The sequence below is a fragment of the Miscanthus floridulus genome, chromosome 2 (assembly GCF_019320115.1).
Source record: "Miscanthus floridulus cultivar M001 chromosome 2, ASM1932011v1, whole genome shotgun sequence".
NCBI lineage: Eukaryota > Viridiplantae > Streptophyta > Magnoliopsida > Poales > Poaceae > Miscanthus > Miscanthus floridulus.
In genome coordinates this window covers 78,041,366-78,185,544 of record NC_089581.1, presented here as the reverse complement: position 1 = coordinate 78,185,544, position 144,179 = coordinate 78,041,366, and the positions used below count along the sequence as shown (strand labels likewise).

At 44.6% G+C, this 144,179-nt stretch overlaps 4 protein-coding genes and 1 non-coding gene across 14 annotated transcripts; 1 reads left to right on the top strand and 4 right to left on the bottom strand.

Annotated features, from left to right (window-relative positions):
• The first annotated feature begins 29,105 nt into the window (after window positions 1-29,105).
• On the top strand, window positions 29,106-32,012 carry LOC136539161 (uncharacterized). The gene is made up of 2 exons (XM_066531103.1): window positions 29,106-30,607; window positions 31,469-32,012. The coding sequence occupies exon 1, from the start codon at window positions 29,217-29,219 to the stop codon at window positions 30,597-30,599; it is 1,383 nt and encodes a 460-aa protein (XP_066387200.1). The 5' UTR covers window positions 29,106-29,216; the 3' UTR covers window positions 30,600-30,607; window positions 31,469-32,012.
• Window positions 32,013-70,887: 38,875 nt separating this feature from the next.
• Window positions 70,888-118,903, bottom strand: LOC136526335 (protein BREAST CANCER SUSCEPTIBILITY 2 homolog A-like). 10 transcript variants are annotated; one of them, XM_066519035.1, is made up of 27 exons: window positions 118,753-118,903; window positions 118,510-118,644; window positions 118,295-118,421; window positions 118,084-118,209; window positions 117,799-117,936; window positions 117,569-117,700; window positions 112,533-112,643; window positions 104,520-105,396; window positions 104,397-104,437; window positions 104,193-104,320; window positions 103,966-104,108; window positions 103,455-103,577; window positions 103,133-103,369; window positions 102,967-103,048; window positions 102,825-102,875; window positions 102,664-102,739; window positions 102,373-102,484; window positions 101,832-101,903; window positions 93,364-93,564; window positions 73,292-73,475; window positions 73,038-73,220; window positions 72,760-72,902; window positions 72,629-72,691; window positions 72,336-72,546; window positions 71,979-72,146; window positions 71,360-71,871; window positions 70,888-71,206 (listed from the first exon to the last, which is right to left on the bottom strand). In XM_066519035.1, the coding sequence occupies exons 2-26, from the start codon at window positions 118,528-118,530 to the stop codon at window positions 71,815-71,817; spliced, it is 3,807 nt and encodes a 1,268-aa protein (XP_066375132.1). In that variant the 5' UTR covers window positions 118,531-118,644; window positions 118,753-118,903; the 3' UTR covers window positions 70,888-71,206; window positions 71,360-71,814. The 10 variants fall into 10 exon arrangements, with proteins under 10 accessions (XP_066375132.1, XP_066375135.1, XP_066375149.1 ...); XM_066519038.1 differs by having other exon boundaries at window positions 71,360-71,707; XM_066519052.1 differs by having other exon boundaries at window positions 104,193-104,308.
• Window positions 108,856-110,701, bottom strand: LOC136526396 (uncharacterized). The gene has a single exon (XM_066519074.1). The coding sequence runs from the start codon at window positions 110,698-110,700 to the stop codon at window positions 108,859-108,861; it is 1,842 nt and encodes a 613-aa protein (XP_066375171.1). The 5' UTR covers window position 110,701; the 3' UTR covers window positions 108,856-108,858.
• Window positions 118,904-118,943: 40 nt separating the features above from the next.
• Window positions 118,944-120,448, bottom strand: LOC136536742 (protein BREAST CANCER SUSCEPTIBILITY 2 homolog A-like). The gene is made up of 6 exons (XM_066528932.1): window positions 120,175-120,448; window positions 120,015-120,080; window positions 119,663-119,845; window positions 119,468-119,533; window positions 119,228-119,332; window positions 118,944-119,095 (listed from the first exon to the last, which is right to left on the bottom strand). The coding sequence occupies exons 1-6, from the start codon at window positions 120,446-120,448 to the stop codon at window positions 118,959-118,961; spliced, it is 831 nt and encodes a 276-aa protein (XP_066385029.1). The 3' UTR covers window positions 118,944-118,958.
• A 14,380-nt stretch (window positions 120,449-134,828) lies between these two features.
• Window positions 134,829-134,938, bottom strand: LOC136540969 (small nucleolar RNA R71). Its single transcript, XR_010780086.1, has one exon. It is a non-coding gene; the product is annotated as a small nucleolar RNA R71 (small nucleolar RNA).
• Window positions 134,939-144,179: the final 9,241 nt, after the last annotated feature.

Sequence of the window (144,179 nt, the reverse complement as noted above, 5' to 3'; positions counted from 1 at the left end):
AAGGAAGTGGGCGATGATCAGGGCACTCTGGAAGCTCTTCTGGGTTCTGCTCCTCGCCTTCAGAAGCAGCGGCTTGAGGAATCTTCTGCTGGTCCCCTTCCTCTCCTTTGTCGAACTCCAGCAACGTTATCTCTTCTGCCGATCCTAGATGCATAAGTGTGACATGATATAAAGCGAATGCATTCATGTTGGCAAGTATAGTATGATGATACATGATGAATGGATTCTTGCAAGCATTCTTAACAACATGGTGTTAAAGAAATAACAAGTGCATCACATTTACTGAGTATGTGCATATCTCTTCTTGCTTATTTAACCAACTATTTCAACAATGCATTTACTATATCACAACACAGCCGCTACTTTTTTTTACTTATAACTGAAGTTCTACTTATCCAAATGCTGTGATCTTAGACTTTTTGGAAAGCTTATAAAATTGTCTACGTCGCTTATTTGATCACCAAAAGCTAATTCACAATTTATCTTAACCAAAACAGACAATCAATCCAGTGCTGTCCAGAAATTCTAAAGAGCAAGCATTTCGGGATACTAACTTTAAACAGCTATAACTCCTAAACCCTTTGTCCTATTGCTCTGAAATTTTAACACAAGATAAATGAAGAAGTTATCTACAACGTTGTTATTAACAATTTTTACAGCAAACATCATTTTTACTATGCAACATACCAAATCACAGAATCTGTCCAAAAACCCTTTTCACCCGAATTATAAAGCAACAATATTGCTACTACATGTAAGCATTCCAATTTTGACAACACCAAGTTTACCAACAGTTCAAGAATACCAAATATACTCAAGAAAACTTAATGGTAAAGCCCAAACTATTTATTTAAATGCCTTTATTATTTTATTTAGATACTTAGGTTAAATAATAAACATATACTAAATGTACATCATAAATTCTCAGAAATTTACAGTGGCTTACTAGTGCTACCAATAGACTACTGTAAAAGTTTCATTCCATTTTAGCAAGCAAAACACCCTACACAAAAATGACAAGGCATAAAGGCTTAAACTAGCATAAATAGAAAACCCTAATGAAAAGTGTCAAGCAACAGATTTTATATTTTTCTTAGCATCCATATGGTACTAGGACAACCTCCAACAAATTTCATAAATATTGGATTCATAAATAATTTATAAAAATTCATACAAGGATCACCTAATTATAAAAAGGAAAATCTATAACTATAAATCCATACTTGCACTGACCCTCAAATTTTTATCAGAGCTCACCACATAAATTTCATAATTTTTGGAGCAATGGAACTCTAGATATAAAATAAACAAGTTTACATATATTTAAAAACACATTTCAAGTTTCATTTTAAATCTTCCATAAATTCTACTACAAATGCTAATATCACATTTTTCATAAATACTACACTTCCTAAGGAACACTACAAAATTTGGTTCACAAATTTTGGATCTCTATAGCTCAACTTATCAATTTCCAAAGTTACACACAAAAACAGGAATAAATGGACTAGCTTTCTGAACCGAGTCACCGACAGACGGGGTCCATCGGTCAGATGAACCCACGTGTCAGCGACCAAAAACAGGGGAGGCAGCGCTATTCGACACGGGTCGGCCGATGTTCGTCGACGGCGACCTCCCCGACGATGGAACCTCGACTACTATGAACCCCTCGACCTGGCGCACACGCTAGGATAGCTAGGTGGACTGATCTGCGACACAAAGGACGACGGCGGCGGCCATGGTGGCTCGGCGGTGTGGGTCGACGGCGCTACACCGGCGGTGACCATGGTGACTCAAGACAAAGCTCGGATGAGCGTCTACTAACCCTGGCTAACCTAACGCGCAAGCTAGCACCAGAAATGGTGGACAGAGGTGCCCTAGCTATGGTGATGGTGCTTAGTGGCGGAGCACCGGTGAGGTGGTGCACGGTACGGTGGCTTACCGGGCGCGGTCAGTGAGCACGGGCAGGCACGGCGAGTCTCTGGGGTGACGGTGGAGTGGTTGCGATGGTGGAGAAGTGAGGCGGGGCAAGCTGGTGGCTGGCAAGCGACGGCGGTGAGCTTGGCGCTGCTGCGGCTACGGCAGACGGTGAAGGAGGATGCCAGAAAGTTGAAATGTGAGCGCGGGCATAACGGGCGGGCGATGGGGCTGATAAGGGTGTGCTTTGGCCCAATGTGGCCATGCTGTGCTGGGCGCCGATGATGCATGGCTTCGCTAGTGGCTCGATGCGGTTGCCTAAGCCTGATGCTGGTCGGCCACTGAATGTTGATTCAATTCGGATGTCAGCTACCGAAACAAAGCTTGACAGCGATAATTCATGAAGCTTGATCTTTGAAACCGTGAAGAATTAGCACCTACGATCTAAACCAAAGTGGTAGATCTACATACCACCTACAAATCTTCTTAAACGATCAAGACCCAGTTCTCAAAGGTCGAAGAGAAAAATCAGCTCAAAGGTGAGCGTGTCAGAACTGTCAGCGCAAACACTTGTAAAAAAATTCTAAGTGCTTAAAAACAGTGAATTGATGATTTTTGTGAGTCCAATTCAAGCATGTTAGGAGCTAAACCAGTCTATGACCCAAAAATAAAAGTTGTTCCTCTTGCCAAATACTACAACTTTGTTGTAGTGACCACCTCCATGCAAGGTCTCTAGCACATAGTTCAAACTTGGTCAAACATGCTACATTCAAATGATGGTATACACTCAAACTATGGCTTAGTGACCAAATTACCCCTAACCATGAATACCAAAGTTGTTCATCATGATCTTCTAAACATGTTTAAGCTATTTGTAAGGTCACACACTCATTTCATGCATTGGTCACACATAGGGCTATCCAGGTCAACACATAACATCACTTAAGTACTTGATCATGAAAGGTGACCTTCATGAACAATGTTCCATTTGTTAACCTAAGTGTAGCTAATATGTTTTAGTGACTCACACGAACCATTTACATGTATTCAATCATGATCATATGCATATATACAAAGAAACATAAAATAACAAGCAATGTTGCATATGTTTCAATCAAATGTTTCACTTGTAAAAGCCTAAATATGAATGCTCGATGCTCATGCTCATGCAATGCAAGTCAATTTATACAAGGCTAACACCTAGGGTGTTATAGCCCCTCCCCCTTATAAAAATCTCATCCCAAGATTTGCAAGACCTACCATTCTTGGAAAAAGGCGGGATAAACCTCTCGTAAATAATCCTCTCGTTCCCACGTAGCATCTTGTTCACTGTAATTGTTCCACACCACCTTATAGAACTTAATGATCTTACTCTAGGTTACTCTATCCATCTCTTCTAACACTCGGACTGGCTTTTCTTTATAAGTCAAATCCAATTGAAGTTTTATGTTGGCGGGTGCAATAGCTTCTTCTAGTACACGAAGATATTTCTTCAACTGAGAAACATGGAAGACATCAAATATTACACTCATCTCTGGTGGAAGTTGTAACTTATAAGCAACATTTCCTTTCCGTTCCGTAATCTTGTATGGTCCTACATATCTAGGCGCAAGCTTCTTTTTCATTCCAAACCTCTTCACCCCCTTCGTGGGTGATACTTTCAAGTATACATAGTCACCCACTTCAAAAGTCAGTGGTCTTCTTCTTTTATCAGCATAACTCTTTTGTCTCGATTGAGCTGCCTTTATATGCTATTGGATAATACGCACTTGCTCTTCAGCTTCATTGACAAAGTCAATACCAAAGTATCTCCTTTCACCGGGCTCAATCCAATTCAATGGAGTTCTACATTTTCTGCCGTACAAGGCTTCAAACGGAGCCATCTTGGTGCTTGCTTGATAACTGTTGTTGTAGGAGAACTCAGCTAAAGGTAACCATTTCTCCCATGAACCTTTGGAAGATATGACACGCTCTCAGCAAATCTTCTAAGATTTGGTTCACTCACTCTGTCTGTCCTAAAGTTTGCGGATGGTACGCTGAACTTCTGATTAGCTTAGTTCCCAAAGCCTGGTGCAAGTGTTCCTAGAAACAAGCTACAAACTTTGGTCCTTGGTCTGAGATTATGGTCCTGGGTACTCCATGTAGTCTCATAATCTAGGAAACATACAGCTTCGCATATTTCCCCATGTGATACCTTACGTTCACAGGTATAAAATGTGCTGACTTGGTGAGATGATCTACAATGACCCATATTGAATCATGACCTTGTTGTGTCATTGGAAGGCCTATGATAAAGTCCATACTAATTTCTTCCCATTTCCATCCTGGAATAGGCAATGGTTGAAGTAATCCGGCATATTTCAAATGAACAGCTTTTACTCTACTGCAGTTGTCGCACCTAGCGACGTAGGCTGCGATCTCTTTCTTCATCTTAGTCCACCAAAAATGGGTTTTCAAATCTTGATACATCTTACTACTACCCGGATGGATAGACAATTTGGACAAATAAGCTTCATCCAAAATTTGATTTCTAAGCTCACGGTCTTTTGGTACAACAAGTCGAGCCTCAAACCATAGTACACCCTTCTCATCTAATCTGAAATGTTTGGTTTCTTGCTCTTGCATTTTTTTCTTGATGTGACTCATACCCACATCTATCTGCTGTAGCTCTATGATTCTACTCTCAAGTGAACAACTGATAGTGATATTGTGCAGTATAACCGGATGTAACAAATTGAAGCCATCTTCCAACAATGCTTCCATAGTGTTACAATGAGATTTTCGACTGAGTGCATTAGCTACAACATTGGCTTTCCCCAGATGGTAATGCACCTCCAAATTGTAGTCCTTAATCAATTCTAACCATCTTCGTTGTCTCATGTTCAGCTCTGGTTGGGTAAAGATATACTTGAGACTTTTGTGGTCAGTATATATATGACATACATTGCCCAACAAATAATGTATCCATATCTTTAATGCATGTACTACTACTACAAGTTCTAAATCATGTGTAGGGTAGTTGACTTTATGTTTTCTTAACTGCCGGGAAGCATATGCAATAACTCTCCCCTCTTGCATAAGCACACACCCCAAACCTATACCTGATGCATCACAAAATACATCGAAAGGCTTCTCAACGTCGGGTTGTGCTAAGACAGGAGCTATAGTTAACAGAGTCTCGAGGGTGTGAAAAGCTGCTTCACACTCTGGTGTCTAATTGAACTTTTCATCTTTCTAAAGTAGCCTAGTCATGGGCTTAGCTATTTTGGAGAAATCCAGAATAAAACGATGATAATATCCTGCTAACCCTAGAAAACTCCGAACTTCATGAACCAAAGTTGGGGCCTTCTAATCCATGACCTCTTGTACTTTTGATGGGTCCATAGAAATTCCATCTCTTGATAAGATATGACCTAGGAAAGGTACTTTGCTCAACCAAAATTCACACTTGCTAAATTTTGCATATAGCTTATGCTCCCTCAATCTGGATAGAACAATCCTCAGATGCTCTTCATGATCTGCCTCGTTTTCTAAATAAATCAATATATCATCGATAAACATGACCACAAACTTGTCAAGCTTGGGCATGAATACCAAATTCATCAGGTACATGAAGTAGGCAGGAGCATTCGTTAGTCCGAAAGACATAACCAAATACTCATATAAGCCGTACCTAGTAGAGAAAGCAGTCTTAGGTATATCCTCTGGCCTGATCTTTATCTGATGATAGTCTGATCTCAAGTCAATCTTGGAGAATACCTTTGCCTTCGCCAACTAATCGAACAAGATGTCGATGCGAGGCAATGGGTACTTGTTCTTGATGGTCATAGCATTGAGTGGTCTGTAATCTACACACATTCTCAAGGATTTGTCTTTCTTTTTCACAAATAATGCTGGACATCCCCACGAAGATGAACTAGGTTGAATAAGACCCTTGTCCAACAGATCCTGTAACTAAATCTTAAGTTCTGCTAACTCATTTGGTGGCATTCTGTACCTAGCACTAACTCAATCTTAAATTCCACATCTCTATCAGGTGGTAAACCTGGTAACTCCTCTGGAAATACATCCGGAAACTCACAAACCACAGGGATATCACAAAGGGTAGTGGTTTGGATAGCACAAGCTAAGTGTTGGAGTTCAAAATTTTGGGAGAGTGGTACTAGAAAAGCATTCCCTCCCTTGGGTTCTCTCAACATAATAGTATGAGTGCTAGTGTCAATGAGCACATCATGATCGCTCATCCATTTCATGCCTAAGATTACACTTATGGATAACCCAGGTAATACTATCAAATCCATGGTATTCTCCCTCTCTTGGATAGAGATGAGCACATTTCTGACTATCTTATTTGTAGAAATAGTAGCCCCTATGGAACTTATATTATAACCAACCTTGCTTACTTCAAATATTTTATGATCATGTCTAGATGCAAATGCTTGACACATAAAGGAATGAGAAGCTCCCGAATCAAATAAAACAACAGCGGGATGCTTGTTGACAAGAAACATACCAGCCATGACAACTTCTCCTGTGGGCACTTCCTCAATAGCTATATAATGCACGTATCCAGGACGTGCCCTTGAGTTCGCCTGCCTCTGATTGTTCTGATTCTGGTTGCCATTCTTCTTTGGGTGGGGGCATTCCTTGTCCCAATGCCCCACTTGATTTCAGTTAAAATAGGGTTGATTACTCCTAGGTCCTGTGGAGCTTCCCTGACCGCCATTTCCTTTAGGTAAGGCAATAGTGAATGCCTTACGAAATGCTTTCTGAGGTCTGCCGTTCTGAGCTTTTGGTGGTGGAGGCCTAAACTTGGGTGCAGGTGGACAGAACTGTGGCCTAGCTATGATAGGAGCCCTAGACTATGAAGATCTAGAGGCACCTACCTCGAAGGCCCTCTTGCGACCCTTAGCTGCCGCATGCATGTTGTTATGATTTTCCTAGGTCAGAGCATCACAAATAAACTCGTTATAGGTGGTGCACTTGGAATTGGCCTTGGTCTTCATTAGTTTTGTGCTAAGACCCCGCTTGAAGCTCTCTATCTTCTTCTCCTCGGTATCCACAAAATCTGGAGCACACCTAGATAGGTTATTGAATGCATGCATATATTTTGTGAGGGTCTTTGTCCCTTGGGTGAGCCTCATAAATTCAGCCGCTTTCATGCACATTAGGCCTAGAGGAATGTGATGCCCCCAAAAAGCCAACTTGAACTACTCCCATGTTACTCATGCATTAGCAGGTAGAGAGGACAAGAAATGTGTCCACCAGATCCCTGCTGGTCCCTGCAACTGGTGGGACACATACTGGGCCTTCAGGTGCTCGGTGACTCTTAGTAGATGAAACTTCTGCTCAATGGTGTTGAGCCACTCATCCGCCTATAGCGGTTCCTCTGCCACCTTGAAGATAGGAGGCTTTGTATCCAGAAATTCCTTGAAGGTACTGTGCTGATTTGGCTTGGCCCTTGTTGCTGTGGGTGGCCACGAGCGGTGCTCTGCGCGATGAGGCGTAGAGCTTCCTCCATTGTCCTTTGGCTTCCCAAGATTTGGGCAAAGAACTCCTAAGCAGACAGTGGTGGCGGTGGTGGTAAGTCATCATCATTGCCATCATGGCTGCTACTAGCTCCTGCACGGGTGTGAGTCATCTGCAAAGTTGCAATAATAAGCGATTATTGGTTGATGTCAAAAGATTGCAGATGAATTTAAATCATGCCAAACTGAAATTACTGGAGATAATCTCAACTTCATACAATAAAAATAGAGGCATAATAATTCATTCTCGCAACATGACACCACCAATTTAATCACTTATCGGACTCATAGTATGTTAATATTCAAATAATGATCACTGATAAATCAACTAGAATTTGCATTAGCGTTTAACCAAACATGCGATAGTCATGCAAATAACAATATTACATGATAGTCCAATCACCAACACTAAATTTAAACTATAGGTCCATTACATAACCCATGATGATACATTAAGCACTTCTACTAAGTACTAAGCAATCTAATCCTCATCATGATCACTACCGAGGTCAGAGATAGGATCATCTCCTTCCTCAGGCTCCACTTTTTCCTCTTCCTCTTCCTTGTCCTCATCCTCCTCCATATTTGGACCATCTTCTTCCCCATCAAGGATTGGGTTCAGCTGGTTGTTCAAATAGTGCACTTCATGCTGAAGGTTCATCACTTGAAGTTGAGCCTGTGCAAGCTGCTGACGTAAGCCCCTTTCGGCATGGTCTTGCACGTTACTCATGTCGCAGTGCCAATCTCTTTCTATCCTTACTACAGCGACATGGTTTTCTGCTGCATCTCACTAGCGTCTAGCTGTGGACACCTCAGCACGGGCGGCCTCCAACTGCTCCTGTAGTCCTACAAGCAATGCTTGATCATTAGTTCTTGCTTCTTGGGCTGCTGCTCTCTATTGATCCACTTGCTCCATTTGGGCATGGAGAGTGCCCAAAGCTGCATAAGCTTGGTCAGATTCCCATTGGGCTTTACTTGAGGCTTTCTTTTGCTTGCGCACACACTTCTTGAGCTTGCGTTGTGCGGCTTCAACTCTCATGAGCTTGTCCATGCAAGTGGTGTATGATTCCTGTCAGAAATCCCTAGTGTCCTGGCGTGCACAAAACATCTTCATCACCGCAAACATGGCACTCATAGCGGGACTAGAGTTGTTTACCCACTCATCCTGATCTCGTATCAATGTATTTTGGTTGCGTTGTTCCCATATTGTTGTGGACGTGTCCACCCAAGGAAACATACTCGCTGCACTGCCGGTAAGTGCATCCCCATGCTGGTGGCAGATTTGACTAAAACCTCAAAGGCCACTACTTGGCTAGCCTCCTAAGGAGTTTTCCCTTCTGATTCTGCCTTCCACTCCTGCTAGAAGGGTGCTTGGGTGCGGGCTGGTATAGTTAGCCGCACCTCGTACCATGGCTGTCCCTCCAAGTACTCTTCATTCCAATGATAAAGGGGCAGCTCATGGTACCCCACAAAGTGCAAAACTCTCCATAGTAGGGTAGGCGTTCCGAAAACCATTAGGAAATTCTCACATCCAGCTGATGCTGCCATCTGTACCATCAACATGTACAACTTTATGTGAGATAAGGCCACAATGGATAAGAGTTACATAACCGAGTAAGAAATTTATAAGGGGAGGAACAATGTAATTATTTGAATGATAATTATCATGATGCATGCTTGTTCCGTATGTCCTCACAAACTTAGGGGAAAAATTATTTCTAATGACATATACGTTGGCATACATACGTTCTCTCATATATAGCGTAACTAGTCGAGCTACATGTTTCGTTGTTAGTGTACCTGCATAAAAGTTTCATTTCAGCCCAAACCCATAATGAAATATGCAGAATGTAAATCTAAATACTTCCATAGATGTATACCCATACATATACTTCTATATCAAAGCTACCCGATAACAGTTTATACCCACAATTAAATACGCACCACATACACATGCAAGCATGCATACATGCCACTCATCAACTTACCTTGGCGTAGAGGCATTTGATCCATACATTACTATTCAAGTGAATGGCATCCATACAATAGCACACCGTACGGACGACGAAATTGAAAACCCCCATGTTAGTACTTAAATAGCCACCTAATAGTCCTTAATTTTGGCATAAGGAAAGTGATCACTGGCACACTTTAGATTTCAAATACCTATTTATATAGCTATTAGTTGCTAGAGAAGGGTTTTGGAAAACAAAAACTTTTGTTTTAAATACACATGTGACAATTAACGTTGAACCTTGCCCTGATGCCAGCTATCGTAGAACTGACCAATTTATAAGAGTACAAGTACAATGGTAGCCCACAAGCAGTCGCACTGTCATACTTGAACCCATATAAACCTGGTAGTCCATCGAGTACCACAACGGGTCTCAATAAATGATTTACAACAACCAAGATCATACAGGATTCAACATACATGTCACATATTACATAAAGTTCATAGATACATTTCCATCATCAGAGTATGAAACAAAGTTATTACAAACCAAGTTTGATAAACAAAAGCGGAAGCAAATTAAGTTTGAAAGTAGCATTTGCCAACATAGTTTGATATAGTGCCAACATACGATCGCAGTCCACAAAAGCATGTAGAGGGATTAATAAAGAAGCCTGCCCAAGGCTTACTCCTCATCCACAGCGGGATAGAAGCAACTCTTGCAATAACTATGATACACAGTGCCATCTACAACAATGGGAAATAAACCCTGAGTACGAGAAGGTACTCAACTAGACTTACCCATCATAAACCAGAAATAAAATGACTCCAAGGATCATGCAAGGCTGTATAAGTGGATATAGCTTGGCAACATTTTGCATAAAAAACAATTAACTCAATTATACAATTAGAATTCTATTATCAAGTTAATTATGACAATCCATCTCTAAATTAGCAACTATCCTGTGCCAAACATGTGGTGTATCATTTTAAGAGCATACACTAGTAACCATAGCCAGTATTGTAAATCCATGTTCATGCGAACCATCATGTTCCATAATACAGTTAATACAATATTGGGGCTAGCTAAGTTTCTCACTATTCGGGAGAGACGGCGATTCAAATCGATTTCAACCAGCTGAGAATTTATTCCTAACACAAACCCAGGCAGACCAGATCAACGGTCACCTTAGGTCACCTTTGGTACAACTCAAGTACACATTTCGTAGGTTCGCCCAGCGCCGCACAATCAGGGATAACCAAATGCCAGGACGTTTAGGCCCAGCCTACCCTTGGGATCAGTCTAGCTCCCCGCACATCCTTACTACCATCCAGAGTGCACACTTTTATAGAGTGGGGCCCGGCCTAAGTTGAGATACTCGGCTTTGTAGTCGAAACAAGTTATCCCGCCAGCTAAGTGATAGGCATGTGTTCAATCTTGTCAGAAGTGCCAACAACGGTACTGTCCTTAATCGGCACAGACGGAATCACATGAATCAACCCACCATAGACTCCGCCTGGCCTTGATTTTCTTTTACCCCATGGTTCTTTTCCACAATAGCAAATATAGCCAACCGTGCTACAGTATCCACCTATATCTCGTAGGTGACAGGAAATCACCCGACTTCTACCGGTCTAAGCATGGCTAAGCATATATTCGATCCTAGACCTACACTAGGTTAAAGGTGTATATATCTAGACAAGGAATTTATATGCATCAAGTGGTTCCAATCAGCTCTTATAACCTAATGCATCAATCATAAGGACATGAGTAATAATTTGTAAAATACTAGGAGACTTAGAATGCTCCGGGGCTTGCCTTTCAGAAAGGAAGTGGGGCGATGATCAGGGCACTCCGGAAGCTCTTTTAGGTTCTGCTCCTCACCTTTAGGAGTTAAGGCTTACTAGAGTATGTGGCTAGTACTACAAAGTCTCACCTCATGCAATTCAACAACGGACGGTTCTTAATCGACACAGGTGGAAAGAACCCGCTCACAAGACATCCATGTCCTGTGGCTCTCATACACCGAGTCCGCCCGGTCTAGATTTATTACTCCACATGCTCATATCTCATGATAACATAAATAACTAGTCATATCCAAGAAACCATTTATATCTCGCAGGTGATCGGTAATCACCCGACTTTTATCGTTCTAAGTATGGCTAAGCATAATTAAGCATTCTCGGATTAAAACGGGTAACAAGGTTGATATGGAAAAACAAGGTTGGTAATGCACCAATTAGGTTTCCACTCAACTCCTAATCACTTAATGCAGTATTGAAAAGCAAAAATGATAAAAATTTATAAAACATAAGGTAGGTTTAAATGCATCCGGGGCTTGCCTTAGTTGTTGGAAAAGTCAGGTTCTGGGGACGTTCCACAGATATCAAACCTGACCTCAACAGGTGGATTAGCTTCCTCAACAACTTGATTGACTACCATGTTCTCGCTTTCGTTCACTACACATAGTAACAATGCCATGTTTAATATGATGCGCGATATAAAACATGATGCTTGACAATGGATGCAAAAGTTAATAACTGGAATACAACTTTCCTTTACGGTATAGTTGCAAACCAACAACTAACTAAACACTTTCATAAACTCAAACACATTCTATAAGTACCAAGAATTATTTTTATACTAATGACCCAAGGTCATCACTCAATCCAAAAATCAAACAAAACCTAAGTCATTAAGGTTTACTATTTGCTTTTATGAATTAATTATTTAATTCAAAATTATGAAATAAATTAACTTTCTCCAAATGAGCTCAAAATTTTTGTGAAGACTCATCACATGATAACTAAGTGGCAAAACAATTTTCATAATTTTTGGATAATTATTTAAGCCTAGAAAAATCATGGAAACCCATTTATTAATTAATTTGAGCAATTTTTATCACATTCAAAATGTACTTAACAATAACATTTAATATTTTTTCTAAATAGTTTACATCTCAGAGAGGTCACACAAAAAATTTCATAATTTTTGGAGCTCTAATTAATTCTATACAAAAATAACAAATCATAGAACTATTCATTTAATTCTGCAAAATAGAAAAACATTCATTTTCAAACCCACGGCCATTGACATCGGGTCCCACATGTCAGCACAGTGTTCCCGCATTGACTACGGTGGCGAGGCTTGCTGACCAGCTATTTCTCGCTGATGGCGAGGTCTCCGGCGACGGCCAAGGTACTACCATGTTCCCCACATCACAGCGCATTGATTGGTGGCACAAGCTAGACCAATTATGGCCTGGACCAAGCACGATGCCGGCCATGGCGGCCACGATGGCGCGGCTGCGCTATGCCAGCGAAAGGAAGCTGGTAGAAGTTAAACCAAAGGCTCGGGAAGACACAGTAGCTCACCACAAACTTGCTTGAGCTGATGGCTGAACCGGAGGAGCAACGGAGAAGCGGGTCATTGCTCATAGCAAACACGGTGGCGTAGGCTGTCGTCGATGGCGGTGTTCCGGTGGCTGCGATGGACAAAAGGATCAATCATCAAGGCACAAAGCATCATGGCAACATGGCGAAGCTAGAACTGCACTGAGCAAGAGCAAAGACGCACCGTAGAGTGCTAGCCACGGTGACGCGCACTCGACGGCGATGCTGCCGGCTGCAAGGAAGAAAGGCAACGCGCGGTGTTCCCCGGTGGAATCAGGCGCCTAGGACTGGTCGGCTAGGTGTGCAAGGAGTAGGCAGAGCTAGGACAAGCTTTGCTACGACTGGAAAGGCACTACGGCGATGGCACGAGCTCGTTGGAGCTAGCGGTGGCGACGGGAAAAGTAGAGGAGAAGAAAGGACAACGGGAGAGCACTCCCAGTCTTATCGGCGAGTGAAGAGCAGCGGTGAAGGTGCGCTTGACATGCCACGACGACGCAGACACGTCAAAGCTAGAGGTGGCGCCTACGGGCGCACGTAGAAGCCAGTGGAGGCTCACCGACGGCGAGACTGTGCCTGCTTCCACTATTCCAAGTATTTACCGAATTGCCACTCATTCAATTTCTCAAATTACTCTAAAATTTGTATGGAAACTCAAAAATCTCCAAAAATAAAAGTAGTTCCAAATTCAAAGTTCTACAACTTTGCTTTAATAACCATACCCAAATTCTATCTAGATTTGAAAATGCAAGTTTGAATTCAAAAGGGGACACTTTAAAAACTTATCGCCTTTTCAAATTACTTCAAAATTTATATAACAACTTTGAAAACTCCAAAAACCAACTTTGTACACATTGACAAGCTCTACACTTTTCCTTTTAGGCTCAACCCCAAAATGTGCTTAGATTTTGAATTAGGTTTTCTAGGGTAATATTAAATGTTGGAAATTAGGGTTTTTCAGAAATTCCAATTCAATGCTAAAGTTTTGAACTTGATTCATCCATACAAGTCAACACATATAATCATAAAAATAAACTTGTTTTAGTGAATGCATATCAAAGTTTTCACTAACTCGAAATGAGGTGCAATGCATATGATGACATTGCATCTTTTAGGGTTTAAAACACCAGAGGTGTTACAAATCTCCTGTTGGTCCCCTTCCTCTCCTTCGTCGAACTCCAGCAACGTTATCTCTTCCGTTGATCCTAGATGCATGAGTGTGACATGAGATAATGCGAATGCATTCATGTTGGCAAGTGTAGTATGATGATACATGATGAATGGATTCTTGCAAGCATTCTTAACAACATGGTGTTAAAGAAATAACAAGTGCATCACATGTACTGAGTATGTGCATATCTCTTCTTGCTTATTTAACCAACTATTTCAACAATGCATTTACTATATCACAACACAGTAGCTAGTTGTTTTACTCATAACTGAAGTTCTACTTATCCCAATGTTGTGATCTTGGACTTTCTGGAAAGCTTATAAAATTATCTACGTCTCTTATTTAATCACCAAAAACTAATTCACAATTTATCTTAACCAAAACAGACAATCAAACCAGTGCTGTCTAGAAATTCCAGAGAGCAAGCATTTCGGGATACTAACTTTAAACAGCTATAACTCCTAAACCGTTTGGCCTATTGCTCTGAAATTTTAACACAAGATAAATGAAGAAGTTATCTACAACTTTGTTATTAACCATTTTTACAGCAAACATCATTTTTACTTAAATAGCCACCTAATAGTCCTTAATTTGGTCATAAGGAAAGTGATCACTGGCACACTTTAGATTTCAAATACCTATTTATATAGCTATTAGTTGCTAGAGAAGGGTTTTGGAAAACAAAAACTTTTGTTTTAAATACACATGTGACAATTAACGTTGAACCTTGCTCTAATGCCAGCTGTCGCAGAACCGACCAATTTATAAGAGTACAAGTACAATGGCAGCCCGCAAGCGGTCGCACTGTCATACTTGAACCCATATAAACCCGGTAGTCCGTCGAGTACCACGACGGGTCTCGATAAATGATTTACAACAACCAAGATCGTATAGGATTCAACATACATGTCACATATTACATAAAGTTCGCAGATACATTTCCATCATCAGAGTATGAAACAAAGTTATTACAAACCAAGTTTGATAAACAAAAGCGAAAGCAAATTAAGTTTGAAAGTAGCATTTGCCAACATAGTTTGATACAGTGCCAACATACGATCACAGTCCACAAAAGCATGTAGAGGGATTAATAAAGAAGCCTGCCCAAGGCTTACTCCTCATCCATAGCGGGATAGAAGCAACTCTTGCAATAACCATGATACAGTGCCATCTGCAACAATGGGAAATAAGCGCTGAGTACGAGAAGGTACTCAGCTAGACTTACCCGTCATAAACCAGAAATAAAATGACTCCAAGGATCATGCAAGGCTATATAAGTGGATATAGCTTGGCAATATTTTGCATAAAAAGCAATTAACTCAATTATACAATTAGAATTATGTTATCAAGTTAATTATGACTATCCATATCTAAATTAGCAACTATCCTGTGCCAAACATGTGGTGTATCATTTTAAGAGCATACACTAGTAACCATAGCTGGTATTGTAAATCCATGTTCATGCGAACCATCATGTTCCATAATACAGTTACTACGATGTTGGGGCTAGCCAAGTTTCTCACTATCCGGGAGAGACGGCGATTCGAATCGATTTTAACTAGCTGGGAATTTATTCCTAACACAAACCCAGGCAGACCAGATCAACGGTCACCTTAGGTCACCTTTGGTACACTCAAGTACACATTTCAAGGGTTCGCTCAGCGTCGCACAATCTGGGACAACCAAATGCCAGGACGTTCAGGCCCAGCCTGCCCTTAGGCTCAGTCTGGCTCCCCACACATCCTTACTACCATCCAGAGTGCGCACTTTTATAGAGCAGGGCCCAGCCTGAGTTGAGCTACTCGGCTTCGTGGTCGGAATGAGTTATCCGGCCAGCTAAGTGATAGGCATGCGTTCAATCTTGTCAGAAGTGCCAACAACGGTGCGGTCCTTAATCGACACAGTCGAAATCACATGAATCAACCCACCACAGACTCTGCCTAGCCTTGATTTTCTTTTACCCCATGATTCTTTTCCACGATAGCAAATATAGCCAACCGTGCTGCTGTATCCACCTATATCTCGCAGGTGACAGGAAATCACCTGACTTCTACCGATCTAAGCATGGCTAAGCATATATTCGATCCTGGACCTACACAGGGTTAAAGGTGTATATATCTGGACAAGGAATTTATATGCATCAAGTGGTTACAATCAACTCTTATAACCTAATGCATCAATCATAAGGACATGAGTAATAATTTGTAAAATACTGGGAGACTTAGAATGCTCTGGGACTTGCCTTTCAGAAAGGAAGTGGGGCAATGATTAGGGCACTTCAAAAGCTCTTCTGGATTCTGCTCCTCACCTTCGGGAGCTATGGCTTGAGGAATCTCCTGCTGGTCCCCTTCCTCTCCTTCGTTGAACTCTAGCAACGTTATCTCTTCCGTCGATCCTAGATGCATGAGTGTGACATGAGATAATGCGAATGCATTCAGGTTGGCAAGTGTAGTATGATGATACATGATGAATGGATTCTTGCAAGCATTCTTAACAACATGGTGTTAAAGAAATAACAAGTGCATCACATTTCTGAGTATGTGCATATCTCTTCTTGCTTATTTAACCTACTATTTCAACAATGCATTTACTATATCACAACACAGCAGCTACTTGTTTTACTCATAACTGAAGTTCTACTTATCCAAATACTATGATCTTGGACTTTCTGGAAAGCTTATAAAATTGTCTACGTCTCGTATTTAATCACCAAAAGCTAATTCACAATTTATCTTAACCAAAACTGACAATCAATCCAGTGCTGTCCAGAAATTCCAGAGAGCAAGCATTTCGGGATACTAACTTTAAACAGCTATAACTCCTAAACCCTTTGGCCTATTGCTCTGAAATTTTAACACAAGATAAATGATGAAGTTATCTACAACTTTGTTATTAACCATTTTTACAGCAAACATCATTTTTACTATGCAACATACCAAATCACAGAATCTTTCCAAAAACCCTTTTCACCCGAATTATAAAGCAACAATATTGCTACTACATGTAAGCATTCCAATTTTGACAACACCAAGTTTACCAACAGTTCAAGAATACCAAATATACTCAAGAAAACATAATGGTAAAGCTCAAACTATTTATTTAAATGCCTTTATTATTTTATTTAGATACTTAGGTTAAATAATAAACATATACTAAATGTACATCATAAATTGTCAGAAATTTACAGTGGCTTACTAGTGCTACCAATAGACTACTGTAAAAGTTTCATTCCATTTCAGCAAGTAAAACACCCTACACAAAAATGACAAGGCATAAAGGCTTAAAATAGCATAAATAGAAAACCCTAGTGAAAAGTGTCAAGCAACAGATTTTATATTTTTCTTAGCATCCATCTGGTACTAGGACAACTTCCAACAAATTTTATGAATATTGGATCCATAAATAATTTATAAAAATTCATACAAGGATCACCTAATTATAAAAGGAAAATCTATAACTACAAATCCATACATGCACTGACCCTCAAATTTTTACCAGAGCTTATACTTGTTAAGAAAAGCTCACCACATAAATTTCATAATTTTTGGAGTACAGGAACTCTAGATATAAAATAAACAAATTTACATACATTTAAAAACACATTTCAAGTTTCATTTTAAATCTTCCAGAAATTCTACTACAAATGCTAATATCATATTTTTCATAAATACTACACTTCCAAAGGAACACTACAAAATTTGGTTCACAAATTTTGGAGCTCTATAGCTCAACTTATCAATTTCCAAATTTACACACAAAAACAGGAATAAATGGACTAGCTTTCTAAACTGAGTCACTAACAGACGGGGTCCACCGGTCAAACAAACCCACGTGTCAGCGACCAAAAACAGGGGAGGCGGCGCTGTTCGACGCGGGTCGGGCGATGTTCGCCAACGGCGACCTCTCCGGTGATGGAACCTCGACTACTATGAACCCCTCGACCTGGCGCACATGCTAGGATAGCTAGGTGGACTGATCTATGACGCAAAGGACGACGGCGACGGCCATGGCAGCTCGGTGGTGCGGGTCGATGGCACTATGCCAGCGGTGACCACGGTGACTCAATACAAAGCTCGGACGAGCGTCTACTAACCCTGGCAAACCTAGCGCGCAAGCTAGCACCGGGAATGGTGGACGGAGGCACCCTAGCCACGGTGACGGGGCTCGGCGGCAGAGCACCGGCGAGGTGGTGCACAGTATGGTGGCTTACCAGGCATGGTCAGTGAGCACGGGGGGGCGCGGCGAGTCTTGGGGTGACGGTGGAGTGGTTGCGGTGGTGGAGAAGCGAGGCGGGGCAAGCTAGTGGCCGGCAAGCGACGACGACGTGCTTGGCGCTGCTGCGGCTGCGACGGACGGCGAAGGAGGAAGCCAGAAAGTTGAAATGTGAGCGCGGGCATAACAGGCGGGCAATGGGGCTGATAAGGGTGTGCTTTGGCCTGACATGGCCGCGCTGTGCAGGGCGCCGGCGACGCGCGGCTTCGCCAGTGGCTCCACGCGGTGGCCTAAGCCTGATGCTAGTCGGCCACTGAATGTTGATTCAGTTCGGCCATTAGCACCCGAAACAAAGCCTAACAGCGATAATTCATGAAGCTTGATCTTCGAAACCGTGAAGAATTAGCACCTACGATCTAAACCAAAGTGGTAGACCTACATACCACCTACAAATCTTCTTAAACGATCAAGACCCAATTCTCAAAGGTCGAAGAGAAAAATCAGCTCAAAGGTGAGCGTGTCAGAACTGTTAGCGCAAACACTTGTAAAATTTTTCTAAGTGCTTAAAAACAGTGAATTGATGATTTTTGTAAGTCCAATTCAAGCATGTTAGGAGCTAAACCAGTCTATGACCCAAAAATAAAAGTTGTTCCTCTTGCCAAATACTACAACTTTTCTTTAGTGACCACCTCCATGCAAGGTCTTTAGCACATAGTTCAAACTTGGTCAAACATGCTACATTCAAATCATGGTATACACTCAAACTATGGCTTAGTGACCAAATTGCCCCTAACCATGAATACCAAAGTTGTTCATCATGATCTTCTAAACATGTTTAAGCTATTTGTAAGGTCACACACTCATTTCCTGCATTGGTCACACATAGGGCTATCCAGGTCAACACATAACATCACTTAAGTACTTTATTATGAAAGGTGACCTTCATGAACAATGTTCCATTTGTTAACCTAAGTGTAGCTAATATGTATTAGTGACTAACATGAACCATTTATATGTATTCACTCATGATCATTTGCATATATACAACCAAACATAAAATAACAAGCAATGTTGCATATGTTTCAATCAAATGTTTCACTTGTAAAAGCTTAAATATGAATGCTTGATGCTCATGCTCATGTAATGCAAGTCAATTTATGCAAGGCTATATTTGCTATCGTGGAAATGAACCATGCGGTATATAACCTACATAGGGTTAAAGGTATATTGCTAGACAAGGAAATTATATGCATCAAGTGGTTCCAATCAATTCTTATAACCTAATGCATCAAACATAAAGGACTCAAGTGATATTTGTAAAAATATAGGAGGCTTAGAATGCTCCAGGGCCTGCCTGGGATCCAACACTTGGTCAGTGTTTGTTAGATGACACTCGCTTGGTGAGCATCTCTTGTTCAGGCATGTACTCTAGGGGTCCTTCCATCTTTGGGATAGGTCCACCATACAACATCTTTGGGTTTGGCTCCAACATGGCAACCTTCATGTGGTTCATCTAGCGTACCAAGATGAGATTCAAGATGCAAGTGCATGAATATGAAGAATGGTAATATGATATGCATCACATAATAGCATTCAAGGCAACCTAAGATCATGCAAGACATAGGCACCTAGAGTTATTTAACTAAACATCACACAACCTATTATACAGGGATAGCAAGCATACTAGGCATGGCACACAAGTGAACTTAAGCTCAGATGTTGCCCACATGCATCGATCAGAATTAACCAACTTGTTTAGCCAAAACAAGAGCAAGCTAAAGCAATCTCCTAGCATATGTATAGAAATCTGGATAGCAGCACAACAGTTACTTGTTTTAACCATAACTGGAGATATAAGCATCCAACAAGGGTGACCCTATACTTTCTGTAAATCTAATGAAATTGTCTACAACATTGTTATTATTATCACCAGGTGATTCCACAATTAACAAGGTCAATCAAGCACAATTGAGCACCTCTGTCCAGACTTGGACAGATTCTGCCATGCAACTTCGCAAGCTTATAACTAGAGCTCTACAACACCAAAAGGGGTGATCTTTAACAATTTGGAAAGCTAATGAAAGGCACTACACTTCTTATATTAACTCCAAGACACGATTCAAAGCTTAGTTAGGTCAAACAACACAAGCATTCAGATCTGTACAGAGAGCATGCAAAACATGACAAGGAAATTATAAAATCTATAGCTCCTAAATTATCAGGCCTATGGTCATGCAATTTGAACACAAACAAGATTATGAAATCATATACAACTTTGGTATTCACTACAACCACAGCAAACATCATTTCCACCATGAAAATAATTGCACAAGAAAAACTACACATGCATCCCAAACAGCAGTGGTACAAAAAACTGATAGGAACTTCAGATAAGCATAACTGGAGTTCTAGACCTCCAACAAACATGAATCATAACTTTTGAAAATCTTATGAAGTTACCTACGACTTTATTATTCTCATCTTAAGATAATTGTATAGTTAACAAGGTCAATTAATCCAATAAATGCATCTCTGTCCAAAACATGGACAGAATCTGATATGCAAATTTAAACAACTATAACTAGAGTTTCACATGTCTAATAATTATGGTTCTAGACTTTTTATAAAGCTTAGAAAATTTTAAACAACTTTGTTATAAACACCTAGAGCTAATTCTACTATTAAAAGGGCCCCACAGTACCAACAAGGCAACCCTATCTGGGTTTGGGCAAAAACAGCCACAGAAATTTAAGCAACTATAACTAAAAATCTACTTAACCAAAAATTATGCTATTTAGATTTTTGAAAAGATTAATAAAAGTACTACAACTCATGTATTGTCATCAAGTCATGATTCATAACTTAACTAAGCCAATTAATTTAAACATGCAGGCCTATTCAGAATAGGAGCAAAGCAACACACGGCATTTGTTATTTTTTATAGCTCTTAAAATATCAAGCCTAAAATCCTAAAATTTTTACCAGACATCAGTCATCACCTGAGTAGCACACCATAGAATTTTCACATTTATTTGAAAACAATAACTGTAGTTATGAAAAAGAAAAGACACAACTAGTATTAAAAACCTAACTACATAAATTAATTTTTATAGCAAAAACTTTAACCTAAGGCATGCCATATTATAGATCTACTGCATATATAATTTCACAAGGATTCCAAAAAGTCCTCATTTACTATTTTACGATTTTTCTACTAATTACTATGAATTTGCAAAGTTGATCATCCAAATCTGCAAAAACCAAAGAAAATGGATGCAGATCTTGATCGGGGACCTACAGTTTCCACAAATTTAACTCGAACAAACAGATCCATTAAGGCACTATTCATCTGAGTCATGGATTCTTCACTTAACTCACTCCCTTCTTCGTTATTTGAGCGTGAGGCCCCTGCTCGCAAACTAGAGCAGAGGAGGCCGGAGCTTGGCCCAATTTCCAACGGTCCGGTGCCGGTGACAGCAAGGGGGGACTGCACAGTCACCCTAGGACCTATGTGCACCAACGGGTGGTCACGTGCTGACCCATGGTGGCCCAAGGGTAGCTGGCCCTGAGTGCCAGTGGTCAGACAGCCATGGAGCCTAGTGGCGACGAACTGTGTAGGTGAGGGCGAGCGTGCTGGGGCTTGGCTAGCTGGCTGCAAAGGAGGGTCATGGCCACGCCGGGGCATCGGCAAGCAGCGGTGCTCAGACCGATGTCCATGGAGAGGGAGCAGGGGAACGGGGTGGCCATGGTACTCAGCTCGGTGGCAAAGGCGGTGCTCGACGTTCGCACGCGGCACAGAGCGATAGGGCAAGGCGGGGAGCGGCAGAGCGAGTGAGGGAGAGAGGGAAACTCGACGTCCACTTCAGGAGGGCACTGGGATGCGATAGGTAGGCAGGCCACATGGTAGTGGTGTGCGGCAATGGTGGGAGCACGCTCTTGTTCATGGACGACGCGTCGGCCTTTCACCGAACACGTGGCGTGCAGCGAGGTGGGCAAGGTGGGAGCCGAATTGGGCCAGATCTGGGCCGAACCAGACATTGGGCCCGAACCAAAGTTTGATCTACACGGACTGCTCTACAATATTGATTTAGGGACCATGGTCATTAAGGTAGTAGATTAGCGGTTAATGACACTCCAAGACGGCATTGTCAATGCATTAACGGCGATTGACAAACTCCAAAATTGATGGTCAAAATGAAGTCAAGTGAGTGCCATCTTTATACATGCTCTTCTCCATAATGTATACTCCAACTTTTATTTTGGGACCCGATCATGTTGCTTAACAAAATCACGAGAACGCGAGATGCAAATGTCGATGACGATGAATTCCAGACTTGGAAAAATTTTAAGTACTGAAAACAGCTACATATTCAAAGTTTGAGCCTTGGTTTGACTTTCTTACAAGCTGATCGAGCTCTTGGTCTAAAAACAAAGTTTGTTCTCCTCCGCTCAAACTTCAACTTTTATTTAAGGTGCAAATCCATACAAGCACCGTAAGCGATTGGTCAACCCAGGTCAAAATAGCATCACTATAAAACTTAAATTAGAGCTTTAGACTGATTGAGGTATTTTCTTGACTTCTGCTCAACATGAACCCTTCATGACTTTTGTTGTAGAGTTCAATTAGAGTCATTTAGACAAGGTAGCAAGGTTTGGTTGATGACCTATAATTCCATTCACTTAATAGTGCAATTCAAGCAAGAATGTAACTCATCATTTCATGTGACTTCTTGATTTCAAACTTCATGAAACTTTTCCACTGGTCTAGATGGACGCATGTTGATGTAATGTACATGCAATGAGCATGTTTAACCTTACTCTTGCATAATCTTAACAAGGGTCCACATGTAATTAAGGGTGTGTTGTCCAAGTTTAAGTTGGAGCTCACTCTCATAGATTTGATCTTGACACCTTCATCACCACTTAACATGTCATGTTTGAGCTCACACCCATTGCTTAACTGGTGACAAACACCTGGAGTGTTACAATTATACTGGCTATGGTTACTACTATATGCTACTAAATAATATACCACATGTTTGGCACAGGTTAGTTGCTAATATAGAGATGAATAGCTATAATTAACCTGATGACCGAATTATAACTGTATACTTGAATTGGTAAGAATTTTATGCAAAATATTGTCAAGCTAACTCCACTTATAAAGCCTTGCATGATCTTTGGAGCCACTTTATTTTTGCTTTATGACAGTGCGACCGCTTGCGGGCTGCTATTGTACATGTGCTCTTATAAATTGGACGGTTCTGCTACAACGTGGACCAATAAAAATACGACACTTGGTCCAATGAAGAAGTGACATGTGACCCAACCACAACACGACACATGTGCCAATAGAAAACTAATATGTGGAATAACAGGGTCCCGACATGTGGTCCAGTAAGAACCTAAAATGTGCAAGAACCAGAGATGGCCACGTTGTGCAATAGGAAGGTGACACATACCCGAACCATCTTCAATGCAACTGGCTATAGCATGTACACATGGAAAGCATCTCCAATGGAAGCACTTGGCAGCGTGGCTGCCCCCTGCCACGCATGCCAAAGCAGTTCTATGACGATCAATTTTCGTCATAGATCTATCCAATTCTATGATGATTTTCTAGAATCATCATAGAATTGCAAGAATGACTCAACTTCTATGATGAACCATTTTTCATCATAAATTTGTCATAAAACAAAAATTATGACGAATTTGGCTCCTCTAGCGATGAAAGTTGATCATTATAGAAGTGGATATTTCTAGTAGTGATGGATCCATGGGTCCACATGAGAAGCAATCCGACGTGATAAGTGCAGAACATGCATCATACACACCTTATCACATGTGGGACATGCTTTAAGAAAAAGGAGGAGGGCCTACCTATCATTGAGAGGTTGGGTGACCTCACTAGGGAGCCAACCAACTTGAAATTGCACCCACCGCCTCTATGCATGACACCATACATCCTCCTTGATCTAAACCATTGATCAAAGGTTGGTTCGACCCAAGGGCAAGGAGGAGATGTCACCTGGATCGCTGACGTGGCACCACCCCTCACTCTAGCTATAAATACCCCCAAGGACTTCACTCTCATTCATGACACATTAGAGTAAACCACTCTCTAGTAGCTTTTAGCAAAGCTCTGCTGTAGTGCTATGAGATTAGGGAGAGAGTGAGGGGAGTGTGGAGAAGAGTCGAGCCTATCTAGTGTCTTCTCCAAGCTATACCTCGATGTATGTGATCTTCTTGTAAGTAATACATCCGAGTTCTTCATTGTATTTGATATTCTATCTCTGCAAGTAGTTATATAGCCTTCTTACCTGTACACCGTATTACTTTAGTAGAGTGCTCTAGACTTTCTAAGAGAACTTAGTGGCGCAAGGTTAGAGTAGTAAGTATAGTGTAGATGTGGTGTCTAGACTATATCTTGCTTGTGTAGACTGCTTGTCACATGGATTGTTTGTGATAGCTCTGTCTAGCCTTTGCAGTCCACCACATATTGTAGGCAAGTCCTTAAAAGGTAGGGCCCCAATAACAAGGTAGCCACTTCAAATAGGGTTTCATTCTGTATTGTCTCACCTATCGCCTCTTGTAAGCAGGTGGGTGACAAACCCTTCATAACTACTGTCTTTACCAGATATCATTGCTATATAGATCCTCTCTACCCAAGCTACATATGCTCTTTTGTATCATCATAGGATGGTTTTGATCCTTAGTTAGTTCACTTCGCGTTCTACGTGGAAATACAATACCTAGAATACTCCTAGTGAAGGCTACATTGATAACCATATGCTTGCAGTTTACCCGTTTGTCACTTTAGGTGTCAACAACAACCTTCTCTATCAGCTCAGATTGCAAGCCTGAGCAGGACTTGCATGCACCCAACAAGCCAGGCCTAGACTTCAACTCATCATTCTCATCAAGCAAAGCAACATACTTGGATTGCAAGTCAGTAAGGCTAGACATGTGAATAGCACACGCATCGCACTCAACCTCGTCAAATACAACCATGACACACTTCTTAGCAACATCAAGCTCCTTCAGCGCAATTTCTAGCTTGTCCTTAAATTCTTTCCTCTCACGGACAACACGCTTTAGCAGCTTATCTTGACTAAGCAAGGTGTCATTCATGGTTTCAAGCTCAACAACAAGATCATCGATGGAAGGGGTTACCTCATAAGTGTCATCATCGACGGGAACCTCATCCTTGCAGGCCTTCTCCTCGTCATTGACTGCCATGGTGTAGAATCCTCCGTGGGTGGAGTTGGCGATGAAGCAGAGCCCAGTCAGCTTGTCCTCGAACTTCCTCTCAGACTTATCGTCACTCAAAGGGGAAGAAGTGTGGTCATCATTGGAATTGTTATCGAGATCGCTAAGGGAGACGAGGAAGGTGTGCTCTTAGCCCTTGGCCTTCTTAAGTACATGTTCTTGAGCACCTCCTTGTCTAATTCTCCCTTAGACTTGTGCTTGCTGGAGGTGTACTCACACTTGTCCTTCCTCATGTTGGTGTCGTGCTTGCTGGAGGAGTGCTTGTTTTTCTTAGGGTAGTGGGCGATGAAGTTGTCGGAGTCTCCATAGCCATCGCAACCATCCTTCAGACCACCACCGTGCCGATGGTTCATGCGGTTGTTGTGAAACCATGAGAACCGGTTGATGACCAATGCCAACTCATCGTCCCCAAGTGCCTCCATCTGCTCCTCTATAACATACACCAAACAAGACAAGGCAAAGGAAAACTGTGAAGGGTTAGCTAAAGAACTTGAACCATTACCTGAGACCGAATCCATGGTCGGTGTAGATGGGTTCTTGATTTTGGCTTGGGTCTGGTAATCGATCTCGATGGACTTGAGCTTGTTGAAAAGCTCATCCAAAGTGAGGGTGTCATAGTTAGTGGACTCAATGATTGCAGACACCTTCACATCCCAAACCCTCTGATCTAGGGCATATAGAAACTTGAGAGCCCTCTCATTACTTGAAAAGAGAACACTATGAGCCTTGCTATTAGCATTGTGCTAGTCAATCTACTCCTGAGAGATACGAGCACCACGCATAATGTAATTAGCTTTCTCACAAATCTCCTAGACCCGCCAATCTATGCCTTGAAGATGCATAGACATGCGGATCTTCTAGTTGGGGTAGTTTGTTCCATCGAAGAATGATGGCATGCCAAAACCGTGCTCCATGTCGCCTTCGTGAATCATAGACCGATTAAGGTGGAATGATTCTTAACCAGCTCTGATACCAATTGAAGGACCAAAAACGAAGAGCAGAGGGTGGTAAATGGGAGCCTCAAATTTCTTTCCAAATATTTAGCTGCTATCCTAAAATCATTGCCAAACACCCAAATGAGTGGGTGGATGGTCCCTAGGAACACAACGGGACACCACACATGGCAAGAAACACTTCCCGAACCAAATGACGGAAAATGGGATACCCAACTCCTATAGAGAAGTGAGTTCCTGAATCTAAAATACCCAAGCCAACTGATGACGAGAGTACCTAGATAGGTTCCTTGGCTCGATGGAAAACCAACGCAAAAAGTGGATCGCAAAGCAGAGCTCAAACACACAAACCGCGGAAGAACCAGCACGTCAGCAACTCACACCGGACCTATCCACGAAATGCACCGAACATGTCCAATAAACATGACCTGAGAAAAGTTGCTAAATTGAGCACAGTCAGCACATACCAGACATGTCCGCTAAACTAAGCGCAGTCAGCACATACCAGACACGTCCGATATGAATACCGAAAACGTCTAGTATGCTGAACAGCACAGAGCAACTTTGGGAGAATAATCAAATGGTGTCAAAAATTATGAAATTTTAACCAGAGCTTCTAGACACCTCAGGGAAGATCTCCACCAAATTTCACCTCTAAACTCAAAAGTTTGACCTACCAGACACGTCCAGTATTCACCCCAGATATGTGTGGTATGTACAAGCAGATTTTGGGAAAAATTGATTTCAAGTCCAAAACTCGACCAAATAAACTCGGATCGACTTGAAATTTGTAAAGATGTTCCTAGGAGTGTTGAGAAGATATCTTCAAGACATCAACACCCAAACCCTAAAAAATCTCAAATAATCACAAAATCCATCAAGAAGAATGGGATTTCCTCAACTTTCCTCAAAAGAGTGGATTTTCGTACTCGAGTCGATTATGCCCAAACTAGTTGGTGGGAAAGATTCTTAGATGTCCTTGCACGTTTTGATCCAACCCAAAACACCCCAAAAGCTCGGATTCAAGGAAATCACCAAACAAGAAAAGGGGATACCGGGAGAGGAAGAGCATCAAAACCAAAATCACAAGAACATGAACTCGATTCTTGAAGCCCAGAGGACACCAAGAGGTTAAGGCCTCTCTTCCCACTTAGAAAGATTCAATTACACAAACGGTGGAGTCAATTCATCTGTGGACCTAAAGAGCAAACCCTAGAGGGGGGAAACTAGAGAGTGGAAATGAAAATGCTCAAGAGGTGAGATTGAGCGGAGGCAGGCCCATCTTATTTATAGGCCTATTACATAATTCCACTAGTGCCCCTAGATATTTTAGGGCGAACCACCTAGCCTAAGGGCATTATGGTCCAACCCGATTTCTGTCGATCGAACGGCCATGCTTCCTGCACAGATTTGCTTTGTCTCGATGCAACCTTTGTGATTTCGCCACGTGCTGCCCCGTTCCTCCTCGAAACCTTCGCACGGGTTTTGAGGCCCAAACCCAAAACTCGTCCGGCCGCTGATTTTGAGGCCCAAACCACCAAACTGTCCTCGAGTAGCGTACTCCATACGCCTCCCCCGCAACTCGACGCGTGTCACTTAATCCTTGACTACCTGAACACCAAGTCTTCCAGAGCCTCCGCTCGACTTGAATGTCCACCGTCTTGACTTGATCAACACGGTCGCTCCTCCATGCACACTTGCGTTTGTCGATGTCCCCATATGTCAGCCACCATGGATGCCCGGTCTCCTGGTCCCTCGGTCCAAGCCTCATGTCCACCCTTCACCACTCCCAGTTAATCGGCGCAGCACGTCCCTACTTGACCTTCACCTCTCCATCGACCATCGCCTCCGAGCTTCATACATGTGCACCTCAAGCCAAGAGACATGTTGTACAACTCAACTCACGCCATGGTTAGTTCACAAAATCAATCTAAGACGCGAATCACATTGACAATCACTCATCACAAATCCGAACCACAGGGGCACATATCAACCTCGCACCGATGATCACCTTAGTCTTGCAAAGACAAAATCTGTGATTTTAAAAGTAGTGACAACCGAAAGAAGCATAGGACAAACCTGGTAACTTGCAGTAATGTGGTGTATTATAAAGATTTTACATATAATTTATCATAGAGATTTATCACCTGACGTCGATGAATAGAGACTTGCCTTTAGGTACTTTATTAAGGATCTTTGGCATAATTCTTGCTCATAAGTCACTATTGAGTAGAATTGGAGATTTCAAACTTAGAAGGGAATCAAATTACCAAAATAAGCGGTCATAAGGTCACCAAACACTCCGCTTTAGACTACTACCACCAAAGAAATAATGCTTGGAGTTGCCTTTTTTGTTTTTTACAAAATAATAAAACCTTGGTCCTAACTGCACCTCTCCTCAAATATTTTAGAAATGAAATTGACAAATTTGTTACTGCTTGGACACACATATGGTCAAATCTTATATATAACCTTCAATTCACGTGCTCTTCTCTTCTAAACTTTGGTGCCAAATCTTCGTGCTTCTAAACATTATATATATACACAAAATGACCAGCAATTGGATAGGGCATCATTACATATATTTCATTAAAAAGAAATTGGACTAATCGACCATGTTTGATTGAGAAATTGCTTTCTCTTCTCCTTTGAAATTTATATATAATGGCTTTTTTCCTACATAGTCGCATGTTGTTTTGGAGAGAGCGGCAGTCACCCTCACCCGTGTCTGCGGTGTGCCGCCTCATCTTCCCACTCCGTCTCCATCCCCAAAATCCCCCCACCTGAACAGTGACCCTCCTTGTCAACCCGCCGGCGGCCCCATGGCCCCCAAGCCGCCTACTCGAACGCCCTACGCGGCCATCGTCTCGGCCTCCTCCTCCTCATACGAGGAAGACACCTCCCCCTCCTCTGGCGACGAACACGAGGCAGAGCAGCGCCTCACCACAAACCCTTCAATCCTGGCGCCGGTGCGCCAAGAAGGCGACAGTTCCGAGGGTGATGAGGAGGAGGACGACGGCGAAGACGAAGACGAGCCGGCCGGATTGTCCAATGTGACCGCCAAGCGGGGCCCACCCCCGCCGCCGCGTCTCCAAAGTCTGCCGGAGCCACACACGCCGCCCGAGGGGAATGTGCCTTCTCCCAAGCTCACCAAGCCGTCCCCAATGAAACGGACGGCGGCCGAGGCCGAGCTTGCCGAGCCGTCCCCGTCGAAGAAGAAGGCTCCAGCGGATGCCCCCTCCAAGTCGCCACCGCCGGAGAAGCCTGCAGCCTCCGGGGAGGACCACCACACCAAGTCCTCATCCGAGGAGGACTCCTCCTCCTCCTCCGGCGACGAACACGAGGCGGAGCAGCGCCCCACCACAAACCCTTCAATCCTGGCGCCGGCAGGCCAAGAAGGCGACAGCTACGAGAGTGATGACGAGGAGGAGGAGGACGACGAAGACGAAGGCGAGCCAGTCGGATCGTCCAATGTGGCCGCCAAGAGGGGCCCACCCCCGCCGCCGCAACTCCAAGGTGTGCCGGAGCCACAGACCCCACCCGAGGGGAATGTGCCTTCTCCTAAGCTCACCAAGCCGTCCCCAATGAAGCGGACGGTGGCTGCGGCCGAACTCGCTGAGCCGTCCCCGTCGAAGAAGAAGGCTCCAGCAGATGTCCCCTCCAAGTCGCCACCGCCAGAGAAGCCTGCAGCCGCCGGGGAGGACCACCACACCGAGTCGCCGCATATGGCAACGCCAGCGAAGGAGGTCGCCGAGTTGCCGGAGAAGGCAGTGGCAGCTAAGAAGGCCGCTAAGTTGCCGGGGAAGGCAGTGGCAGCCAAGAAGGTCGCCAAGCCGCGTCCACTGAAGAAGGCTGCGGCTTCTGCGGCCAGGCAAGCGGCCGGGAAGAAGGTCGCCAAGCAGCCCCTGGCTTCTAAGGCTGTGGCCAGGCAAGGAGCTAGGAAGGAGGTTGCTTCCAATGCAGAGAAGCATTTGCAGGAGAAGAGTGAGACCTATTGGTACCTCGCGCAGGCTGTGAACGCTCTAGAGAGAGAACACAAAACACCAGGCATGTACAATGCCGCATTCCTCAATATTGCTGATGGCAAGGCCGCCTTGCTCAACGCCAAGATCAAGAAGCAAAGGATGGCTGATGCCAAATTGTTTCTCAAGAGATGTGACATCAAGAGAGAGGTCATCAGGACTCTGTCCGACTTGATCAAGTGATCTCACAGGTTGATTCGGTCTCCTTCTCAGCGTGAATTGACAGCTAGTATTTCGGTTTTCAATTCAGTAATTTTTACAACAATAATTGTTTGCTGATCTGCCTAAGTAGTTAGTTTCTTGGTGGTACATGCTAATAGAAATGTAAAGAAAATAGTTTCGACAATGGCTCATCATCATAAATGATCGTGTCCCTTAAAGTGAACGACCTTAATTACATAATGTAGTCATACCTATTTCTTTTTGTTCCATTTTGATTTACACTTCAGATGCTTATATGTGATGTAATAATATCCTCGTTTTGTTGTTTTATCATCAATCTTTTCACTCCTGTACGAGATGGAGATACTTCATAGAGTTTTAACACGTGATTTTAAGATTGGTTGACCATTTTTCTCAAAAAAAAAGATTGGTTGACCATTTCATGGCTAGAGGTTAAACTCAAGTGTTTCAGATTAATGAACTTTCATATGTTGGTAGGGCTACAACACGGAGATGCACTAGGTTGAGTTTTGATACACAATTTAAGATTTGTTGACTATTTGATGGCTAGTAGGTTAAACTCAAATGTTTTAAATTAATGAGCGTTCATATGTTGGGAGAGCACCAGGCAAAAAATAACAAATCTGATTACATGCCAGTGAATGTGCATGGACATCTTGTGTGTTATATGTTATAAATTTAATTGGAACTTGCAATCAAGTATTCAGAAGCTTACTACTCCGGTACTCCCTTGGTCGCAGAATGTTAGGTAGTTTTTTTTCATTAAGATAAGGCTTGAACCACAAATTTAATTTTTATGCATGAACATTCTTATTTGTTGCAAGTATAGAGCTAAGAAATGTTCTGAATTGACTTGCCTCTTGTTACAGGAATGAAGCAAGCTGCAAAGGTTGTGTGATGTTTTGGTGTCAGATGTCAAAATAATTGCACCTGGCTCTTTTGTTCTGTAGATTTTGCTTAGAATGTGAATCCTATGCTGCCAAGTGCCAATAATGCCTTGATGTTGTGCCTCATTTTGTTCCATGCTGGAGGGGCAGTCAATGTTTGCTGTGCTCACTGCAGCTTATTTGGGCTGCCGCTGCAGCTCAACAACAAGACTCTACTATAGCTAAGTCGTGCAGCTTCCGCCACAGCAATCTCAGCCGAATCAGGCTGAATAGCTCTGGTAATTGTGGCTGTCGTGAGACTAGCTAGGCCTCCACGTAGCCCATATATATATATATATATATATATATATATATATATATATATATATATATATATATATTAATCTCTAGTTTATATTTTGCAAGATTGCCTGCAAAAGGGCTTTCTCTTGTTCATGAAACACCAAACTGATGGCGTTCATGTAGCATTGAAGTGATGGGAAGTTTAAATGCATGTCGATTCTGCTGTCTAAGAGACGCATGAATGAGTCAGAGCAGATTAAGATTGATGATTTTTTCCTTTATTCTGTGATGATCGAGATCAGTCCATATTTGAGGGCTGGGCTGGTACTGATGGTTTTTCACTTGTATTCTGAAGCAGGCTTTACATCCAGATGCCATCACCATGTCTGAGTGATGCTCTGAAGAACTATCAGTAGCATGGTTTCGATTTGCGGCAAGTCATGTTCTCAGTAATTTGATGTTAACCAAAATCATAAGTTACAACAGCACCTAATTACGACTTGGGATTGGATTTAATAAGTTCTTCTCAACATTACAATGCACTGCCTATACAGAAAATGTTGACAGTTCATGCAGTTTTTGAATGGCTGTTCCCAATTTCCATTAACAAACAACTGACAATCTGAAATACATGAGTGTTAGTACAGAAGACAAAGAACATAACAAAGAAAGACGAAAGGCCTAGCTATCTCCTTGACAACTGCCCCCTGACTCAGAGATAACCATCACTAGAAGAAAGCAGAAAGCAAGGTACCAAACGTCATTATTACATAGCGAGGCTAAAGATCAATCAAAACACGCAGACTCCAATTAGACGATTACAGCCAGCACAGACTGCAGCTCAATCTTCATCCTCCAGGTTCGTTTCATGCAGTCACCGACTCACTGACTTCTGGACAACAGTCATTGAGACGTCTTCAGTCACCACCAAGATGTTCCTCGCCGCCTGCACATGATACAGACCTTCCAGCAACATGTCCTGCATCTCCCCAGAGGCCCAGAGTGAAGATCTGTTCAGTGTTGCATAACAGCATAAGAGCACAAGCATATAGATCATAATAGATAATCTCAGATAGATTCTTGATATACAAGCTTTATTCTCAGTTTTCCAAATCGCCCAACAAACTGCACTAACCCGACCTTAAATTGTGCGTACTTTAGGATCATGAGTAGCAAGTGGTAAATGATTTCACCTCACAAGATCAATGATTGATTTCCTGTTGATACCATTTTGACTTCACATCATTTGGGCATATACACCTTGAACAAGTTTTTTTTTGGTGAACTTGGTGAACAAGTTTATTCAAGTACAACTATACACAATAGTAAACCCTCGTGCTGCGAAGTTTATGTAATGGTGTCCGTCCTAATTGCCACAGTGTATTTCACTGCTTAGTCCTGAAGAACCCCATGGCACACTCACATGCTTGGAGACACGCACTGACGCCTCTAAAGCACTCCAAAAGCTTGCCGTGCGCTGGCTACCCACTCCAGCCGCTGTTGGAAGAGCAAAGCCTCCAGAACCGCCGTCCATCTATCAGCCTGTTCGCTTGCTCGTAAACGATCGTAAATTTTCAGCCGGGAACAGTGTTTTTCTCTCACACCAAACCAGCCAGCAGTAAATAATCCACGATACGATACGGCCTCCTGAACAGGCTGTATGACATTTGCTCTAGTGTGGTGGGCAATCAGGTTTTTGGGAGTGCACATCTTCGACACAACTGCTCACTGTTTGACTACTTCGCAACGAGATGTTTCAATACAGGTGCGAGTACTTCCCGGTGGTCATTCGTAGGACGACACTGCATACATTGTCCTATACCAGTCATGGACAAGTGCGATCGATGCCACTGATACTTCCGACATTGGTCTTGCCTAAACATATATCTATGGCAAAACCGCCTAAATTATACCAACTCACAGTTTTTCAGGTGTCCTCATAGGATCCCGAATCATCCATCTTTTACAAGTCATACAAAACATTCACTTTTTTCAACTCATAGAATCATCATCAAGAATTCACAACATTACAACTTTTGATATAAATATAGATAGGGATAAATATGTAATTTCTTTCGGATGGTTCTTGACAGCATCTACAAGATTAAATGGTGGGGGACGGGGGGATGTGAACAAAGTTCCAGAATGACATGTATTTTGGAAGAAATTGAGCAACTTAGTAATGGATTCTGGCCTATTTGGTTGGTGACCAAAACATGCCACGCCAAAAGTTCGTCGTGCCATAGTTTCTTCGGCAGCTGTTTGGTTTACTGCCACTGTTGACGGTCCCTAACACCAATTATAAACCGTCAACATAACATGTATTTATATTTAATTCCATCACTAAACATAGGTATAGAGGTCTAAAATAATAAATTCCACGAGTTTTGTTGAATCTGTGTTTTTAGCAGGGTTTATTCAGAAAATTGTCAATGGGACCTATTCGTTAAAGGAAATTATGGAATTCCGCCGCATAAATAGCGTGGGAAGTTTCTAGAAGACTCCAGGAGGCTCTCCACCTAAGCAGACCCCGAAGGGCTGTCATGTGGGGCTGGTCGGCCCCACTTGCAGGCCGTCCGGCCCTTGGGCCCACCTGTCAGCCTCCGCGTCGTAATGCCGGTTCTCCACCACCTCTTAGGTTGCATGTACATCGTCCTTTAAGTCGGTTTGATCCAAGGGCTCATGTTGGACGCTCCGGCCTATATAAACAGTCCTATACCCCCCTCCCTGGGCCATCCTAAAACCCTAATTCATATCAGAGGATCAGAGTCAGCTATCAAGAGAAGATTAGTCCTCCAAAGGATCTAGTCTTATAAATGATAGTGAGATAGAGACTGAGGATAGAGTTTGGAGGAGGTGCCGGCCTGTCGGTGCTCTCTCTATGGCTTGTACCTTGGCGGGTCCAAGTTCTATTTGAGCTTGCCTTTGAGATATCTCTGGTAATCAACTTCTGATTCAAGTAAGCATATTGTTTATATTGTTCTTCAGGTTCACGACTCTCTTTTGAGTGCTTTATTCTCTTCCTAGGGGGAGTAGAGTATTAATCGTAAGTGTAAGCGTGGTGCTTAGACTTAGGTTAATCGTGGATGCACCCTGCATTCCAGAAGGTGGTAGATCGCGTGAGTGACATAAGTTCTATATAACATGTACTATATAGCTTTGTTGATCCTTTGTAGTCCACCTCCCATCTGTAGGCGCACATAGGACGTAGTTGCGAAGGAAAGTATCCTCTGCTGGTGTCTTTCCCTAGTAATGTCCCTAGTTGAATAGTAGAAGACGTAAGCTTACCCAAGTCAAAACTAGAGAACTTTAGTTATCCTCTCTATGCTCCTATTTATCCTAACCTTATTGCTACCCTTAGTTAAGTTAGACAGTAGTTAGTCTCACACATTTCCCTATGGATATGATACTTGGAATACCTCCGGGTGAAAGCTACAGCGGTATCCGTGCACTTACGGATTTATCTGTGTGCATTAAAATATACCAACAGCCACACCTATGGCAGGCCAAACTTTCTTAGACCCTACCCCACATCTCATAGACTCTTTTCATGCCAAACTTTGCCACAAGTGTGGCTTCGAGGGCGTGTTTGGTTGGAGACCAATGGCATGTGTGGTTCATGACCAGAATGTGCCATGCCCTAGGTATTCTTATTACAGGATCAAAGTATATATATATCCGACTATAGCTAAGATAATATAAACTAGTTTACTCAGGAGAACAAAGGGTGAGGTTGATTCCAATGATATTCTTATTATAGGATCAAAGTATATATATATCCGACTATAGCTAAGACTAACTCTACTCTTGTGCACTTTGGGACACCACTTAGACAGTAGAGCACCATGAAGGAGAACTCTACTGACATGACTGTGGTCCTACAATTTAAGAACCTACTCAAATTTGTATGGACTACAAAGGATAGATGGAGATGTCACCTCTCGCTGCTACCACACAACTAGGGAACGGGGTGTATTCACAGGCAGAGCATCGTATAAGCATCATGCTTACACACACCTTTTCTTTGAAGAATACTAGTATCAGGACAAGCTGCTCTAGACTTCGGGAATGGCTTCCTACTCATCAAGAAAGTTCAGTTGTCCTCATCGAACAACTGGATCAACTGAAGAGGAAGGCAGAAAACACTGATAGGGAGTTTGATGAGTTCAAGAAACAGAAATAGGTGGAGTACAATAAGCTCCGTGAGCATATCATGCTCATAAGCATTGGTAACTCTCAGTCATGTTGATGCAGTGAACATGTGGTTTGTTTGTTGTTTTGATGTGAATTTTTGGTGGCTTGCTATGTGAACTCTGTCAGTGGTTTGCTGCTGAGGTGAATTGTTGTTATTCGATTCAAGTTCAATATAATTATGCATGTAGTCATTTTGTGCAGCAGTGTAGATCTGAAATCATTTTCTCTAATGTAATGATTGGTGTGTACATGGTAGATTTGGCATAGGCACGTTGTTAAATAAGAATCTGACACATGGACGAACCAGTGAATGACACGTGTAACAGCCATGACAGGGCATGTGGGCCAATACAAACAAAATACATGGTACAAATCCATCCTACCATGTGGTCAAATCAGAAAAAGAAACGTGGGCAACTTAGGGTGCGACACGTGGCCCAATAAAATACTAACACGTGGATATACAGCATCAAGACACGTGGTCGTGTAAAAGAAAGACACACAGGGTATTATGGTCATGCCATGTGTGTAACACCCCAGTGTTAAGCATTGCATTTGGCATTTGCATTTCATGAGCACAATCATCATTCAAGCATTCATGAGCATGAACATATAAAAAATCATTTCATTCTTTTACCTTATCACATGAAATGTTGATTTTATATATATGCTTATGCTTGTAATCATGTATGACCAATGTATGAAATGGTTGTAAGGTCATGAAAACACCTTAGACACATCTAGGATGGTAATTGGAACAATGTTTATATTCATGACATAGACCAAATTTGCTTCTAGGTGTTGGTTTCATTTGAAATATCATTTTCATGATACTAGTTTGACCAAAGTTGAATAGTGGCTTAGCATGTTTGTATGGCTGTGTGACCTAAATAAAAGTTGTAGTTCACATCATGGGTAACAAACTTTATTTAAGGGTCATGAGCTAATTCAGCATCTAACATGGTCAAATAGAGCTCACAACTTTCAATAAAATGGTGTTTGGTGACTTAAGAATTTTTCTAAGTGTTGAAGCTATTTTTAGCTACAAAGTACCTTACTTTGGAGCAATATAGTTTGAAAACTAGTTTGAATTAGACCATGATCATTAAAGCAAAGTTGTAGTACTCACATAGCTCTACAATTTCTATTAAAGAAGTTTTTGCTAACTCGAACGGGATTAGGAGATATAGAGGCATGAAGTAGCGCTATCAGTCAACTAAATCAACACTTAGCCGATTTGAATCGACCGGCGTCATGGCCGACCACGCCTAGGCCACACGCGCCGCGTGGCGGTAGCATGATGGCATCGGCCTGGTAGGTTCGGCCAGTAGGGGGAGAAAACAGAGGTGAAGCCGCCGCGCTCACTCACTCTCGCTCTCTCTTAGCCTCTCCTTCACCTGCTAGAGCAAGCCGAGCACCGCGCCGTTGCCGCCTCACCTCCGCTGAGCTTGCACACCACCACAGAAAGCTCTAGTTTGGTTTTGGTGAATTGATGAAACCCTAAGTGCTAACCTAGTTTATCAAGAGATCATGACATAGGTAGCACACTTCAAGTAGAAGAAGCTAATGAAGATCATAGCATGACAATGGTGATGGCATGGCGATGATCAAGGGCTTAAACTTGAAATGAAGAAAGAGAAAAACAAAAAACTCAAGGCAAAGGTATAAACCATAGGAGCTATTTTGTTTTGGTGATCAAGACACTTAGAGAGTGTGATCACATTTAGGTTTGATAGCCGTACTATTAAGAGGGGTGAAACTCGTATCGGAATGCGGTTATCAAAGTGCCACTGGATGCTCTAACTTATTGCATATGCATTTAGGATCTAGTGGAGTGCTAACACCCTTGATAACATTTGTGAAAATATGCTAACACATGTGCACAAGGTGTTTGCAGGGTTGAGATGGGTTTGGGTCCCTCCCTCCCTCCCGCCGAGCTTGCGAGGCGGGATTCGGCGCTTTTGGAAAAATGAAATGTCTATTTTCTATTGCGCCGGATGCAAAATTCTTGGTGATTGGCTCATTGGAGCAAGGGTGAAGAAGTTAGAAGTGAAAACGAGTTGGTCGCAAAGATGCCAGCGTCGGTCAACTGACCGGACGCTGGATCTGAATGCACCGGACGCTGGCAGGCTGCGTCCGGTCGCGCTGACATACGGTGACACAGTAGCTGGAATGTGACCGGACGCTGGCTGCGTCCGATCGCATTCGACCGGACGCGTCCGGTCATGCTCGGGAGCTTACTGGAAACGACCGGACGCTGGGCCTTCAGCGTCCGGTCAGTTTTGATTGGAGCGTCCGGTCAGCTTCGTAGCCGTTGGAATCTGACGAACTGTGTTTGAAGCTGGTGACGCATGGCGTCCATCGAGCGACCGGACGCTGAGGGCCAGCGTCCGGTCAGTATGACCGGAGCGTCCGGTCAGAGCGCGTTTTGCCCAGTGAAGGGGTATAACGGCTCTATTTGATGGGGGCTCTATTTATAGCCCCATGGCCGGCTGTGGCTCACGATCTTTGGCCATTTTCATTGACATAGCAACCTTGTGAGCTAAGCCAAAGCCCTCCCACTCATCCACATCATTGATTCATCATCATAGTGAGATTGGGAGTGATCCAAGTGCATTGCTTGAGTGATTGCATCTAGAGGCACTTGGTGTTCGTGTTTCGCTGCGGATTTCTCTTGTTACTCTTGGTGGTTGCCGCCACCTAGACGGCTTGGAGCAGCGAGGATCGTCGAGCGGAGGTGGTGATTGTCTCCGGCTCCGATCGTGGTGATTGTGAGGGGTTCTTGACCTTTCCCCGGTGGAGCGCCAAAAGGTACTTTAGTGAATTGCTCGTGGCTTGTGTGATCCTCATCTTGTGTTGGTTGTGCGGCACCCTATTGAGGGTTTGGCGTGTGAAGCCAATTAGCGCGTGAACCTCAAAGTGAGTGAATCGCCACAACGAGGACTAGCTTGCCGGCAAGCAAGTGAACCTCGGTAAAAATCATTGTGTTCATCCTTTGATTCCGAGGTGATTGGTCTCCATTGTTATTCATCTTTGTGATTGATTGGTACTTCATCTACACGGCGGTATAACTATCCTAATCACTCTCTTTACTTTACCGCAAACTAGTTGACAAGCTCTTTAGTGTAGCTAGTTGTGAGAGCTTGCTTGCTTGGTTGGTGTGGCTCTTTAGTTAGTCTTTGAGAGCACACTAACATAGGATAGTGTCTTTGCTATTGTGTGAATAGACACTATCTAAACTAGAATTGTGGTAGGTGGCTTGCATTTTAAGTAGGCTAGCGCAACACTCGCTTCGCCTCATAATTGTCTAACCACTTTGTTAAGTGTTGTTGTAGAAATTTTATTAGGCTATTCACCCCCCCTCTAGCCATTAGGACCTTTCAACCACCACTGTGCCATTGTGCGATTACTCACGCACGCCGCTCGGCCATCACCTCCTCTACCTTGCCGACCCGCAATTGCCTTAGTTCGAGCCAAGGTAAAGGCCTATGGGCTGTTGCCGTTGTCACCATGGCCACGGAGCGTCGTCGAGCTCCGAGCTACCATGGCCAGCCCTATCCAATGCTCCTCCCATCTCTCTCTCTCTTGATTCATCTTCGTCATTGGTCCTAGAAGCTATAGCTATTGCCCATTGAGCCGCTACCGTGTTGCCGGTGTCGGAATGCGAGCCGCAGCGCTGTGAGCTGATAGCGCCGCCGCCATGCATGTCACCGTGGTTGCACCTATTCGGTCGCCATTCTCTCTCGTAGTTAGGCATTAGGGTTTAGCCTTAGGACGATGGAGCTCGTGGGCACGACGGATACACTCTTGTGTCACCTTTCCTGTCGAAACATCACTGTGCCACCGTCGTGCTCGTGCCGTCATGCCGCCATGCATGCAGCCAAGCTTCACCGTCGCTCCACCCTGACCTAATCCACGCTGTAGAGCTTCGCTAGGGTTTGTAGATGCCATAGCAGTGCTCGCCTAGGCTCACCATCACCAGAGACGTTGGGCTCACCATAGTGCCCCACCGCTGAGCCGCCATGCTCGCCGATGAGCTAGCTTCGGTGAACCTCCGAGCAAACCGAGGGTACCCGTAGGTGCGGGTTGAGTTGGGGAACACGTCGGTGGTGATGCTACCGTCGGTGACCTCACCGTCGGTGAGCTTTTCGCTAATCAAGCCATGCCCCTGCTCTGTGTGTCGCTGACGTGTGGGTCCCGTTGACCCATGGGTCCTAGTTGTAAGTTGGTATTTGAAATGTTTTTCCTGATTTATTTTCATAGATTTGAATGCAAACTTGCAAAAAAAATTATATCTAGAGCTAAAAGTATCCAAATGGGGTGAACCAAATTTTGTTGGATTCACCTTAAAGTGTACTATTTGATAAAAATATGAAATCTACTGTTTAAGGTATTTTTCTAGGAGAATTAAATTGAGCAAGATAAGTGCTTTTAAAGTAGTTTATATCTTGTAAAAAGCATAACTTCAGCTAGGAAAGTGATAAAAATGTGATTCTAGTTTTGCTGGTCTAGTGTTGACATGATCTAGCAAGGAAAAATACTAAACCTATAGTAGGCATACTTGAAATATGGTCTTCATATTTAATCCTAATTAATTGCTAGTTTCTAGTAAAATTAATTGGGGTAAAAATACATAACATATGATCACATAAATTTTTACATAGTATTCTCATGCTAGGAGGAAAGTAAGAAAAATATTAAATCTGTTGCTTGACACTTTTCACTATGCTAAACTATTTTTGCTAAAATAAGCATATGTAACTTGTCATTTTTGTAGAGGTAGCTATACTTATCCAAATGGCATGAAATTTGTACAGTAGACTACTAGGGTTATCCAAATATGCATACTGTTATTTACTCTCTATTTACTATCTCCCGCCGATTATTCAGAGGGACCATATTGACCACACCACGAACACCGTATGATCGGTTCCCCTATGGCCTCGCGTCCCCCGCGGACGCGTGCGCTCGAGGGCTCCGAGGGATGCTGGCACCATCCCCCCTCACATCTGAATTTGTGGGAATGGCGAGCTATGCTCCTACCACTTTCCACGAACTCCTGGATGATGAGGGTGAGAGCGATGGCTCCAGCATCGGTGATGTGGCACCTAGCCACCGTCTGTCCTGGGAGTACACTATGGCGGACGCTCCGGGACAGCAGCCGGTGGTTGTGGAGTCTGCGTAGACTCACACCCCTCCGGACCCGTGTGCGGGGGCCCTCACATTTGTGCAAGCGCATGTCGAGGAATTACGACAACGGCGACAGTACCAGCCACCGCCTATGTCGGCGCGCTCGGTACAACATGTTGAGCCCCATGCACATGACCCAGCGGGCGGCGCCTAGGGTCACGCCTGCTAAGTCCAACTTGACATCATGAATGAGGGGAATGACCCCCCACAGTTCACTTGGGCTAGCCATAACATCGCTGCAACGGCAATGCTTCTGCATGGCATTCTAGAGTCCGTCGACCCCCAGGAGTGGGCGGTCTACCGAAACCTCTGGGTGCTGGTAGAAGCCACTGCCATTCAACAGGCAGAAAGCTCCACGTCATGACTCCAACACATGCCCTCTCTCCCCACTAGGGGAGTGGGGATGTGCCAGACGAATTGCTCCATCCGCTCGTTGCTACAGCCACCAAGTGTAGCTTAGGAGGCAGCGGCCGCACCGCTGTCCGACCTAGCACCTACCCTACACCGACCACCGGTACACAAATGTCCTAGTCCACACCAAGACGCTTGCAGTGTCATCAGCAATCGGCACTAGGACTGGCATGATGATGATGTCCAATAGGCGGCCATGAGGGCAGGCGACATGGATCCCGGTCGAACCATCGAGGGGAGCGGTGAAACGCGCCCTAGGCTTGGTCCCTGGACAGGCGACCAGAGTCCTAGCCCTAAGGGGCCGAGACCATAGGCCTTTGACCAGTGTATCTGAAGAGCGTCGTTCCCACAATGCTTCTAACCGCCCACCAACATCACCAAGTACACCGAGGAGACAAACCTTGGTATTTGGCTCGAAGATTTCTGGCTCGCCTGCCGAGCCGAAGGGGTGGATGATGACTTTTTCATCATTTAGTATCTCCCTATCTGTGTAGGGGAACATGTTTGGGCATGGCTTGAATTCCTCACGCACGACAACATCCATGACTAGGTAGACCTCAAGAGGGTCTTCATCGGAAATTTCTAGGGGACGTATGTCTACCCTGGAAACTCCTAGGATCTCAAGAGCTGCCAGCAGGAGCCCAGCGAGTCCCTGCGGTATTACATTCGTAGGTTCTCCCAATGATGCAACTCCCTCCCTGATGTTGTCAACACGGACATCATCAGTGCATTCCACTCCGGGACGACCTGCGAGTCCTTGATCCACAAGCTTGGCTGCCCAAAGCCCCGTACCACCCACGACCTGCTCGACGTCACCACTAACCACACCTCCAATGAGGAAGTAGTCGAAGCGGTCTTCAATGGAGGCCAGGACAAAGGCAAGGCCAAGCGCACGGACCAAGACGAGGGCCCCTCCGCACAGAGGGGCAAGAAGAACAAAAAGGATCAGCGCTGATCGGACAACATTGCATTGGTCGCCGTAGCTGATCGCATGGGTAAGTAGCCCCAACAGGGCCTACCTAACCACTTCAACAAGCTCATGGATAGCTCATGCACCAACCACGCCTACCCTGTCAAACACCTTTACAAAGACTGCGAGCTCCTCAAACGTTTCCTCCGACAGCCAGCGCACCAAAAGAAGGAGACGACAAAGAGGCAGCAGCCAAGAAAGGAGGCGCAGTGGGCAAGGATGGAGATGGCTTCCCCGACCCTGAGGAATGCATCATGATCTTTGAAAGATCTAACGCCATCTGGACCAAACGCCAGCACAAGGTGCGCTATAGGGAGGCATGCATCACCGAGACGGCCATCCCCTCCTTCCTCAGTTGGTCAGAATCTCCGATCACCTTCGATCAGAGGGACCATCCCTCCCACATCGCTAGACCAGGATGCTACCCTCTCGTCGTCGATCCCATCGTCCGCAAGAAGCGCCTCACCAAGGTGCTGATGGATGGAGGCAGCGGCCTCAACATCCTCTATGTCGACACCCTCGATGCCATGCGCATCCCCCGGTCAAAACTCCACCTTGCGGGTTCTCCCTTCCATGGGGTGATCCTAGGAGCACAGGCATACCCACTTAGGCAGATTGATCTGCCTGTTACATTTGGCAACCGAGCCAACTTCTGCTCGGAGGTCCTCACCTTCAAAGTGGTGGACTTCCTAGGGTCCTACCACGCCATCTTGGGGCAGCCATGCTATGCCAAATTTATGGCGATCCCCAACTACACCTACCTCAAGCTGAAGATGCTAGGACCGAACGGCGTCATCATTGGGAGCAGCGCCTTCTCGCATGCCTTCACGTGCAATCATGAGCATTTTGAGCTCATCACCACGGTCATCGACTCATCTGAGCTCCCACGGCTCAAGGAGTCGTCGACCCCGGTAGTTCTAGACTACAACAAACCAACCACCTCGATGGCCTTCTACCCGCTCGAGGAAACCAAGGTGGTGGGAATTGACCCCATCGACCCATCCAAGATGGTGCAGATCAGGACCCATCTCTCAGCCAAATAGGAATGCGAGCTTGTCGACTTCCTACACGCCAATCGTGATGTCTTCGCATGGCAGCCTTCTAACATGCTGGGCATACCATGGGAGGTCGCCGAGCACGCACTGCGCCTCATCCCGAGCTCGAAGCCCGCCAAGCAGTGCCTGTGTTGCTTTGACGACGAGAGGTGTAGGGCCATAGGCGAAGAGATCACCAAACTCCTGGCAGCTGGATTCATCAGAGAGGTATTCCACTCCGACTGGCTTGCCAATCCCGTTCTTGTTAAAAAGAAGACCAAGAAGTGGAGAATGTGCGTTGATTATACTGGCCTCAACAAAGCGTGTCCAAAGGATCACGTTCCTTTGCCGTGCATAGACCAGATAGTCGACTCCACCTTGGGTTGCGAGATCCTCTCCTTTCTGGATGCCTACTCGGGCTATCACTAGATCATGATGAAAGAGTCTGATCAGCTCACAACCTTGTTCATCACCCCGTATGGTTCGTACTGCTACGTAACCATGTCTTTTGGCTTGAAGAATGCTAGTGCCACCTACCAAAGGTGCATGCAGCAATGCTTCGCTGACCAAATCAACCCACTCGATCAGCCTGATCAAGCCAAGCGGCCAAGACCAATGATCGCCGTCTATGTTGATGACATAGTGGTCAAAACGACTCAAGATTGTGACCTGATTGCAAACTTGGCCGCAACGTTCACGAACCTCCGAAGGTTCAACATCAGGCTAAATCTTGAAAAATGTGTTTTCGGGGTTCTGAAGGGGAAGCTGCTAGGATACATTATGTCCGAGCATGGCATCGAGGCCAACCCCCAAAAAATCATGGTCATCTCCAACATGGGCCCTATACGCAATGTCAAGGGCGTGTAAAGGCTCACCGTCTATCTGGCTGCCCTAAGTCAATTCATCTCCTGGCTCAGCAAATGGGGGATGCCACTCTACAAGCTCCTCAAAAAGACGGACACTTCCATCTGGACTAAGGAAGCTCAGCAAGCTCTAGAGAGAATCAAAGCATCCTTGACGTCAGCCCCAATCCTCATCACTCCTGAATGGGGAGAACCCCTTCTCCTCTACATCACGGCCAGCAACCATGTGGTAAGCGCCACGCTGGTCGTCGAAAGGGAGGAGCCGAGACACCACCTTAAGGTCCAGCGGCCCATATACTTCGTCGGGGAAGTACTCACCAACCCTAAAGGCTAGTACCCCCAAGTGTAGAAACTCCTATATGTCGTACTGATGGCAACCCAGAAGCTACTGCACTACTTTACCAACCATGAAGTCGTGGTCGTCACTTCATACCCGCTCGGGGACATCATCCACAACCACGACGCTGTGGGATGGATCTCTAAGTGGGCACTTGAGCTCATGGGCAATGACATGAGGTACATCCCTCGTACCGCCATTAAATCTTAGGCTCTGGTGGATTTTGTCGCCGATTGGACAGAGGTGCAGCTACCAACCCCGGACATCACCCATGAGTACTGGACAATGTACTTCGACGGGTCTGTAATGGTGCCTAGCTCGAGAGCTAGAGTGGTTTTGATCTCCCTGGATAGGAGTAGGCTCCGCTATGCCATCTGCCTCCACTTTTTAGCCTCAAACAATGCCGTGGAGTATGAGGCACTCATCAATGGACTATGCATCACCATCGAGCTTGGTGCTACGTGACTCTACGTTCATGGCGACTCAGAGCTGGTCGTTGATCAGGTCATGAAGGAACCCTCCTAGAAAAGCCCCCCTCATGGCAGCATACTGCCAGGAGGTGCGCAAGCTCGAGGACAAATTCTAGGGGATTGAGCTGCATCACGTCCCCCAGAAGGACAACGATGCCGCCGATTTTCTTGCAAAATTGGCCGCTAGGCGGGATCCATCCCCAAGCGGGGTCTTCATCAATGATGTCCATGAGCCATCCACCCGCATCCTGGAAGGTTCGGTCCAGACACACCTCGATGCCCAGCTAGCGCCCGAGGGCTCTGACCCCAACGCTAAGCTAGCACCCAGGGGCTCCAACCCTAATGCCAAGCCAGCGCTCGGGGGCTCCAATCCTAGCACCTCCATGACGACATCACTCGCCAACGTTGTTGTATTGGCACTTGATCAAATCGACTGGCGAGCAACGCTACTCACCTATCTCCTCAAGGAGGTTCTCCCACCCAAAAGGACTGAAGCCCGATGGATCGCTCGACGCAACAATACCTTCGTCGTGCTCGGTGATGAACTCTACAAACAGAGTTCATTGGGGGTGCTCATGAAGTGCATCCCCACCAACCAAGGGAAGCAGCTCCTCCTCGAGGTCCATGCTAGGATTTGTGGACATCATGTGGCCCCAAGGTCGTTGGTTGGAAAACCTTTCGCCAAGGTTTTTACTAGCCCACCGTGCTACGAGATGCAGAGGAGGTCATCCATAGGTGTGAAGGATGCCAGTTCTACGCTCGGCAAACCCATTTGCTAGCATAGGAGCTCCAAACCATCCCCATCACCTGGCCATTCATGGTCTGGGGCCTTGACATGGTGGGACCCCTCAAAAAGGGCCTAGGCAGTTTCACTCACCTACTCGTAGCAGCCGACAAGTTCACCAAGTGGATAGAGGCCAAGCCCATCACCAACATCCGCTCAGAAGAGGCAGTCAAATTCTTCCTCAACATCATCTACTGGTTTGGCATTCCTAACTGCATCATCAATGACCACGGGACTAACTTCACCGAGAAGAAGTTCCTAGACTTTAGTGATGGATACGGCATCAAAATCGACTAGGCCTCGGTCGGACACCCACGTACTAACGGTCAGGTCGAGCATGCCAATGGCATGGTCCTCCAAGGACTCAAGTCACACATCTTCGACCGACTCAACAAGTACGCCGGGCGATGGGTTACAGAGGTCCCAGTGATCCTCTAGAGCCTAAGAATGACTCCGAACTGATCCATAGGGTTCACACCCTTCTTCCTGGCCTATAGAGCTAAAGCAGTACTACCCTCTAACATCGACCATGGTGCCCCAAGAGTGAAGGCTTTTGACCGTGATCAAGCCACAGAGGCTCAGCAAGATGCAGTCGACCTGCTCGAGGAGGCCCACGAGACGATCGTCATCCACTCCGCTCACTATCAGCATACTCTCCACATGTACCATGAAAGGAAGATTAGGGGAAGGATCCTCAAAGTCGGTGATCTCATACTCTAGAGGACCCAATCAATGAAGGAAAAACACAAACTCTCTCCACCATGGGAAGGACCCTATACGGTGACCAAAGTGATCCGACTAGGCACCTACTGACTAGAGGACGACAACAGCAACGTTCTCACCAACATTTAGAACATTGAACAGCTATGTCGTTTTCCCCTAAATTTGGTGTTACCGCTTTTTAGTCAACACTTACTCCTGTAAAACACCCCAGCCCAAACACTTTCAGCCCGGGTCTCTTGGGGGCTCCATGAGGGAACAATACTGAATACTACCTCTCTTTTTTACTATCACATGGTAAACAACTTCGTCCCCAAACGGAAGCGCATTCCATTCCTTTGATTGCCCCATGTAACTTTGTTCTTACTCCTAACCGAATGCACCTCGCCACGACCTACGGTTACGAGCAGCCGAGCCCCACAGGCCATGCCCAGGTTCTCAAAAGCTGCAGCCTATGGAACTAATGGGCAGGTGCAAAAAAGAAAGGATAAAAACAAAAGCTATGCTTGGATAAAAAATAAGGAACGAATAGTGGTTCTATCACAAAAACAGAACTGATGTATTCATTTATACAAAAAACTATTCACATGGAGGCTCACCCACGAACTCAACTATTACATTTTCTAACTACTTCCACTCCAAATACTACTACGGCCGCTCGATGACATCACCTAACACCAAAGGAAAGGCCATGGCACACGCCACTGGACATAACCACCGCCATAGGGGCCCCACCCGGTTCTGCTCCCTCGACTTCGGTGAGCGCAATGGGTACCTCAAGGGACCCGCCTAGTTCCGCTCCCTCGACTTTAGCGAGCGCAACAGGTACCTCAAGGGAGTTGCACCCATAGATGCTTAGCAAAAGAGCATGGAGCTCCAGACCTTCTCATGCAGTCGAGACAGCTCCTGGGCAGGAACGCTGCCACCGAGGTATGGCCACCATGGCTAGAAGAGATCTCATCAAACTTTGTGAACTGGCCAACCTAAGCAGCTACAGGCATGGAACCCTCCACTAGCATGATCCTGGGCAACTTCCCCTCTAACAAGGCTCGCTCGGTGAAGATCCACCAGAAAAAATCCGCACACGACACCATCTCGAAAAGGCCTTGCAGATGAATCTAGCGCGCCACCCCCTTCGGTGGAAGCCGCCCCTCCTCAGGCAAAGACGGCCAGCATCACCTCAGGCAACCTCTAGCTCAACATTGTGCTCTGAATTCATGAAAGGATCTGTAAGTCCTCCCCCTCGTTTACCCTCTCTCTCACTTAGGAACCGCCGCGGCATATAGGCACTCTCGGTGAGGAAGAAGGAGGAGAGACAATAGTTGGAGAATAGGCAAAGGACTACGATGAAAAGCCCTCTCCCTCCCCCTATTTAAGGAGGAAACACAATAGCTAAAGAGGGGTAAAAGATCAGAGCGAAAAACTCTCTCCCTCCCCCATTCAATGTGGATGGGAAACAGTGGGACGTACCCTGATCGATGGGACACACAATAACCAACAAAACGATGCCTGGTCAGATGGAACACCGCCTAGTAAGATGGGATGTGGCTAGGGTATGGCCCACCACTACCGCACACTAGGCACGAAAACCAAAGCATCACCACATGTAGGCGGCTCTCCGCCTCCCTAGGTAGGACATGGAAAAAACCAAACAATGGGATCTCCACCAAGAGAGACCATCAGGCTTCCTAAGTTGATCGAATGGCTTAGAAATACATGTCAAGAGATAGGTAAGGAGCAAAGGGACACCCCATGTAGGCCATGTTGACTCCATCATGAAAGACGAGCACGGGTCCTGGTCGGACATTTTCGACCGGAGCTCTTCAAACCCTGTCACTCGAGTCATCAAGGTAACACTACCATCCCTCGCTATTTCTTTATAAATCATTTCATACATCCATACATGCATTCATACCATACGCCCATGCCCCCAGACGATTCAAGCCCTAAACCGCCCGGGGGCTCAGGAACTAAGCCATCGCTCGTGTAGCGAAACGCATCACAACGCTCCGTGTTGTATCACGAAGCGGCAGTTGCCTCATTTGACATGAGCAATGACTGACCGGGGTTTGAAGGCCATCCCATGAAGGGCTCAAGGCTGCCCCATGTCGAATAGAGCTAGGGGAGAAAAATGCAGATGAGCCCTATGCGGCCCTTGCCCGGTCTGCCCAAAAGCAGATAGGGTCATCTCAACCTTCTCATTCGATCCTAAACCTCTTCCAAGCCCACAGAATCTCCATCGAGGGGAGGCCGTCAGGCCACCCGGGTCAGTCTCCAGAATGACCCAGGCATCTACCGGGTTGCAGGTAAGGGAGCAGTGGAATGTCAAAATAGGGCTATGCCGACCACATCATGAATGATGGACCCGGATTCCACTCGATCATAACCGTTAGCGAGCTCACTGAGCGCGTCACTCGAGACCGAGCGATCGAGGCAAGTGACAAAACTCAGCCCCTCCGGTTGTGAGAAACCGAGGATGGGGTAACACACACAACTCAAACCGACCCCTACCAAAGCCTGAAAGCATCTAGGCCCCTAGTTGGATTTCGGTGATTAATGTTAATACAAAATTACTATGACTAACATGTGTTTTGCAGAGGCAACTAAGTTAGGTCATGGTAATGGAGATCGGTTGGGCAATCGAGGTGGTCATGCCCCTATGATGGAAATCATTTCGGTTTTCAAAGGATGGACGACAAGGTTAAGGATGACTAGTTCTAAGTGTCAATTGGAGTTGGAGAGACACTTAGTAGTTTAGGACTTTGTTTTTCCTTTGGCCATATTATTAAGGGGGGTATGGACGAGTAGCTTGACCTAGTGAGTCTAGTGAGTTAGGTGTGGTGCACACTTATTAAAACTAGCACTAGGTAGCTCCTCAATATGCCTAAGATCCTTTGGAGCAAACTTCATTCACATATGATCGAAAGTTGGAAGTGAACGGAGGGTCAAATGCTGACCGGACGCTGGCTCCGGTGCGATCGGACACTGGCCACAGGGTCCGGTCAGTTCATTTGATCAAGAGACTATGTTCGGTGTGACCAGATGCTGGAGTGGTCAAGTGACTGGATGCTGAGAGGTAGCATCTGGTCGACTCCAGTAAGGTTCTAGAGAAGGGAATCTACGACCGGACCCTGAGGGTTCAGTGTTCGGTCGAGTACAGTAAGCATCGAGTGAGGGTTTAATGAGACCAGACGCGTCTGGTCAGTGGTGATCGGACCCTACCAGCGTCCAGTCAACACATTATCACTGGTTTGCGGGTTGAACTAACCAGAGCATCCAGTCAACATGACCGGAGCGTCCGGTCACCCCACAGAAGCTCATAACAGTTCGTTTTTCAGGCTACCTTATAAATAGAAGCTCCACTCGTGTGTAGAGTTACTTTTGCTCATTCCAACAGCTAAGAAACACGTTTGTGAGTGCTAAGAAGAGCAAGGTCCTAGTGAGGTGATTGAGATTTGAGAATCCAAGAGAGTAGCCTCATTAGTGAATCAAGAGTAGCAAAGTGTGCATCCATCTTCTCATTAGGCTTCGCGTGGTCAAGTGAGAGTTCATGCTTGTTACTCTTGGTGGTCTCCATCACCTAGATGGCTTGGTGGTGATTGGGAGCTTGGTGATCACCCAGCGGAGCTTGTGGGTGACCCAACTCAAGTTGTGAGCGGCTTTGGGTGATTCGCCGTGACGGAGTGTCGAAGAATCAACCCGTAGAGAGCACTTGATCCTTGCACGGATCAAGGGGGAGCTACACCCTTGCGTGGGTGCTCCAACGAGGACTAGTGGGGAGTGGCGACTCTCCGATACCTCAGCAAAACATCGCCGCGTTCCTCCCTCTCTATTTACTTTGAGCATTTACTTTGAGCATTTACTTTGAGCAATTCAATACTTGTCTTTACATTCATAGAATTGCCATGCTAGAGTAAGTTTGGAACATAGGTTGCAAGTCTGTTGTGCGTTAGTTTAAGAGAAACACTTTTCTAGGCACAAGGGGTTAATTGGGCTAACCATAGGATTTGATTATTGCAAGAAAATTTAGAATTAGCCCAATCCACCCCCCCTCTTGGGTATCTTGATCCTTTCAAAGCCCAATGGGGCTCGGGGGCTCAAGACATCCAAAAAACCTGGGTCTGTGACCCCAAACTCACCCCATCCATGCTTCGACTGCACACCAAACGCCTAGGTCTATGACCCCAAACTCGCCCTATCCACGCTTCGACTGCACACCAAACGTCTGGGTCTACGACCCTGAACTTGCCCCATCCATGCTTTGACTACACACCAAATGCCTGGGTCTACGACCCCGAACTCGCCCCATCCCTTGGCTACACTATGGCAGAACCTCCTAAATTATAGGACCCACATGCACTTGTCACTGTCCAACGACCTTTGACAACAATGCATATGTTCCTGGTAACTTAAGAAGTCTATCGGGTGTCCTCGGGGAACCCCGAATCATCCACGATTTTCGAGCAGGATCACGTTACAGAGTCATTGCAGTATTACAACATTTATTCAAATATCGACACCAGAGTAAAAATAGCGGAAGTCTTACGGTAACATAGTTTACAAACCAGTTGTTTCAAACCTTACAAACTAAGTTCGATAATTATTACAAACCATAGTAGTAGTGGAGCGGCATAATTAACATATATATAACACACAAAATAAACATCCTGCCCAAGGATCACACATTTACTTCTCATCGTCAGAATGAATGATAGTCATGCAGCATGATCCAAAATAGATCTACTCATGAGGCTCACCTACAACAAGGGTCAATGAACCCTGAGTACAAAAGTACTCAACAAGACTTAACCGAAATATTAACTGATAACTTAGGAATGCAGGCTCAGGGATTCAAGGTATAGCTTTAACAATGATCAAAGTTCTTTTGCGTAAAAGCTCTTTTAACAAAATTCCTTTTTATAGAAAACTTCTTAAGAATTATATACAAAGCTAACACGATCCGCACTGAGATCATGAAACTTCATATCCAACACCTTCACAAGCCTTATTCAAGTTCTAGTTATTAATTACTACGACTGATGAACAGTGAGTTGAGTCTCCATAACCGAGGAGCAACGACGATTCGAACCGATTATAAACCCAGCTGGGAATTCCAGACCACATGACATATGTAGGTCCCCGACCTACATATACCAACCTACCTTCGGATCCTCTAAAATAAGAATGGGTCCGTGCCACCCGAGAATACAGTACTCCACCATTCTAGCCCATGGCCTACGTAGGGTACACGCTATTCCCGCCATCTCTCCACTCCCAGTGCACGAGTAGCCATTCTCGTAATAGAATTGCCAAGTTTAGGCTTATCAGGAGTATGTGGTTAGTACTACAAATTCTCACCTCATGCAATTCAACAACGGACGTGCCTTAATCGACACAGGTGGAAAGAACCCGCTCACAAGACCTCCATGTCTAGTGGCTCACACACACCGAGTCTGCCCGGTCTAGATTTATTACTCCACATTCCCATATCACATGCTATCATAATTAACCAATGTCCCATTTAAAACTTGCAGGTGGCAGGTAGTCACCCGACTTTCATCGTTCTACGCATAGCTAAGCAAAACTAGGCATATACGAATTTAAAACTGGTAATATGGTAAATATGGAATAACAAGGGTGGTAATGCACCAATTAGGCTCTTACTTAACTCTTAATCACTTAATGCAGTAACGAAAAGCAAAAGCGAAATTAATTTGTAAAACACAAGGTAGGGTTGTATGCATCCGGGGCTTGCCTTCGTTGACTGGAAAAGTCCGATTCCTGCGACTGTCACACCAGTATTCGATCCGACCTCAACAGACGGAATAACCTCCTCAACAACTTGATTAACTACCATGTGTTCACCTTCGTCCACTACACATAATAACAATGCCATGTTTAACATGATGCGGAATACGAAATATGATGCTCGATGATGGATACAAAAATTAACAATTTGAATACAACTTTCCTTCGCGGTACAGTTGCAAGTCAAACAAACTAAATCTTTTTCGTAACACATACATCAACTACTAAGGATCATTATCAACAAATGACCCAAGGTCATCACTCAATCCAAAATTACAAACAAAACCTAAATCACTAAAGGTTACTATTTGCTTTTATGAATTAATTATTTAATTCAAAATTATGAAATAAATCAACTTATTCTAATTGAGCTCAAAATTTTAGTAAATGTTCATTACATGATAACTAAGTGGTAAAACAAATTTCATAATTTTTGGACAAGTAAATAAGCCTAGAAAAATCATGGAAATCCATTTATTAATACATTGAGCAATTTTTATCACATTTAAAATTATTGAAAAACATTATTTCATATTTTTCTTAAATACTTTACATCATAGAGAAGTCACACAAAAATTTTCATAATTTTTGGAGCTCTAAATAAATCTATACAAAAATAACAAAAACAGACACTATTCATTCAAATCTGAAAATAGAAAAATCCATTTGAACGCTGAGTCACTGACAACCCGACCCCACCTATCATCCCTAACCTCGCGCGCTGACCATGACGGCGACGGCGCTGACCAGCGATTTCTCGCCGACGGTGAGTCCAACGGTGATGGCCAGAGTACTAACATGATCACTACGTTACAGCGCATCGATCTATGGCACTAACGCGACCAATTACGGGCCGAACCGAGCACTACGCCGACCATGGCGGACGCGGTGGCACGGCAGCGCTACGCCAGCGGTGTGCGACCGGTAGAGCTCAAACAAGGGATCTAGGAAGCATCAGTGGCTCACCCCGAACGCGTTGAAGCAAGGAGCGAGGTCGGAGAAGCAACGGAGAGGCAGTGACGACGATCACGGTGATCATGGCGGAGCAAAACGTCGTCAGGCGATGGTGTACCGGCGACTGCAGTGGTCAAAATGAGCAACCAGCTATGGATTAAGTACTACATCATCGAGACGAAACTAGAATCAGCCAAAACCAGGGGACGGAGATGCACCGTGGAGCTCTGGCCGCGGCGAATCGTGCTCGGCGGAGGAGTTGCCGGCCAGCGAGGAAGAAGACGATGCAACTCGAGTTCCTGACTTAGACTAGTTGAATTGGTGGGTTGGCTGGATGCGCAAGGATGTGGCGGAGCTGAGCACTCTTTGCCGAGACGGCAACGGCGCTAGGTCGACGGCGAGAGCTCGATGGAGCTGCGGCGGCAGGTGACTGGAAAAACAGAGAAGGAAGAAGAACGACGACGACGGCGTCTCGGTTCTTATAACGCGACTCAGAAGCTCAAGGAAGCCACGACGGAACCGTTTCCACGCCAGCGCGAATGCCAAGGATGGCCACGACGCGCCTAGAACGTCGAAGAAGGTCACCGGCGGTGTAGCTACGGCGGTGAACACTGTTCACAATATTTACAAGTTTGCCATTCACCAAAATTCACAAATTACTCCCAAATTTTCATAACAACTCAAAAATCTCCAAAAACAAAAGTTGTTCAAAATCAAAAGTTCTACAACTTTGCTTTTATAACCATCTCCTAATTCAGTCTAGATTTTGAAATGAACTTTTGAATTTGAATAGGGAAATTTAACGAATTACGCCTTTTTGAATTACTCGAAATTTTTCTAAACAACTTGAAAAACTCCAAAGATAAACTTTACTTAACTTACCAAGCTCTACACTTTTGCTTTTGGGCCCAACCCCAAAATATGCTTAGATTTTGAAATGGATTTTTAGGGTAGAGTTTAAATGTTGAAAAGCGGGGTTTTCTCGAAAAATTCAAAACCCAGACAAACTTTGAACTTGAGTCAAACAATACAATTCAACACTCATTACACAAATGTAAACTTGTTTTAGTAAATGCATATCAAAGTTTTCACCAAATGCCAAATGCTTTGCAATGCATATGATGACATGTCAGATTTTAATATTTAAACACCCGAGGTGTTACAATCCTTCCCCCTAAAAGAAATCTCGCCCCGAGATTCAAAGCCATAGGGTAAGTAATGGAAAAGGAAATGTGTCACAAGAACACATACAAAATCTGTCCATAACACAGCTGAGATCCCTTTTACAAAACACAACTTGTATTACCGAGCTCAACTAACATTACTCTATTTTATATAGACGCTAGAAAATTCTGGAAACTTTTCTAACAAGTAATCTTCTGATTCCCAAGTAGCTTCCTCTTCTGAATGTTGATTCCATTGTATTTTATAGAACTTGATTGTCCGTCTTCGAGTAACACGATCTTTCTGATCTAACACTCGGATAGGATATTCGGAATAAGTTAAATCCAGTTCTAGTTCCACTCCTTCAACTTCAACATTCTGTTCAGGCACTCGGAGACACTTCTTTAATTGAGAAACATGGAACACATCATGTATAGCTGCAAGATGTTCAGGTAACTTTCAAGCGATATGCTACTTTTCCATACCTCTCCAAAATTTGATATGGTCCAATATATCGAGGTGCCAACTTTCCTTTAACACCAAAACGGGTAACTCCCTTCATTGGTGATACTTTCAGATATACAAAATCTCCTTTGTTAAATACCAATGGTCCTCCGTCCTTCTATCAGCATAACTCTTTTGTCAGGATTGAGCTATCTTCAAATTACTTTGTATTTGCTTAACCTTGTCTTCTGTTTCTTTCACAAGGTCAACCCCAAAGAATCTTCTTTCTCCAGGCTCAGACCAACTCAGCGATGTTCTACATCTACGACCATAGAGTGCTTCAAATGGAGCCATTCTAATGCTTTCCTGATAACTATTGTTGTATGAGAACTCAGCCAAAGGTAAGCATTCATCCCACTTATTAGGAATAGTTAAGGACACAACACCTTAACATATCTTCAAGTACTTGATTAACTCTTTCAGTCTGTCCATCAGTCTGTGGATGATAAGCTGTACTGTACAGAAGTTTGGTACCCAATGAAGAATGCAATTATTTCCAAAAATTGGAGACAAACTGTGTACCCCTATCTGACACTATGGTCTTTGGTACACCATGCAAACTTATGATTCTTGCTAAGTACATTTTGGCATATTGGATCGTAGGATATATTGTCTTGACTGGAAGAAAATGCGCTGACTTAGTGAGTCGGTCTACAATAACCCATACTGAGTCAAATCCCTTTGATGTCTTGGGTAGACCAACAATAAAGTCCATACTTATGTCCTCCCACTTCCAAGATGGAATAGGTAATGGTTGTAACTCACCAGCAGACCTCAAATGTATAGCTTTCACCTTTTGACAAGTATCACACTTTGCTATATATCTAGCAATCTCTATTTTCATTTTAGTCCACCAGAATCTCTGCTTCAAGTCATGGTACATCTTGTTGCTTCCTGGATGGATTGATAACCTAGTAGCATGTGCCTCTTCTAGAATTGACTATCGCAGCTCAGGAACTTTCGGTACCACTAGGTGATCCTTGAACCACAACACATCTTCATCATCTATGCTGAAGCATTCTGCTTTCCCATTCTTGACTCTTTCCTTGATATGGGCTATACCCTTGTTTTCCTTCTGAGCAGCAATAACTTGATCTCGAATAGTGGTTTCTACAATTATGTTGGTCAAACTTCCTTGTTGAATTACTTCTACATTCAACTTTTCCATTTCTTGACATAAATTCAAACCCATTGTTCTCACTGTTAGACAATTGCAATAGCTTTTGCGACTAAGGGCATCTGCAACTATATTTGCTTTACTAGGGTGATAATGTACTTCCAAATCATAATCCTTAATCAGTTCTAACCATCTTCTTTGTCGCATGTTCAATTCTGACTGAGTAAAAATATACTTTAAGCTCTTGTGGTCTGTATACATATGACACGTATTACCAAGTAGGTAATGTCGCCAAATCTTTAGAGCATGAACCATAGCTGCTAACTCTAGATCATGAGTCAGGTAGTGTTCTTCATGTTGCTTAAGTTGCCGAGATGCATAAGCAATGACTCGGCCTTCTTGCATCAACACACATACAATACCAATACCTGAAGCATCACAATAAACATCAAACGGCTTCTCGATATCAGGTTGGGCTAATACTAGTGCAGTGGTTAGCAATCTCTTCAAAGTCTAGAAAGCCTCCTCACAATCTGATGACCAGATAAACTTAACTTGGTTCTTCAACAATTCAGTTATAGACTTTGATATTTTTGAGAAATCTGGAATAAACCAACGGTAATACCCCGCCAATCCCAGAAAACACCGAACTTGATGAACTGTGGCTGGCGGTTTCCAATCAAGCACATCCTTCACTTTGCTTGGATCAACTGCAACTCCTTCGGCTGACAAGACATGTCCAAGAAATTGTACTTCCTTAAGCCAAAAATCACACTTGCTAAACTTGGCATATAGTTGATGTTCTCTCAAGCGGGTCAGAACAATTCTGAGATATTCCGCATGTTCTTTCTTATTCTTGGAATATACTAAAATGTCATCAATAAACACCACTACAAACTTGTCTAGCTCAGGCATGAATACTGAGTTCATTAGATACATGAAATGAGCTGGAGCATTTGTCAAACCAAAAGACATTACCAAGTATTCATATAATCCATATCTTGTGGTAAATGTCGTTTTGGGAATATCTTCTAGGCTTTATCTTGATTTGGTGATATCCTGACCTCAAATCTATCTTGGAGAAAACTTTGGCTCCGGCCAATTGATCAAAAAGCAGATCTATCTGAGGTAATGGATACTTATTCTTGATGGTCACTTCATTCAATGGACGATAGTCAACACATAACCTCAGGGTCTCATCTTTCTTTTTCACAAAAATTGCCGGACATCCCCAAGGTGAGGAACTAGGTTGGATAAACCCTTTCTCAATCAATTCTTGTAACTGAGTCTTCAACTCAGGCCAATTCCTTAGGTGGCATCCTATAAGCTCTTTGAGAAATTGGAGTTGTTCCAGGTTGTAACTCTATATTGAACTATACATCCCTATCTGGTGGTAGACCGGGTAAATCCTCAGGAAACACATCTGGAAATTCACACACTACCAGAATATCTCTAATCTCTTTGACAGCAGTTGCACAGATCTTGCCCACTGATCTTCTTAGGGTTGGAAGTTGGATGAGAAGTTGAGAATTACTATCAGGCAAACTCACTCTTAATGTCCTATTCAAAGCATCTATAACAGCCTTATGCTGATACATCCAATTCATTCCCAAAATTACATCTATATCCTGATCCTTAAGGATAATCATGGTAGTGGGAAAAATATGCCCACCCAGGTTTATGGGTACCTGGTATACCATTTCCTTAGTACACAGATGTCCCCCGGGTGACTGTATAAAGAAACTTTCCTTTGTTGCCCCAATTGAAATTTCATGCTTCACAACAAATGTTCTATTGATGAATGAATGCGATGCGCCAGAATCAAAAAGTATAACTGCAGGGTGATTGGCAATAGGAAACATACCCATCATCACTGGCTCCCCTTCCGAAATTTCTCCAGCTTGAATATAGAACACCCGTCCTGTTTTCCTCTCATCTTTGCCCTTCTGAGCATTTTGATTGGGGTTCTTGTTTGGTGCCTGACCCTGTTGTTGATTGGCAGGGGTCTTCTGATAATTTTGATTAGCCTGCCTAGGATATGGATATTCCCTAGAGAAATGACCAGTCCTTCCACAATTGTAACACAGATAGTTGTGACCCTGTGATGTTGGAGCATTGCCACCTGGAGCATTGGTTGACTGTGAATTCGGATAGGTTATAGCAGGACGAACATTTGACTATTGCCTGGCTTGGAACTACGGCGGACGATAAGGAGGACGATTATGATGTACTGGATGATAAATCACCCTCTACCTCTTCTGATTTCCCCCAAAGGATCCAGATGGCACACTCTTTTTCTTTTTGAGCTCCTTATGCTGCTGATACTTGGACTTTGAAGCAATTGCAATATTTACTGCCTCATGATAAGTAACATTGGTGCAAGTGGTCATCATAGTCTGCAACTTGGTATTCAGGCCTCTTATAAACCACCTCTTCTTCTTGGCATCAGTATTGACATGTTCGGATGCATATTGTGATAGGTGATTAAATCTTCCCACATACTGCATCACTCTTTGATCTCCTTGTTTCAAAGCAAGGAATTCATCTAGCTTCATTGCCATCACCCCTTCAGGGATATAATGGGCTCTGAAGGCAGTATGGAACTCAGCCCAAGTTATTGGAATGCCAGTAGGTTGCATAGCCACTAAGTTTGCCCACCAAGCACTTGCTGCTCCTCTAAGTTGCTGGGCGGCAAACGTAGGTTTCTGATACTCCGTGCATGGAATAAGGTCAAATTTCTGCTCCATGGTTCAAAGCCAGTCATCAGCCTCCAATGGTTCATCTGCCTTGGTGAACACCGGGGGTCTTGTGTCTGTGAAATCAACATATGTAGCCTCCTGTCTATTATGGTGGCGACCACAGTTTCCGTGCATCTAATTTTGATTACTCTGAGCCATCTCATGAAGCAAACGAGAATTTTCAGCCGTCACATTGACAAGTGCGGTTATAGCATCAGCTAAATTTGTTGGAACTGGTGGCGGATCTGGAATACCGTCCTCATCTTGTGAAGTTCCAGGAACATACGAACCCCACGTATGATGCATCTGCTCATAACAAACCAAACTTTATTCACATATCTTTATTGAATTGTACTAAAGCTTACTCTAGACACATTACATAGAGTTTACTAATGTACAAACAAACCCACGAGTATGAAAACAGAACTACATAACTTAACTAGGGCTACTATTATACAACTCTACTCTTTTCCTCAATTTCCTCAAACTTCAGGCTTGGTATCTATTCCGGAATTATTACCGCCTTCATCATCACTTTCATCGATCATTACTAATTCTTTAGGATCTTCTTCCTCTTCCTCTCCTGGTTCATCATCATTGGCAAGGATGACTTCGAGGTCCATGGCATCAGCTTGAGGCTCATGATTCGGATTTAGTAGATTGCTAAGCCTATGAACTTCCTCATGTAGATAAGTATTATGTTCTTCTAAATCTTCTACATAGAATTCTAGCTCATGAGTTCTAGCTCTAGCTACATTTTCCCTCTGCCAAGCTTCATTTCTTCCCTCCACCGTATGAACCAACATGCTTTTGTAGTTCCTGTGGGCGGTAGTGAGATGCCTCAATTGACCCTGTAATTCTCCTATTTGTATAACATCCAAAGCCCTATCTCTAGTAGATTGTGCTAACTCCATAGAAACCCTCAGTATCTCTGCCTGGGGATCAGGCCTAGTACTGCTACTGCTAGCACCATCATTTCTAGGGGCAAGTTGGTGATGAGGAACTCCTTTGGGTCCGGTGGACTTACGGGGCGTCATCTTGGCATGAGCCATACTGTAGGAAGCCAATTGAATCCAAGTGAGACCATTTGATCAAAATCCAAAAAGTAGCTAAGATGGATTACATTCCTCAAACCAGACTCACTACTCAACTCCAGACTAAGAGGTGAAGGAAGTAACGAGTGAATTATTCATGATGCATGAATCGTTCTTACGAACAAAAACATCAAAGTTAATAATGCACATAAATAACATTTATTTTTATATAGGGAATAGTAAGATTACTACTCCACCACACAAAACCTTTTTAATCAAATATGGAATGGTGAGAAAGAAATAAGATAAGTCAGAAGCAATTTGGACCAAATTATCAAGTTAAATTTAGTCATCCCAAATCATTTTGAAGTTTTTGTAAAACAATACAACAAAAACCTTGTAACGATTGCTCTGATACCATTCTGTGGCAGAACCTCCTAAATTATAGGACCCACATGCACTTATCACTGTCCAATGTCCTTTGACAACAATGCATATGTTCCTGGTAACTTAAGAAGTCTATCAGGTGTCCTCGGGGAACCCCAAATCATCCACGATTTCTGAGCAGGATCACGTTATAGAGTCATTGCAGTATTACAACATTTATTCAAGTATCAACACCAGAGTAAAAACAGCGGAAGTCTTACGGTAACATAGTTTACAAACCAGTTGTTTCAAACCTTACAAACTAAGTTCGATAATTATTACAAACCATAGTAGTAGTGGAGCGGCATAATTAACATATACATAACACACAAAATAAACATCCTGCCCAAGGATCACACATTTACTTCTCATCGTCAGAATGAATGATAGTCATGCAGCATGATCCAAAATAGATCTACTCATGAGGCTCACCTGCAACAAGGGTCAACGAACCCTGAGTACAAAAGTACTCAACAAGACTTAACCGAAATATTAACTGATAACTTAGGAATGCAGGCTCAGGGATTCAAGGTATAGCTTTAACAATGATCAAAGTTCTTTTGCGTAAAAGCTCTTTTAACAAAATTCCTTTTTATAGAAAACTTCTTAAGAATTATATACAAAGCTAACACGATCCGCACTGAGATCATGAAACTTCATTTCCAACACCTTCACAAGCCTTATTCAAGTTCCAGTTATTAATTACTACGATGATGAATAGTGAGTTGAGTCTCTATAACCGAGGAGCAACGATGATTCGAACCGATTATAAACCCAGCTGGGAATTCTAGACCACATGACATTTGCAGGTCCCCGACCTACATATACCAACCTACCCTCGGATCCTCTAAAAACAAGAACGGGTCCACGCCACCCGAGAATATAGTACTCCACCATTCTAGCCCATGGCTACGTGGGTACACGCTATTCTCGCCATCTCTCTACTCCTAGTGCGCGAGTAGCCATTCTCGTAATAGAATTGACAAGTTCAGGCTTACCGGAGTATGTGGTTAGTACTACAAATTCTCACCTCATGCAATTCAACAACGGACGTGCCTTAATCGACACAGGCGGAAAGAACCCGCTCACAAGACCTCCATGTCTAGTGGCTCACACACACCGAGTCCGCCCGGTCTAGATTTATTACTCCACATTCCCATATCACATGCTATCATAATTAACCAATGTCCCATTTAAAACTTGCAGGTGGCAGGTAGTCACCCGACTTTCATCGTTCTACGCATAGCTAAGCAAAACTAGGCATATACGAATTTAAAACTGGTAATATGGTAAATATGGAATAACAAGGGTGGTAATGCACCAATTAGGCTCTTACTTAACTCTTAATCACTTAATGCAGTAATGAAAAGCAAAAGCAAAATTAATTTGTAAAACACAAGGTAGGGTTGTATGCATCCGGGGCTTGCCTTCGTTGACGGAAAAGTCCGATTCCTGCGACGTCACACCAGTATTCGATCCGACCTCAACAGACGGAATAACCTCCTCAACAACTTGATTAACCACCACGTGTTCACCTTCATCCACTACACGTAATAACAATGCCATGTTGAACATGATGCGGAATACGAAATATGATGCTCGATGATGGATACAAAAATTAACAATTTGAATACAACTTTCCTTCGCGGTACAGTTGCAAGTCAAACAAACTAAATCTTTTCCGTAACACATACATCAACTGCTAAGGATCATTATCAACAAATGACCCAAGGTCATCACTCAATCCAAAATTACAAACAAAACCTAAATCACTAAAGGTTACTATTTGCTTTTATGAATTAATTATTTAATTCAAAATTATGAAATAAATCAACTTATTCTAATTGAGCTCAAAATTTTCGTAAATGTTCATTACATGATAACTAAGTGGCAAAACAAATTTCATAATTTTTGGACAAGTAAATAAGCCTAGAAAAATCATAGAAATCCATTTATTAATAAATTGAGCAATTTTTATCACATTCAAAAATTACTGAAAACATTATTTCATATTTTTCTTAAATACTTTACATCATAGAGAAGTCACACAAAAATTTTCATAATTTTTGGAGCTCTAAATAAATCTACACACAAATAACAAAAACAGACACTATTCATTCAAATGTGAAAATAGAAAAATCCATTTGAATGCTGAGTCACTGACAACCCGACCCCACCTGTCATCCCTAACCTCGCGCGCTGATCACGACGGCGACGGCGCTGACCAGCGATTTCTCACCGACGGTGAGTCCAACGGTGATGGCCAGAGTACTAACATGATCACTATGTTACAACGCATTGATCTATGGCACTAACGCGACCAATTACGGGCCGAACCGAGCACTACGCCGACCATGGCGGACGCGGTGGCACGGCAGCGCTACGCTGGCGGTGTGCGACCAGTAGAGCTCAAACAAGGGATCCAGGAAGCATCAGTGGCTCACCCCGAACGCGTTGAAGCAAGGAGCGAGGTCGGAGAAGCAACGGAGAGGCGTGACGACGATCACGGTGATCACGGTGGAGCAAAACGTCGTCGGCGATGGTGTACCGGCGACTGCAGTGGTCAAAATGAGCAACCAGCTACGGATTAAGTACTACATCATCGAGACGAAATAGAATCTGCCAAAACCAGGGACGGAGATGCACCGTGGAGCTCTGGCCGCGGCGAATCGTGCTCGGCGGAGGAGTTGCCGGCCGCGAGGAAGAAGATGATGCAACTCGAGTTCCCAACTTAGACTAGTTGAATTGGTGGGTTGGCTGGATGCGCAAGGATGTGGTGGAGCTGAAGCACTCTTTGCCGAGACGGCAACGGCGCTAGGTCGACGGCGAGAGCTCGACGGAGCTACGACGGCGGTGACTGGAAAAACAGAGAAGGAAGAAGAACAACGACGACGGCGTCTCGGTTCTTATAACGCGACTCAGAAGCTCAAGGAAGCCACGACGGAACCATTTCCACGCCAGCGCGACGCCAAGGATAGCCACGACGCGCCTGGAACGCCGAAGAAGGTCGCCGGCGGTGTAGCTACGGCGGTGAACACTGTTCACAATATTTACAAGTTTGCCATTCGCCAAAATTCACAAATTCCTCCCAAATTTTCATAACAACTCAAAAATCTCCAAAAACAAAAGTTGTTCAAAATCAAAAGTTCTACAACTTTGCTTTTATATCCATCTCCTAATTCGGTCTAGATTTTGAAATGAACTTTTGAATTTGAATAGGGAAATTTAACGAATTACGCCTTTTTGAATTACTCGAAGTTTTTCTAAACAACTTGAAAAACTCCAAAGATAAACTTTGCTTAACTTACCAAGCTCTACACTTTTGCTTTTGGGCCCAACCCCAAGATATGCTTAGATTTTGAAATGGATTTTCAGGGTAGAGTTTAAATGTTGAAAAGCGGGGTTTTCTCGAAAAATTCAAAACCCAGACAAACTTTGAACTTGAGTCAAACAATACAATTCAACACTCATTACACAAATGTAAACTTGTTTTAGTAAATGCATATCAAAGTTTTCACCAAATGCCAAATGCTTTGCAATGCATATGATGACATGTTAGATTTTAATATTTAAACACCCGAGGTGTTACATACACCTCGGCTGCACTCCAAAATACCTAGGTCTATGACCCCGAACTCGCCCCATCAGGATCCACGAGCTTTGACTTGCCCGATCCCTAAACTAACTGACTAACTGCCTTAGCTACACGGGCTGCACCAAGGCCAAGATCCATGACTCTGACTCGCCCGATCTCCCAGTGTGCACCAACGCAAGGACCCGCAGCTCTGTCTCGTCCAATCCCTAAACTAACTGCCTTGATCCCACTACGCGCACTGACGCCAAGATCTATGAGCCCCGTCTCGACCGATCCCTAAAACTAAAACTACCTTAGTTGCACAACGACGCCTTGGTTAAAAGACTCTGTCTCGACTAAAAACAAGCACACAAGCCCACAGACAACACCCCCCAGATGATTCTGCTCGAATCAACTAGGGGCTCAGGGGCTACACCCACGGGTGCGCTCGCACGCACCCACTGACGAAACAAAAACCTCCCCCGCTAGCAACATGAAAAACCCCATAGACAATTTTGCCCAAATTGCCCGGAGGCTCGGGGGCTACACCCGTGGGTGCACTCGCGCGCACCCGCCGTCAAGACAAAAATCCTCAGACGATTCTACCTGAATCACCCGGGGGCTCCTATCGGGTTCATAAATCTAGGGTCCCTCACGGACCCACCTCCCAACGAAGGCTCGGCTTAGGCAGATAACACGCAACTCGTGGGCCGACCCAAGTACCTAAAATGATAGCCAAAAGGGCAATCCAATCACCAACCGAAAGGTCTGGCCGAGAAGGAACGGCGCCCGTTTTCTTACTCTAGCCCACCTCTCCTACCAGAGCGCTCGCTTCGGTCTCCTACCCACCTCCGGATGGCCCCTCCGATTGGAAGGCCTAGCCAAACCACTACTTCTGACTCCGACCCACGTCTCTGACCGGGGATGCGCCAAACCCCTGCACACTGCTCTTCTCCGACTGGCGTGTTCAGGGCCGACTGGGACTAACTGACCGGGGACGCCCGCTCGGTAAGGACCAGGAAATGGATAGAGAAAGTAAGGAAGGGTGCACAAGTCAAACCACAATACCAGGGACCATACTCTGTACACCTGCAAAAATAGTACTCTGCAACCTCCCTGGCACAATAGAGCCCAAGCAGTGTTGCAGGCGTCGACATTTTCCCCTATAGTATTGTGGGCACCATTAACTCTCATACGGTAAGGCTCCCCCCATATGCCTCTGGGCATCGACAGCGTTGTGGGCACCAACATTTATCGTACTAGGCGAACATGGTAAAAACCCTTGCATGCCTCCAGACATCAACAGTGTGGCAGGCACCGACGTCTGCCATACCCGAAGAAGACAACACAACCTCCCACGTGCATCTGACATCCAACAGTGTTGTGGGCGCCTACCATCATCCTGTACCCGCCGGCGTGGGCAACAAGGCTTAGAAGCATATATACTCTCTCCCTCTCACTTGTAAGTCCTTCGCCTTCATCTATAAAAGGGGATGTGCTCTCTCCCAACATTCAAGTTCATTCAGATTCATTCAGATCGATCAAGTTCACTAGCACACAACCATAGAACCGCTAGGCTCGAACCACAAGCACACGCTTGAACACTTAGCTCATAGTAGGGCTCCCATCACTCTTGGCCCTTCTGACCAGAGTCCGACCGGATCTCTTGTACCCCCCATCTTTCTCCTTCTCATTTGTAACCCCACTGCAAACTTCAAGCACTTAAGCTCAGGAATAAAGTCACCGACCGACTCAAACTAGACATAGGGCACGTTGCCTAAACTAGTATAAACCCTATCATTGAGTGCTAGGCCACCTTCGATCACAACGTACGGCAAAACTATAAATATTTACTTGTTGGTCACTTTCTTCACCAATAGTCACATTGAGCAAGTGTCAAGAAAATGCTTCAATGGATCAAAAAGGATAATTTAAGCTTTATCATGATGCTGTTTGGACCAAAGTAGAATTATAAGTTATGTACTTGTTTTGGTGTTTGACCTTAAATGAAAGTTGTAGTTTAGTTTGTGTGCTACAAACTTTGTTTTTAGACCAAAGGCTGAATCTATGTCTAAGCTTGTCAAGCAGAGGTTACAATTTGAATCTGCTCCTATTTTTAGCCTTGGAAAATATTCTGTCTAAGATTAGTGGCAATGATAGTTGGCATGTCGCGTTCTCATGTTTTCGTTAAGCAACTTGACTTCATCCCAAAATAAGAGTTGGAGCTAATTACATGAACAAGGTCTTGAAAGAAGTTCAATCAAGTTTGATCATGTTTGGACCAAGTAATTCAAGCTCAAGCAGAGCAATGCTTAACCCTTGTTAAGTCGCTGACCATGTCAACTTCGGGCTTAATTAGCCGCTAATAGAGGACCCTAATGGCTAGATTCCCCTAATGAAAGTTGGATATCATCAAGAGTACAACAAACTTCGTTTAAAGCCCAAGGCCTAGATCAGACTAGAAACTACCCAAAATTGGATCCTAAGGAGGCCACACCGTCGCCCGCCATGTGCTCGACGAAATGCCTCCGTGGCGACCATGCAGGACAGCGCACCCCCACCTCCTTGCCATGCGCCCTACCTTCTCTTGCATTGATGCGGAGCATGCCAAGGCCCTACGCTCGCCCTCTAAATAGTTATGGCCCTGCTACGCTCGCTCTCCACGCTCCCTTCCTCGCTCTGCGCTAGAGTGCGGACGCGACTGCCATGGCTGCCGGCCAAGCAGAGCTTCGAGCTGCCACCACCACTCCCTGCTCTCCTCCACCCCAGTAGGCCACTCTAGCACCACCATCGAGCCTGCCTCTGACTCCGTGACCGCCTCCCCAAACCCTAGTCCGAGTTCAACCGTCGGCCATCGCCGTTTTCGGGCGTCGGTGCCGCCTGCTGCCGTGGCCAGGCTGCGGCTGGCTGCAGCCGGCACAGTCAAGGCTAGGCGTGGCAACGTCCAAGCCTGGGCGGCCCTTCTCTGCCACCGCCAGACGTTTTCTCGCTGGGTCCCGGCCTCCCCGACATTCTCCTCCAGCCGCCCTGCTCTGTTTCCCGTCGAGAAGAAGAGAGGGAGTAAAATGGAAATAGAAACTCTTCTCTGGGTCCTGATGCAAAAGCGCCAGAGAGAAGGATTTTTTAGATCTAGACTTATTTGATTCCTAGAAAGTTCAGGGTTTCCGATGCAAAAGTGTTTTTCTTTACCTTTTCCTTTATTGCTTTTAATCGGCTAAAACTTTGGAAAATCATGGTAATTCATAGAAAATTTGTAAAATAGCAAATGAAGATGTTTTGGAATCCTTGCAAGTAGATCTATGCAGTAGACTCATAATATGATATGTGTTAGTAGAAAATGTGTGTTGTTTTTATTTATTTTTGTAAATTAGAGTTTTCTAGGAATAAATTCATATCTAGAGTTATGTTGCTCCAATTGCTGTGAAATTTTTATGGTAGGCTACTGATGATATATGTGTGTTGTGGTAAAACTTTTAGGTTCATTGGATACAGTATGATTGATTTAACTTATTTAGTGCTTGATAAATGGTTTTAAATAAGTTATAATTTTTATGAAGGTGTAAAAATGGAAAATGTTGTTCCTCTACCTTTGTATGATGTTGTGCTACCATAATAACATATAATATAGCCATGCATTTGTAGAAAATATTGAATTTCATATTTATCTTGTTCTTACATGTTTATTGATAATTAAGATTTGTATTTTTCATAGTAATTAAATTATAAAACCTGAGCATGTGAAATCTATGCAATAGCCATGTTTGGATAACATCTACCACTCATAAAAAGTCTCATCCCCAAACTAGTTGTTCTTGTATAGCACTAAAAATAATATATATGTTGCATTATATAAGTAGAGGATGAAAGTTTGTTAATAGATGCATGTGTTTATGACATGTGATACTTCTAATAATTGGGATAAGTAATGTGATTGCTTGGTTATGATTAGGAGCTACATATATAGCAACAAAATGTTAGTTGTTAAGAACCTAAATGATAAATGCATATAGTTGTATCTCTACTGTTGTGGCTGCTAGAGCAGGTAGCAGTGTGGTGATGATTTTGTGGCCTAAATGATGTTTTCTGTAGATATGTTGAATACCAAAGTTGTAGATAATTTCCTTATATTTCTTGTCTTAAAATTTTATGATTTTAGTCCTGATGGTTTAGGAATTATAGATTTTACATGTTTGCTGTCAGCTTTTACATGTGCTCTAAACAGATCTGAATGATTATATTGTTTGGCTTATTTAAACATGGAATCATGTATTGATGATAATAGAAGAGTTGTGCTTTTGTTAAGATTTCCAAAATGTCTAAGAGCATCACTTTTGCTGGCCTAGAACTCCGGTTATAGCTGTTCGAAGTGGAATAGCTGGTTCTGTCCAAATCTGGACAGAGAAGTCTTCATTGGGTTGTTTAACCATGTTCTCTGTAGCATCATCTTAATATGATAATAATAAAGTTATAAATAACTTAATAATATTTCCATAAAGTTAAGAATCATGTTTGTTGGATGATTAGAACTCCAGTTATGTATTTCTGAAGTTCATGTTAGTTTTCTGTCCTAGTTTGTGCAGATCTACTTGTTAGTGTTTTTCAACCTTGTTAACCTTTGAATCAGCTCTAGGTGTAAATAATAAAGTTGTAGATAATTTGCTAAGCTTTCCATAAAGTCTAGGATCACCTTTGTTTGATGCCTATAACTCCAGTTATGGTTGAAACAAATGCCTTATGTGTTGCTGTCCAGATTCTGGGCATGAGCTAAGCTAATTGCCTTAGCTTGCTCTTGTTTTGGCTAAACATGTTTAGTTATTTCTTGATTAATGAATGATTGTAATAGCTAAACTTAAGTTAACTTATGTGCCTTGCTTGATGTCCTTGCTATCTTTCTATAATATATTGTGTGATGTTTAGTTAAACAACTCTATGTGCTTATGTCTTTTGGTATAACCTTGTGCTTATCTTAAATGCTTGTATGTGATGCATCTCATGCTACCATTCTTCGCATTCATGCATTTGCATCTTGCATCTCATTTAGGTATGTTAGATGAACCACGTGGGGAACCGAAGGACGTGAGGTTAGAGCCGAATCCAAAGATGGTGGTTTGGTGGACCTATCCCCAAGATAGAAGGACCCATGGAGTGCATGCCTAGAGTGGAGATGTTCCCCAAGACGGTGCAAGTTAACTGAACTGACTTTGTGTTGGACTCCAGGCAAGCCCCGGAGCATTCTAAGTCTCCTGCCCTCTCTTTTAATAAATGCACATAAGTATAACTTTTGTATGCTGCATTAGGTGATTGGAATTGAATGAATTGTTGGTGCATAATTCCTACCTTGTCCACTATATATAAATACCTGAACCCTTACTAGTATGAGTAGGACGTTCTATGCTTAGCCATGCTTAGACCGGTAGAAGTGGGTGATTCTCTGTCACCTGCAATATAGGTGGATACCTGATCACGGTTGGCTATATTTGCTATCATGGAAAATGACCATGTGGTAATGAATAAATAGAGACCGGATGGGATCTGGTGATTGAGAGGCAGCAGGACATGGAGGTCTTGTGTGCATATTTATCCCGTCTGTGTTGGTTAAGGACCGCATCAGTGTGGGCCCTCATGTTATTTTGAACATAGACTCTCACTTAGCTGGCCGGATAACTCGTTCCAACCGTAAAACCGAGTAGCTCAACTCAGGGTGGGGGTCGTTCTGTCCAAGAGTGCACACCGAAGGTAGTAAGGATGTGTGGGGACACAGATATAAGACAAGGGTAGGCAAGACGATAGCTGGTTGGTCCCTAAGTGTGCGACGCTGATCGAACCTGCAAAGTTGAGTCCTGAGTTGTACCAAAGGTGACCCGACGCGACCCTAACGGGAAAGTGTAGGTTTGTGTTAGGATTTCTGCCCAGCTGGTTGTAATCGATTCGAATCGCCCTCTTTTCCGGATAGTGAGAAACTTGACTGAGCCCCCTCATTATAGTAACATGGAATAAAACATGATGGTTATGATGATTATATGATAACCAGGATATAGTTACTAATGTTTGCTTTAGCTTAATCAAATGATTGCTCTAGAATAGGTGCAAAGTTAGCCATAATAAGCTTCACTAAACTTGATGCTGATGCTAAAATATTGACTAAAATATTAAAAGTAAGGACTAATGGTAGTAATGCTCTTTTTACAAAGTTATGCTATCCAATCAACTCCACTAAATAAGCCTTGCATATCCCTGAGAGTCTTTTATTTCTCTCCTATCGAGTAAATCTAGCTAAGCACAAAGTACTCAGGGTTTATCACCACCATGTTGCAGGTGAAGTTCTCAACCTACTAAAGATGATGGCTAACCACCAGTGGACTCGACGACTCTATACTTATTTCTCATTGCTATTGTTGAAGGATGCCACTTATGCTAATAATATATTTGGGATTTCAGTTATTGTAATCATTTCAAGCTATGTTGTTTTCTCCAAATTAGATTTGAACTAGATCCTGTATTAGTTATTGTGAACTCAATTGTAATATTATTCCGCTGCAAACTCCGTATATGTGATGTGCATTTACTTAATCATACAATCTTGGTTGTAATTTAAATTTACCAAGACCCTTCGTGACACTCAGCGGACTAACAAATTTATATAAGTGCAAGTGTGCATGCCAACATATTAAGCAAGGACAGCCGTGCTTAAGCTTACATAAATTGGACGGTTCTCACACGTAATAAAAGCAATGTATCTAAAAAGATAAAACGTCTTATAATTTAGAACAAATAAAGTACTTTCGACCCAGACAACAATACCAGCTGCATAAGGCATACAAAGGAAAGCGACCAACAGTCCAATAGTAATATTTGAAACAAAAACAGTCCAACAGTATCACATAGGTAATGCAGCTATATAACATTATCAGAATAATAAATAGTAGTCCGTAGACCATTTTATAATTATATAAGCGAGTGGATAGGCCACTTGCTCATGTAAGCCTGGACAGTACAAAGACTTGGCAGGCCCCAAATCCCAGCATTGAACTGGGCAGGGCAGCATAAGGCTCCCTGTTATAAACCAGAAGGGGTACACGTTGAGGCTTGAGAGTTCCCATGTGAGTGGAGTTGAACTCTGGTCTGTCCAGCCCAAAATAGCAAGCCCTGTAAGTGCAAAAATATAGCAATGGTAGTGGTTACAGCTAGGTAAGTTCTGAAATTTGTGCATGCAATGGGGTTGCTGGTCTTGTAATTGTACATCACAACACATAACATGGCTTCTAGATGTCTATAGGCATTATTGTTAAATTGCAATACCTTCTGAAGAATATTTATCTCCTTGTCCTTTGCATACTGTGAAGTATGCATCATAGTTGTTTATTCTCTGCCCATCAGTTCATGATCATGAACATCCCACTAGCATAATGCTTCAGTACTACTGTACTAGAACACATTGCCTCCAACCAGAACCAACATCACTGAGAAATATTGGTGCAGTTACAGCAAGAACCCCCAAGCAAAATCTTGCATCATCTCCAAAAACAGCAGGCAGCACCGTTTATTATAATTCAGACAACAGGGTTGCCAACTATACATAAAAAAGCCTTTCTTTTAGCTCTTGAAGTTTTTGCAAGGGCCATTCGCATTGCGGTAAAAGACTCCGACCTGAACCAACCAACATCAATGAGAAATATTGATGTAGTTACGGCAAAAAACCCAAGCAAAATCTTGCACCATTTCCAAAAACAGCAGGCAGCATCGTTTATTATAATTTAGACACCAGCATTGCCAACTATACATAAAATCCTTTCTTTTAGCTCTTGAATTTTCTGCAAGGGTCATTCGTATTGCAGTAAAACAATGAGTGACACTACAATCATCATAAAAATATAGCACTCACACCTAACTGTGGTGTCCTAAGGAGTGGAAAACTTACATGATAAGATCTTGAAGCCCATCTCTCAGCCGCAGCTGCAGCTTCTTTTAGGTGAGATTTTCTAGGAATCTCATTGGAAAGAGTGTAGCTTGAGTTCTCTGTTGCCTCAGCTACCCATATTTGCCTCGTCTCGTCTTTCTGTCGTTTGACCAGATTACTAAAACCAACCTGAGCAAGAAATTTAGCAATAAGCTAAAGCTGCACTTGCTTTGAAAGGGTTAAAGCTGAACAAATGTAAGAACTTCAAATGGTCTTCAAATGTCTAGCAACAGATTTCCTAGACTGGTGTTCAATCTAGAGGATTCAGAATAAGAAACAGAAACTCAAACATATATACAAAATCAAAATATCACATACTGTGTTTCCAGAGAGAGTATAACTAAATAATGCAGAGTCTTCATCAGTGGGTGCGGACGAAATGCTAACAGCTAGAAGACAATCTTGCTCTTCACACCCTTGTTCAGAGATAAATTTAGATCCATCTGTTAAAAAGAGCCACTGCTTTTTCTTGTTGCTACATAAATAAGTATTGCCAACATATAAAATAAGACCTGCAATATCAAATTCACTGCAACCAATACGAATTATTCAATAGGTTCATTCATACAATGAGAGAAGATTGGGAAGGTTAAATCTGAGATCAGACTGACCTTGAAATTGGCACCTCACCAAATTTCAAGAGTTCAATTGCTTTACGAGGGGTAAAGAATGGTCTGGAAAAAGAAACATGATCAAGGTTGAATGATGAAATGTAACTGTGGAGTGCAGCCATGCTGCTTACTTAAAATCTGTAGTCTGAGCTGATGCTAAGGGCTTCCACGTTGTAGATGATCCTCTAGCATGCAAGTACAGGATTTCAGTGCAATAGTTCGAAGGCACCAATCCCATAACAGAATAAGCTTGTCCCTCCACAAGATTATGTTTCTGTCAATAGCAATGATGAAGCTTTAATGGTTTACACCAAAAATCCTTTCATCCAGAACCTAACCCTGAACCACTAAACCCTAAACCCTAAAGATGTATGCAACACATCTGGACTGCAGGATGATTGTGACATACCTGCATCTCAGTAGGATTCCAAATTGTTATTAGCCCTTCCTTGTTACTGGATGTGGAAGCTGAATGTTTATTGACAAGGCCAATCACTCTCACTTTCAAAAATGGTGTAACATCCCTTTTACTAAGGCCAGCAACTTCAAGGGCCTTCTCAACCATCTTAGATACTTCGTTTTGCTTAACAATCTGCAGTATATTGATTTAGCATGTGCAACTTTCCATGTAAATATGAACCAACAGATGCCAGAGCTACTTACCTCTCGCTTTTCTATATAAGATGAGAAAAGCTTCAACTGCTCCGGAGCCATGCCCGCAAGTATAAATTCAGGTTCAGCAGCATGCTCTAGCATGTTGAAAATTTTAGCCCCTTCCTCGTTATCATCAGTACTGTGACAGTTTTCTTGTTGTTCAAACAGAATATCTTCTGTGATCTTAGATACTCTACAAGAAACAGTAATATTACTGTGATCACATAAAAGGGGGATAATATTAAACAAAGTGAATCAATAAAACTAAAACTAACTTTCAACTTTGATCCGAGAACTTCAGGGCTCTACTCTAAATGCACTTTCACTGATTGTATGTGTTACGACGAATAAAGAGAGATTCAACTAGATGGTTGAGGCCCAATGGGATAGAAAACATTGAAGACACAAGAGGGAAACTCCAGACTAGGAGATTACACTAATACCCCTGACTGTTATACCTTAACATCCCCTCTCAAATACAATGATCTCCTCTAGCCCAGTACATGGGCTGGTTAAAACCCGTTCAACCCGTAAAACCAGCACATTCAAAATCGATTTGGAAGCTACGCCTGGGTTGGTTTGAGTACGGTCTCAGACCGCTAAACCGTCGGACCCGAACAGCATCGGCACCGGCTTCTCAACCGAGCGGCATGGGCCCGCCACAGCTTCTCGCCTCGTGCTCTGGTTATCCATCGGTGTGGCAATGGCAGCTGCCATCACTATACACGTGATCCATCTTCGCTCCCTAGACGCCTCGGGCGGGGCCGCCGTGTCATGACAGTCCACATCAGCCATCACCTGCCATTACTGGTACAGGGAACTGCTGCTTTCCTTCTCCATGTACAAGATTTGTGAGGATTGCAAGCGCCACATCGAGAACTTCAAGGAGGGTACGAACCAGGCAAGGAGACGCGCCCGCCGGAGGTGATTCTCATCGGTGGCCAAGTTGCTGCTGCCAGCGTCCCGCCGCCTCCAGCTCGATCCAACCAATAAGCTCTACTTTTCATGTAGCAATAGGCAAGAAATTAAAGCTCCCTTTCAAGGTGCTTCTTTAATTTGTGCGATCTCCTCTTGGGTAGGTCGGGAAGTTGCAATTTGTGCCTAATCTGCTTGTTCGGATGCCTGAAACCCTGTTGTGTTCTGCTCGGCGGCACTTCTTTTGCTTGCAGCAGACGGGATTCTCACATGTCTGTTCTCTGGACCTCGTCGACAATATGCCCAACAGCGCCGCCACTGGCAGGAACGTGGCAGACTTGGAGGAGCACAAGAAACCTCGACCTCTGGTTCTGATGTGACGTCATACGGCAGACGCCCAGACTGTGTTACCCGTATAACCCGCGGGTTCCAAACCGTAGGACAGTGATGGCTTGCGGTTTGGGCTGGATTTTGCGAAAAAAACTGCTTAAACCGGACCATGTACAGGCCTACTTCGACTCTTCAAATATGAACCTTGCTTTGGAGACTTTGAACTCGACGATAATATAGAGATGTGTCAAATCAAGCCAAAGGAAGCATAGAGAGAACACTGCTGCAAGACGGCACATAGTAGGATAGAATGGTGATGGTGACAAATAAACGTCCATTGATCATGAAGTGTAGCAAAATGGGCTACGAAAGAGACCAAGAGGGCATAGTTGCATCAATAATGATGATGATTAGCTAAATCGACGGGACTCAGCTAACCAAAGAAAAAAAAAGATTGGCTAAAAAAAGGGCAGACCCAGTGCCGGAGGCTCCCACATAAGTGGGTCTGGGGAAGGGAAAAACCGAGGCAAGCCTTCCCCCCGCAAAATCTGCGGAGAGGCTGCTTTGAACCCGCGACCTGGTGACTCAGTGAGACAGCTCTCACCACTGCACCAGGCCTGCCCTTCAAAAAAAAAGATTGGCTGATCTAACAAAATTTGTGGACATGCACAGCTTGAACAAACTGGAGATGTGCAATTAGACTTGGACGGACACACATGCAATTGAGAAAAAAAAGGAATTTAGAAAATAGGCCTCAAAATACTATAGGAGCAGCAAGCAACATGAATTTAGGAAAATGACTTCGACGGAGAGCAATAGATAAAGAAGAATCAAAAGGTGGGGCAGAATCATCAACAAGCATGAAGGAAGGTCCATGATGGACGGAATCAATCTGATAACACGGACATATCCTCCTCGCTGGGCAACAAACCAACCCACGATGGGCAGTGGGCCATTAAGGACCGACAAGTCCCGCCCGGTGGAAAGAGCCCACAAGGACAGATGGAGAGCGCCCGTGCAGACGTCATAGATGCCGCGCGGACAATGAGCACAGGCAAAGGCACGGATGGTCTGGTGGTGCTGTAACACCCCGGTGTTATGCCTGCATTTAGGCACTGCAAATCACGCATATCATGCATCATCAAGCATCCAAATCATACATGCATAATCTTGCATATAACAACTGACACATTACTTCGAAACATACGAAACATGTTTGTGAAACGTAAATGGTACATACACTTATTATAGTTGTTTTGCCCTGATTTTGCTTGCTAGTTTAGTAGAAACTGTTTGGTTATGATTGTAAATCAGCTAGAATTGTTTAGCACAATTTTTGGAGCAAGGTTTGTATTTGAATTATTGCCAAATTTTGCTTTAAAAATAATTCCCCAAAATTAGGGTTTTGAGTTAAAATTTGACTTTGATTTTGTAATTCAAAATCTATAAGAAATTGGACTTTGGTCATGTAATCAAAGTTGTAGAGGATAAAATTTTGAGCAACTTTCATTTTTGGTCCAAAGTTTGAAACTGCTTTAATTTAGTCCAAAAATTCGTTTGAATGAAAAAGGGATTCAAATTAATTTGAAAAAATCTGGTTTTACCTTCGTGGGCCTTGCGCCTCGCTTCTGGCCCGCCAGCCGAAGCCAGCCCAGCCCCGCACCGCGCTGGCCTGCTTCCGCGCTCCGCCTTGGCCCAGCAGCCGCCTCGCCAGCCCAGGCCCACGCCGCGCCCCCGCTTCGCCCGCACTCGCGCGCCTGCGCCCTGACGCCGGCAGAAGCCGACCGCCGCGTGGCGCCACCCGTCGCCGAGCTCCTGACCGCGCGGCCACGCGCCACGGGCTTCCTGACGCTGCTGGCCGAGTCTTGAGCACCCCGCGCGCCCACCGCATTCCAGCGCTCCGCATTTCTCTCTCGCGCTGCCTCTCTGCCTCTCACCGCGCGCCCGTCATAGCCACCGCGCACCGCGCCTCGCCGGAGCAAGCTCGCCCGGCCGTCCTAGCTTGCCATTGAGCCCTCCATCTCGCCCGCATCTCCGACTCATCTTCGCGCACCTCGTGCTCGCCTCGGTAAGCAGCGAGAAGCTCCCTCTCCCTGGGAATCTCTCGCCGGAGTTGTGGCTGAGCTCACCGGAGCGCTCCGCTCCGTGGACCTCGCCCTCCGTCTTTCTTCCAGCTATCTTTTCGCGCGCACGACCACCGCACGAGCTCAGTGAAGCTCCCGCTCCACTTTTCGCGCCCCTTCCTAGCCGGAGTTGGCCGGCGTACCTCGCGCAGCGCCGCCGCGACCGCCATTGCCGCCGTGCTCCATGGCTGGGGTGCTTAGGGGTCAGTAGAGAGCAAGGGTAGAGTACCAATCGACGCGGTTCTTCACGTAGAGCACGCCGGTGCCGTCGGGTTCACCGGAGAGCTCGCCGTCGGCGAATTTCACGGCTGCCGCGCCGTCGTCTCCCTCCTTCCCTGTTTCCTCTCGCTGACGCGCAGGTCCCGCATGTCAGTCGCCGAGCCGAGGAGAGCCAGGCTGGGCTGCGCCGTTCTGGGCCATGTGTGTGTGCGCACAGTAGTGGGCCAGTTCGTTTCCAGCGGGCCGGCCCAGTAGAGTTTTAAAGAATTGTTTTCCATTTATTCTTTATTATTTGAAAACAGAAATGGTTTGCAAAATGTTTGGATACTCAAACTTGCTCCAAATTTGTTGAAACAAATTTTGCTAGGTTCCTTATCAACAGATCTACTTGGGAAAATTATTGCATGTCATTTTTGAGATATTTTTCTGTAGGATTTTATTTAATCATGGATATTGCTGATAACTTGAAAAATATGTAGAAAAATCTATAGGCTTCAGAAAAATATGATTTCAAGGTTGTTAATCTTATTATGTAATGTACTTCCTAGGAAAAATATATTTCATGCATGTGCTGTGGAAAAATTTTGAGGTGTAGTTCAAGTACCTTTACTGGCTGAATTTTGTTATTTTTGCTAGAGAGCAAAATTTGTATAAAACATGCATGTGGTAATTTTTGTACAGTTATTATTGACTGTTTAGAACTTAGGAAAAATACTAAATCTATTGGTTGACACTTTTCATAGTACAAAGTAATTTCATGATCATTTTTATGCTATAACTTGTCATTTTTGTGTAGGATAGTTTACTTATCCAAATGCCATGAAATTTTTATGGTAGTCTTTTGAGGGTAGTAGTATGCTACTGCAATTTTCTCAGATTTTTATGAGCATCAGAAATATAGGTTGCTATTCAAACCTATTATTAATTAGGGTTTAAGCAAGTGTTGCTTTAAGTGTGATTAAGAAAGTAGTAAAGCTTTGGTGTATCTTTGAAGCATTTCATAAGATAGGTTAACTTAACATATTAGTAGTAGAAGAGAATGCAGTAGATGACATGTGCTTGTAGTATAGTTCTTAGATGATGTTGACTACCTTGCATTTCAACATATCCCTTGCATGCATCTCCTTCGATGCACCGTTGCATAATCACTTACGCGCATTGCATCATACAGGATCGCAAACCGAGAACCCGGTCGTCATCCCCGAGGAGCCCGAGGAGCAGCTCGAGGTGCAGCAGCAGGAAGTGCCAGAAGTCAACGAGGAGGACGTTGAGGAACTTCCGGAGTGCCCCGATCACCGTCCGAGCTCCTTCGAGAGAGGCAAGCCCCGGAGCATTTTTCTCCCGGTTTGCAATTAATTAATTAAATGCTTTACTTTAATTGATGCATTACGTTCAGGAGTTGTTTGCAACCGTTGCTGCATTATACCTTGTTTACCTTTGTTATACTATATCCTTGTTACCCTGGTATCCGCAGTCGAGTCAATGCTTAGCTGGCTTAGACCGGTAGAAGTCGGGTGATTTCCTGTCACCTGCGAGCTATAGGTGGTTACCTGGATCTGCTTGGATGACTATGAAGTCATAGTATAACTAAGTGTTAAATGAAGTTGAGACCGGACGGAGACTTGCAGAGTTTTGGACTGTAGTGTTTCCGTCTGTGTCGATTAAGGACCGACCGTTGTTGGGCCTCGAGTCATGTTGAACGCATGCCTTACATTTAGCTGGCCGGATAAAGTACCTTCCGACCGCGAAGCTGGGAGATTTTTCGGGCCGAGTAGATTGCCCGCAACGCACTGTACCGGAGCAGGTGTGGTAGGACACGGGGGCGGGATGATAAGACCAAAGTGCAGTCGGTCGGCCCCCGGGTACATGTGGTTCCTGGCAAACTCGAGATTCCTGGAAAGTTGACTCGGTGATCAATATCTCACTTTAGCGGGTGAGTGAGGTTTGTGTAAGGAATAAATCACCAGCTGGTTAGGAATCGATTCGAATCGCCATCGCTCCTGGATAGTGAGCACTTGACTTGAGTTACTTCATCGTAGTAAATGCTATGGAACACTTGGACAGTTATAGTGAATATGACAGTATGGAAGTTGTTTAATGATCATTGGTTATCATTATCTGCTTAATCACATGTTTACTCTAGCATAGGTGCAAACCTAGTTGACAGGTTAATAATAATTAACTTGGCAATAATGCTTTTAGACAGGTTCTTGAATTGCTAAAAATGCTTCTTTTTGCAAATGAGTCAGCTACCCTACTATAAAGCCCTTCATAATCCTTGGTGTCATTATTTTCGGTTATGTCGGGTAAGTCTGGCTGAGTACATTCTCGTACTCAGGGTTTTATTCCCACTTGTTGCAGATGGGCAGATGTACTATGGCTACTGTATCAACTGCCTGTATCCTGCGATGGGTGATGCTTAGGACCATGGGCATGGTCATTCCTTACGTCTCATCTAATGCTTTTGTTGGAGATGATCATCCGCTGGCACTATATTTCAACTCTGTGTGTGTGTGTGTGATTTGAACAAAAGACTTCCGCTACTTTTTATTCGAACTGGTTTGTAATAACTATGTTGAAACTCTGATGTATCTGTTATGTGAACTTTTACGTAATATGTGATGGTGACCGCTAAACTTATTACGATCATGGCTGGGACACGAGTTGGTTTGAAATCCTTCGTGATTTCACGGACTACCGGGTTATACGGGCTTAAGTTTGCTCAATCGTCTGCTCTGGTGGATGATTTTCTTACTTAATTTCGTATAATTGGTCGGTTCTGTCACAGCTGGTATCAGAGCATGGTTTAGCGTGTTACTGTTCACAAGTGTATTTAAAACAAAAAGGCATTGGAAAACGTGATTTTAAAACTATAAAGTGTGCCAGTGATCATATCCTTTATGCCCAGTTAAGGACTTTAGGTGGCTTAATTAAGTACTGACTGGGGTTCTTGCATCATATTTCTCTTTCGTCGCTCATACGGCGTGCTATTGTATGAGTGCCACTTGTTTGAGTGGTAATGAATGGATCAATTGCCTCTACGCCTCGGTAAGTGTGAGTTGTGAGAGCATGATCGGATACACCGCCGATCTAGGGTGAATGCTTATATGATACTGGAGTAATTACATGTTCTACGCATGTTTTACCAAGGTATCTCATGTGAGGGTCTTCCGTCTGTGGAGGCGATGCCATCATTAGGATGATGATTCGGGTAGTTACTACCGTTGTACACGTATCTGGGGATTCGTGTAGAGCGTGTAGGTAAAAGTTTACTGTTTTTATGCATTCATTGGGAATTGGGCTGAAATGAATCTTCTGCAGGTACATAACAACGCTATCGTGTAGAACGTATTAGCTACGTAATTGAGAGATCGTTGTGATGCCACCGAATTCGTCGTTAGAAATTATTATTTCATAAGTTTGTGAGAACGTACGATACGTACATACATCATGTTACTTGTGCATCTCATTCATCTCATGCATACCTCCCCTTATAAATTGATTATCTCATTTTGATAAAAGTTGTATCACCTAAAATATGTTTCCCCGAGGTAATAAGAGAACTTTTGCTACAGATGGCCCGCACGAAGCAGACCGCCCGTAAGTCCACCGGAGGAAGAGCACCTCGACGTCCGTTGGCCCTGAGGGAGCACCGCACCACGGACACCTTCTTGAGCGAGTTTGGCATGCCGACTTTGCTTTGGAGAGTGCTCCATGATGTGGGGTACCCAGAGGGTCAGGAGCCGGTGTACTCTTGGAATGAGAGCCAGTTAGCAGATGATGGACTTGCAGTGGTGGAGATCACGGTTCCTGCTCTCGGTGATGCTCCAGATTGGGATGGTTGGCATTTGGAGTTTGAGGGTCGCACTCCAGCTGAGGGTGCAGAGGGAGCAGCCTTCCGTGTCATCAGGGACATTATGAGCAGATTTCCCAGTGAGCTTGCAGCAGCTTTAGCTGGTACTTTTCCTAGGGATGATCCCCGCGATGCCATTTGGGTTCAGCCTGAAGGAAGCGCATTGGTCAGAGGTCCAGCTGAGGGACAGGCTAGCGACAACCAGGCAATGAGTGCTATGTTCGCCGCCATCAGAGCGTATGAGGGTCTTGAGAGTACCTACTGGACTTTGACTGGCTTGCGTAGTGAGGATAAGCTCAAAGGGAAGAAGCAGAAGAAGAGACAGGCTCGAGCTATAGCTAGCTTGCAGGAGCAGTTGGCTGATATGAATCTACAGCGAGATCAGGCGGTTGAAAGAGGTGATAGAGCTATGCAGCGAGTGCATACGTTGACTCAAGCCAACAACAATGCAGATCGCATGATTGGACAGTTGGTTCAGGAAAGGAATGAAGCCTGGAACGCAAGAAACCTTCTGTTGCAGAGAGTCGATGAGCTAGAGGAATACAACGGCTACTTGCACGAGGAGTTTCACGCGCTCTACAATGGGGTTGGCCCATATGCTCCACCGAACGCCGCTGGCATGGACATCGACGACGACAACCAGGATGAGCCTGTAGTTTCACCTGGAGGCGATGGTGACGTCTCCGATCCCGACGATGGCCCCGAGGAGTAGGCTAGTAGCTTTGCGCTAGTATCTAGGTCTTGTCGCGATGACCTTTCTTTTGTTGGCATGTAATCTATCGTATGTTGCTTCGAACGTATGAGAATTGGCATGTGTTTGGAACTTGATTTTCGAATGCGATATCTGAACGCATAAAAAGTCCAGTGTATGTATACTGGCAATGTGATTGTATGGACGCGATGTTTGCCGTTTAAGTAACTCGATTAAGTGCTGTTGTTTTAATTGGAATTGCGATTGTTGTGCCTCTGTTTTTATTGTATGAATTTATTCTCTCCAGTAAATTCAGTATGGCATAATTTTTCCCTCACTCGCAATTATTACAGCTTCACTCAATCATACTTGTTGCTGAAATATGCAGATGACAAACACTCGCCGAACCACGTATGAGGCCGCTGAGCCCGGTGCCAACGGTGCAGGGACCGGTGGTGGTGGTGGTGGTGGAAACCACAGCAACAACAATGAACCTCCCCATGAACCGCATTTGCCACCTCCGCCCCCGTTTACCCCCGAAATGTTCCTCGCACAGCTACTCGGGAGTCAGCGCAACACAGAACAATCTCAGAAGAACATGGAGGATCTTCTCAGAACCATCGCCAACAACGTTCAACGTGGTAACAATCAAGGTGGTGGCATGGGAGTGAACCAATATAGCAGCTTCAAAGATTTCATGGACACCAGGCCACCAGTCTTCAAGGAAGCAACAGAGCCACTTGATGCTGAGGAATGGATCAACACGATGGAAGATAAATTCCGTGTGTTGAGAATGACTGAGGTGCTAAAAACGGAGTATGCTGCACTTCAATTGCAAGGACCGGCGGGAATGTGGTGGAAGCACCATCGCACCACCTTCCCTCCAAATGCTCAGATTTCTTGGAGAGAGTTTGCTGAGGCCTTCCGCGGAGTCTATATTCCACCCGGGCTGACAGAGATGAAGTTGGGAGAGTTTCTGGCATTGAACCAGGGTACCAAGACCGTGACGCAATACCTGCATGCTTTCAACAACTTATGTCGCTATGCTCCCGACATGGTTGACACAGATGCTAAGAGAATAGCCAGCTTTAAGAGGGGTCTCAATCCAAAAATGATGAAGCATGTTGGTACCAACAACCGCGTCAGATTCAACGATTTCATCAGTGACTGTCTGAAGCAGGAGAAGAATAACAACGCCAGCACCGCAGCCAAGACACGCAAGAGAGCCTTCGAAGGTGGGCCGTCTCAAGCTAGAGCACCTATGGGAGGTCGTCCTCCTTATCGCCCATCGGCACCTGGCGCTAGATTCAGGCCACCTCAGCCAAGAAGCCAGAATTTCCGTGGACCTCAAAAGCCGTACAAGATGGCAGTACAGCCCAACAAAGCAGCCGCAACTGCGGTACAAGGCAGTTCCAAGGGAGCTGTGGGATCTGCCGGGACAGTGAGAGGACCCTGCTATAACTGCGATCAACCCGGTCATTTCTCGAGGTTTTGTCCATACCCGCCCAAGAAGAAGCAGCAGACTTATAATGCTAGAGTGCACAGTACAACAGTGGATGAAATTCCAGAGGGAGAGCCCGTCACTGCTGGTAAGTTTACTGTCAATGAAAACCCTGCAGTTGTTCTATTTGATTCCGGATCATCGCATTCTTTTATGAGTCAAGCATTTGCACAGAAATATGAACAACTATGCACAGAATTGGGTTATGGTTACCGTATAAGTTCAGCAGGGGCTGATGTTTTGACCAACCGGATGGTTCGAGGGGCAACCCTTGAATTAGGTAGCAGAAAGTTCCGAGTGAACTTGATAGTTATGCCTGGGTTAGTCTTGGATGTCATTATAGGGATGAATTGGATGAAGGATTGGGGAGCAGTCATAGATACTGGAGGTCGAGTACTTACCCTTAAGGATCCCCTGGGTGAGGGTACTTTCCAAGTACCATTGCCTCGAAGAACAGACCTTATAAGTGTTACATGCGCTACGGCAGTCATTCCTATTCATCAGATTCCGGTAGTGTGTGAATTCCCGGACGTATTCCCGGATGAGCTACCTGGTCTTCCGCCAGATAGAGAGATTGAGTTTGGAATTGAGTTAGTCCCCGGAACAGCTCCGATTTCAAGGAGGCCCTATCGGATGCCTCCCGACGAGTTAGCTGAGCTAAAGAAGCAATTAGAAGATTTGTCGAAAAAGGGGTTTATTCGGCCAAGCAAGTCTGAATGGGGATGTCCAGCTTTGTTTGTGAAGAAAAAGAAAGAGGGCACGTTGAGAATGTGCGTAGATTATAGGCCACTCAATGCTGTGACCGTCAAGAATAAATATCCCTTGCCACATATTGATGTTCTGTTTGACCAATTATCCAAGGCCAAGGTGTTCTCAAAAATAGATTTGAGATCCGGTTATCATCAGATCAAGATTAGGCCACAGGATATACCAAAAACTGCATTTTCCACCAGATACGGGTTGTATGAGTATCTTGTCATGTCTTTTGGCTTGACAAATGCTCCCGCATATTTTATGTTCTTGATGAATACAGTTTTCATGCCAGAATTGGATAAGTTTGTGGTAGTATTCATCGATGACATTCTGGTGTACTCCGAGAATGAGAAAGATCACGAAGAGCATCTGAGAATTGTCTTGACCAGACTGAGAGATCATCAATTGTATGCTAAGTTTAGCAAATGCGAATTCTGGTTGAAGGAAGTCCCTTTCCTGGGTCACATTCTGTCAGAGAATGGAGTTTCAGTCGATCCAAGTAAGGTGCAAGAAGTTATGAATTGGAAAGCACCGACCACAGTTCCTGAGATTAGAAGTTTCTTAGGACTAGCGGGTTATTACCGTCGCTTTATACCAGATTTCTCAAAGATCGCCAAACCGATGACGAGTCTCCTACAGAAGGATCACAAGTTTGTGTGGACAGAGGAGTGTGAAGCAGCTTTCCACACTTTGCGGAAACTGTTGACCACTGCTCCTGTTCTAGCACAACCGGATATAGAGAAACCATTTGATGTGTTTTGCGACGCATCAAAGACTGGATTGGGTTGTGTTCTTATGCAAGAAAGGAGAGTCATAGCTTATGCATCACGTCAATTGAGAAAGCACGAGGTCAACTATCCAACACATGATCTTGAACTTGCTGCAGTTGTGCACGCCCTAAAAATTTGGAGACATTACCTACTTGGTAATGTGTGCAATATTTTCACGGATCACAAGAGTCTTAAGTATATCTTTACCCAACCAGAGCTAAACATGAGACAACGTAGATGGTTGGAATTGATCAAAGATTACAACTTGAATGTGCAATATCATCCTGGCAAAGCCAATGTAGTGGCAGATGCTTTGAGCAGGAAGTCACATTACTTGACTGTGCAGCCATTACTTGAAGATGGATTCGATCTAATGCATCCTGCTGTGTTAAATAGTATTCAGATTAGTTGCTCTTTGGAGAGTAAGATAATAGAAGGTCAGAAAACTGACAAGGGAATATTCCACATCAAAGAGAAAATAAAAGAAAAGCCGTCTCAACACTTTAAAGTGGATGAACAGGGCGTGTTGTGGTTTGACAACCGTCTTGTGGTTCCCAAGGATCGAGAGCTTAGGAATAAACTCATGGATGAAGCTCACCTGTCTAAGCTATCTATCCATCCCGGAAGTAGTAAGATGTATCAAGAACTAAGATCTCGCTATTGGTGGACCAAAATGAAGAAAGAAATTACAGCATATGTTGTCAGATGTGACACATGTTGTCGAGTGAAAGCCATTCACATGAAGCCTGCCGGTATGTTGCAACCTTTATCAGTCCCTAGTTGGAAGTGGGACGATATCAGTATGGATTTTATCACGGGTTTGCCCACTACTCAAAAAGGACATGATTCAATTTGGGTAATTGTGGATCGTCTTACCAAGACCGCTCATTTCTTGCCTGTCAAAACAGATTATCGACCACCTCAATATGCTGAGAAGTATATCGCAGAAATTGTGAGGTTGCACGGTATACCCAAGACCATAATATCTGATAGAGGCTCACAATTCACGGCTCATTTTTGGGAACATTTACACAAAGGCTTAGGAACTAGTTTAATTCGCAGTACCGCTTATCATCCTCAGACAGATGGTCAGACTGAACGAGTAAATGCTGTTTTGGAGGATATGTTGAGAGCCTGTGTATTGTCTTCCAAGGGATCATGGGAGTCATGGTTACCGTTAGCTGAGTTTTCTTATAATAATAGCTATCAAGAAAGCATCAAGATGGCCCCATTCGAAGCTTTATATGGCAGAAAATGTAGAACACCATTGAATTGGATCGAGCCTGGTGATAGAAGGTATTATGGCATTGACTTTGTAGAAGAAGCCGAGAAGAAAGTTCATATTATTCAGCAGAATATGAAAGCTGCCCAATCACGTCAGAAAAGCTATGCAGACAAAAGAAGGAGACCCCTTGTGTTTGAAGTTGGAGACTATGTTTATCTGAAAGTTACACCAATGAAGAAGAAAAGGTTTGGAATCCGAAGAAAGCTTGCCGCAAGATTCGTAGGACCATACAAGATCTTGGAACAAAGAGGTCCGGTAGCCTACAAGTTAGAGTTACCTGAGACAATGAGTACAGTTTTCCCAGTTTTCCATGTATCACATCTCAAGAAATGTTTGCGTGTTCCGGAGGAAAGAATAGAACCTCGAGGTATTCAACTCAAATCAGATTTGGTGTATCGGGAACAACCAGTCCGAGTGTTAGACACTAAGGAACGTGCTACTCGGAATAGTGTGGTGAAAACTTACAAGATACAGTGGGATCATCATGATGAGGGAGATGCAACTTGGGAAACAGGAGAGTATCTACAAAAAGCTTATGAAGAATTTTATAACAAATGGTTCGTAACCCAAATCTCGGGACGAGATTTTTATAAGGGGGGAGGGCTGTAACACCCCGGTGTTATGCCTGCATTTAGGCACTGCAAATCACGCATATCATGCATCATCAAGCATCCAAATCATACATGCATAATCTTGCATATAACAACTGACACATTACTTCGAAACATACGAAACATGTTTGTGAAACGTAAATGGTACATACACTTATTATAGTTGTTTTGCCCTGATTTTGCTTGCTAGTTTAGTAGAAACTGTTTGGTTATGATTGTAAATCAGCTAGAATTGTTTAGCACAATTTTTGGAGCAAGGTTTGTATTTGAATTATTGCCAAATTTTGCTTTAAAAATAATTCCCCAAAATTAGGGTTTTGAGTTAAAATTTGACTTTGATTTTGTAATTCAAAATCTATAAGAAATTGGACTTTGGTCATGTAATCAAAGTTGTAGAGGATAAAATTTTGAGCAACTTTCATTTTTGGTCCAAAGTTTGAAACTGCTTTAATTTAGTCCAAAAATTCGTTTGAATGAAAAAGGGATTCAAATTAATTTGAAAAAATCTGGTTTTACCTTCGTGGGCCTTGCGCCTCGCTTCTGGCCCGCCAGCCGAAGCCAGCCCAGCCCCGCACCGCGCTGGCCTGCTTCCGCGCTCCGCCTTGGCCCAGCAGCCGCCTCGCCAGCCCAGGCCCACGCCGCGCCCCCGTTCGCCCGCACTCGCGCGCCTGCGCCCTGACGCCGGCAGAAGCCGACCGCCGCGTGGCGCCACCCGTCGCCGAGCTCCTGACCGCGCGGCCACGCGCCACGGGCTTCCTGACGCTGCTGGCCGAGTCTTGAGCACCCCGCGCGCCCACCGCATTCCAGCGCTCCGCATTTCTCTCTCGCGCTGCCTCTCTGCCTCTCACCGCGCGCCCGTCATAGCCACCGCGCACCGCGCCTCGCCGGAGCAAGCTCGCCCGGCCGTCCTAGCTTGCCATTGAGCCCTCCATCTCGCCCGCATCTCCGACTCATCTTCGCGCACCTCGTGCTCGCCTCGGTAAGCAGCGAGAAGCTCCCTCTCCCTGGGAATCTCTCGCCGGAGTTGTGGCTGAGCTCACCGGAGCGCTCCGCTCCGTGGACCTCGCCCTCCGTCTTTCTTCCAGCTATCTTTTCGCGCGCACGACCACCGCACGAGCTCAGTGAAGCTCCCGCTCCACTTTTCGCGCCCCTTCCTAGCCGGAGTTGGCCGGCGTACCTCGCGCAGCGCCGCCGCGACCGCCATTGCCGCCGTGCTCCATGGCTGGGGTGCTTAGGGGTCAGTAGAGAGCAAGGGTAGAGTACCAATCGACGCGGTTCTTCACGTAGAGCACGCCGGTGCCGTCGGGTTCACCGGAGAGCTCGCCGTCGGCGAATTTCACGGCTGCCGCGCCGTCGTCTCCCTCCTTCCCCTGTTTCCTCTCGCTGACGCGCAGGTCCCGCATGTCAGTCGCCGAGCCGAGGAGAGCCAGGCTGGGCTGCGCCGTTCTGGGCCATGTGTGTGTGCGCACAGTAGTGGGCCAGTTCGTTTCCAGCGGGCCGGCCCAGTAGAGTTTTAAAGAATTGTTTTCCATTTATTCTTTATTATTTGAAAACAGAAATGGTTTGCAAAATGTTTGGATACTCAAACTTGCTCCAAATTTGTTGAAACAAATTTTGCTAGGTTCCTTATCAACAGATCTACTTGGGAAAATTATTGCATGTCATTTTTGAGATATTTTTCTGTAGGATTTTATTTAATCATGGATATTGCTGATAACTTGAAAAAATATGTAGAAAAATCTATAGGCTTCAGAAAAATATGATTTCAAGGTTGTTAATCTTATTATGTAATGTACTTCCTAGGAAAAATATATTTCATGCATGTGCTGTGGAAAAATTTTGAGGTGTAGTTCAAGTACCTTTACTGGCTGAATTTTGTTATTTTTGCTAGAGAGCAAAATTTGTATAAAACATGCATGTGGTAATTTTTGTACAGTTATTATTGACTGTTTAGAACTTAGGAAAAATACTAAATCTATTGGTTGACACTTTTCATAGTACAAAGTAATTTCATGATCATTTTTATGCTATAACTTGTCATTTTTGTGTAGGATAGTTTACTTATCCAAATGCCATGAAATTTTTATGGTAGTCTTTTGAGGGTAGTAGTATGCTACTGCAATTTTCTCAGATTTTTATGAGCATCAGAAATATAGGTTGCTATTCAAACCTATTATTAATTAGGGTTTAAGCAAGTGTTGCTTTAAGTGTGATTAAGAAAGTAGTAAAGCTTTGGTGTATCTTTGAAGCATTTCATAAGATAGGTTAACTTAACATATTAGTAGTAGAAGAGAATGCAGTAGATGACATGTGCTTGTAGTATAGTTCTTAGATGATGTTGACTACCTTGCATTTCAACATATCCCTTGCATGCATCTCCTTCGATGCACCGTTGCATAATCACTTACGCGCATTGCATCATACAGGATCGCAAACCGAGAACCCGGTCGTCATCCCCGAGGAGCCCGAGGAGCAGCTCGAGGTGCAGCAGCAGGAAGTGCCAGAAGTCAACGAGGAGGACGTTGAGGAACTTCCGGAGTGCCCCGATCACCGTCCGAGCTCCTTCGAGAGAGGCAAGCCCCGGAGCATTTTTCTCCCGGTTTGCAATTAATTAATTAAATGCTTTACTTTAATTGATGCATTACGTTCAGGAGTTGTTTGCAACCGTTGCTGCATTATACCTTGTTTACCTTTGTTATACTATATCCTTGTTACCCTGGTATCCGCAGTCGAGTCAATGCTTAGCTGGCTTAGACCGGTAGAAGTCGGGTGATTTCCTGTCACCTGCGAGCTATAGGTGGTTACCTGGATCTGCTTGGATGACTATGAAGTCATAGTATAACTAAGTGTTAAATGAAGTTGAGACCGGACGGAGACTTGCAGAGTTTTGGACTGTAGTGTTTCCGTCTGTGTCGATTAAGGACCGATCGTTGTTGGGCCTCGAGTCATGTTGAACGCATGCCTTACATTTAGCTGGCCGGATAAAGTACCTTCCGACCGCGAAGCTGGGAGATTTTTCGGGCCGAGTAGATTGCCCGCAACGCACTGTACCGGAGCAGGTGTGGTAGGACACGGGGGCGGGATGATAAGACCAAAGTGCAGTCGGTCGGCCCCCGGGTACATGTGGTTCCTGGCAAACTCGAGATTCCTGGAAAGTTGACTCGGTGATCAATATCTCACTTTAGCGGGTGAGTGAGGTTTGTGTAAGGAATAAATCACCAGCTGGTTAGGAATCGATTCGAATCGCCATCGCTCCTGGATAGTGAGCACTTGACTTGAGTTACTTCATCGTAGTAAATGCTATGGAACACTTGGACAGTTATAGTGAATATGACAGTATGGAAGTTGTTTAATGATCATTGGTTATCATTATCTGCTTAATCACATGTTTACTCTAGCATAGGTGCAAACCTAGTTGACAGGTTAATAATAATTAACTTGGCAATAATGCTTTTAGACAGGTTCTTGAATTGCTAAAAATGCTTCTTTTTGCAAATGAGTCAGCTACCCTACTATAAAGCCCTTCATAATCCTTGGTGTCATTATTTTCGGTTATGTCGGGTAAGTCTGGCTGAGTACATTCTCGTACTCAGGGTTTTATTCCCACTTGTTGCAGATGGGCAGATGTACTATGGCTACTGTATCAACTGCCTGTATCCTGCGATGGGTGATGCTTAGGACCATGGGCATGGTCATTCCTTACGTCTCATCTAATGCTTTTGATTGGAGATGATCATCCGCTGGCACTATATTTCAACTCTGTGTGTGTGTGTGTGATTTGAACAAAAGACTTCCGCTACTTTTTATTCGAACTGGTTTGTAATAACTATGTTGAAACTCTGATGTATCTGTTATGTGAACTTTTACGTAATATGTGATGGTGACCGCTAAACTTATTACGATCATGGCTGGGACACGAGTTGGTTTGAAATCCTTCGTGATTTCACGGACTACCGGGTTATACGGGCTTAAGTTTGCTCAATCGTCTGCTCTGGCGGATGATTTTCTTACTTAATTTCGTATAATTGGTCGGTTCTGTCACAGGTGCGGGTGTCTGTACTCCACGACGGGTAGAGTAGGACAGGCACGGGCCAACGGTGGTAGAAGGGAGCCGACTTGTGGATGAGCCTGGCGACGGAGACCGCGGACGGGTGGACGACGCAGCACTCGCAGATCGCAGACGGACAGTCCACACGGTGACAGGCCGCGCAGGCGTGGATGGGGACGGCTCAATGAAGGCCGCACGGGTGCGCAGGCGAACGACAAGGACAGATTTCATGTCACGGGCGATGGGCCGCGTGAGCGGAAGAAGATGGTGATAGGTCGGGCCCAACGAAGAAGTCCTCCACGCACAATGAAGGTGACATGATGGGCAGAGATCCCCACCAGTGACAGACCGCATGGACCCATCCGCAACAACGTGCACGAATGGGAGAAAAAAAAAAAGATCAACAAGGCCACCCCCGGGAGCAGCAGAGGTGGATCCTCCCGTGGGGCAGCGCACAAGAGGGAAGGGTAGTGGATGGATCTAAACCTAGATCTTTGGTACCCGTGACTGTTATACCTCAACAATATGTAGAGGTCTATAGATTTAATAAAGCGAGCTTCTTTACAGTAGGGAATGTCGCATAAAAAATCAATTGTGCCAATAGTCAACCCACAGCTATCAGCCTATCACAATTCACCAGTGCATGGAACCAGTATATATTTACATGGTGCCACTTATTGGGAAGAAAATATGTTTGCAAGTGCTTTTCGCAACATGGTTTCTCCAACAGTCTTGCCTACTGATTATGAGGGAAAACATCTGTGCAGATACTATTCTAATAGTGTTCATGAATATCAGCAGTGCACACCTGAACAAATGTAACAGACAATTAATTATATATTCAAGAGGACGACTGCAATCTTAATTGGACAGAAAGGCAATGATAGGAGAGAACCCAATTCTGGGCTGCCATGATGAGGAGCAGAGGTAATGGATACACATTAGTGTTAAGATAATCCGCTGCTGTCCTTGATTGTTTTGCTGGACAGAAGGTTGACAATAGGTCAATACCTTGCTGTCCACTGCTGGCTGCAAGCACAGGCAGTGTAATTTCCTTGCAACTGCAGAGCAACTTCCTAGCAAGTTCTTAGCAGCCAGGTAGGACTGTAGACTAGACTTGAGTTGACTGCTACAGCAGTCAACCTCCACTAGCTACCTCTGTGTATATAATTGCAGCCATGGTAATGTAATATTTAGTTCAGTTTTGCTACACCTGCAGAGTGTCCTGTGAGTGAGTATTCTGTTCTCAAGAGCGCAGCACCAGCACCAGCGTACAGCTGCAGCAGCATTCAGGAAAGTGCAGCAGCACTTACCTTGTGTGTGTGTGTTCTGTGCTCACCCTTTCTTCACCCTGCAGCCGTGTGAGTTTGTGTGAGTGTAGGTGAGCTTGCTGCTCACCTGTGCAGGGAGATCGAGGGCCAACAAGTTGTATTAGAACTAGGCTGTCCATTTGCGCGGCTGATCACCGGCAATGGCAAGCGAGGATGGCTCAGAGGTGGGCACCGGCGATGGAGATGCCGTGGCTGCCCAGCCATGCCAGGAGGTCATCGTGCGGACCGTGCGGGTGGTTAGCAGGGCTAACTGGCAGGTCCTAACCCGCACGAACTACGGCGAGTGGGCGGTGACCATGAAGGTCAAGCTCAGAGCCCGACGGCCAATGTTCAAAAAGGCGCTACTAGGCGCGCTTACGCGCTAGGCGGAGGGGTGCCGCCTTGCCTAAGGGGGTAGTCGGAGGATAGGCGCGACCGGGAGGAGGGCAGCCGTCAGCGCGGCTAGGAGGCGACAGGCGACGAGCGGAGGCTGGGGCACGACTGGCTGGAAGGCGGGCGGGCGCAGTTGTGAGGACGGATGGCAACGGAGACGGCGGCCGCGCGGCCGCGGAGACGACAGGCGCAACCAAGAGGTGCGGGCGGTGTCGGAGGAGGGAGGAGCCGCGCATCACCGGAGGAGGGAAGCAGAGACGGACGGCGCGCGTCGGAAGAGGGAGAAGGCACACGACACCGGCAGGGAAGGGAGGCAGAGAAGGCAGAGTGTGGCAGTTTGTGTGGCTGGGAGAGGAGACTGTGGATGGATAAGGTGGAAGGGGTGGATAAGGTGGGCTGGGCCTTTTTGATTGGCCTTTCTTCAAACTTTAGGTCCACATGTCTCTTATTTCTTTTACTTAATAATCTCTTATTTCTTTTACTTAAGCTAATTTAAGGTAATATACGTATATATATGTATAAAAATTAAAACGCCTTGAAACGACTAGGCTAGCCTAGGCTCTAGGCGTGGGTCGTCGCCTAGAAACCGCCTAGCGCCTTCTTGAACTTTGCCGACGGCTCTGGAAGGCGATTGACCAGGGCACCGAGGATGAAGAGGAGGATTGCTTGGCGATGGAGGCAATCCTAGCTTCCATGCCGCAGGAGTATCAGGAGTCGCTAGGGACGAAGAAGACCGCCAAGGAGGCTTGGGACGCATCGGTTCTGATCACGCAAAGAAGGCGAAGGCACAACAGCTGCGGCGGGAGTACGACAACCTCAAGTTCCGCGATGGTGAGGCAGTGGAGGATTTCTAACTCCGATTGCAGTCGCTCGTCAGCCAGCTGGTGGTGCACAACATCACCATCAACAACGAGGAGGCAGTCTCCAAGTACCTGCGCGTTGTGCTGTCCAAATACACCCAGATCGCTCTCTCCATTTGCTAGACCTATCGATCCTCACCATTGAGGACTTGACTGGGCGCTTGCGGGCGGTGGACGAGCGCAAAGAGATGACGGCGACAACGGACAGCGACAAGTTGCCCGAGGAGAAGTGGGCTGCCAGGATGAAGGAGAGGCGGTACGCGGAAGGCTCCTCCAGCCGCGGTGGCGACGGCAAACGCCATGGCAAGGCCCCGTAGAAGAAAAAGAAGGAAGTCGACCCCAACGCCTGATGGCGCTGCGGGAAAACTGGCCACTGGGCCAAGGTGTGTCCGAACCAGAAGGAGAAGTCCGTGGTTCACCTGGCGTAGGTGGACGACGACGAGCCAACTCTCCTAATGGCGACGTTCTGTGCGCTGCACGACGTCGAGCCAGAGTTGGAGGCAGAGGAGGTGGACGCAGTTGCAGAGCAGGAGACGGCACCACAAGCCATCCATCTCGACGAGTCGCGCGCCCAAGTCCACCTAGGACGAGTGGGCGGCGCCGTGGAGCAGAGGTGGTACCTGTAACACCCTAGTGTTAAGCATGCATTGGGCACTTGCATTCATAAGCATGAGCATCATTTGAGCATCCATGAGCATAAGCATATGAAGTGTTATCTCAATCACCTTACTTTTGTTACATGTGATGATAGCTATATGCATGTATATGCTTGCCATTGTGTGTGACCAATGTATGAAATGCTTGTGGGGCCATAGAAACACCTTAACATGTTTAGGATGGTACATGGAACAAGTTTGGCATTCATCAGATGGACCAAAATAGCCCCCAAGTCATAGTTATTCTAGAAACTCCAATTTTCAAATTACTAGTTTGACCAAAGTTGAACTATACTTTAGAGTGCTTGCATGGCAGTGCACCCTTAAGCAAAGTTGTAGTACTTGACTAGAGTAACAACTTTCTTTTTTGGAGCAAGACCTAATTCAATGCATAGCATGCCCAAGAACAGCTCACAAGTAGAAAGAAAATACTGTTTTGGACTTTGAAAAAAAATTCTAAGTGTTGGAGCTGATTACAGTTTCAACATACCTGACTTTGAGGTGATGTAACTTCCAAACCATTGCGACTTAGAAGATGATTTCTAAAGTAATCTTGTAGCCCTTACATAGTTCTACAAGATTTGTTCACACCTTGCACTGAATCGCCACGGATTAGGAGTTACATGGTAACAAAGTTGCTCTGTCAGACGTGCACGCCGGGCTATGATGACCGCGAACGCGCGCGGTGTCAGTGGCCGACCGCGCCAGACCGCGGCCGCCATGTGGTGGTCGTACGCCGACGACGGCCGGGATGGTCGGGCCAGCGCGCGAACAAGAGGACAGCGCCCCTGCTGCTCCCTCCCACTCGCTCTCACTTGCACTCTCTTTCTCGCCGTGCCCAGCTAGAGCGGAGCCGAGCTCGCTCGGCACCGTTGCAGCTCCATCGGTCAATTCCTCTCGGCCACAGCTGCTCCACCATCACCCCCACCTCCTCGAGCCACCAGCGCCACCCTTCGAACCGAGGTAAAGCGGCTTTCCGCTTCGTCGTCGCCGCTGTTGCCACCGGAGCGCCACCGCGCTCTCGGCTCGCCGTGGCCAGGCCGCTCCACTGTATCTCCCGCCTTCCTATCTTCCGGTCCGTAGTTGCCTTAGGTCCCTGCTGCTCAGGCCGGAGCTAGAGTAGATGCTACCGTAGCGTCACGCGGGAATGCACCGCCGCTCCCGCCATGCCCGCCATGTGCGGATTGACAAGAGGAACACGATGATGGCCGGGGTTTCGTCGAAGACCTCGCCGTCGGCGAGTTCTCGCTTGTCAAATGTCGTGCCCTGCGCTGGTCTCACTAACGAGCGTGCCCCATATGTCAGTCTGTGTGTTCTTTGATTTTTCTTATTTATTTCACAGATTTGACGCGGACCCCATCTGTCAGTCTATGTGTTCTTTGATTTTTCTTATTTATTTCACAGATTTGAATACATCTTTCAAAAATTCATATCTGGAGATAGGGTTATATTTAATTTGAGTGATTCCAATTTTGTTAGCTTCCTTAGGAAGTGTAGTATTTATTAAAAATATAAAATGCACATTTTCTGGCATGTTTCTTGGGGAAATTAAATTGGGCAAATAAAGTGCTTTTCACTTAGTTTAAATCTTGTAAAATGCATATCTTGAGTTAGGGAAGTGATAAAAATATGATTTCAATTTTGTTGAGTTTGTATTAACATGCTCTAGCTAGGAAAAATGATAAACTCACAGTAAATCTATTTTGAATAGGGTCTTTCTATTTAACCCTAAATAAATGGTGATTTCTGGTGAAATTCATTAGAATAAAAATAGGTAACATATGGTCATACAAATTTTTTTTGTACAGTGTTATTGTGCTAAGATAAGGTTAAGAAAAATATAAAATCTGTTGTTTAACATTTCTCACTAGGTCAAACAATTTTCACTAGAATAAGCCTATCTACCTTGTCATTTTTATAGAGGATGATATACTTGTTCAGTTGGCATGAAATTTATACAGTAGCCTATTGGGAGTATATATGAGCTACTGTAATTTTCTCAGAATTTACTGTGCACTTTTGATATATGTTCCTTACTTCACCTTAGTGTCCAAATAAATTAATAAAGACATTTAAATAATTTATTTGGGCTTGACCACTATGTTTTCTAAAGTGTATATAATGTCTATGAACTGTTGGTACCATTGATTGCGCCCAGATTTGATTGCTTGTATGCAGTAAAATATTAATTGCTCTATAATTCAATTATAGTGACTGTTTTGGACAGTTTTTGTTGTTAAGTAAATTGCATGTTTAAAATAATGTTTGCTGTGAATCTTGTCATTAACAAAGTTGTAGATAACTTACTTATCTTACTTGTGTCAAATTTTCATGACAATAGGCTAAATGGTTTGAGTGTTATAGCTGTTGGAAGTTGGTCTCCAGAAATCCTTATTCTCTGGAATTTCTGGACAGATCTGAGAAATTGCTTTGTTTGACCTTTATAGCCGTTAAATCATCTTGAGATGACTATAAGAAAGTTGTAGGCAGTTTGATAAGCTTTCCAGAAAGTCCAAGATCATAGTATTTGGTTGAGTAGAACTCTAGATATGGCTAAAATAAGTAGGTGCTATTTACAGTACAGGAAATGCTAAGTCAAATTGTAATTGTTTGTCTTATGTGATGCTTGTGTAGATGCTTAGGCTAATTGAGATTAGTTGTTAGCTGCAGGTTCTAAGCCTCTTACTAATGATGAACAACTTTATCTTAGGTTAATAGGACTTGGTGAGTGTATTTTTCTTTTATTATAGAAGAGATATTTACACCTACTCAGTAAAGATCAACTAGAAGAAAGTTATACATCTACTTGGTCAACTGAATGTTAAACTTATCGTACATCTTGCGGATAACCATGCTCATGCGTATACACTTCATCATGTCATCTCATCTCTTATGCATTCATGATACTCATTTGTGCATATGCATGCAATAGATTCCCCGAAGGAGTAACGCTATTCGAGTTCGAACCCGAGCATCAGGAGGAACAGCAGGCAGTCCAGTAGCAGGAGGTACAGGCAGAAAGAGGAGTCAACGTGGAAGATCTTCCTGAGTGTCCTGATCACCAACCTTCCTCATTTCTGAAAGGCAAACCCCGGAGCAATCTACGTCTTCTATGTTTTCTAAATATCAACTTGAGTCCTTTTTTGTTCATGCATTAAGTACTAAGGGTTGATTGGAACCACTTGCTGCATATACTTTCCTTGTCCAGACAAATATATCTTGAATTCTATGTAGGTCCAGGATCGAATATATGCTTAGCCATGCTTAGTCCGGTAGAAGTCGGGTGATTTCCTATCACCTGCAAGATATAGGCAGATATCTGGTCACGGTTGGCTATAATTGCTATCGTGGAAATAACAATGTGTTGATGAATAAAAAGATACCGGACGAGATTGTGATAGAGAAAGCAACAAGACATGGAGGTCTTTGTGCCTATTTATCCCCGTCTGTGTTGGTTAAGGGCCGATTCGTTGTACGTCCTCATGTCATGTTGAACGCATGCTTAGCACTTAGTTGGCCGGATAAGCCGTTCCGACCGTGAAGCCGAGTAGCTCAACTCAGGCCGAGATCCGGTAAGTGAAAATAAGCACACTGGAGGAAGTAAGGGTGTACGGTGAGCCAGTGGCGTGAGTCAAAGGGCAGGCCGAGCCTGAACTTCCTGGCAGGTGCAGGCGCTAATCGGATCCGCGACTGTACCTGAGTTGTACCTAAGGTGACCCGACTGCGACCCCGACGGGGGAAGTATAGGGTTTGTATTAGGAATAACTCCCCAGCTAGTTGGAATCGATTCGAGTCGCCGTCTCGCCCGAATAGTGAAAACTTAACCAAGCAGCAGCAACATATCATTAATTGAGGAACTTGATGGTTATGATGATGCTCAAATTAATACATCGGATATCGTTACTGATGCTTGTTAGCTTAATTAAGTGATTGCTCTAGGACATGTGCTAATCTAGAGATGCTTAATTGAATAAGTATTCAATTTGATGCTAAAGATATTAAATCTCCAAGTTATGTTACTTAAGCTTTTATGCAAAACGTGTTGTCAAGCTAACTCCACCGATAAAGCCGTGCGTACTCCTTGGTGTCATATTATTTCTGGTTTACGACTGGTAAGTCTAGCTGAGTACATTATCGTGCTCAGGGTTTATTCCCTCTTGTTGCAGAAAATATGATGTATCATGGGTATGCCTTTATCCTGCCGTGAATGAGGACTAAACCATGGGGCAAGGTACTCCTAAGTTATCCTCTCTGTTATGCTTTTGCTAGAAACGACCGTGGTACTGGCATGTATTTGAACTAAGTATGATATTGATGTCAAACTACTTTACTTCCGCTATTTGAACTTGGTTTGTAATAACTATGTGAACTCCGATGTATGTGAGATACTTGTGAACCATTTGTAAACTGTGATGTAACATATGACTTGTTATGTTGAATCATGTACGATCTTGGCTTCTATGTTAGGTTGGTTTGAGATCCTTCGTGATTTCATCGGACTACCGAGTTTATATGGGCTCAAGTATGATAGTTTGATCGCTTCGGTGATTGCTATTGTACTTGTGCTCTTATAAATTAGGACGGTTCTGTAACAGTACCTGAACTCCGACGCCCGCAACCACATGACCGGCTCCAGGGATGCCTTCTCTGAGCTCGACAATAGCGTGACGGGGTCAGTGAAGTTCGGTGACGACTCAAAGGTGGAGATTCGAGGTCATGGCACCATCAACTTCTAATGCCAAAATGGGGAGCACCGCGCACTGCTGCATTCGAGCATCGTCAGCATCGGACAGCTGGACGAGCACGGGTGCATGGTGCTGGTCAAGAGCGGGATCCTAAGGATTCAGGACCGGGAGCAAAGGCTACTCGCCAAGGTGCAGCTCTTCCGGAACCGGCGGCACGGCACACCGAGGAGTGGTGGTTGTGGCATGCACGGTTCGGCCATCTTAGCTTCGACGCGCTTGGTCGGCTGGAGAAGATGGTGGGTGGGCTGCCCCACATCAAGCACACCGTCGAGCTGTGTGACAGCTTCCTGGCAGGGAAGCAGAGAAAACAGACATTTCCAAAGGCGGCCAAGTATCGCGCGGGGAACGTGCTAGAGCTCATCCATGGCGACCTCCGCGGGCCTATCACGCCGGCCACGCATGGCGGGCGGCGCTACTTGCTGCTCATGGAGAACTGCAGACGCTACATGTGGCTGTAGCTCCTGATGAACAAGGACAAGGCAGCGGTGACAATCAAGAAGTTCCAGGCACGGGCTGAGGCAGAGTCAGGGAAGAAGCTGTGCATGCTGAGGACAGATCGTGGCGATGAGTTCACCTCAGTGGAGTTCGCTGCGTACTGCGCGGACCAAGGGGTGGTGCGCCACCACATCGCGCCATATTCGCTGCAACAGAACGGCGTGGTGGAGTGGCGGAACCAGACGGTGGTGGGCATTGCTCGATCAATGCTGAAGGCAAAGGGCATGCCAGCAGACTTCTGGGGAGAAACGGTAAGCACGGCGGTGTTCATTCTCAACCGTGCACCCACGAAGGCCCTGAAGGGCATGGCACCGTTTGAGGCTTGGTTCAGGAGGGAGCCTGACTTCTTCCTCAGGACGTTTGGGTGCATTGGCCACGTCAAGAAGACGAAGCTGAACCTCACCAAGCTTGAGGATAGGAGTCCTGCGCTACGAGGAGGGCAGCAAGGCCTACCGGCTATATGATCCGAGAGAAGGCAAGGTGGTCGTCTCGTGGGACATGGTGTTCAACGAAATGGCAACCTGGGATTGGGAGAATACAAGCACTGGGGAAGCCCGTGGCATCAGTGGGACGTTCATCATTGAGCACTTGGTGATCCACGGAGGTAGAGATGCGGGAGCATAGGAGCCAGCTGTGGACGCCCCAAGTCCAACAGTTGTGGCGGCGCCGGTTGAGCCGCCAAGTCCAGCCATGGCGGGCGCGGGCGAGCAAACTACACCAACTGTCGCGCACATGCCTCCACCACAGTCCCCTGCTACGGCAGAACAGGGGATACCTCCAGCGACGCCGGCCGAGTTCGCCTCCCCTCCAAGCGACATCGATGAGTACGTGGACGCCTTCCACGACGGCGAGGAGGTGCGTTTTCGCAGGGTGGACAACCTCGTCGGGGAGTTGGCTACACCAAGCCTAGCGAGCAAACTGCTCGGCGATCAGGAGCTGCTCCTGGTGAGTGTGGAGGAGCCGCCCACGTTTGCAAACTGTAGGCGGGTGATGCTGGAGGAGATGAAGACAATCGAAGAGAACGGGACTTGAGAGCTCGTTGATCCACCTCCGATCAGGCTGTCGTCCGATCAGGCTCAAATGGGTCTACAATGTCGTCCGCATGAGCGATCTCAGGTGATGATCAAGTCGTCCACATACACGCCAACGATGAGCTCCTCCTTTCCCCGTCGCCACGTGTAGAGCGCGTGTTATGTTACGCAGCGTGCGAACCCAAGCGCACGCAACAAGGAGCTCGTCGTCGACGTGTATGTGGACGACTTGATCGTCACCGGAGCGCGCGTGGACGACATCGACGGCTTCAAGCGCGAGATGGCGGCTCGGTTCCACATGAGCGATCTCGGCCAGCTCTCTACTACCTCGGCATAGGTGAAGCAGGGGAGCGACTCCAATTCCTTGGGCCAGCGCGCCGATGCGAAGAAGTTGCTAGAGCGCAGTGGCATGGCTGATTGCAAGTCGTGCGCGACTTCAATGGAGGAGCGGCTCAAGCTGTCGAAGGACAGCACCGCGGCAAAGGTGGACGCGACGCGCTAGGGAGCATCGTCGCCGGGCTGCGCTATTTGACGCATACTCCGCCAGACATCACGTTCGCAGTCAGGTATGTCAGTCGGTTCATGGAGGATCCCCGCGAGGATCATTGGATTGCAGTGAAGCGGCTACTGCGTTACATCAAGGGGACGGTGGATCAGAGGATCAGTCTTCCCCAAGACCGGAAACGGAGGTGGGCTACAGCTCACAGTCTTCAGCGAAGCACTCCACAGGCGCAACGACGAAGGTGGGCTGCAGCTCACAGTTTTCAGCGATGCAAACATGGCGGGCGACATTGATGGGCGGCGGAGCACCTCCGGCGTGCTCGTCTTCCTTGGATCAGCCCCAAATTCATGGCAATCGTTGAAGCAGAAGGTGGTGGCGCTGTATACGTACGAGACTGAGTACATGGCAGCGGCCACAGCGGCGTGCCAGGCGGTCTGGCTGTGCTAGCTACTGGGCGAGCTGATTGGCGAGGAAGCTCATCCGCCAGCCCTGATGGTGGACAATCAGCCCGCCATTGCCCTCGCCAAGAACCCTGTCCTCCATGACAGGAGCAAGCACATCGACGTGAAGTATCATTTCCTTCAGGATCGTGTCGATGGAGGACAGATTGTCATCAAGTTCGTCGAAACCGGCCGACAGCTTGCTGACATCCTCACCAAGTCACTCGGGCGCCTTCGGCACTCGGCTGAATAAGAAGATTGGCATGGGTGAGATCAAGGCTTTGGGTTAGCAGCAGGATTAGGGGAAGATTTTTCAGATAATCTGCTGCTGCCCTTGATTTGGACAGAAGGTTGACAATAGGTCAAAACCTTGCTGTCCACTGCTGGCTGCAAGCACAGGCAGTGTAATTTCCTTGCTACTGCAGTGCAACTTCCTTGCAACTGCAGAGCAACTTCCTAGCAAGTTCCTAGCAGCCAGGTAGGACTGTAGACTAGACTAGACTTGACTGCTACAGCAGTCAACCTCCACTAGCTACCTCTGTGTATATAATTGCAGCCATGATAATGTGATATTTAGTTCAGTTTTGCTACACCTGCAGGGTGTCCTGTGAGTGAGTATTCTGTTCTCAAGAGCACAGCAGCAGCACCAGCGTGCAGCTGCAGCAGCATTCAGGAAAGTGCAGCAGCACTTTCCTTGTGTGTGTGTGTTCTGTGCTCACCCTTTCTTCATCCTACAGCCATGTGAGTTTGCGCGAGTGTAGGTGAGCTTGCTGCTCACCTGTGCAGGGAGATCGAGGGCCAACAATTAGTACATATAGATAATATAAACATCATAAGCCCCAATCAGCAAAACATGCCAAGCAAAAATAGTCATGTCAGATTTATTAATTCACATTCTGCACATGTATGAGAGATTGCAATGGTGCTTCAATAGTTTAATAGTTTATCTACTTCTGCTAGGAGTTGTGACTGTTCAGTGCATTCATTTGTATTGTTCACTAGTCACATAACTAAGTACCTCTGGTGGTATAGTTCCAGCGCCTTTCTTTCCATCCTTTCAGATCTCACAACAGAACGACCATCAGGCAACCTGACATACACAATTAACCATTAGCCCTGTTTGAATCCTTGGTATTGAAATCCATTCTAATACACAATTTAGGCACAGATAAATTAAATTAATATGGTCACATACAGAATATACTTGTATACTACTGTTGGCCACATGGGGGAGGTACTTATGTGCTGCACTTCTACTACAAGGGAGTGAGCCGAAAAGCGTGCTATAAGTTGTAGAGAAGAAACATAGCATGGGGATCTATGTAATCAATTTCAATCTCTCACCCCATGATTTAAGGCAGGCTTATATCTAAACTTTGGAAAGTTGTGGAATATCAAATTCCAAGCTAAATAGCCTAGTCCATAAAGTAGACTCAGTTCCTCTAAAATAAAAGGATCCAAACAGGCCCTAGAGATTCCACAAGTATGTGTGTATCTGATCCTAGATCTTTTTTCTTTCTGACAGATGTGATGAATTTAGTTTAAATCCAGTCATATACCTTTCCCGGTAGAGAACAGGATATATCCTTGTGATTCCAACCAGTGTCCTAGGAACTCTACCACCAGAAGCTTTTATGCACCTGAATGCCAGTGGGAGTCCAACATGCTTGCCTGAGATCAAAGAGAACAACGTTTTGATAAGAAATAAGCAGAATGTGAAGTGCAGATTTAGTCACAATTGCTCATAAATGTTCATGGGTAACCCCAGCTGAACACATGTTTTGCTATTAGAACAGGCAAGACAAGATGATATTGTTCTTTAAGAAAAGTTAAGTACAACAGGCACATACAGAATCCTAAGGTGTCATTCCATCTAGCACGATAGGTGCCATTTATGTGAACAGCTAATTTGACAATACCAGGCACCTGAAAATATGATGTCATCAACAGAGATTTAATTACATGGTACTCCTTATTTAGAGAGAATTAATGGAACAGGCATCAGGCAAACCTCGTGAAATGACACAGGCCCAGACCAACCACATAAAGAAGCTCCCCATATCTGCCAAGATGGAACACATATTAGGTTAAACATGTTAGAAGTTTGTAATAACTACAGCCATGTCCCTTGAAAAATGAAAATATCATATTACCCGAAGCTTCTGCCCTACGAAAAGCTTTCTTTTCTCTAGTTGTTCCAAAAGTGTGATATCCAATGATGCATCAAGTGAATACCTGTGAAGAAGCAGACAATGGAAATTGTTGGCGTCATTCAGTTTCAATGCAATGCAATGCAATAAGGTGAACACAACCACATACCATCCATCAGTTAATTCAATATTTGCAGACATGTTTCTATTAGTGGCTGACAAGCTTTGGTTGTCATTGTTATCTTCATTAGTATCTACCTTATTAACCTCCAACTTATTGTTATTTTGGTCAGGACAAGAGTAAATAGCTGAAATGCACAAGACCATCATCAAAGATGGTGAAGCATTCCCTTCTAAAATTTTCTTTATTGCTGACCGATGACCATGATTCACTTCTCTGTCATACCTAAAATCCATGAAATTTCATGAATAAAATCATATGCATCCATACAACTGAAATGGAAAAATAGAAGACATGACTTTCATCTCACCGGTACTTAAGCTCCTCAAGAACATTGTCAACCGTCAAGAATTTACCAGCAGCTCTAGTTGGGTAGCATCTCTCAAGTGAAGCAAGCTTCCACACAATCCATTTATAGTGGTTACTGACCCATCTAAAACAGGAAAACTAAAGTGACTTGATAGCAGGATGTCTGAAGAAATTTTATCACCATCAAGTCAAATAAAGTCTTAAGTACACACATGAAACTGGAAAGGTAACAATCAAACATTTTTTTAATCACCTGTCACTTATTGAGCGAAAGCAGAGCACCACATCAACTTACCTAAAATCGTACTTGCTTATTTTAAGTTATGATTTTTCTTTCTAGTGGGTTATTGAGCAGAAGCCTTCACTCTTTTTTATTAAAGGTTAACATTATATCACCCCACATCCTAATTCCAATCCCACTTCTCTGATCCCACAATCCAAACAACCGTAAAGGTCAATCTTGTATCATCAGCATGAAATAGTGGAACATGGCATTCAAGAATGATGTTTACTCTTTAGTTGCACATGACAATGAAGCACCACATGTGAGCAGCATTTTCTGAAACTCTTCTGCACCAATATCCGTATGCTGAAACCTAAACTTCTCAGCTCTTCTTGCATCCATGAGCTTCACATCATCAGTTACATGTTCAGTCTGCTGACAACAAAAGATCCATAATTAACAAACTTAGGAAATAACACATCAGCGGAAATGAAATGCAAGGACGCAACACTGTACCAAATATTTGAAGCAAGGAGGGCCACCAAAATATTCTTTGTAATTTTTCCTTTGATGTTGGAAAGGATAACGTGCAGATAGCATTGTCCTACAGGGACTGATCTGCATTGGTGGCACTATGGATTCTCCTGTCAAAAATAGTCCAGACTATCAAGTAGGAATGAATCTGGAGAATGTGCTAACTATGTATCACCATCAGCTTACCAGCAGAAGATAGTTTGTTGTTTTTTATTGGCATGATGAACCTAGCCAGTTTTACCAAGGATGTATCAGAAGCATGACATAGAAGAGTTTAAAACTTGCTAGACAGAGAGTATATCGAAGGACCTGGAAGAACGGGGCCGTTTGAATGGAGATATGGAGTTTCTTCCCCCGATTATTCTCTTTCCATTTGCTAAGCGGTCCGTATTTCCAGAACATGTAGCCATGTAGTTAGTGATGTCAACCAATGGTCCAGCTGGCATATGGTGCCACTGGGTCTTGTCTTTAGCATTACTCACATTGTTGCCTTCAGATAAACATCTGGAGGGAGGCTTGGGGACCTTTGGAATTTCATTGATTGGACGATATTCCCTTCCCATATGAAACTGATTAGCACTTTTTTTAGTCAAAGGGGCGTCAGGTACAGCATATCCTATTGCTCTAGTTCCATGCGATAAGTTAGATACATCTCCTTTCGGAGAAATAGTTGATTTTGGTAGCTTCTCTGTAGCTGATGCCAAAGAGTGACCTATTGAATCATTTGGAGAAACCACTAAGTCTGAATCACCCAAAAGGCTTCTCGCACGTTGTAGTGCATCAGCAGAGATAGCCATTGATCGGCCACCTGCAGTGCTGAACCTGATGGAATGCTCACCAGCATCAGAGGTAGTACTTTTAGAAAATCCAAACTGCTGATGTCTATCCATATGTGTGGGGTTTTCTGTTGGATAAGTACCCTTATGAGTGCCACTAGAAATTGCACTTGTAGATGCAACATCAAGCCTGTGTTCTGGATTTCCCCGCTTAACAGTTATCTTCGTACCTAACTTATCACTCACATGTCCAAAAAATTGTGTTGAAAGGGTATTCTCCTCCAAGCCCAATAAGGTAGCAGCTCGAGAAACACCAGTTGAAGATACGTTTACTGTTCTTGCACGGCTTGTCTTGAGAGGTGGAACAAAGGCTGCAATTTTTTTGTCCGTCTTAACCAACTTGTAGTGCTCTGACAAAGAACAACTCAGATCAGCAATAAATAAAGGGAAAATGAAGATTAAATTTAAAGGTCAAGCATTCTCCATTACATCCTTGAGAAACAAGTATTTCTAGTTTCCTACTATTTAAGCAGCAGCAGCATTATGCCACATCAGCACCTGATTTAACAAGCCATTGTTCATGTCATGTTCTTGAAACTTGGTCATACATTTCAATTTGGTACGCTTCTGCACAGTATTCATTTATTTACACATAAGGCTGATGCAACTGTCTGAACAGTGAAGTGCACACTGCTCTAAATGAGCATGGTAAAGAATGATTAGTTTGCATAAACGAAGAAATAGATCATGCCAATGCAACACTGTTTTCTTTCTTTTATGGTAGTTAAAAAAAATGTGGTTAACTACTAGCAGTTTGTAAACTGTGTTTGATAGCTTCATATTCACAACTAAAAAGGAATAATAAAACCTCATATTTAATTAGACGATATCTTCACATAATGGTGGTGTGCCTTTTGAAAGTACTTTTATTCAATACAATCTAGTTTTATACTCCGTCTTACGTGATCGTGATAGGAACCGAGGTTCCTCCCCTGACCGAGCGTAGGTTGTAGCGGTGAGTGATCGGGGGTCGAGGCTTAAACCGCGATGGACCACGGCGGGGCGCCGTGATCTCGCGGATGGAGACTGGCGGCGTGCGTGAGGCAAGAGGAGAGGCGATTAGGGCACAGGATAATCTCCCGGCTCCCTAAAGGAAGCCGGAAACAATAATATGTTTCTGCTTAATTTCCTCAATAGAGTTTACAGGTATTTATATGTCTCTGAATAATAATAGAAAATAACTCTAATATTATGTAAAATATGATAAATATGGGCCTTGAGCCCCCTAACCCGCCGGCATCCTCTAGCCACTGCTGGGCCTTCGCCTGGAGTACTGGATGCCGGTCATAACATCTCTCCCCGCCTTCTCAAACAGCTCGTCCTCGAGCTGGAAGTCGGGGTAGAAGGAGCGGAACTCGTCGACGGACTCCCATGTCGCATCCTCTTCTGGAAAACCATGCCACTGGATAAGCACCTGCCAGGTGTCACGGCGCCGCTGGACACGTAGCGCCTTGGCCGGGGCAGGAGTGTAACGGCCGTCGAAGGTCGGCGCAAGGCTGGCCGGCGTTGCTGGAGGGTCACCGCGGTGGCGCTTGAGCAATCCCACGTGGAAGACATCATGAAGACGGGCACCCTCGGGCAGCTGTAGACGATATGCCACCGCTCCAAGACGCTCCAAGACGCGGAACGGCCCGGCATAGCGAGGACCGAGTTTGCCCTTGGCCCCTGGAGAGAGTGACTGGGCCGTGCGGTTGAGCAGCCGCAGCCACACCCAGTCGCCCACCTGGAACTCGACGTCGCGGTGGCCGGCATCATAATATTTTTTGGACAGCTGCTGAGCCTGCAAAAGACGTTGGCGCACCTCGGCGAGGATCTCATCACGGGACCGAAGAAGCGCATCCGCAGCCTCGGTCCGAGCTGTACCCGGCGTATAGGGCAGCAGCGGCGGAGGAGGGCGACCGTAGACGACCTCAAACGGTGTGGCGCGAAGAGCCGTGTGGAAGGAGGTGTTGTAGCAGTACTCCGCCCACGACAGCCAATCCACCCAAGCGCGGGGGCGATCCCCCGTCACACAACGGAGGTACATGGCGATGACCTTGTTCACCACTTCGGACTGGCCATCCGTTTGCGGATGGAAAGCTGTGCTCATGCGCAACTGGACGCCCGCCATCTTGAAGATGTCTCGCCAAACGTGCCCGGTGAACACGAGGGTCCCGGTCGCTGACGATGGACAGCGGAAACCCGTGAAGGCGAACGATGCCGTCGAAGAAGGCACGAGCGACGGACGTAGCAGTGTAGGGGTGGCCGAGCGCGATGAAGTGGGCGTACTTGGAGAAGCGATCCACCACCGTGAGGATGACCGACTTGCCCGCAACCTTGGGCAAGCCCTCGATGAAGTCCATCGAGATATCCGCCCACACTTGGGTGGGAACGTCGAGGGGCTGCAGCAAGCCCGCGGGATGAACCGTCTCCGTCTTATTGCGCTGGCACGTGGTGCAAGAACGCACCAGGTCCTGCACCAGCACACGATCACGGGGAATGTAGAAATCTGCACGGAGTCGGTGTAGCGTCTTCTGGGTGCCCTCATGGCCAGCTGAGTGAGCCAGGAGGAGCACTTGCTGGCGCAAGTCCCCATGGTCCGGCACGTAGACGCGGGATCCATGGAGCAGAAGGCCGTCAGAAAAGGCGCCATGGGGCCTCCAGCTCCCCCGCCTGGAACTGCGCCAGTAGGTGCTGGCCGTCAGGCGCGGCTGCTGTTGCCCGCCGGATGGCAGTCTAGAAGGTCGAAGGAGGGTCCCGACACGGGGAGGGCTGCTGCAGCCGCAGCCACCAGGACGGCTGCCCCCCCATCTTCGAAGTCCGCGACGAGAGAGAGCGTCTGCCACGATGTTCAAGCGGCCCGGACGGTACTCTACCGAGAAGTCGAAACCAAACAGCTTGCTGATCCATTGATGCTGCGGAACTGTAGACAAGCGTTGATCAAGCAAAAATTTCAAGCTGTAATGGTCAGTGCGAACCAAAAAGTGGCGCCCCCACAAATATGGACGCCAATGACGAACGGCCTGTACCAAGCCGATCAACTCCCGCTCGTAGGCCGCCAGTTTGATATGACGGGCCGCGAAGGGACGGCTGAAGTAGGCGAGAGGCCCGACGCCCTGGTGGAGGACGGCGCCGAACCCTGCGCCCGACGCGTCGCAGTCGACCACGAAGGGCTTAGTAAAGTCTGGCATCTGAAGAACAGGTCCTGTGGTCAAAGCGCGCTTGAGCGCCTCGAATGCCGCCGAAGCATCGTCGTCCCACACAAACGCGTCCCGCCGCAAGAGACGCGTGAGTGGGGCGGCGATGATACCGAAGTCCTGGATGAACTTCCGGTAGTAGCCCGCGAGGCCGAGGAAACCACGCAGGCCGCGGGCAGAGCGCAGGCAGGGGCCACGCAGCCACGGCGGCGACCTTGTCAGCGTCCATGGCGACGCTGCCCTCGGAGATCACGTGGCCCAGGTAGGCCACCGACGACGCGCCAAACGAGCACTTGGATCGTTTCAAGTGAAGGTGGTGTACCCGAAGCGCGTGGAGGACGATGTTGACATGCTGCAAGTGCTCGGCCCATGATGGACTATAAATTAATATATCATCAAAAAATACCAGCACAAACCGCCGTAGGTAAGGCCGAAGGACGTCAGTTCATCAGCGCCTGGAAGGTTGCCGGGGCATTGGAGAGCCCAAATGGCATCACCAAAAACTCGAAGTGGCCCTGATGGGTGCGGAAAGCCGTCTTGGCGATGTCCTCCGGGTGCATGCGCACCTGATGATAGCCGGAACGAAGGTCAAGCTTGGTGAAGAAACGAGCCCCATGGAGCTCATCCAGCAACTCGTCAACCACCGGAATCGGGAATTTGTCCTTGGAGGTCTTGGCGTTGAGGGAGCGGTAGTCGATGCAGAAGCGCCACGACTTGTCCGCCTTGCGCACCAGCAGGACGGGCGCGGAGAAACGGCGAAGTGCTCGGCCGAATGATCCCTTGGGCAAGCATCGCTGCACATTGGCGCTCGAGCTCGTCCTTCTGCAGCTGCGGGTATCGGTACGGCCGCACCGCCACTGGGGCCGTCCCGGGCAGCAGGTGGATGCGGTGGTCGTAGGGGCGCGCCGGAGGGAGCCCAGTAGGCTCGTCGAAGATGTCACCGTGCTGCGCCAACAGACGATCCAGGAGAGGTAGCCGCGGGTCAGTCGTGACCGCGGTCACCGCCTGCTGTGGGGTGGGCGTCTGAGGGCCGGGCACGCCCTGCCAGGTGACGCGGCGGCCCTCCCTCCAGAACGCCATGGTGAGGGTGTCGCAGTCCCACAACACGGGCCCCAACGTGCGAATGAAGTCGAAGCCGATGATGAAGTCGAAGGCGCCCAGGTTGAGGCCAACACACGTGATGGTGAAGTCCTCGTCGCCGATGCGGACGGGCACGTTCCGAGCAATGCCCTCGCACGCCACGTGCTCACCATTGGCGACCGTGACACGGAGGTGGTCACCACCAGCTGGAGACAGGCCCAAACGGCGCAGAACAGCCCCTTGGACAAAATTATGAGTGGAGCCGGTGTCGAGGAGGGCGAGGAAACTCTCGTCCTTGACGGTGACGGGGAGCAGCATGGCGTTGGGCGGGCGGATTCCTGCAACAGCATGGAGAGAAACGACGAGGGCGTTAGCAGCGTCTGCTGCATCGCCGGCCACTCCTTGGCCGGCCGGCTCGTCTGGAAAGGCGGCTGCGTCGGCGTCTGCAGCAGCCACCTCCCCGGCTTCCTCGTCGACGAAGTCCGTAGACTCGAGGTAAAACAGCCGGGGGCACACATGGCCGCGGACATAGGGCTCGTCGCAGTTGAAGCACAGCCCTTGACGGCGGCGCTCCAACTGTTCCGCCGGCGTGAGGCGACGGAACTGACGCACGGGAGGAGCGCCCTGCCCGCCCGCGGGACCAGCGCCCGGCTGAGCTGGAGCCCCCGCTGCTTGTGTCGGGGCACGCGGGGGCAGGCCGGGACGAGGTGGAGGCCGGGCACCCCGCGGGGGTGGCGCCGTGGGCATGGCCGCCGCCCGACGCTCGAAAGCCCGTGCCAAGTACATGGCCGTCTGGATGTCCTGGGGATCGCGCATCTCCACATCCACCCGAATGTACTCGAGAAGGCCGCCGACGAAGAGATCGGCCTTCTGTTTGGCAGAGACGCCACGTGCATGGCAGGACACCGCCTGAAAGCGGTCGGCGAACTCCTGGACAGTAGATTGGAACGACAAGCGCCCCAACTCCGCCAGCCGAGTACCGCGAACTGGCGGTCCGAAGCGTTGGCGGCACAGCTCGACGAAGCGCTCCCAAGAAGGCATGCCCTCATCCTGCTCGAGGGCGTAGTACCAGGTTTGCGCCAGGCCCCGGAGGTGGTACGACGCAATCCACGTTCTGTCGGAGGCCGGCCATCGTTGGCCCCGGAAGAATTGCTCGCAGTGGTTGAGCCAATTCAGGGGGTCTTCCGAGCCGTCGTAGGTTGCGAACTCGAGGCGATGCGTCTTGGGCGGCAAGCGGTCGAAACCGCCCCCCATGGCCTGCGGAGGGCGCTCGTAGGGGCCCTCCTGGTCGGCCCCAGGTGGCACGGCCGCGTAGGCAGCCACGGAGGCGCTGGTGTCGTGGAACAGCAGTCCCGTCCACGCCGCCGTACAGGGTCCCTGATGCATAGGGTTCCCCATGGGCGACCGTCGATGGAGCCTGAGGGATGGTGGTCCGAGGCGGCGCCGAGGAGTAGAGCGGCGCGGTCATGGAGTGGTGCGCCGCCGAGGATCCAAGGGCCCAAGCCGGAATCGGCGACGGCGAGTGCGGAAGTTGCAGCATATGGATCGGGACCTGGGATACCGCCGGCTGAACGGAGGTCGACGGCGACGGCATGGAGTCCGTAGGCATCCCGTAGGGGTAGGTGAGGAGCTGCACCGAGACGGATGAGGGCAACGGCAGCGGCGGAGGAGGATGCGACGGTTGCGGTGGTTGAACCACGTACTGGCCGCTCAGAAACGCCCTCATCATGTCCTGCAGCTCCTTCACGCCGTGGCTGAGATTGACGATGGAGGTCGTCACCTCCTCGGGCGTGAACACCCGCCGCGGCGCGACGGTGGTCGTCAAGGATTGGGAGGACGGCACCACCAGAACGCCCGACGTAGCAGGGGGCGCGGTGGAGTTGGTCGGCACCGGCGGAATCGCCGGCGATGGCGCGGCGGAGGAGGCAGCGGAGGTGTCCATGATCGGCAAGGTCTGTGATACCAAGCTGATAGGAACCGAGGTTCCTCCCCTGACCGAGCGTAGGTTGTAGCGGTGGGTGATCGGGGGTCGAGGCTTAAACCGCGATGGACCACGGCGGGGCGCCGTGATCTCGCGGGATGGAGACTGGCGGCGTGCGTGAGGCAAGAGGAGAGGCGATTAGGGCACAGGATAATCTCCCAGGCTCCCTAAAGGAAGCCGGAAACAATAATATGTTTCTACTTAATTTCCTCAATAGAGTTTACAGGTATTTATATGTCTCTGAATAATAATAGAAAATAACTCTAATATTATGTAAAATATGATAAATATGGGCCTTGAGCCCCCTAACCCGCCGGCATCCTCTAGCCACTGCTGGGCCTTCGCCTGGAGTACTGGATGCCGGTCATAACAGATCGCCTAGAGGTAGCACCAATTGAAACAAAGCTTGTCCAACATCGGTTAAAGTGGTTTGGCCATATCCAAAGGAGACCTCCAGAGGCACCAGTGCATTGTGTTGTCCTAAGCCAAGCTAATAATGTGAGAGGTAGAGGAAGACCGAAATTGACATGGAGGGAGGCAATAAAAAGATATTTAAAAGCTTGGGATATAGCTAGAGATCTATGTTTAAATAGGAGTACTTGGAAAGCAGCTATTGAAGTGCCTGAAACGTGACTTGGGGCTCTTGGTGGGTTTCAACTCTAGCCTACCCCAACTTACTTGGGACTGAAAGGCTAGGTGGTTATTGTTCTATTTCAGAATAAGTGCATTTAAACACTGACTACACAGCTATGGTTGCCACCAAAAGTGCCATTATTTTGTTAAATTGTACTCCCTGACCTCCATTCAAAAATACAAGACATATTTTGCTTTGGAGTAAGTCAAATTTTGGATGCTTTGACCAACACTTAATAAAAATCATAAGTATGCTTAGTGCAAAAAATCTACAACGATTCACATTTCAAAATGGTTTCACAATATATAGGTTTTATAGCGGTATGCAGCTCTCCTGCATCGTTCAAGGAAAAAATAAGTCATTTTGTGAGAAAATCTTGATCAAAATCTAACTTTGAAGACCAAGCAAAAAAAAACAGTAACTTTGAGGGATTTATGTAGAGCTACTGAAAATAAAGTAGCTTTCATGGACCCTGAAAAGTCGAAGTCATAAAGTAAACAGAGAATGGAGGTTACTGACTATGAAGTATCAGTTGTTGCATCAGCAAAATATCCACAGAATAAAGTTTCGTATGCATGCTATACAGTAAATAGCTCTGTTTAGTGTTTACATCACCTTCTTCCTTGAGAACGGCTCTTGCCTTTTGCACCGAACTTTCACTGACCAATACAGATTTTCCAGATCCAGTTTGAAACATTGGCAATGGACTTCCACAGTCTTCATATCCTTTCAGAAATAATGTTGTAAATAATATTTTACAACTTAATAAAAGAATCAAACATGTATCATGTATGATTTATTTTGTGAATCCTATACTAAAAAACTAAAATCAGCAGTGTATAAAATCCCTATAGTGTAATCCACTATTTCAAGGGATAGCTTTTGTTGCAAATTTGCCTTGCTCCATGGGGGTACTGGCCCTAGGTCTTGACCTATCGTTCTCAGGCGAAAACTGTTGTTTTCCAGAATGGAACTGAGAGCGAATAAGTCTCGGGAAATTGTGATAGATTGATATGGGTACAGGGAGTACATTATATAGGCAAGGATCAGGAAGAGTTTATAGAAACACCCAAGGGTTTATAGAAACACCCAATCAACGGTGATCCTTGCCTAACCAATAATCATCTACCATAATCCCTAGAGGCAGCCCAGCCAATAGGCTTGGGCGCCAGGCCCATGGCCAGCCCATAGGCGCCTATTCAACACGCCCCCGCAGTCGAATCCTCAGCCACTCTGCACGTTTAGACTGGACCTGAACTCCGTGAATACTGAAGAAGGTAGCCTTTTGGTGAAGATATCCGCATATTGTGAAGAAGTGGGAACATGCAGAACACGAAGATCACCAATGGCGACTCGCTCCCGGACGAAGTGAAGATCAATCTCAATGTGCTTGGTTCGCTGATGCTGTATCGGGTTGGAGGTCATGTAGACGGCACTGATGTTGTCGCAATACACCAATGTGGCGCGCCGGAGAGGGCCATGCAGCTCTAGAAGAAGCTGGCGCAGCCAGGTGGCCTCAGCAACTCCATTGGCCACCGCGCGATATTCGGCTTCAGCACTGGATCTTGACACCGTGTTCTGGCGCTTGAGAACCAGGAGACAAGATTTTCGCCAAAAAACACAGCATAGCCCGAGGTGGACTTGCGGGTGTCTGGACAACCAGCCCAATCAGCGTCGGTGTAGACGACAAGATCAGCCGAAGTAGACGGTCGCAGCAGGAGACCAAGGTGGAGAGTGCCTTGAACATAGCGCAGAATCCGCTTCAGAGCTGCAAGGTGAGGCTCACGAGGGTCGTGCATATGAAGACAGACTTGCTGCACAGCATATGCAATATCCGGCCGGGTGAACGTTAGGTACTGTAAGGCTCCAGCGAGGCTGCGAAAGTCTGAAGGGTCAGAGACAGGGGTGCCATCTGCTGGAGCAATCTTCGGATTGGTGTCAACTGGAGTGGAACACGGCTTACACTCTGCCATCCCGGCGCGATCAAGAATGTGCAGCATATATTGTCGCTGAGAAAGAAGAAGGCCATCACCACTGCGCTGAACATGCATACCAAGGAAGTAATGCAGTTCACCAAGGTCCTTCATAGCGAACTCCCGCTGAAGGGCTGAGATGATCTGCCGAAGAAGGCCGGTTGAGGAGGCTATGAGGACGATGTCATCAACATAGAGCAACAGGTAAGCTGTGTCTGATCCGCGCTGGTAAACGAAGAGTGAAGTGTCTGACTTGGCTTCAGCAAACCCAAGGGACAGCAAGTGTGTAGCCATGCGACTGTACCAAGCACGAGGGGCCTGCTTGAGGCCATATAGTGACTTCTTCAGGTGACAAACATAATCCAGATGAGCTGGATCTTCGAACCCAGACGGCTGCTGACAATAAACTGTCTCTGTCAGGTTGCCATGAAGAAAGGCGTTCTTCACATCAAGCTGGTGGATGGGCCAGCGGCGAGAGAGAGCCAGGGAGAGCACCGTGCGAACTGTAGCAGGCTTCACCACGGGACTGAATATCTCATCAAAGTCCACACCAGGCCGATGGGTAAAGCCGCGGAGAACCCAACGCGCCTTATGCCTTTCGAGGGAGCCATCAGACTGAAACTTGTGCTTGAAGATCCACTTGCCAGTGACGATGTTGGCCCAAGGGGGGCGAGGCACGAGATCCCAAGTGTGATTCTTCAGCAGGGCACTGTGTTCCTCTTCCATTGCAGCTCGCCACATGGGGTCGGCAAGAGCGCTACGGAATGTCTTCGGTATCGATGACATAGACATAGCGTGGTACGCAGCAGGCATTCGAAAACCGCTCTTCGAACGTGTGCCCATGGCGTGCTGGTTGGTCACAGGAGGGATAGCAACAGCCCCTTTGGGCAGTGGGAGCGGCGCGGCTGGTGCAGGTGCAGCCGGGGCGGCGGTGACAGGAGCAGTTGGAGCAGGCTGTGGTCGAGGCCGGCGCGTGTAGTGGTAGGCAAAGGCGCGGTCTGGACGAAGAGGCAGGAACCCGGGCAGGGGCCCGCGGGGTGCCTGAGGAGGTGACACCGGCGCTGTGGAGCCCGCGGTCGGTGCTAGAGACGGCGAGCTCACGCAAAGCGTTGGCGGGATGTACAGCTGGCGAGGTGGAGCGCCTCCAGTCGTGTTGGGCGTGTCCTGAGCCGCGCGTGGCGCGGGAGGGGTCCCTGGCGTTCACAGTGCAGGCGGGATGTAGAGCGCGGGCGCCGGAGGATCAGCAGTGTCTGCTGGAGGATCAGTAGCAGCCACCGGAGGCGTCGGGGGCGCCCCAGGCAGAGTCTCAGAGGGACCGGCAAGGGCGTTGTTGACGTCAGAGGTGCTGGATGGCGTTCCTGCAGACAAAAACTTATGCAACAGTCCAATAGGAGCGGGCACAACATCAGTAGCATCAAGAAACTCAAAGTCCGCCGGAATACTAGGACCATTGCGCTCAGCAAAGGGGAAGGTTGTTTCATCGAAGATGACGTGCCGGGAGATGATGACTCTATTGGTGGAGAGGTCAAGGCAGCGGTATCCTTTGTGGTGAGCGGAATAGCCTAGGAAGACGCACAAGGCAGACCTAGGAGCGAGTTTATGAGGAGCGGTGGCGGACAGGTTTGGATAACACTTGCAGCCAAAGACTCGTAGGTGATCATACGCCGGTGGCGTGCTGTACAGGGCAAGGTGGGGCGTGGAGAACTGTAGAGTCTTGGTGGGCAGTATGTTAAGCAGAAGGGTCGCTATGGAGAGGGCCTCCGCCCAGTAGGAGGGAGGCATAGACACCTGAAAAAGCAGTGAGCGAACGACATTATTGATGGAGCGAATAATGTGTTCGGCTTTACCATTTTGAGGCGAGGTGTAGGGGCAGGACATACGAAGATGGATGCCCTGGGTGAGGAAGAAGTGACGGGTGCTAGAGTTGTCAAACTCTTTCCCGTTGTCGCACTGGACAGCCTTGACGTGGGCGCCAAATTGGGTGGAGGCGTGGGCGATGAAGTGGGCAAACGTATTGTAAGTGTCAGATTTGAGTCGCAAAGGAAAAGTCCACAAGTAGTGAGTGCAATCATCAAGTATGACCAAATAGTATTTGTAACCAGAAACACTGACAACTGGAGATGTCCATAAGTCACAATGAATAAGATCAAACTTGCTAGATGCACGAGAGGTGGACGAAGGAAAGGGCAGACGAACATGACGCCCTAACTGACAAGCATGACATAGATCTGAACAGTCCTGAATGTGACAGGAAACACTAGAGGCAAGCTTCAACAACGCCTCATGACCGGGGTGACCGAGACGTCGATGCCACAGTGGGGAGGGAGCCTAAGCGACAAAGGAGTGTGCTGGAGGTAGGCGTAGTGGATATAGCGGCCCGGAGCTATTGCACCTGACGATCTCGGTCCGAGATGGAAGAACCTTCACAGAACAACCAGCAGGGTCAAACTCAACAGAACAGTTGTTGTCGATAGTGAATTGGCGCACAGAGATGAGATTCTTAATAAGTTGTGGCAACACAAGAACATTATTAAGACGTAAAGTAGGGGACAACTCTGTGGAGCCAGTGGCAGTAACAGGACTCGACGGCGAGCCAGGCATGCAGGGCAGTGGAGCCCTGGGCGGAGATGATCTCGGCAAGGTCGTCGGTGAGCGTGGCAACGATCCAGGACTTGACAACGCAGTCCATCCGATCCCAGTCAGGGGAGATCGGGGCCGGAGGTTCCTCGTGGACGTGGTCCTGAAGAGAGAACTTGCCGAGGATGAGCAAGAACTGATCGCACCAGTGGTTGAAGTTGTCGGAGTCGACGTCGAGGACGGTGGTGACATGGTTCCGGATGTTATTGATGGCGACGACCTGGGCGTGCAGTTGCAGCAGTGCCATGTCGTCATGAAGGAGCATGGCTGAGACGAGGTCAGGAGGAGACATGGAAGATGTGCTGGAGGAGGCGCCTCCAGGTGCACCGGGGGTAGCGGCGGCGGCGGCGGCTGCGCGCGCCAGGGCTTCGCTGGCTCGGGCAGCAGCCGCGTCACGATCTTTGACAGCGGCTGTAGCCTCCTCCTTGGCCTGGGCAGCGCGAGCCAGGGCGGCCTGGCGCTCCTTGTCGAGAAGTTGGGCGGCGGCGGCGGCGTCGTTCGCCTTCTCCTTGGCCTGGCGTGCCGCGATCTCTTCAACGGTAACATCCCCAGACCTGGGAGAGGGCGGGGGGGTGGGAGACATGGCGCTGCATGGCAGAGGCCGGCGCGCAAGGGTGTGCAGCGGAAGGGAAGACCTAAACCTAGGCGGTTGATACCATGAGAGCGAATAGGTCTCGGGAAATTGTGATAGATTGATATGGGTACAGGGAGTACATTATATAGGCAAGGATCAGGAAGGGTTTATAGAAACACCCAAGGGTTTATAGAAACACCCAATCAACGGTGATCCTTGCCTAATCAATAATCATCTACCATAATCCCTAGAGGCATCCCAGCCAATAGGCTTGGGCGCCAGACCCATGGCCAGCCCATAGGCGCCTATTCTAATAGGAACATTGGATTTTCACCAAAGCCAGATCCAATATCACTAATTACTGCTGTGCACACGAGACATCGGTATTTAGCAGTGCAATAGAAAAGCTATCTTTACCAACTGTGGAAACTAAGTGTCAGAAATCTTAATCTAGAACAAAAATTTACCTTGTTTTACAGCCTCTTTAGCCTCTAAGACAAATTGTGCCCTTTCCCTTGAGTTCTCAGTTGCTAAGATAGACTTCCCAATTCCAGTTTTAAATATTGAGGTGGCATAACCACCATTGAGATAAGCTTCATCTGAGCAGAAGAAACGTGTTTGTCACTTTGTCAGGAAAAAGAAAGACGTGAACAACAATTAAAAAATGGCAACATTTGATGCTTTGAGCATGATTTACCTTCCAATTCCTTTGCAATGTTCCTTGGCTCGAGAAAAGCACTTGCCCTTTTAATGGAACCCTTACTTACTGTGACTGACCTCCCTGACCCAGTCTGAAACAACGGCAATTGGCCACCATCATTGAAACATTTTTCTGCTGGAAAACAAAGATCATCAAGTGAGAAACATCTAGGATGTATTGATAGTGACATTTTTTGTACTGTAAATAAATTGAATAGATGGCACACAAGACTGGCACAAAAGGAGAAGTTTTCACAGTGAAATCAGGTAGAGGCATATATACCTCGCACTGAAGTATTTTCCTCTGGTGTAGAAGTCATGTCATTCATAATCAAACTGCTACTCATCAAAACGGATTTTGGGGTTTCAAATTGGAAAGGTGTGGCACAAACATTGGTATCTCCATTTCCTGAATCTCACAAAGGGAAATAAATTTGATGAATCTTGTGCAATAGATAAATAAGTAAATAATAAGCTTGAATGAGTGTTTTTACCACTTCTTTTAATATCATCCATTCTCCAAAACTGCACTTGCCTTTTCAATTGAACTCTGTTCCACAGCAACAGGCCTTCCAAGTCCTGTTTGCAAAATTGGGAGCTGGCAGCCAGTATCCCGTTGTCCTTCACACAAGAAGTAAACACTTATTATCATGATTGAATTTAGAAAACTGCAAAGAGCCAAAGACATAGACTAATCTTAGTATCTTACCAATAATTTCAGCATCTTCATCCATCAGCAGAGCCCTAGATCTCTCGACGGATCCTTTGCTGATCAAAACTGGTCTTCCAGAGCCAGTTTGAAATATCAGAGACTGATTGGGTCTACCTGGACCTTCCACACTTCCTAAAATAGAGGTATTGCATCATACAGCTAAGACTAAGAAGGTGCCCATTCTCAAGTAAATAGGTAAAAAGTTCATAGTTACTTAAACGGTACAAGAATCAATGTTACCTATTTTTATATTATTTTCTTCTAGCACATCATTAGCTTTCTGTACAGATGCCATACTGATTGATACAGCTCTACCTGAACCAGCTTGAGACACAGGAACATTCCATACCATCCACATCTCCTGTAATAGGACTCATGGATCACAAATAACGCATATCTAGAATCATTCGGCAAAATTCTCAAAACTTATGAATACTGGAATGGAATTAACCTTCATTTGCGATCATTTGACCCCCTAAAACAGTTCTCGCCTTCTCGATTGAGTTCTTGCTGACTAGGACCGATCTACCCATACCGGTATGGAACATTGGTTGCTTGGCACCAGCTAGATTCTCAACATTTTCTAGAAACAAGATATTTCATAATTAATGACATGTTTGGCTAGTACACAACATGCAAAAAAAAACAAAAAAACAACAACAACTACAGAGAGAACTAAATGTCATCACGAGTGAAATATGAAATCACTTCCTACCTTCTAGAACAGCTCTTGCCTTCTGAATTGAGTCCTTGCTGAGCAAGACTGCTTTACCAAATCCAGTTTGGAACATTGGGAAGAAGTTATCTTTATGCACACCACCTAAATTTTTCAAATTATAGTATGTCAATATGGCACCACAGAATTCCACCAAAATTATCAAAACTTGGACCCCTTATCTCTAGTTGCAAGATCCAATCTAATAGCCAGCACGGAGAAGGGAGAAACAAGGCTAACCTCCAAATGGAACATGTAAGTTTGCCCGTTCACCCTCCAGACCAGCATCACCTCCAAATGGTTGCTCTGCAATAGACAAGCCCATCAGCCCAATGTTGAGGCATAGACAAATAAACATAATAAACAGCGCTGATGCCAAGCTACCAAACATCCAACAATGCACAGCAATTCAACCAAACAACAATCAAGACTTACTTCTCTTCTTGTAATTGTTATTAGTAGCCTCGTCCACCTCCTCCCCAACCAACTCCCTGGCCCTCCTTACGGCTCTCTGGCTGACAGCCAGTGACCTCCCAGACCCGGTGGAGAACAGTCCAGCCGCATTGACACCCTGAGTCACTCCATTCATCCCATCGCCTTCAATCAGCTTGTCCCGCGCTGCGGGGTCCCACCAACGGAAACAAACAGCCAGCGGCCAGTTAGACACCACGCCACTAACGCAATCGCGGCAAGGGGCAGACAAGCACGCAGAGAGTCTGAGAGACGCAGTGCAGCAACGAGCGCAGCCACAAAGCCACACGCGGGTGCAGGGAGAGGAGGCGTCTACCTTGGAGAAGTAGGTCGGCCATGGAGGGGATGCGGCATCCGCCGGCGGTGTCCGGGCCTAGGGTTTCTGACGGCGGAGGAAAGGAGGTCAGGAATTAACAACCCATCCATGATTGAGATGAACGCGAATGCAGGGGTATACACGTTGATGGAGATCGAACCTCGGATTGGCGCATCGTCGGGCGGCGGCGGATGAGGAGGTGCGGGACGAAGCGGACCCGGCGGAGGTGGGTTTGGGGGCGCGTCGGAGACGGGGACCCAGACGATGCTGCCGTCGGGCCGGCCCCAGACCTGCCACTTCCTCGGCATGGTTCCTGGGCCGCGGCGCACAGGCGGGGCCTCCGCGGCGACGGAGACGAGGGAGAAGGGGAAATTGGAAATGGAGTGTGCAGTACTGCGGAGGCGGGGGAGGGAAATGAAAAAGAAAACTGGCATTATTTAGGCTGGTTCTACGTATACTCCTAAAATTTCGGTCACATTGAATATTTAGACATATGGCTGAAGTATTAAATATAGATTAATTATAAAACTAATTATATAATTTGTGACTAATTTATGAGATTAATCTTTTAAGCTTAATTAATTCATAATTTAAGAACGTAGTGCTACCGTAAACATATGCTAATGACAGATTAAATAGGCTTAAAAATAGTCTCGCAAATTAGCCTCCATCTATATAATTGGTTTTGTAATTAATCTATATTTAATGCTTTTTATTATCTAAACACTCGATGTGACATGAATTTTAGGAGGGACTAAATAACCAAACACCCCCGTACATATTTATCATCATTATGACGTGAGTGGTATAAAAAATACCATATCAATGACTTATGTGTCAGTGACATAGTATAAGATGTTATCTATAATAATGGTAAATATGTAAATATCTCGGAACAATGGAGCGGCGCGGGAGCGGAATTCCTTCTGCTGTAGGTGGGCCCAAGGGGCGTGGAGCAAGTCCGAGGCCTTGGATGGGCTGGGCCGCATGCCCAGCAGCCGCCCACCGCCTGAAATAGGAAGTCCAAAAAAAGTTGTTTTTTTTGTGATGAACTAGACTATCTTGTCTCCATTTTCTATAATCGTTTAAAAATTATTAATTCTTATTCCGATTAGAAGTAGCTTTGAAGGTGGTTTTGTTTTCTATATTTAATAATAAAGAGATAAAAATTTTGGTCATTTTTTCGTCTATTCATTTTTTTCGTCCACCTCTCCCTAACTACCAGTAGTCGAGAGTTTCTTTCGTCGAGACTTATATGACCCTAGATACTTAGGACAAATAGATCTCTCCAAGCTGTTCGAAGACTAACTAAAAGGATTAGACTGGAGTTAATCATAAAACTTATTTTAGAAGCCCTAGGTTAATTTACGAGGCGAATCTATTAAGTCTAATTAATCTATCATTAGCAAATATTTACTGTAATACCATATTCTCAAATCATGGACAAATTAGACTTAATAGATTCATCTCACAAATTAACCTTCATCTGTGTAATTAGTTTTATAATTAGTCTATGTTAATACTCTTAATTCGTACAAAAAAATTAGTTTTATAATTAGTCTATATTTAATATTCCTAATTCGTATAAAAAATTTAATGTAATAGGCCTAAACTTTAGCCTACACGAAACATAGTGAGCTCCAGTGGTACATTGTCGCTGTGGTTGTGCTGGTCCACAACTCTGCTCATAAAGGATATCGCCAGCAGTACCCTTTAATAAAGTCTTTTACTTCTAGAAGTGAGTAGGGTTGTAGGGGCTTCACCTGTCTTCTAGGGCTACTATGTCTTCAACTTTAACTACAACGGTGTAACACCCTAGTGTTAAGTATGCATTTGGCACTTCCATTTTATGAGCATAAGCATCATCCAAGCATTCATGAGTATGAGCATATGAAATTTCATCTTATTCTTTACATATTATCACATGTAATGTTGATTATATACATGCATATGCTAGTGATCATGTGTGACCAATGCAAGAGATGGTTGTGAGATCACAAAAACACCTTAGACATATCTAGGATGGCAAATGGAACAATGTTTGTATTCATGATATGGGCCAATTTTGCTTCTAAGTCCTAGTTTACTCAAAATGTTATTTTTCATGATGCTAGTTTGACCAAAGTTGAACAGTAGCTTAGAGTTTTTGCATGGTAGTGCACCCTTAATAAAAGTTATAGCTTATCTTATGTGAAACAAACTTTATTTAAGGGTTATGAGTTAATTCAATGCCTAACGTAGTCAAATAGGGCCCACAAGAATCAACAAAATGTTGTTTTGAGACTCAAAATTTTCTAAGTCTAAACCTGATTTCAGTTTCAATGTGACCTACTTTGGAGCTTTGCATTTTGAAAACCATGATGAATTAGATGTTACTCCCTAAAGCAAAGTTGGAGATCTCACATAGCTCTACAATTTCTATTAATGGACTTTTCGCTAACTCGGATTGAATTAGGAGATATAGTGGTGCAAAGTTGCACTATCAGTCGACCTGACGGCCGATTTGAATCGACAGGCCGAGCACATCGTGGCTGACCGCTGCTAGGCTGCTCGTGCCACGTGGCGGTCGCTCGTCGGTGTCGGCCCAGTCGATCTGGCCAACTAAGGGAGAAGAGGGAGGCGACACTGCTACTCTCTCCTATTCCCACTCTCTCGCCCTACCTCTCTCGCTCTTGCCCCCGCCAGAGCCGAGCCGCGCCACCATCGTCACCACTGCACCGCCGCCGCGCTCGCTCGCTGCCCAAGTAGTAGCACCACCCAATCCACCTCGCCCACAGCTCCGTCGTGAGCCGCTCCACCTTCCCAACCCACCAGTGCCACCATCCGAGCCAAGGTAAAATCGCATTGTGCATCGCTGTCGCTGCCATGGCCACGGAGCACCGTTGAGCTCTGAACTCGTCGTGGCCAGCCTTATCCACTGCTCCTCCTACCTTCTTCTTCCTTGGTCCATCATCGCCTTAGGTCATAAATGCTCATGTCATCGTTTATTTAACCGCTTCCACCACCACCGCGTGGGAATGCATGCACCGAGCACGCCCACCATGGCCGTGAGCTCAAGCTTGTCGTGGCCGGCCCTCGCTAGATCTCGTCTTTCCCCTCATGTGTTTGTTTCTGTACTACCGTGCCCCGTAGCACCTTCTCCTATGATGGAGACCCATCACCAACCACCATCTCGTCAGAACGACAAGCGCCACCACGTGTGCTGTGCGCCGCCGTGTTGCCATGCATGTGGCCGGAGCTCACCGCCGCTTCACCGTGGCTTGATCCGCACCATAGAGCTCCACTAGGGTCTATAGAAGCTGTAGCCGCGCTTGTCTGGCCATGCCATTGCCAAAGACGGTGAGTCCACCACCATGCACCGCCACCGAGGTGCCATGCTCGTCGGTGAGGTTGCTCTGGTGATGCGTCGAGCCAACTAAGGGTACCCCTCGATGCGGCTTGACAAGGTGAGTGTAGTGGTGGAGACCTCGCCGCTGGTGATCTCGCCCCCGACGAGACAAAGCCAGTCAAACGCCATGCTCTACTCCTATGTTGCTGACGTGTGGGACCCATTGACCACAAGGCCCAGCTGTCGGCGCCTCTAGGTGCACTGGACTAGGTGCACCTAGCTACTGGGCCTGATTTGAAATTTTATTTTTTATTTATTTTCATAGATTTGAATATAAACTTCAAAAATTTATATCTTGAGTTAGGAGTGTCCAATTTTGTTGAACTAAATTTTGTTGGATTCATCATGAAGTGTACTATTTGATAAAAATATGAAACCTACTATTTGGGATATTTTTCTAGGAGAATTAAATTGAGCTAGATAAGTGCTTTTGAATTTGTTTCTATCTTGTAAAATGCATAACTTGAGCTAGAGAAGTGCAAAAATTGTGATTCCAATTTTGCTGGGCTTGTGTTGACATGCTCTAGCTAGTAAAAATACTAAACCTACAAAAGACATACTTGAAATATGGTCTTTCTATTTAACCTTGATTATTTGCTAGTTTCTAATGAAAATAAATGGGGTAAAAATATATAACATATGATCATGTAAATTTTTACACAATGTTCTTATGCTAGGATGAAAGTAAGAAAAATATTAAATCTGTTGTTTGACACTTTTCACTAGGCTAAACTATTTTTGCTAAAATAAGCCTATGCAACTTGTCATTTTTATATAGGTTGCTATACTTATACAAATGACATGAAATTTGTACAGTAGACTATTGGGTTCATATGTAACCTACTATAATTTTTTTAGAATTTATTGAGCATTGGAAGTATTTATCCTTTAAATCACCCTATTATATAAGGAAATTAATAAATGCACAAAAGTAAATTATTGGGGTTTTACCATGATGTTTTCTATGGTGCTTTGTGATGCATATGATGTGTTGCTATTAGTCGTTGTGCTTGGAATTAATTGGTTATAGACATCTAGTTAATTATTGTTTTATAATTCAACTAGATGGATGCATGAGTAGTTTCTATTGTGTCAACAAATTCATGATGATAATGATTTTTTCTATGAAACTTGTTAATAACAAAGTTGTAGGTAACTTACTTATATTGCTTATCCTAAAATTTCATGGCCATAGGCCTAATGGTTTAAGAGTTATAGCTGTTAGAATTATGCTGTCAGATTTGCTTGTCCTCTGGACAAATCTAAAATATTGAATTGTTTAACCTAGATAGCTACAGAATCACCTTAAGATTATTAAAATAAAGTTGTAGACAATTTTATAAGCTTTCCATAAAGTCCAAGATTATATTGTTTGGATGTATATAACTCCAGTTATGGTCAAAAAAAGGTTATTGTCTTGCAGTCCAGAAAATATTTAAATAGGTGTTTGTTTAATTACTAGAGAGGAGATATGCACCTACTCAGTAAAAGAAAGTTAATCTTGTTATCACCCTAATACCTTGTTGTTAAGGACATTTATATTTATGCATAATATCATATCATCCATATCATTACCTATGCATTCTAGTATCTTATTTTGCACTCATGCATATAAGATCGCTAGTTGGAATCACACTCTTGAAGTTTGAGGCAGAGGGGGAGGAGAATCAGGAGGCACCACAGCAGGTAGCCCCTGAAAACAAGGGGCAGGCTCTTAAGGAATTACCAGAGTGCCTCGATCATAGGCCTACCTCCTTTCTAAAAGACAAGCTCTAGAGCATTCTAAGCATCCTATGTTTTTACAAATATCACTTGACTTCTTTATATTTGATGTATTAGGTTATAAGAGTTGGTTGGAAACACTTGGTGCATAGAACTACCTTGTTCAAAAATATACCTTGAACCCTATATAGATACAGAATCAAACATATGCTTAGTCATGCTTAGACCAGTAGAAGTCAGGTGATTTCCTATCACCTATAAGATATAGGTAGATACTAGAGCATGGTTGGCTATATATTTCTATCGTGGAAAATAACCATAGGGTGTTATTAAGTGGAGACTGGGTGGGAACTTATATGCAATGGTGTTGGGTTGGCTATGTTGTTCCCATCCGTGTCTATTAAGGACCATACCATTGTTGACAATTCTGTCGAGATTGAACGCATGTCTCTCACTTAGCTGGCCAGATAACTCGTTCTAACCATGAAGCCAAGTAGCTCAACTTAGGCTAAGCCTCATTTTGTAAGAGTGCATACACTAGAGGTAGTAAGGATGTGTGGGGAGCCAAACATGATCCTAAGGGCAGGGTAGGCCTGAACGTCCTAGCAGCTGGTTGTCTCTGATTGTGCGACGCTGATCGAACCCACGAAATGTGGACCTAAGTTGTACCAAAGGTGACCTAATGCTACCATGGCTAATAGACCTGGGTTTGTGTTAGGAATACTGCTATGCTAGTTGCAACCGATTCGAATCATCGTCTCTCCTTGATAGTGAGAAACTTGACTAGCTCCAACATCGTAGTAATTGGATTATGGAATATGATGGTTATGATGAATAGGCGTAGCTCATATTCATTCATCCAGTTCTTCCATCCATCATGAATGAGCTATGTCTTCTTTGCACAATGTTATTAGAGTTCATCATGTGCCTAGCTTCATCTCTGATTTGAATTCATCTCATGACTTATTAGTATTGATGTGAGAGTTTCCTATAGCGGTTAGTCCACAAAATATCTAGTGCCTACTAAAGCATACTATTGACTCAAAAATCAACCTAGACACCACGTCTAATTTGATTTAGGAAGGCATTTTAACCTAAGCACCATGCTTAATTTAAAAGCCTTTAGAAGTAAAATCAGCACACCTTTTGGTTCAAGAATAAAACTATACATTGTGTCTAATTTAATTCAGGAAAATAGTTTAAACTAAGCACCATGCTTAATTTAGAAGATGTAAGATCATACTCCAAACCTTAAGCATACTATAGTAAACAAAGGTAGCATGAAAGCATTATAGAGATTTATTAAAATATTGATGAAAGAGAATGATTGTTATTTAGCAAATTGAGCATGGCTTAATGATAGAGACAACCAAGATGAATTAGCAACATGGCATAAGATTTTTCAGAGAAGTTCATCCCCCACACTTGAATTTTACAAGGCAAAATTAAGGTTGGATGGATGTGATTAAATGTTGCATGATGATTGGTTGGACATACCTTGAGTCATCACCGTTCATCCTTTGTGCTTCAAACCTAGAATGGTTAGTGACAATAATATCCGAAGGAATATTTTTACAATTATATTTCTATTCTCATTTGACAAGGGTATCACAACAGAAAGTGAAACTCATATTATCTTCTGAAAGTGCTTATTTTAGGACAGAAGCTCATCCTTGGGAAACCTTTGAATTACGTTTTGAATTGGTGAAGTGGTTTCCCCTCCAACACCACCCTTTGGGTGCCTATCTCAAGATTCATGCCAATGAGATTTACAATATTTATGATAAACATATGAATCTATAACCAACCTTTCAAAGTCTTTATGAACAAAAAGTATGAGGGGTTTAAAGATCTCATGTGTGGCAATGTTGGAAAGACCGATTGATTTAGGAGATTTCTCATATGAGCATGGATTTGATGAGGTATTTATGAAATAACTTCCATGCTCGTCGATGTCATCTTTCTTTTTCAAGCTCTTGGGGTGTTTCTTCATGAATGTCTAAAGGCGGAAATGTTGTCTCCATCATTCCATTCCTATGACATTCATTGGACGTTTTATTATCTAAGATTTCCCATGGATTGGTGGCTCTCGAGTTGATCTCGTCTAAGGCCTCCTCCAAACTTAGATGAGTCTTGTTTATTAAAGAGATTGATTTAAGCTCACTATTTGGATCTAAGCTAAGTTTGGATTCTACCCATAAGGCTTCATCCTTGTCCATCCATTTTTTAGCAATGACATATAAGTTCTTAATACATTCCAGCCATTATCATTGCTCTTCTTGGTCATCCTTGTGGCCTTCATGACTCCTATACTTTAGGTGTCTTGGTGGATTTCTAGGATCATCATGAGTTTTAGGAGAAAGAGCATAAGAGGAATCATCAGGGTCAAGGATGGGTTTGAATGAGACATCTAATGTGGGCATATAAGGGGAGAAGATAGGAATTGCTTGTAAATGACTTGGCTCTCCTTCTATGGGTTCACTAGACATGCCATCCTTGAATTCTTCCCAATGTCCTACATGGGAATAGGGATGCTTTCTAAGAGATCCCTTCTTGAGAGGAATTGAATTATATTCGCTCGAAGGTCTCTTGTGGAACTAGAAGTTTAAGCTTTTTCCAAAATCATCAAAAAGATCATCCTCACAAGAAATTTCAAAAGGTTGAATTTCTTCTTCCTTTGGAGGATTTGGATTTTCGGGTATAGATGGTTCGAGATTGATAGCTAAACCTTGGGATTAAAGTGGTTGTGATTTGGCTATCAAAACTTTCTCTTCTAGTTTGGAACATGATTCATTCTCTTCCTCGAAGAGTTTATTATGATTGCTAGTGCAGGGAGTTTTTCCAATAATCTTATCAAGCATAGACCTTGCTTCACTAGCAGACAGATGAAGGAAAGCTCCTCTAGAGGCTGCATCAAGGGATTCCATGGAATCCTTGCTAAGACCCATGTAAAAATATTGAAAGAACATTGGGTCTAGAATAGCAAGGTCCGGGCCAATGATGATGAGGTCATTAAAACGATCCCATGATGTGCCAAAAGATTCTTCTTTTAGTTGTCTAAAATTTAGAACCTCTTTTCAAAGGCTAACCACTTTAGAGCTAGGAAAGAAACATAAACAATATTTAGATCATAGTGTTTCCCAATCTCCTTGCAAACTTCATATGGTTTGATTGTACCGAGAACAAAAACAACTTTCATCTTAAGGTTTCGTTAGACATGTCAGCGATACACAAGCATGCACATGTCTGTTCAAACTCTTGTAGGTGTGAGTATGGGTTTTTGTTGCCTTCTCCCGAGAAGGATTGATCCTGAATTAGTTTTATAAAATATGGGCGTAGCTCATAACTAGGTGTAAGGATATGCTCTACATATTTTGGTGGCTCTAAGCACATGCTCATAGGTGCAGCGTATAGATAGATAGGAGTGGAATCCATGATAAAAAGGAAAAGAATAAAAGAAAGAAGTTAAAAGATAAGAGATTAAGTTACGCTCGTAGTTAATTCAACAACTATTTCCCTGACAACGGCGCTAGAAACTTGTTGGTATATTTAACGCACACAGATAAATCCACAAGTGCATGGATACCGCTATAACTTTCATCCAAAAGTATTCCAAGTATCATATCCATTGGAAAACATGTGAGACTAACTATAATCTAACTTAACTAGGGGTAGCAACAAGGTTAAGATTAATAAGAGCGTAGAGAGGAAAACTAAGATTCTCTAGTTCTAACTTAGGTAAGCTATGTCTTCTACTATTCAACTAGGGACATTACTTAAGGAAAGACACCAACAGAGGATGCTTCCCATAGTAACCATGTCCTACTTGCCCTACAAATGAGAGGTGGACTATAGAGGATTCAATGAGGCTATAGGAGTCACCCTCGTGAGCTACCACCGATCCAGAATACAGGATGCATCCACAAGTAACCAGAGTCTAAGCACCACGCTTACACTACAATTACTACTTTACTCTTCCTAGATAAAGAATAAAGCACTCAAACAAGTTGTGAACCTGATGAATAATATAAACAAGAAGCTTACTTGAATTAGAAGTTGATTACTAGAGAAATCTCAGAGGCAAGCTCAGATAGAACTTAGATCTGCCAAGGTACAAGCCATATAGAGAGCACCGATAGGATATCATCTCCTCCAAACTCTTCCCTCACTTTCCATCTCACTATTATTTACAAGACTAGATCCTATGGAGGACTAATCTTCTCTTGATAGCTGGCTCTAATCCTGAAGATATGAATTAGGGCTTCAGGAATCTGCTGAGGGAGAGGGGTAGGGGATGATATATATAGGCCAAAGCATTAATCCTGATCCCTCAGATCAAACTGACTTGAATAAATAGTGAAGATTAGATCTTAATGGCAGTGGGAAACTAACTTTCAAAGCAGAGGCTGACTGGTGAGGCCCATAGGCCAGCGGCCATGTTGTAACACCTCAGGGTGTTTTAAATACTAAAACATGCCATGTCATCATATGCATTGCAAAGCATTTGATCTTAGTGAAAATTTTTATGTGCATTCACTAAAACAAGTTTACCTTTATGTTATATGTGTTGACTTGTATAGCTTGAATTGAGTTAAAAATCTTTGTAGTGAGTTGAATTTCCGAAAACCCTGTTTTTCAGTATTTAAATCCTACCCTAAAAACCCATTTCAAAATCTAAGCACATTTTGGGGTTGAGCCTAAAAGCAAAAGTGTAGAGCTTGTCGAGTTGTACAAAGTTGGTTTTTGGAGTTTTCAAAGTTGTTTTATAAAATTTGAAGTAATTTGAAAAGGCGTAATTCTTTAAATGTCCCCTTTTTGAATTCAAATTTTCATTTCAAAATGTAGACCGAATTAGGGGGTGGTTATAAAAGCAAAGTTGTAGAACTTTGAATTTTGAACAACTTTTATTTTTGGAGATTTTTGAGTTGTTACATAAATTTGGGAGTAATTTGGTTTTTAAATCGAATGACAATTTTGTAAATAAGATGAACAGTACCAGCGGGCAGCTGTCACCGCCGACGATCTTCTTTCTGCTTCCAGGCCGGGTCGTGGCCATCTTTGACGTCGCAGCTGGTGTGGAGAAGGCTACATTGTGGCTTCCTCTTGCTTCCTGGCCATCGTTTATAGCCCAGGAGTCGTCGTCGTTCTTCTTTTCTCGTCCTCTATTTTCTAGTCGCCGCCATAGCTCCGTCAAGCTCTCGCCATCGATCTAGCACTTGTACCAGTCTCAGCAAAGCAGCTACATAGCTTCGCTAGTTCCTTACGCACCCAGCCAGCTAGCTCTGGTCACCTGACTTCACCGGGAACCATCGCTCGTCACGTTTCTTCTTCGTGGCCGGCAGCATCACCGTCGGGTGCGCTTCACCGTGGCCGTGGCTCTCTGGTGAGCCGCTGCTCTTGTGAAGCCTTGTTTTAGTTTTTCCTTGATGTCGTACTGCTTTGTGCCTAGTTGATTGGTCCTTTTGTTCATCACAGTCACTGGAGCATCACCATCATCATCACTTGCTCCGCCGTGGGTGCTGTGCACGTCGAACCGCTTCACAGTTGCTCCTCCGGTCTTGCTCTCTGCTCAGTCGTGTTCGGGGTGAGCTACTAAACCTTCCCATACTATTTGTTTAAGCTCTACTAGTCTCTTGTCACCGGCGTAGCGCAGCAGCGCCACCGTATCCGCCATGGCCGTCGGCAAGCTTGTGCACCGCTGTAATTAGTCTCAATAGTACACTCAATCGATGCGGGGTGATGAGGGGAGTGTGTTGGTACTCTCGCTGTCGCCATTGATCCCACCGGCGGCGACAAATCGCCGGTTAGCACCGTTTTCACCGTAGTCAGCACGGAGGTCGGGGATGACAGGTGGGGTCAGGGTGTCAGTGACTCAGTGCTGAAAATGGATTTGTCTATTTTTCAGATTTGAATGAATAGTGATAGTTTTTGTTATTTTCGTGTAGAATTAATTACAGCTCCAAAAATTATGAAAATGTTTGTGTGACCTCTTTGTGATGTATATTATTTAGGAAAAATATGAACTAGTTGATTTTCAGTACTTTTTGAATGTGATAAAAATTGCTCAATTAATTAATAAATAAGTTTCCAAGATTTTTCTAGGCTTAAATAATTATCCAAAAATTATGAAAATTGTTTTGCCACTTAGTTATCATGTGATGAACCTTTACAAAAATTTTGAGCTCAATTGGAACAAGTTGATTTATTTCATAATTTTTAATTAAAGCATTAATTCATAAAAGCAAATAGTGACCTTTAATGATTTAGGTTTTGTTTGAAATTTTGGATTGAGTGATGACCTTGGGTCATTAGTTGGTAATGATCCTTAGCAATTGAAATAAGTGTTATGAAAAAGGTTTAGTTAGTCTTGACTTGTAACTATACCGCGAAGGAAAGTTGTATTCGAGTTTTTAACTTTCGCATCCATCATCAAGCATCATGTTTTCTATCCCGCATCATGTTAAACATAGCATTGTTACTACGTATAGTGAACGAAGGTGAGCATGTGGTAGTTAATCAAGTTGCGGAGGAGGTTAATCCATCTATTGAGGTCAGGATCTGATATCAGTGGGACAACTCTGGAACCTGACTTTTCCGCCAATCAAGGTAAGCCCCAGATGCATTTAAACCTACCTTGTGTTTTACAAATTTTTATCGCTTTTGCTTTTATATACCTGCATTAAGTGATTAGGAGTGAGTAAAAACCTAATTGGTGCATTACCAACCTTGTTTTTCCATATCTACCTTGTTACCTAGTTTTACTTCGTAAATGCCTAGTTATGCTTAGCCATGATTAGACAGATAAAAGTCGGGTGATTACCTATCACCCGTGAGTTTTAAATGGATCTTTGGTTACGTTTGGTTACTTATGTTATCATGTGATATGAGCTTGTGGAATAATAAATCTAGACCGAGCGGACTCGGTGTATGAGAGCCACAAGACATGGAGGTCTTGTGAGCGGGTTCTTTCCGCCTGTGTCGATTAAGAATCGTCCTGTTGTTGAACTATGTGAGATGAGACTTTGTAGTACTAACCACATACTCCGGTGAGCCTTAACTTGGTGATTCTATTATGAGAATGGCTACTCGCGCACTAGGAGTGGAGAGATGGCGGGAATAGCATGTACCCATGTGGCAATGGGCTGGATTGGTGGAGTACTGTATTCTCGGGTGACGCGGACCCTGTTCTTGTTTTAGAAGATCTAAGGGTAGGTTGATATATGTAAGTCAGGGACCTGCATATGTCGTGTGGTCTAGGAATCCCTAGCTGGGTTTGAATCGGTTCGAATCGTCGTTGCTCCTCGGTTATGTAGACTCAACTCTCTGTTCATCATCGTAGTTAATAACTAGAACTCGAGTAAGGATTGAGAAAGTGTTGGATATGAAGTTTCATGATCTCATCACGGATCAGTGTCAGCTTTGTATATGATCTTTTGAAGATAAAAATGTTGATATAAAGAATCTTGTTAGAGAGCTTTTACGCAAAAAGAACTTTGACTATTGTTAAAGCCATACCTTGAATCCCTGAGCCTGCATTCCTGAGTCTTCTCAGTTTTTATTCCGGTTAAGTCTTGTTGAGTACTTTTGTACTCAGGGTTCGTTGACCCTTGCTTGCAGGTGAGCCTCATGAGCAGGTCTATTTTGGACCTGTGCTGCATGACTGTTGTTCAGGTCGATGACGATAAGTGAATGTGTGATCCTTGGGCAGGATACTTATATTATGTGTTTGTATTATGTTACTAATGCTACTCCACTACTACTATAGTTTGTAATAATTATCGAACTTAGTTTGTAAGGTTTGAAATAACTAGGTTTGTAAACTAAGTTATTGTAAGACTTCCGCTAATTTACTCTGATGTAGATATTTGAATAAATGTTGTAATACTGCAATGACTCTATAATGGGATCCTTGCTCGGAAATCAGTGGATGATTCGGGGTTCCCCGAGGACACCTGATAGACTTCTTAAGTTACCGGGAACATATGCATAGTCGTCAGAGGTCATTGGATAGTGACATGTGCATGTGGGTCCTACAATTTAGGACGTTCTGCCACACATGTAGGTGGGGCGGGCTAGCCCCACATGGTAGCCTCTTAGTGTCTGCTTTGGTGGAGAGCCTCCTATAGTCTTCTAGAGTCTTCCCACACTATTTACGCAGGCGAAATTCCGTAATTTCCTTTGACGAATAGGTCCCCCTTGACGATTTTTTTGGATAAACCCTGCTAAAAACATAGATTCACCAAAACTCATGTAATTTATTAGTTTAAACCCCTATTCTTATATTTGGTGATGGAATTAAGTATAAATGCAGGTTATGTTGGTAGTTTATAAATTGGTGTTAGTGACCGTCCACACTAGGCTAGATTTAGAGGGAGGCAGGCTTTGCTTGGATTCCTGATCTTGTCAAGAGCATGGCTTGGTATAGCCCCTTGTATCCTCTTTTGTATCTTTCATTATTCATATGTTTGCTACAATTGATTCAACATTTTTCTTAATATTATTCATGTTCCTAGTTATTATGTTCATCAGTCTACTTTGATTTTATGCTTAGTATAGCTAGATTATCATTATATTCAAGCATAAGTTCATATAGCGCTCGCTCTAATGTACATAGGGGTGAGTGTTAAACGTTGTGTAAGTGTGGTGCTTATATGTTGTTTACTTGCGGATGCACCCTATATTCTGAGCCATGTGGTAGATCACTGGACTGTGACACTCCCATTGAGTCCTTTGTAGTCCACTCCCCAAATATAGGTCAAGTAGGAATTATTTACGAAGGAAGTCATGCTCTGTTCTTGTCTTCCTTAGTAATATCCCATATGTGTAGATATAAAGTTGATCTTAGCCATGATTATTAAGAGTAATTGCACTAATCAATGTATGCTTTGACTTGTAATTAAGAATGACTAAGGAATTATTTCTCTAATATCTGCTTAGTCATGCTAAAACCATAGAAATGAGTACTCTAAGTGATCAATAACATTTATCATTTACCATTCATATATATTTATCTCTTGACTTATCCTGTTGTGAGTCGAGTAATGGTTATGGTTTATTTCTCCATCAAAAGTATAAGTTGTCAATATATTCCATCTGCCAGTCCTTCCCTGTGGTAAAAATATAAATAATGATACCTAGAATACTTCCAGGTGAAGTGCTACAATGGTATATTATTTGTGCACTTGCAGATCCCTTCATATATATATTCTTTCTAGTCACAATAAAATACTTAAGTACTTCTTAGTGCCATTTTAAGAGTGACACTAGGTAGTACCAGCAAGCATTTCTGGCATTATAGCTAGGGATGACAGCTTAGCAAAAGTGATGTTAAGAAATGTCAACAATATTAGGTGGCTACTTAACAAGTGACATGTTAATAAATACCAACAAGCATTTCTGGCACCGTTGCTGGAGAAGGTAGCTAGGCAAAAAAGAATATTGCTAAACTTTTACTTATTGATGTGATCAAGGAAACCATTGACCTCTGCTCAAATAGGCTTGCCCTTGTACTATCTACTTTTATATCCTATGTAGGGTAATGTATGACAGGTTTTGACCTTCCGACAAACTATGTTGAAAATCTAGAAGCACTACTCAGGAGGACTAAGGCGAAGCAATGGTTCTATGCCAACAAAGATAGAAATACTACATGGAAAACTGCTCCATTGCCTTCCTAGCAAAGTTCTTTCCCACAGATAAGACCAATGCTCTACGTGAAAGAATTTCAAGTTTTTAGCAACAACATGATGAATCTATCCCTAAGGCATTGGGAACGCTTCTAAGACTACATTTCAGAATGTCCTCATCATGGGATGGAGAATTGGTTACTCATGCAGACCTTCTACCATGGGTTGACAAACAGCACCTGTGAGAATATGGATGTCACTGCTAGAGGTGCATTTTTATCACTCACAATTGCACAAGCAACAACTCTAGTGGAGAAGATGGCCTCCAACCAAGGTTGGAATGAAGAACATCTTCAAACCCACAAGAGAGGTGGAGGTATGCATCAACTCAAGGAGGTAGACATGTTGTCTACCAAGATGGATCAGCTAATGAAGAGGCTTGAAGACCGAGCCAATGAAAAGCAAGAAGTCATGCACATTCATGATTCCCGCATAATGTGTGAAGAATGTGGGAACACTGGGCATTCAGGGAACAACTGTCCTGAAACCCACGAGGATGTGAACTTCATCAACAATAACAACTATCGTCCTCAATAGAACCAAGGATGGAACCAACAACAGAGGCCAAACTACCAAGATAATTACCAAGGTAACTATCAAGGTAATAATTGTAATAATTTCAATAATCAACCATCTTTGAGAGATTTAGTTTCTGGTCAAGCTAAAATTACTGGAGGGCTTATCTAGAAAACTAGCTTCCAATGACAAAATGTTAGAAAACATAAACAATAGAATGGATAGCTTCTCCTCAGCCATTAAAAACTAGCATAGCTTTAATAAAATGATAGAATCACAAATAGCTCAGTTGGCGGCCGCTGTTCCTTCGATCGATAAAGGTAAGATTCCGAGGCAACTGGAAGATCTCAAAACTACAAATCTTGTCGATATTCACAATGCTGTAGGATGCAACATAGAACAATCGACAGGAAGATGGGAGGATTATTCCATGCCCATCAAGAAAGGTGATCCAGGAAGACCTGTCATCCCCATAGCCATTGGACCTCATGTTGGTATTTATTAACATGTCACTTGTTTACATAGCCACATAATGTTTGTTGACATTTCTTAACATCACTTTTGCTATGTTGTCATCCCTAACTATGATGCTAGAAATGCATGTTGACATTCCTTAGCGTCACTTCTAGAATGACACTAAGAAGTACTTAAGTATTTTGTTGTGACTAGAAAGAATGCAAATATGTATATGAAGGGATATGCAAGCGCACAGATAATATACCATTATAGCATTTCACCTGGGAGTATTTTAGGTATTGTTATTTATATTTTTACCATAGGGAAGGACGAGCAAGTGGAATATATTGATAACTTATACATATGATGGAGAGATAAATCATAACCATTACTCTACTCACAACAGGGGTAAGTCAAGAGATAAATGGTAAATGATAAATGAACATTGCTCACTCAGAGTACTCCTTTCTATGGCATTAGCATGACTAAGTAGATATTAGAGAAATAATTCCTAAGTCACTCTTAATTACAAGTCAAAGCATACTATGATTAGTGCAATTACACTTAGTAGTCATGGCTAAGATCAACTCCATATCTATACATAAGGGATATTACTAAGGAAGATCAAGAACAAAGCATGACTTCCTTCGTAACTAGATCCTACTTGACCTATATTCAGGGAGTGGACTACAAAGGACTCAATGGGAGTATCACATTAGCGATCTACCACATGGACCTAGAATATAGGGTGCATCCATAGGTAAACAACGTATAAGTACCACACTTACACAATGTCGACCACGCACCCCTTGTACTTTGGAGCGAGTGCTATATGAACTTATGCTTGGACATGATGATAATCTAGCTACACTAAGCATATAATCAAAGTAGACGATGAACATGATAACTAGGAATATGAATAATATTAAGAACAATGTCGAATCAATTGTAGCAAACATATGAATAATGAAAGATACAAAAGAGGATACAAGGGGCTATACCAGGCCACGCTCTTGACAAGATTAGGAATGCAAGCGAAGCTTGCCTCCCTCTAGATCTAGCCTAGCTAGCTATGCCCTAGAATATGGTGGAGCTATGAGGTTCTTCTCTAATAAGGGTTTCTGGATGATGACTTGGTCAATGATCAGGGTTATGCCCTAGGGGTGGCAAGGGCTGGTATATGTGACAGAACTGCCCAATTTATATAAGATCAAGTACGACTGTCTCCGTTTAACACGTTGATGCACACATACTTTCACTTATATAAACTCGGTAGTCCGCCGAGTGTCCACGAAGGACCTCGGTAAATCAACATCTACAACCAAGATCGCATGATTAAGCAAATACACATCACAAACATGGAGTTGTAGCAGAAATAATACTTACAATGAGTTCACAAATGATAATACAAGTTTGGGTTTTAAAACCAATTAGTGAAAACCACATAGCTTTCAAATGATTACAATAATATACGTTCCAAATACATTGCTAGTATACGTGACATCCTCTGATAAAAGCACATAGATAAGAACACTATATAGAGTCACCGATCCCACCAGGTGGTTAGCCACCATCTTTAGCTGGCTGGGAACTTCACCTGCAACATGGTGGGTTAAACCCTGAGTACTCAATGTACTCAGCTAGACTTGCCCATCATAAACCAAAAATAAAGTGACACCAAGGATCATGCAAGGCTTGATAAGTGGAGCTGGCTTGACAATATTTTGCATAAAAGCCACTAGTTGAGCTATACATTTTATAATTCGATTCCAAGTTAATTGTAGCTATTCATCTCTAGATTAGCATCTAACCTATGCCAAACATGTGATATATCATTATGTAGCATCACAATAATAACCATAGCCGTGTGTAGCATTCCCATGTCCAATATAACCATCAAATTCCATAGTCCAGTTGCTACGATGCTGGGACTAGTTGAGTTTCTCACTATCTAGAGAGATGGTGATTTGAATTGGTTGCAACCAGCTGGGCAGTTATTCCTGACACAAACCCACACTTCCTCCGTTGGGGTCGCATCAGGTCTCCTTTGGTACAACTCAGGTCCACATTTTATGGGTTCGATCAGCGCCGCACAACCAGGGACAACCAGCTGCTAGGACGCTCAGGCTTGGCCTACCCTTGGGCTCACGTCTAGCTCCCCGCACATCGTTACTACCATCCAAAGTGCGCACTTTGACAGAACTGAGGCCCTGCCCTAAGTTGAGCTACTTGGCTTCATGGTCAGAACGAGTTATCCGGCTAGCTAAGTGAGAGGCATGTGTTCAATCTCGATAGAAGTGCCAACAATGGTATGGTCCTTAATCGACATAAGCGGGACCAACATAGCCAAACCAACACCATTGCCTATAAGTTCCCACTCGGTCTCCACTTAATAACCCCCATGGTTATTTTTCACTGATAGCAAATATAGCCAACCGTGCTTCGGTATCCACCTATATCTCATAGATGACTAGGAAATCACCCGACTTCTACCAGGTCTATGTATGGCTAAGCATATATTCGTAGACCTACATAGGGCTCAAGGTATATTTCTGGACAAGGTAGTTCTATGCATCAAGTGTTTCTAATCAACTCTTATAACCTAATGCATCAAACATAAAGGACTCAAGTGATATTTGTAAAAACATAGATGGCTTAGAATGCTTCCGGTGCTTGCCTAGGATCTGACACAAAGTCAGTTCAGTTAGTGTTTACACCAAAATTTGGAAGAAGAGTCACAGGGACTCAAAAGCTCCTAGGATCGTATCATCAAGGGATCAGTTGTGGGAGGATCAGAAACAGTTGATTCAGATGCAAAATCTAGGAATCAGCTTTCTTTGGACATGCAAAATCTAGGAATCGACTTTCTTCGGACAGCGCCAGCAGATAACAACAGAGGCTACGCTCGACGCTAGGACAAAAACATATTGGACTCTACAAAAAGGGAAAGATTAGAGTCCAAGTTATCTTAAATTAGGAATGTTTTCATTTTATGCCAAAGATTGTAACAAATCGTGCTCAGTAGGATTCATGTTTAGGCTCTGGGTATAAATACCAAACCTCGACTATTGTAAGAATCAATCAATCAATCAAATACAAGTCAATTACTTTTTTTGGCTTCGGCCAACCCTTAGGAGTAGGAGTAGAGTAGATCTCGGCGAGTTCTTCGGCAAGTACGGCTGCATCGATCCGGTCGACCTCCACTGCTTGTTGTAAGTATCGTCATGGTTTATACCTCTGTTCGTATGGCTACATCGATCCGGTCAACCCCCACTGTGGCTCTAGTATAAGCTAGTTATCGACTCTTGCCTAATTCAAGTATGGCCTGTGTGATTCTGCCTCACACCCCACTGCTTGAATTAGATCAAGGTCAAGTTATCGGCTCTACCTTAGTATGGCAGTCTTTGCTAGATTCATTAAGTTACCGATATTGCTTATTGCTTTCATTGTTTATCTAATTACAGCAATATCACTCTGTCCGATTGAGATTGATCTTGATCGGCCTTATATCTAGTTTAACTCATCATTTGCTAATCTAAAACTGATCTAATCTACATCTTAAATGATGAGTTATGTTTTTATCGACTATTTTGCGTCAATCTTAATCGTGCATAGCGTGCGATTAAGGCATGTTCGATCTTGAGTAGATCTATTAGTTAATGAAAACCGTTCCATGGCCCATCATTATGGCCTGTGGGATTCTGCCTCTCACCCCATTATTGGCAACGTGGAGTGGGGATCGTTGGTTGGTAGACCCGTTGCTGAGGAAGCATGACCTTAACCATGCATTATGCTTGAATCGGCTGTTTAGCCGATATCGAATGCTTTCACGAACTGTTCACATTATGTGATCATTGAAGTAGAGATAAGTTGAAAGATATGTTAGCCCCATGATCTTGTTATTGTATTACGGCCTGCATGATTCTGCCTCATGCCCCACTGATATTAGTAATGAGTTAGGGTCGTCGAGTCTATTGTTGTTTCTACGGCCTGCATGATTCTGCCTCATGCCTCACTGGTCATGGAGATAGATGAGATCTAACATGTTTATTAGATTTATTTTTATTAAATGGTTAAGTGATGTTGAATTATTTCTTTATACAAAGAGGAGTTCGGTTACTAATAATTATTGGCTTAGTACAAACCAATCACTATTGATATCTTATTATTATTGATTAATATTTACTTAAATAACATTTATCCTGAATGACAACTGATTCTTCTTATACAACCCTATGAGCTTTAACCGATTAATTCTTGTGAATATGCTTGGATTGACTATTTAGTCGATCTCCTCTCATATCGGATCTCAGAGCTACACATTCAGGACTGTCTGGCAAAACCGGCATGTTCCACCCTTAATTACTAATGAGCTTTCTCTCCTTGTCAATTGTGGGGTTGTAACACCTCGGGTGTTTTAAGTACTAAAATATGCCATGTCATCATATGCATTGCACATCATTTTTGTGTTAGTGAAAATTTTGATATGCATTCACTAAAACAAGTTTATTTTTATGATAATATATGTGTTGACTTGTATGGATGAATAAATTTCAAAACCTTTGTATTGAATTGGATTCCGAAAACCCTAATTTCTAGCATTTAATTCTACCCTAGAAAACCTAATTCAAAATCTAAGCACATTTTGGAGTTGAGCCTAAAAGGAAAAGTGTAGAGCTTGTCAAGGTGTACAAAGTTGGTTTTTGGAGTTTTCAAAGTTATTATATAAAATTTGAAGTAATTTGAAAAGGCGATAAGTTCTTAAAGCTTCCCCTTTTGATTTTAAAGTTACATTTTAAAATGTAGACATAATTTGAGTATGGTTATTAAAGCAAAGTTGTAGAACTTTGAATTTGGAACAACTTTTAATTTTTGGAGATTTTTGAGTTACCATACAAATTTGAGAGTAATTTAAAAAATGGATCAAGTGGCAATTCGGTAAATACAGTGAACAGTGCCCGCGGGCGACAACCCACCGTCGGTGAGCTTCCGACATCTTCCAGGCACGCCCGTGGCCATCTCTGGCTTCGCGCTGGCATGAGAAGGCTGTTGTGTGGCTTCTCGTTGCTTCTTGGCCATGCTATAAAGCCTGCAACGTCGCTGTTCTCCTCCGTTTCTCCTTCCTCTGTTTTCCCATCGTCACCGCCCTGCTCCGACGAGCTCGTGCTGTTGCCGTAGTGCCCTCCCGGTCTCAACAAAGCATACCACAGCTCCACCTGCTCCTTGCAAACCCAGCTGACTAGTCCTAGGCACCTAAATTTGCCGAGGTACGCTGCACGTCGCCCTTCTTCCTCGTAGCCGACAGCATCACCGTCGAGCTCGCCTTATCGTGGCCAGCAAGCTCCGATAGCTTTCTTGATCTCTCAAGCCTGATTTCATCTTCACCATGTTGCCCTAGTGCTCTATGGCCTTTTAGTTGATCCATTCATCCACTGCCGCCATCGAAAAGCCATTGTCGACGCTGGAACGCGGCCGTGACTGCCTTGATCGTCGACAAGCCTTTCTGTTGCTCCTCCGGTTCAGCCATCAGCTCGAGCGTGTTTGGGGTGAGCCACTGAGTCTTCCCTAGTCTTTTGTTTAACTGCTACCGGCCTCACTTCGCCAGCATAGTGCAGCCGCACCGCCGTGTTTGCCATGGCCGGCGTCGAGCTCGGTTTGAGCAGTGTTTGGTGCATTTAGTGCCACCAATAGGTGCGCCTTGCCGTGGAATCACGCTGGTACCCTCGCCGTGGCCGGAGACCTCACCGTCGGTGAGAAACCACCGGTCAGAGGGCCTTGCCGGCATGGTCAGTGTGGGAGTACTGTGCTAACGAGCGGGACCCTGATGTCAGTGACTATGTATTTGAAAATGAATTTTTCTATTTTGCATAATTGTTTAAATAGTGCTGTGATTTGTTTATTTTGTGTAGAATTGAATAGAGCTCCAACAATTATGAAAATTTTTGTGTGACCTCTTTGAGATGTAAACTATGTAAGAAAAATATTAAATGTTATTTTTAAGTATATTTTGAATGTGATAAAAATTGCTCAATTTAATTAATAAATGGGTTTCCATGATTTTTCTAGGCTTAAATAATTATCCAAAAATGATGAAAATTGTTTTGCCACTTAGTTATCATGTGATGAGTCTTCACAAAAATTTTGAGCTCATTTGGAGAAAGTTGATTTATTTCATAATTATTAATTAGTTATTAATTAATAAAAACAAATAGTAAACCCTAATGATTTAGGTTTTGTTTGAATTTGGGATTAAGTGATGACCTTGGGTCATTAGCATAAAATGGTCCTTGGTACTTAAAGTAAGTGTTTGAGTTTATGAAAAGGTTTAGTTAGTTGTAGGTTTGCAACTGTACCGCAAAGGAAAGTTGTATTCAAGTTACTAACTTTTGCATCCATCGTCAAGCATCATGTTTTATATCGCGCATCATATTAAACATGGCATTATTACTACGTGTAGTGAATGAAAGTGAGAATGTGGTAGTCAACCAAGTTGTTGAGGAAGTTAATCCACCTGTTGAGGTCGGGTTTGATATCTGTGGAACATCTCCGGAACCTGACTTTTCCAACAATCAAGGCAAGCCCCGGATGCATTTAAACCTACCTTGTATTTTACAAAATTTATATCACTTTTGCTTTTATATACTGCATTAAGTGATTAGGAGTTGAGTAAAAACCTAATTGGTGCATTACCAACCTTGTTTTTCTATATCAACCTTGTTACCAGTTTTAATTTGAGAATACCTAGTTATGCTTAGCCATGCTTAGACCAATAAAAGTCGGGTGATTACCTATCACCTACGAAGTATAACTGGATTTTTGGATATGACTGGTTATTTATGTTATCATGAGATATGAGCATGTGGAGTAATAAATCTAGACCGGGCGGACTCAGTGTATGAGAGCCACAAGACATGGAGGTCTTGTGAGCGGGTTCTTTTTGCCTGTGTCGATTAAGAACCGTCCGTTGTTGAATTGCATGAGGTGAGACTTTGTAGTACTAGCCACATACTCCGGTAAGCCTTAACTTGGCTATTCTATTACGAGAATGGCTACTCGCGCACTAGGAGTGGAGAGATGGCGAGAGTAGCGTGTACCCACATGGCAATGGGCTAGATTAGTGGAGTACTATATTCTCGGGTCGTGTGGACCTGTTCTTGTTTTAGAGGATCTGAGGGTAGGTTGCTATATGTAGGTTGGGGACCTGCATATGTCGTGTGGTTGGGAATCCCTAGCTGGGTTATAATTGGTTCGAATCGTCATTGCTCCTCGGTTATGGAGACTCAACTCACTGTTCATCATCGTAGTTAATAAATGAAACTTGAGGAAGATTTGAGAAAGAGTTTGATATGAAGTTTCATGATCTCATTATGGATCATGTCAGCTTTATATATGATCTTTATGAAGATTTAAATGTTGAAAGAAAGAATCTTGATAGGGAGCTTTTGCGCAAAAGAACTTTGATTCTTGCTAAAGCCTTACCTTGAATCCTTGAGCCTACATTCCTGAGTCTTATCAGTTTTTATTCTGGTTAAGTCTTATTGAGTACTTTTGTACTCAGGGTTCGTTAACCCCTATTACAGGTGAGTCTCATGAGTAGGTCTGCTTTGGATCGTGCTGCATGACTGTTTTTCAAATCGAAGATGACAAGTAAATGTGTGGTCCTTGGGCAGGGCACTTTCTTTGTGTGTTATGTTTATGTTATTAATGCCACTCCACTACTATGGTTTGTAATAATAATCGTACTTAGTTTGTGAAACAACTATTTTGTAACTAAGTTATTATAAGACTTCCGCTCTGCTATTTTACTCTGATGTATATTAATGAATAAACTATTGTAATACTACAATGACTCTATGATGGATCCTGCTCGGAAGAAATCGTGAATGATTCGGGGTCTCCTGAGGACACCCGACAGGCTTCTTAAGTTACCGAGAACATATGCATAGTCATCAGAAGTCATTGGACAATGATAGATGCATGTGGGCCCTATAATTTAGGAGGTTCTACCATAGAATAGCATCAGAGCTACCATTACAAAGTTTTTGTAGTATTGTTTTACAAAAACTTTAAAACGATTTGGGGCAAATAAATTTAATCTGTTAATTTGGTTTAAATTGCTTCTGACTTATCTTAATTCATTCTCGCCATTCCTTATTTGATTAAAAAGGCTTTGTATGGTGTAGTAATCTTATTATGCCCTATATAACAAGAACTATTATTTATGTACCATAGGAGCTTTGATGTTTAGGTTTCATACGGACGATTCATGCATCATAATTAATCCACTTGTTACTTACTTTCCCTCTTAGTCTGGGTTAAGTAGTGTAATCCATCCTTGTTGCTCTTTAGACTTTTATCAGATCATCTTACTATTTTTAATCTTGCTTTCTACAGTAT

Bases quoted from the DNA above. Each gene is read 5' to 3' on its own strand.
- LOC136539161 (XM_066531103.1), top strand. From the start codon at position 29,217: ATGGCCCCCAAGCCGCCTACTCGAACGCCCTACGCGGCCATCGTCTCG.
- LOC136526396 (XM_066519074.1), bottom strand. From the start codon at position 110,700: ATGGGGAACCCTATGCATCAGGGACCCTGTACGGCGGCGTGGACGGGA.
- LOC136526335 (XM_066519035.1), bottom strand. From the start codon at position 118,530: ATGAAGATGCTGAAATTATTG. The intron at 102,485-102,663 runs GTATGTGCCTGT...CTTTGATCTCAG, and splicing joins GAATGACACCTTAGGATTCT to GCAAGCATGTTGGACTCCCA. The intron at 73,221-73,291 runs GTAAGTAGCTCT...AATATACTGCAG, and splicing joins CTTATATAGAAAAGCGAGAG to ATTGTTAAGCAAAACGAAGT.
- LOC136536742 (XM_066528932.1), bottom strand. From the start codon at position 120,448: ATGCCAGTTTTCTTTTTCATTTCCCTCCCCCGCCTCCGCAGTACTGCA. The intron at 120,081-120,174 runs GTTCGATCTCCA...CTCCGCCGTCAG, and splicing joins CGACGATGCGCCAATCCGAG to AAACCCTAGGCCCGGACACC. The intron at 119,846-120,014 runs GTAGACGCCTCC...GGGACCCCGCAG, and splicing joins GGCCGACCTACTTCTCCAAG to CGCGGGACAAGCTGATTGAA.